The sequence below is a fragment of the Caretta caretta genome, chromosome 1 (assembly GCF_965140235.1).
Source record: "Caretta caretta isolate rCarCar2 chromosome 1, rCarCar1.hap1, whole genome shotgun sequence".
NCBI classification, from domain to species: domain Eukaryota; kingdom Metazoa; phylum Chordata; order Testudines; family Cheloniidae; genus Caretta; species Caretta caretta.
Window position 1 is genome coordinate 265,757,436 of NC_134206.1, and position 122,854 is coordinate 265,880,289.

At 44.0% G+C, this 122,854-nt stretch overlaps 17 protein-coding genes, 1 long non-coding RNA gene and 1 pseudogene across 22 annotated transcripts; 7 read left to right on the forward strand and 12 right to left on the reverse strand.

The window, feature by feature from the left end:
- Nucleotides 1-3,776: 3,776 nt before the first annotated feature.
- On the forward strand, nt 3,777-4,454 carry LOC125629982 (histone H1.11R-like). Its single transcript, XM_048835366.2, has one exon. It carries the CDS (start codon nt 3,810-3,812, stop codon nt 4,452-4,454), a length of 645 nt encoding a protein of 214 aa, XP_048691323.2. The 5' UTR covers nt 3,777-3,809.
- Nucleotides 4,455-5,986: 1,532 nt separating this feature from the next.
- On the reverse strand, nt 5,987-6,661 carry LOC142070546 (histone H2B 8). The gene has a single exon (XM_075124255.1). The coding sequence runs from the start codon at nt 6,659-6,661 to the stop codon at nt 6,281-6,283; it is 381 nt and encodes a 126-aa protein (XP_074980356.1). The 3' UTR covers nt 5,987-6,280.
- A 126-nt stretch (nt 6,662-6,787) lies between these two features.
- LOC125630003 (histone H2A.J) lies at nt 6,788-15,373 on the forward strand. 4 transcript variants are annotated; one of them, XR_012666399.1, is made up of 3 exons: nt 6,788-7,510; nt 12,906-13,002; nt 15,036-15,373. XR_012666399.1 is itself a non-coding variant. In XM_075124254.1 (1 exon), the coding sequence occupies exon 1, from the start codon at nt 7,009-7,011 to the stop codon at nt 7,396-7,398; it is 390 nt and encodes a 129-aa protein (XP_074980355.1). In that variant the 5' UTR covers nt 6,788-7,008; the 3' UTR covers nt 7,399-7,538. The 4 variants fall into 4 exon arrangements, 1 of the variants encoding a protein (XP_074980355.1); XR_012666401.1 differs by lacking the exon at nt 12,906-13,002; XR_012666400.1 differs by lacking the exons at nt 12,906-13,002; nt 15,036-15,373 and adding an exon at nt 7,931-8,122.
- A 7,126-nt stretch (nt 15,374-22,499) lies between these two features.
- LOC125630016 (histone H4) lies at nt 22,500-23,442 on the forward strand. The gene is made up of 2 exons (XM_048835403.2): nt 22,500-22,814; nt 23,016-23,442. The coding sequence occupies exon 2, from the start codon at nt 23,102-23,104 to the stop codon at nt 23,411-23,413; it is 312 nt and encodes a 103-aa protein (XP_048691360.1). The 5' UTR covers nt 22,500-22,814; nt 23,016-23,101; the 3' UTR covers nt 23,414-23,442.
- A 1,466-nt stretch (nt 23,443-24,908) lies between these two features.
- LOC125630015 (histone H4) lies at nt 24,909-25,220 on the reverse strand. Its single transcript, XM_075124256.1, has one exon. The coding sequence runs from the start codon at nt 25,218-25,220 to the stop codon at nt 24,909-24,911; it is 312 nt and encodes a 103-aa protein (XP_074980357.1).
- An 8,721-nt stretch (nt 25,221-33,941) lies between these two features.
- Nucleotides 33,942-40,283, reverse strand: LOC125630027 (uncharacterized). 2 transcript variants are annotated; one of them, XR_012666403.1, is made up of 3 exons: nt 39,841-40,283; nt 36,017-39,018; nt 33,942-35,864 (listed from the first exon to the last, which is right to left on the reverse strand). It is a non-coding gene; the product is annotated as an uncharacterized LOC125630027 (long non-coding RNA). The 2 variants fall into 2 exon arrangements; XR_007354534.2 differs by having other exon boundaries at nt 37,618-39,018; nt 39,841-40,281.
- Nucleotides 40,284-48,328: 8,045 nt separating this feature from the next.
- Nucleotides 48,329-49,159, reverse strand: LOC125629998 (histone H3). Its single transcript, XM_048835381.2, has one exon. It carries the CDS (start codon nt 49,132-49,134, stop codon nt 48,724-48,726), a length of 411 nt encoding a protein of 136 aa, XP_048691338.1. The 5' UTR covers nt 49,135-49,159; the 3' UTR covers nt 48,329-48,723.
- A 942-nt stretch (nt 49,160-50,101) lies between these two features.
- On the reverse strand, nt 50,102-50,605 carry LOC125630011 (histone H2B 8). Its single transcript, XM_048835398.2, has one exon. It carries the CDS (start codon nt 50,554-50,556, stop codon nt 50,176-50,178), a length of 381 nt encoding a protein of 126 aa, XP_048691355.1. The 5' UTR covers nt 50,557-50,605; the 3' UTR covers nt 50,102-50,175.
- A 259-nt stretch (nt 50,606-50,864) lies between these two features.
- LOC125630005 (histone H2A.J) lies at nt 50,865-51,459 on the forward strand. Its single transcript, XM_048835389.2, has one exon. The coding sequence runs from the start codon at nt 50,899-50,901 to the stop codon at nt 51,286-51,288; it is 390 nt and encodes a 129-aa protein (XP_048691346.1). The 5' UTR covers nt 50,865-50,898; the 3' UTR covers nt 51,289-51,459.
- A 752-nt stretch (nt 51,460-52,211) lies between these two features.
- Nucleotides 52,212-52,903, reverse strand: LOC125629986 (histone H1.11R-like). Its single transcript, XM_048835370.2, has one exon. It carries the CDS (start codon nt 52,901-52,903, stop codon nt 52,247-52,249), a length of 657 nt encoding a protein of 218 aa, XP_048691327.1. The 3' UTR covers nt 52,212-52,246.
- A 1,929-nt stretch (nt 52,904-54,832) lies between these two features.
- Nucleotides 54,833-55,107, reverse strand: LOC142070713 (histone H4-like; annotated as a pseudogene).
- Nucleotides 55,108-78,630: 23,523 nt separating this feature from the next.
- LOC125629995 (histone H4) lies at nt 78,631-79,197 on the forward strand. The gene has a single exon (XM_048835378.2). It carries the CDS (start codon nt 78,652-78,654, stop codon nt 78,961-78,963), a length of 312 nt encoding a protein of 103 aa, XP_048691335.2. The 5' UTR covers nt 78,631-78,651; the 3' UTR covers nt 78,964-79,197.
- A 496-nt stretch (nt 79,198-79,693) lies between these two features.
- Nucleotides 79,694-80,133, reverse strand: LOC125629996 (histone H3). Its single transcript, XM_048835379.2, has one exon. It carries the CDS (start codon nt 80,122-80,124, stop codon nt 79,714-79,716), a length of 411 nt encoding a protein of 136 aa, XP_048691336.1. The 5' UTR covers nt 80,125-80,133; the 3' UTR covers nt 79,694-79,713.
- Nucleotides 80,134-80,886: 753 nt separating this feature from the next.
- On the forward strand, nt 80,887-81,339 carry LOC125630000 (histone H3). The gene has a single exon (XM_048835383.2). The coding sequence runs from the start codon at nt 80,909-80,911 to the stop codon at nt 81,317-81,319; it is 411 nt and encodes a 136-aa protein (XP_048691340.1). The 5' UTR covers nt 80,887-80,908; the 3' UTR covers nt 81,320-81,339.
- A 496-nt stretch (nt 81,340-81,835) lies between these two features.
- On the reverse strand, nt 81,836-82,424 carry LOC125630022 (histone H4). Its single transcript, XM_048835411.2, has one exon. It carries the CDS (start codon nt 82,379-82,381, stop codon nt 82,070-82,072), a length of 312 nt encoding a protein of 103 aa, XP_048691368.1. The 5' UTR covers nt 82,382-82,424; the 3' UTR covers nt 81,836-82,069.
- Nucleotides 82,425-88,349: 5,925 nt separating this feature from the next.
- On the forward strand, nt 88,350-89,963 carry LOC125630012 (histone H2B 8). Its single transcript, XM_048835399.2, has one exon. The coding sequence runs from the start codon at nt 88,762-88,764 to the stop codon at nt 89,140-89,142; it is 381 nt and encodes a 126-aa protein (XP_048691356.1). The 5' UTR covers nt 88,350-88,761; the 3' UTR covers nt 89,143-89,963.
- Nucleotides 89,964-90,755: 792 nt separating this feature from the next.
- Nucleotides 90,756-91,581, reverse strand: LOC125629987 (histone H1.01). Its single transcript, XM_048835371.2, has one exon. The coding sequence runs from the start codon at nt 91,559-91,561 to the stop codon at nt 90,908-90,910; it is 654 nt and encodes a 217-aa protein (XP_048691328.2). The 5' UTR covers nt 91,562-91,581; the 3' UTR covers nt 90,756-90,907.
- A 1,976-nt stretch (nt 91,582-93,557) lies between these two features.
- On the reverse strand, nt 93,558-94,309 carry LOC125630004 (histone H2A.J). Its single transcript, XM_048835388.2, has one exon. It carries the CDS (start codon nt 94,142-94,144, stop codon nt 93,755-93,757), a length of 390 nt encoding a protein of 129 aa, XP_048691345.1. The 5' UTR covers nt 94,145-94,309; the 3' UTR covers nt 93,558-93,754.
- A 5,637-nt stretch (nt 94,310-99,946) lies between these two features.
- LOC125629977 (butyrophilin subfamily 1 member A1) lies at nt 99,947-110,417 on the reverse strand. Its single transcript, XM_048835360.2, has 8 exons — nt 110,287-110,417; nt 108,325-108,402; nt 105,919-106,266; nt 105,251-105,529; nt 104,737-104,856; nt 104,305-104,325; nt 102,532-102,558; nt 99,947-101,322 (listed from the first exon to the last, which is right to left on the reverse strand). The coding sequence occupies exons 2-8, from the start codon at nt 108,395-108,397 to the stop codon at nt 100,562-100,564; spliced, it is 1,629 nt and encodes a 542-aa protein (XP_048691317.2). The 5' UTR covers nt 108,398-108,402; nt 110,287-110,417; the 3' UTR covers nt 99,947-100,561.
- Between the last annotated feature and the right edge of the window lie 12,437 nt (nt 110,418-122,854).

Consider the following 122,854-nt stretch of genomic DNA (forward strand, 5'->3'; position numbering starts at 1 on the left):
ACTGACAACATGGCTTACAGGGAATTAAAATCAACAAAGGGGGTGGCTTTGCATCAAGGAGAAACAGAATGGCCCCCTCAAGGATAGAACTCAAAACCCTGGGTTTAGCAGGCCGTTGATTTCATGGAGGGAGGGAGGAGAAAATCAATACAAAACAAATCTGGTCTATTTCTTGTTTTGATCCACTTCATCTATCTTTATACATCTTGCTGGCAGCAGACGGTGCAGTACGACTGCTGGCCATCGTCATCTCCTGGGTGCTCGGCAGAAGACGGTCCAGTATCACTGCTGGCCATCATCGTCTCCTGGCTGCTCATTCGAAGACGGTGCAGTAGGACTGCTGGCAAGACTGAATCGCCTTGAGATGAAACTTAAAAGGGAAATGATCTGGCTGAGTCACTCCCATGTTTGCCTAGGCACCCCTGACCCACCTCACCGAGGTCATCTAAAAGAGCACCCTGGAGTATGGCAACGATGGCTACCAGTCATACTGCACTGTCTGCTGCCAAAAGGCAATGAGCTGCTGCTGTGTAGCAATGCAGTACCGCGTCTGCCAGCACCCAGGAGACATACGGTGACAGTGAGCTGAGCAGGCTCCATGCTTGCCCTGGTATGGTGTCTGCACGGGTAACCCAGGAAAAAAGGGGCGAAATGATTGTCTGCCATTGCTTTCACAGAGGGAGGGAGGGAAGAGGGTGCCTGACCATATGTACCCAGAACCACCCGCGACAATGTTTTAGCTCCATCAGGCATTGGGATTTCTACCCAGAATTCAAATGGGCGGCGGAGACTGCGGGAACTGTGGGATAGCTACCCACAGTGCAATGCTCCGGAAGTTGATGGTTGCCTCGGTACTGTGGACGCACTCTGCAGACTAACTGCCGACTAAATGCACTTAGAGCATTTGTGTGGGGACACACACAATCAACTGTATAAAAACGCTTTCTACAAAACCAACTTCTATAAATTTGACCTAATTTTGTAGTGTAGACGTAGCCTGACCCAGATAATTCCAGCTCACAGGGAAGAGGGGACTCATCCTGGCCTCCTGACTCCCTGATTAGCCTACCCGCCCTGTCAATCAGGCTGACCTGGAGCATTGGCCTCTCCCCATTGTTCCTGGGGACTGTCAGTCTCAGGGTCCTGATTTCCCATTGACCCTTCCCCTTTTGGTACTGTGAGCTAGCCAATCAAAACACCCCCACTGAATGTTAGTAAGGGGACAATAGTCCCCTTACACTTAAAAGAGCAACACTCAGATGCGGAAACTACAGAACCCGAACCACCAAAAAAAGTCAACCTTCTGCTGGTGGCATCTGACTGAGATGATGAAAATGAATATGCGTCATCTGTCCGTTCTGCTTTGGATCATTATCGAGCAGAACCCATCATCAGCATGGACGCATGTTCTCTGGAATAGTGGTTGAAGCATGAAGGGACATGTGAATCTTTAGCGCATCCAGGATGTAAATATCTTGTGATGCCGGCTACAATAGTGCCATGAGAACACCGGTTCTCACTTTCAGGTGACTTTGTAAACAAGAAGCTGGCAGCATTATCTCCTGCAAATGTAAACAAACTTGTTTGAGTGATTGGCTGAAGTAGGACTAGTGGACTTGTAGTCTGTACAGTTTTACATTGTTTTATTTTTGAGTGCAGTTTTCTTTTGTACATAATTCTACATTTGTAAGTTCAACTTTCATGATAAAGAGATTGCACTACAGTACTTGTATTAGGAGAATTGAAAAATACTATATTTTTTTTACAGTGCAAATATTTGTAATAAAAATAAATATAAAGTGAGCACTTAACACTTCGTATTCTGTGTTGTAAATGAAATCACTATATTTTAAAATGTAGAAAACATCCAAAAATATTTAAATAAACGGTATTCTATTATTGTTTAACAGCGTGATTAATCGCCATTAAATTTTTTAATTGCACGATTAATCTCCATTAATTTTTTTAATTGCTTGACAGCCCTAATTTTTTACATTCAAATAGAGCAGAATAAAATCAGGATTACATATGAAACAAAGAAGGTGAAGGTTTCACTATTTATCTTTACAGCTTCCATTTACTCTTTCTATCAATGTTCTCTTTATAGTAAAATGATTTTGTTGCTTATACATTTTTTTAAAAAATAACAAAGGTGTTGTTTTAGGAAGTGACTAAAACAGATAAATTACATTTCTCACTTTAAATTGGCATTTTTATTTCTAATTATTTTAGAATAGTTTTAGAGCCCTATCCATAGTATAATGTGAATGTGGTGAGGCGAACCTTACTTTTCTAAAACAATCAGTGGAGATTCTGCATAGTAGACATTTGCTTGTCACCAGTTACAATCTGGTCAAATATTATTCTGGATCTTTAAGTTTATCATATTACCACATTTTCAGATTTCTGCCCAGGAGCTGTTTGTGGCCCAGTTCTCACTGATTAAAATCAAGATAATCTAAAGCAACTTCTGGCTACTGTTACCAAACAGAAAGAGAAGTTGCAATTTCTCACATTTGGTTGTGCCTGTATCGTAGGATAGTGATAATTCAGCCATTGTTTTTTGAATTTTTAATTTACTCTATCAAGAGTCTTTGAATTAATTTAGAGGTTCTGTTACTTCTTGAGAAAAATGACTGACCAAACAAACACAAAACTAAATCACATTGAAATTACTGCCACAGAAAAGATTAAAGTTCTCTCAAGCATTTTTTTTTCTCTTGAAAAGGGTGGCATATATAACATGAAGACAAAATATAACACAGATACAATAGAGATAAAAGTAGATAACTTGAAAAATTAATTATTCAGTTTATAAGAGCTAGTTTTGCATAGTAGTAAATTTAAACAGAAAACTGGACTTTTGTTTCTTATTATTAATTATTATTATTGCTATAAAATTGTTTCTGGCTTGCTATAAATCTTAATGAACGCTGATATAAAAGCACAGATTTTTCTTTTATTTCAGACTAAAACAATGCATAAATTTCATTAGTTTTCAGTTTTGCTAATATATTTAATGAATAGAAGTTATTTATTTTAATTGTATTTTTTTAGGAACAATTAATTCAGAGAGCTCAAAATGAGGTTTCTGTTCTATTTGAACACCTAGACCCATACAGTGAGACAATTACTTCCATATACATGTCTGGAGAATAAACATCCTTCTACAAGTCTTTAAACAGATCCCTGTGGCATTGCATGGGGGACTATTTCAGCAGAATTTAGTATTTTTAGGAGATAAAGGATTTGGATAAGGGAGACAGTTCTTAATCCATACTCCCAGTTCAGGAATGAGATTGTGTTACTTCCTTTTTTTCAAAACCAATTTATATTGACAGCATACATTCAAATAACTGGCTTTATATCCTGAGTTGGAGAAAACCCTCTAAAGAACAACATTTCATTGTAGTTGTGGTTTTATTGCCAACGGTAAAGTTTTAATTTAAAGCGAAAAACAAAAGTTTCCCTCTTCAGAGGTCTCTCCAGCTCTAAGTATCAGGGTTTATTGGCTCTTCTTTACCTCATCTTTATTCTCTCCTACAAGAAACTCTACTGAATGAAAATACCCTCTTTCACCTTCACGCAGCTAAGAAATGAGGTAATTTAGTGATATATATTTTGCAAAAAATACACTTTTTTAACTCCGAAGAAACACAAACAGAGAGGAGAAAAGAGCCCTTTTGGGCTTGCAGCTGGGCGGGCTCTTTAACGTACCAATCACAGATCAGCTCTTCTCTATAAATTCAGGCATCTGACCAAGTCTCTCCAGCCCAATTACTTTTGATTTGCTGAAAACGGTTGTCAGCATGTCGGAAACGGCGCCTGTCGCAGCTCCTGCTGTCTCCGCTCCTGGGGCAAAAACCTCTGCTAAAAAACCGAAGAAGGCGGCAGGAGGCTCTAAAGCCCGCAAGCCTCCAGGTCCCAGCGTGACCGAGCTGATCACCAAGGCGGTGTCCGCTTCCAAGGAGCGCAAAGGGCTCTCCTTAGCTGCTCTTAAGAAGGTGCTGGCCGCCGGAGGGTACGATGTGGAGAAGAACAACAGCCGCATCAAGGTAGGATTAAAGAGCCTGGTGAGCAAAGGCGTTTTGGTGCAGACAAAAGGTACCGGTGCTTCTGGTTCTTTTAAACTCAACAAGAAGCCTGGTGAGATTAAGGAGAAGGCGCCGAAGAAAAAGCCAGCGGCAAAGCCTAAGAAGGCAGCTGCTAAGAAGCCCGCCAGCGCCGCCAAGAAACCCAAAAAGGCTGCAGTGGCGAAAAAGAGCCCGAAAAAAGTCAAGAAACCAGCGGGTTCTGCAGTGAAGAAAGCGGCCAAGAGTCCGAAAAAAGTGAAAGCCGCCAAGCCCAAGAAGACAACTAAAAGCCCGGCTAAGGCGGTGAAACCAAAAGCTGCCAAGCCCAAGCCAACAAAGGCCAAAACAGCGAAGGCGAAGAGGGCAGCACCCAAAAAGTAAAGTGTAAATTTGAAGAGAAAATTTCTGACCCAACGGCTCTTTTAAGAGCCACCCACAAGTTTCAGAAAAAGAGCAAAATTGCTATACTCGAGAACACTGGGTGATTTGAAGGTATCCGGAGTACTCGCTTTGTTATATAAGTCGGGTATAGTGAGTATGTACAAAGAGAGAGAATGCTCGTTCTTTCCGGTTTACTATTGGGATCACTTCCTGGGCAGTTTTAAATAAAAATATAGGGAGTGAAGAAGGTTGTAGCGCCGGGAAGCTATCGCTAAAACCTCCTTACCGTGACCCGCTTCTAGGTAGCTTAGGAGTCAGCTGGTTAGGGGCGGGGTGCTTAGCTCCCAGTAGATTCGAGACTATATTGCTTAGTTCTAGCCATTTAGACCGGTACTGACAAAATAAGAAACCGAGAACTACGCACTTTCTCCGTGCTGTTTGGCTATCTCCTCTCTGATTGGCTGATAGTGCAGATATGGATAAATCTTATTGGACATGTCCGAAGTTTTGAAAACCCCGCGCGCTCTGAGAAGAGCGCCCTTCCTTGTCTCTGATTTGATTGATCACAAAAACTGTCGTCACCAATGACCCGATCCTTGAAACGCTCGCTCCCTGAAGGATCCTGACTTTCCTATTTCCAGCCCCATTCCCCTAAAGCACTCGTCTTTCAAATACTTTCCCCCAACTATTAGAGAGACAAGGTGGATAAAATAATATCTTTAAGCTTATCTCTCCCACCAATGGAACTTGGTACAACATAAGATATTACCTCACCCACGTTTTCCTTACATCCTGGGACCGACAGGGCTACAAGAAGACTGAATTTCCCATCCCAATTGCATTGTTGTTGCCCAATTCCGACAGTTCCTGGAGCCCACTTCCTGAAAACTATTTTGTTTTCTCGTGTGTGTGTGTACTTGCCTCACTGTTTCTTTTTCAGACTGACCTATTTATGACCCCTGAACACTAGTCCCAGGGAACAAGCAGGGCGATAGACCAGGGTGGCTTTTTTTTGTTTTTTTTTTTATTTTTTTTTAATGTATTCATATTTCCAATCTTGTATTAATTCGAGATGATTTAAAGGTGAAGACGAGCTAAATTCCTTTCCCCTCAGATTGATTACGTATGCAATCCAGAACCCACCAATTCTTCTCTTTACGTTTAAAGTGTAGATAAAGGACAGATTGTTTCTCGTATTTTTCTTACTTCCCAACACAAAATGTACCCTAGAACCAAGACGCTTCTTAGGTTTACTATATTGGATTAAACAATTTCCCTGTTTGTTACTGCTGCAAACCATGCCAGCTATTTCAAGTGCAACGTAATAGTTCATCAAGAGTTTTGAGTTGACTTGAGAATGTGTGATTTAAATAAGAGTTATTACATCATTGACTATTTCATCTGCGGGAAGTCTTGTCAGGCAAACTGACAGTTAATTAACGCAAAACGGACAAAAGTAGCAAGGAGCATTTATATGGATACTGCATGCCCCCCTTCAACAGAAAAATAAGTAAAAGAAAGCAGTAACAAAGGATATTTATAACATTTACTTTCATCATTTGAGTATTGTATACAGTAAATGTTATTCTTATTTATTGTATTTACGTGGATTTTGGTTCCTCAATAGGGCAATACATTTTTAAACTAGAGTAATTGCAATTAATGTATTTCCAGCATCAATAACTAACACCGAAACTAAAAACGCAGAATAAAATACATGTGTTAAAACAACACAATGCATGGTTTAGTGCCAAAGCTCTTTTACAGAGTAAGTGGGCGGCTCTGAAAAGAGCCTTTGGGTTACAGATGTTCGCATTCATATATCTTTACTTAGAGCTTGTGTACTTGGTAACAGCCTTTGTACCCTCAGACACAGCGTGTTTGGCCAACTCCCCCGGCAACAGAAGGCGCACAGCGGTCTGGATCTCTCGGGATGTGATGGTCGAACGCTTGTTGTAATGCGCCAGGCGAGACGCTTCCCCAGCGATACGTTCGAAAATGTCGTTTACAAAGGAGTTCATAATGCCCATCGCCTTAGAGGAAATGCCGGTGTCCGGGTGAACTTGCTTCAACACTTTGTACACGTAAATTGAGTAACTTTCCTTCCTAGTTTTTCTACGTTTTTTATCTCCCTTCTTCTGGGTCTTGGTCACGGCCTTCTTAGACCCCTTCTTGGGAGCAGGAGCAGATTTCGCCGGCTCAGGCATTTTAACAGACAAGTGTACTCTCCAACTCGAAAACGACAACAACAAAATCAGAAAAAAAAAAGCCGTTCCTCCCTGTATTTATAGGTTTGCTATGCAAATGAGCAGCCTATGTTTTCTAGTTTTCTATTGGCAGTTGGATTCAACATATGGTTTCGCGTTTTATGCTGCAATTGGTCAGTGTGAGATCCTCGTCTTCATTGGTTGCTCAGAGAGTGACATTTTTCAACCAATCATGATTCACTAATCCGTCCGGGAGAGGGAATAAAAGAGCAAGAATCGTTGCGTCATTATACTTTTCTCATTTGTGTTTTTGTGAACGGTGGTTCTTGCGGTGAAGAAGAGTTACGATGTCGGGCCGAGGGAAACAAGGCGGAAAAGTGAGGGCTAAGGCAAAGTCTCGTTCATCTCGGGCCGGCTTGCAGTTTCCGGTTGGCCGTGTTCATCGGCTTCTCCGGAAGGGTAATTATGCTGAGCGAGTTGGAGCTGGAGCCCCGGTCTATATGGCGGCTGTCTTAGAATATCTGACCGCTGAGATTCTCGAGTTGGCTGGTAACGCTGCTCGGGATAACAAAAAGACTAGGATCATCCCCCGCCATCTGCAGCTCGCCATCCGTAACGACGAGGAGCTCAACAAGCTGCTGGGGAAAGTCACGATCGCTCAAGGGGGTGTCCTGCCCAACATCCAGGCTGTGCTACTGCCTAAGAAAACCGAAAGTCATAAAGCCAAGAGCAAGTAAAAGTGACTTAGAGAAAACGAGATAATTTTTAAAAATAACCCAAAGGCTCTTTTCAGAGCCACCCACAGGATCAGAAAAGAGCTAAATTATTTTGTCTTACGGATTTAATAAAGTGAGTACGCTTTGTATTTTTAACTTAATCATTTTGCTGCACTTTTTCCTCTTAGGGTTCCCCACGTTCTGCATGAAGGAATAAACCTTTCGAATTACCAGTAGCTGTATTGCAATGGATTTCTAGGTGTTATCGATATAATTTAGTATATCTATTCTTCGTTTTCGAAAAAAACAAATTTTTAATTTAAGATGGTGGTAGTTAAGTGGTATATGACAATTTTCAGAGTAGCAGCTGTGTTAATCTGTATCCGTAAAAAGAAAAAGAGTACTTGTGGCCCCTTAAAGACTAACAAATACATGGAAACTAAAAGTAAATCGTAAAACCTCACTTCTGCTATGCTCCGTTTTTAACCTGTCTTCCCAGTATTTTAATTGTGGTGTCGTTCTGCCTGTCTCTTACAAATGTATCACCTTCAAGGTCATTCCGAAAAAGGACCCTTAGAGACGTGAATGAATTTAGAGGATCAGCTGAAACACAAGCACAGTAAGAGGTAGATGTATACAATAAAAAGGACAAAAAGTATCAAAATCCATGTATTACTGCCATTAATAGATCTCTTTGTGGTGTTTGTGCTCTGATTTAAGGGAATAAAGCTTTCCTGCGATGTAATTTAGATTTATTTGGAAATGAACAAATGAAACCCAGAGGTGCGGTGTGTTAAACCAAACTAGCTCCTCAAATCACCTAGACTGGGCGATGAAGCGTTGAATGTAGAGGAAAAACCCCAAGAGAAAATGAGCTGCCACCGGCCGTGCTTATCAATTGCTGCACTGGGCGGGCTTTTCAAACCTGCCAGCCGTTTTCATTTCCTTGCCAGTCAGCTGCGTTTTGTATTTCTTCCTTCTCTCCCGTTCCTCCCAATCAACAGCGGCGCTTTCCTTTTTTCCTCATTCTCTCCTTTAACCTTCTGTACTGAAGAGATCAAGGCGCTCTAAAGAGTACGCCCTGCAGAACTGAGTTAAGAGGTTCTCAGAGATTTAGATTTCCCAGCTCACATGTCCAGAGCGCAGCTGTTTCGGTGCGGTAGAGTGCCGAGGTTGCCATGCGGTTCCCTGGTTATGTAGAGGGCGATGGGGGCGGGTCGGAGGGTTTCCTAGTTTTATGGGGAGCACAGAGTCCCATAATGAGCCAATACATCGGTGTTTTCTGCGTCGATTCCCCGCCTATACCACGGCTGTAGTCCCGAAGGATCAAAGTGCCTCCGTCAGCCCAAGCGAGCCACAGCACCAGCTACGGGGGAACCTCTCAAGTGCCTATAACTCCATCTCCAGCCCTATCCCTCACAATCCATTTTATAATTTATCTCCATAATGTGTAATGCACTTTACTGCATCGACTCCCTGCAGAGCAGGAATGAAGGATAACTAGAGTACCTATGCTCCAGGAAGGTAAGCAACTTTGATGGGAGAGAGCTTGGAACTCTGATGCTGTGCAGGTAGCTTGTAGCTGTGATACTGTGGGTGTGGGGTTCTGTTCTTACCTCCTCATTTCAAAGCCTCCCCCTTTATATGTCAAGCTCCAAATAAATGTGTTCTTCCTCCCAAAATGTAGCCCTGATGTGAAATACAAACTTCCTGCTGCCATGCAATAGCTGTCTCTCCAGGTTAGGTAAAGCATCTTGATTATGTAAAGAGTTGATTATGTAAAGAGTTGTCACTTTGGATGGGCTAGCACCAGCAGGAGAGTGAATTTGTGTGGGGGGTGGAGGGTGAGAAAACCTGGATTTGTGCTGGAAATGGCCCACCTGTTGATCACTTTAGATAAGCTATTACCAGCAGGACAGTGGGGTGGGAGGAGGTATTGTTTCATATTCTCTGTGTGTATATAAAGTCTGCTGCAGTTTCCACGGTAAACATCTGATGAAGTGAGCTGTAGCTCACGAAAGCTCATGCTCAAATAAATTGGTTAGTCTCTAAGGTGCCACAAGTACTCCTTTTCTTTTTGCGAATACAGACTAACACGGCTGTTCCTCTGAAACCTGTCATCTTTCCTTTGAGTCCCATTAACATTAGAATGCTCCTTATTCAGTGCTAGGCCATCAGTTTATTACACTCAGGTTTACCTACTGGACTTCTATGGTCACAAAGAGCCTTTTGGGATAGGTTGGGGAGGTGTGTTGTGCATTAGATAGGGTTTCTGTGATTTATTTAAATAACCTTTATTTCTCTTGTTTTGACACAACAATAACTTGTGTTTGGGGTTTGTTTCCAAGAACTTAGTTTTATATGTACACCACACTTTTGTAAGCAACCTATCTTCTTCTTTTGTGTGCTTTAAAAATATTTTAACTACATGTGTTAATTGTATATTTATAGTTTTGTTTTTGTTTTTTTTAAGGGAACAATTCTGGCTTTATTTTTGAAGGTTGACTATTTTAAGAGCAAACATCCCAAACACCGAGAAAAGAAGAACAGAATATAGGAAAAATGCATCTTTTCTCTCTGATGCTTCCAGTTTAGCTACAATGAAGTGTTGCAGAGCTACATTTTTTCTGGTCTGCTGAAATGTACTCTTATTGAGTGGTGAGGGAGACTAGAGGTAGATTTCACTGTAACTCTTAAACTGGTCCAATTACCCTGTTTGTTACAAGCTGACCCCTTATATAGGTTTCTAGTCATTGGCTCTTGTTATACCTTTGCCTGCTACATTTAAGAGCTCTCTACACTAAACTAAACTAAAACAAAACAAACAAAAACTCTCCAGGTCAGTGCTTGGAGATTGAGAACAAGACACCCTTGCTCATCTCTTGGATAAGATAAACAGAATGAGTTTCTTAAGTCTCTTTGTAAGGTAGATTTTCCAGGCCTCAGTTCATTCTTGGAGTTTCCTGAACCCTGTCCAAATTTTTCAACATCCTTTTTGGAGCGTGGACACTAGAACTAGACAAAGAATTACTATAATGGTATCACCAAAGCCACATAAAGAAGTAATACCATCGTAATTATACATCTAAGGTTTGTGTTAGAAGTCTTAGCAACAGCATTACACTCAGAGCTCCTGTTTAATTGGCTACCTACTTTTTTTCAGAGTCACTGTTTTCCACTGTACGTGCATATTTATTGTCATCAAAGGAACATTTTGGTTTGTTATGCTAACAATTCTCTTATCTCAACAGAAATCTTAACATGAGCAACTTGGGAGACTTCTGAGTGGTGTGTTTTTGGGAGGCGCCTTCATTGTTTAGATGGAAGGAAGCTTTTAGCGGCCTTATGTGTATTATCCTCTTATTTTTCTATTTCAGTAACCTTTCCTTAGTTCCTCCTGAGCCACTGACACATCAGGCAGTCCAGTTCTTCCACTGATTATGGACATTCATTAATTGTGATACTTCTTCCCAGATGATTCCAGCATATTGAATACCCTTTGTCACTGTCTTCTGCCAGTGTTTCCTTGGCCATCCTCACTTTCTTTTTCCTCCCTTGGGTACTCCGTTCCATACTTGCTTACCATGTCTCCCATCTTCCATACAGTGTACATCTCCCAACTGCCTGAGCCTTCTTTCTTTGTGTATATTATCTAACACATCCTGCTCTGTCAGCGCCCTTACTCTCTCATTTGTTATTTTGTTTTTCCATTAAATGTGTAGTGTTTTTCAACCAGCTGTAACTGGCAGCTTCTAATCTCTTTTTATTAGTCACTGTCATCTTCCAAATCTCTGCTTCTTACAATACTGCAGTATAGTCTGATCTTTAGTTTGATATGGAGACCTCTGTTTGACTAAATGTTGTTCATCCTTCCAAAGTGGTGTTTGATTTTCCTAATCTTGTATGAATATCTGGATGGCAGCCACTTTCAAATATCACATCCCCAGGTAGCAAAACTCTTCTACCTGATCGATTTCTTTTCCATTCATGTACACCTTTGCATCTGTTAGGATCATGAAGGTAGGAAACCATACAACTGTGCAAAGATGTATATGGATGGATTACAGTAACATTAATACAAAAAAGATCTCAGAGTACACAAAGGGACAGGTGTTCAAGGGTGTAAGTGGTAGAATATTTGGTCAATCAGATTGCATGGGAAAGCAAAACCAAAGATCCATTTTTGGACTCAAAGGAAGATAGGAAGAGTGAGGGATTACACTCAGAAGTTTAGATTTAAGGAGGGGGGGAAAGTCAAAAGTATTTCTGAATACATTGGCTTAGACATCTGTCCATGCTTCCATTTCACAGTATAAAATCATGATACTAGACAACTGCAGATAATTAACTGATCCCTACTTCCTAGATCTTTTACACGTATCATACTCTTGCGTGGAATCAGGACAAATTAAACTGAAATACACAAGGTGCGTATTTCAAGTTCCTTAAGTAGTGAATCCCTATATTCCCTCAAATTTACATTTTAGAGTTGGCCTGCGTGTTTGTGTGTCCAATCACATTTATTTTAGCAAATTATCGCTGTGGTGAATTGTTTAACTAGCATACTGTACTTCAGCATTTTTGGGCCTGATCCTCAGGTCTGGCCAAGCTATACCTAAGGAAGGAGCGAAAGGAGAAGGAACAATGATGGCTTTATGCCAGGGATCAGTGGAACCCCTGGCATGGATTAGAGTAGCCGCAGAGCTTTGTACATTTGAGTTTAGCTAGTAGTGGCCCCAGTGCTGTTCCAGCCACTGGAAACCATCATCCTGCAGGTGTGCTTCCATCATGTTGGAATTTGTAAGAGAAGATGACATAAACTGTATCAATTACACTGGAGGAATCCTCAGTTGTCCAAGTATGATGGTTTTAAAGCCAGTTTGTGCTGCTGGAGTAAGGGGAAAGATGTAAGGTTTAAAAAATCCACAGATTACTCCTACATAAATATCCTTGCCTTTGCTCTTACAAATAACAGAGATAATGGTAAATAAGTAAAGCCTCCAAAGATAAAGTAAATGATGCTATTTAATGGAAATAATTTACATTTAATGTGGCTTTACCACCTCCCTGAATTCACTCCTCAGTATGTTCCTAAATCTTAACATATACAATTTGTAAACAACAAATTAAAAGTACCTCAAACCTACTAAATAAAGATAAAGCCCACCACCACCAGAGGAAGCAATGATTTCTAATAGCAGCAATTACTGTATTTATTTCTCCCAGTTGTAACAGCTAACTGCATCATTTTTTTTCCAGTTCCCCACCTGCACTTTGAAATAATGTGTATAAAGTATTTCTAAATTGATCAGCATGCACACTGCAGGCTACATGAATATATCACATCCTTAGACCCAACAGTTTGTCTGGCTGTACATATTTTTCATCCAGTCCAGCTTCCTCTTCATTCTAATATGTTGAAGATCTCGTCTTGCCTTCATAGCTATTACACACAATGGAATTACATTGTAATTAGTATGTCATTGATACTGTTTCATGTAAAAAAGAATTTTCTATCTTGTTTACAGAATCCCAAGAAACATTCCACTCCCTGACGAGGAGATTGTAGTTGAAGCAGTGTCTAAGTCTGTGAAACTGGGTTATAGTTTCATGGTCCTTGGCAAAGTTAAGTATGTTACGTCACCCAGAATCACTGTTGGTATAGACAAAAAGCAAACTTAAGCTCAAATAAATTTGTTAGTCTCTGAGGTGCCACAAGTACTCCTGTTCTTTTTGTGGATACAGACTAACATGACTGCTACTCTGAAACCTGTTGGTATAGAGAAAAGGAGGACTTGTGGCACCTTAGAGACTAACCAATTTACTTGAGCATAAGCTTTCGTGAGCTACAGCTCACAGATGCATCCGATGAAGTGAGCTGTAGCTCACAAAAGCTTATGCTCAAATAAATTGGTTAGTCTCTAAGGTGCCACAAGTCCTCCTTTTCTTTTTGCGGATACAGACTAACACGGAAGCTACTCTGAAACCTGTTGGTATAGAGACAGCCTTAATGGTAAGGTAGTAGGGTGAGAACAGTGTCCTTCACTGTCTGCTCTGTGTGTCTGTGTCTGTGTCTGTGTAGGGGGAAAGGGGGCATTTTTTTCTATTTTTAAATAGAAATAAAGTTTGTCATCATTAATTGTGTGAAGCCACCCTCTGTATGTTTTAAGAAATGGTAGTGACCCACTAAGACTTGCATTACCTTGGAGGGGTAGCCTTTTCAGTTATGGTGTAGTTGTACCACGGTTAAGGTTGCATTACAAAGTTCAGTTTAATAAGAGCTTTAAACAGTATCTTTGTAAAAATTGCATTGAAAAGGCAAAAATAAAAACATAGACTATAAACACTGAGGATATTTGATTTTTTTATGGTAATTTGATAAATAACACAGGATGCCAATGAGTTGCCACTATGATGTGGCCGTGAACAAGGCTAATGCAATCCTAGGATGAATCAGACAAGGTTTAACTTTGTTCAAACTCTGTCTGTCTGTCCATCTGGCCTCCTTCATCAGACTCCCAGCTGTGTGTCCTGACTGCTTCCTGCAGCCCACACTTAACCCATCTCGCATCTCTCCTGTCCTTAGATATCAAGCTGGGAGTGGATTGTTGTTCAGCTTCCTTAAGGAGAGGTGAAGAAGTCATTGATTTCTAGGTGTCAATGTCCTGGCAACTGTATTTGCCATTGTCTTCTCAGACACTCCACTGATGTGGGGATTGAAGCCCACTTGACTCAGACAGCTAGGTGCTATTCACAACTGTGTCTTAGTCTGCCCCAAGAGCAAACAGACCTTTTCCACCCACTAGGTAACAATGCAGCATATAGGGTAAACTGAGGCACATATACACTTCATATAAATATTACAGAAAATTCCCACTTTGTCACAAAAATATTAACAGTGACATCAGCGGTGTTGAGGCAGAATAACTTCCAAAATGCTTTCACTGTGTGGCAATCAGATGTGTTAATATAATTGATACAATAGCATATTAGGTCACTGTCAAAGTTTTGCATTACAGTGAAAGTTGGATGAGTGAACAGTGCCCTCATCAATATAAGCTGTAAAATATGAGGGTAACTCAGCACAGAGATATAAAAATGTTTAATGTGTCATTCTGACTTTATTCATTCACAGCTACTCATCCCCGGTTTTGAGAAAAACTCAGTGGCACCAGCCTAGAGCAGTGTTCAGAACACAAGACAGGTGTCCCATCTAGAGAACATACTGGTCAAGTACTGCCCAGAGCCAGTTGCTCCAGAAGTAGGCGTAAGGAGTTTGCAACAATAAATCAGTGAACTGCTAGTCTCAATCTCTAACTCATCACAAGTATCACTGGAATACCCTCCCTGAGGTCTGAAGATGCCTCACTATTGCTTTACAGGTTTCAGAGTAGCAGCCGTGTTAGTCTGTATTCGCAAAAAGAAAAGGAGTACTTGTGGCACCTTAGAGACTAACCAATTTATTTGAGCATAAGCTTTTGTGAGCTACAGCTCACTTCATCAGATGCATCCTGTAGCTCACGAAAGCTTATGCTCAAATAAATTGGTTAGTCTCTAAGGTGCCACTAGTACTCCTTTTCTTATTGCTTTACAAAATCTGCAGCAGAAATTTTGCTCACGAGAAAACTGCACAAATATTCACCCTGTCTTATCTTTAGGGAAAGTGATCTGGAAATAGCATTGGTTCCCAAGGACTTCAGGCATGTGACGTTATCTCCTCCAGGGAGGCCTCGGATTCCCAGAAGGCCTTTTGAAATCTCCTACAACCAACTTCTTTGGTAAACTATTCCAGGAACTGTGGGACAGAGAGGAACCAAGAGTACAGGGCAGCTATTACATTATAGTAGTAGCATTAAAGGTGGCAAACTGCTCCCAAAAGAGCATGTCTATTGTGGACAAACTGCACTATTGGTACTTAAACTAATGTAGTCCAAGTTATCCAATTACCAACAGTTCAATTCTCTAATGAAGACACAGAGCATTTTGCAATGTCCAAGATTTATGCATTTGTAAATTGTCAGTGGCAATTACTTTTTGCTTCATTTTAATGTATTTGAATAACAATCTAGATTTAGAAAGAAAAAAGGGTGTAGACAGAACTATGAACCAGATGCAAAACACAGCACAAATTTAATTTATTTATTTGGGAAATCTGATGTATACAATATATTAATACAGGTATAAATACATTTTTCCTCAGATTTTATACATATAGAATATTAGTTGTGACAAGAAGTACTTTATTATTTTGCCAAAGCTACTTTGTAAATTAAGAACTGGTATTAAATATACATAGATACCAATATATAGAATCACAGAAACATAAGGCCGGAAGGGACTTTGAGAGGTCATCAAGTCCATCCCCCTTCCTTGAGGCAGGACCAGATAAACCTAAACTATCCCTGACAGGTTTTTGTCCAACCTGTTCTTTAAAAGTTCCAGTGACGGGGTTTCCTCAACATCCCTTGGAAGCCTGTTCCAGAGCTTAACTATCATTACAGTTAGAAATGTTTTTCTTAATATCTGACCTAAATCACCCTTGCTGCAGATTAAGCCCATTGCTTCCTGTCCACCTTCAGTGAACATGGAGAACAATTGATCACCATCCTCTTTCTAACAGCCTGTAACATGTTCGAACAGTCATCAGCTCCCCTCTCAGTCGTCTTTTCTCAAGGAAAAAAAAAAACATTCCCTGGGTTTTTTTAACCTTTAGTCATACATCAAGTTTTCGAAACTTTTACCTGTTTGTTACTCTCTTCTGGACTCTCTCGAATTTGTTCGCATATTTCCTAAGTGTGGTGCTCAGAACTGGAAACGGTACTTGAGCTGAGTCTTTATCAGTGCTAAGAGGAACAGGACATTTAGCTCCCAGGTCTTACATAAAACACTCCTCTTAAAGCAACCCACAAGGATATTAACCTTTGTACAAACTACATAACATTGTTGACTCATATTCAATTTGTGATCCACGATAACTCCCAAATTCTTTTCAGAAGTACTGCCACATAGTCAATTATTCCCTAATTTATCTTTGTGTGTTTGATTTTTCATTCCTGAATATAGTATTTGCAATTGTCTTTACTAAATTTCATGTTGTTGACTTCAGACCAATTCTCCAATTTGTCAATGTCATGTTGAATTCTTTCTAATCCCGTCCTCCAAAGTGCTTGCAACCCTTTCAAGCTTAGTGTCATCTGCAAATTGTATAAACATATTCTCCACTCTATTATCCATGTCATTCATGAAAATACTGAAAAGTACCAGACCCAGTATTAACCCATGTGGGACCCCACTAGATACACCCTCACAGTTTAAAAGTGAAACTTTGATAACTACTCCTTGCGTATGTTCTTTCAACAAGTTGTATACTCATCTGATAGTAAATTCATCCAGCCTGCATTTCCCTAATTTACTTATGAGAATGTCATGTGGAACTGTGTCAAAAGCCTTATTAACATCAAGATAGATCACATCTACCACTTGCCCTCTATCCATTAGGCCATCATTCCTGTCAAACAAGGAAATTGAGTTGGTTTGGCATGATTTGTTAGAACATAAGAAGGGCCATACTGGGTCAGACCAAAGGTCCATCTAGCCCAGCATCCTGTGTTTTGACAGTGGCCAATGCGAGGTGCCCCAGAGAGAATGAACAGAAAACATAATCATCAAATGATGTATGTCCTGTCACCCATTCCCACATTCTGGCAAACAGAGGGTAGGGATGCCACCCCTGCCCGTGCTGGCAAACAGCAATTGATGGACCTATCCTCCATGAATTTATCTAGTTCTTTTTTGAACACTGTTGTAGTTAAATGTATTCTTAACAAATACATGCTGACTATTCCTTCTAAGATTATTCTCCTCCAGGTGCTTATAAATTGATTGTTTAATAATTTGTTCCACTATCTTTCCAGGTATCAAAGGTAGGCTGACTCGTCTATAATTGCCTGGGTACTCTGTTCCCCTTTTTAAAGACAGGTTTCAGAGTAATAGCCGTGTTAGTCTGTATTTGCAAAAAGAAAAGGAGTACTTGTGGCACCTTAGAGACTAACCAATTTATTTGAGCATAAGCTTTCGTGAGCTACAGATCACTTCATCGGCTGCATACTGTGGAAAGTGTAGAAGATCTTTTTATACAGAGTGGGTTTGTGGGGGGGGGGGTGAGAAAACCTGGATTTGTGCTGTAAATGGCCCACCTTGATTATCATACACATTGTAAGGAGAAAGAAAAGGAATACTTGTGGCACCTTAGAGACTAACCCATTTATTTGAGCATAAGCTTTCGTGAGCTACAGCTCACTTCATCGGATGCAGTGAGCTGTAGCTCACGAAAGCTTATGCTCAAATAAATGGGTTAGTCTCTAAGGTGCCACAAGTACTCCTTTTCTTTTTGCAAATACAGACTAACACGGCTGATATTGTAAGGAGAGTGATCACTTTAGATAAGCTATTACCAGAAGGAGAGTGGGGTGGGAGGAGGTATTTTTTCATGCTTTATGTGTATAAAAAGATCTTCTACACTTTCCATAGTATGCATCCGATGAAGTGAGCTGTAGCTCACGAAAGCTTATGCTCTAATAAATTGGTTAATCTCTAAGGTGCCACAAGTACTCCTTTTCTTTTTTTAAAGACAGGTACTACGTTTGTCCTTCTATGGTTTTCTGAAACCTCACCTATCCTTCATGAACTTTTGATTACTAATGGTTCTGAGATTGCTTCCGCTAGTTGGTGAAGTACTCTAGAATGAATTTCATCAGGCTCTGATGACTTGAATACGTCTGATTTATCTAAATATTCTTTAATCTGTTCTTTCCCTATTTTGGCTTACATTACTCCCCCCTTGTTGTTAATATTAATTGTGTTGAATATCTGGTCAGCATTAATTTTTTCAGTGAAGACTGAAGGAAAATGGACATTAAACATCTCAGCTTTCTTGGTGTAACCACTTATTAGCTTTCCTGTCCTGCTGAGTAAAGGACTACACTGCCCTACATCTTTCTCTTGCTGATGAATTTAAAGAACCTCTTCTTGTTGCCTTTTATGTCCCTGACTAGGTCTAATTCAATTTGAGCCTTATCTATTGTGATTTTTTTCCCTACTTGTGTGTGTTATTCTTTGTATTCCTCCTGAGTAATTTGTCCATGTGTCCACTTTTGCTAGGATTCCTTTTTGATCTTCCAGGTTATTAAAGAGCTCCTGATGGAGCCATATTGGCTCCTTATTATTTGTCTATCTTTACTTCACATTGAAATAGTTTACAGTTGTACCTTTTTTTATATTATCTCCTTGAGAAACTGCCAGCTCTCCTGAACTCCCTTTTCCCCTAGGATTTGGTTCCCATGGTAGCTTGCCTACCAGTTCTCTGTTTGTTCAAGTCTACTTTTTTTTAATGTCATTGGCCTTATTCTGCTGCTCTCACTCCTTCCTTTCCTTTCCTTAGAATCCTTAAATCTACCAAACTGCCTTCCACCTTCAGATTTGCTACCAATTCCGTCCTGTTTGTCAGACTCAGGTCTAAAATGGCAGTCCCCCTCGTTACTTCCTCCATTTTCTGAAAGAAAAGGTTGACCCCAATGCTTCCAAGAACTTGTTGGACATTTTTCTATTTTGTCATATTACTTTCCCAACAAATGTCTGGGTAATTAAATTTCCCAGGTCTTGTGTTTTGGATATTTCTATTATTTGTTCTAGAAATGCCTCATTCACCTCCTGTTCCTGATTTGGTGGTCTATAGTAGATCCCTACTGTGATGTCACTCCTTTTTTACCCCTTTTATCTTTACCCAGAGACTTTCAGCTGGTCTGCCTCCCACTTCCTTCTGTGCCTCAGAACAGGTGTATATATTCTTGATGTATAATGCAACATCTCCTCCCTTTTACCCTACCTGTCCTTCTTGAACAAACTACAGCCTTCTATATCAATATCAAATCTTGACTTATCCCACCAAGTCTCTGTGATGCCAATAATGTCGTAATTTACTTCATATACTAACAATTCCAGTTCTTCCTGTTTATCCCCCATGGTCCTTGCATTTGTGTATAGACATGTAAGATGTTGACCAGATTCCCCCACTGATTTCCCTCTTGTTGCTTTTATGACCCGATTGTAATTTTCCATATTCCCACCAACATCTAACCCTCTTCTAATATTAACTTTTCTTTCTGCCTACCTGTGGGCTTTTGTCACCTACATTCTTTGAACTTAGTTTTCACCTCTCCTTACTAAATTGGTAAATCAGTGTGTGAAGATGCTGTTCTCCTTCTTGGCCAGATGGACCCCATCTCTTCCAGCAAACCTTCTGCTTTGAACCACGTCACATGGTTGAGGAAGCTAAAACCCTCCTGTTGACCCCATCTGTGCAGCCATGTATTTGTGTCCAGATTGCATGTGTTCTTGCTTAGAGCCTTATTCACAACTGAGAGGATGAACGAGAACACCATCTATACCCCTGACTCCTTCACCTTAGCTTCCAGAGCCCTGTAGCCTGCAGTTAGCTGCAGTCAGCTAGCATCCTCCATCCCAGGTGTCTCCATGTGCATCCTAACAATGAAGTCCTCATGCTCCTGGATGACATGTAAATGAGCCATCTCCTCCCGCAGATCTCTTTCCTTATTCCTGAGGGACTCCACCAACAGACACCTCTTACATTTGGTGGTTCCCTCTGGCTTTCATTGCCATGGCAACGCTGGAGGCATTCCCAGTAAGTACACACCAGGGCCTGGGTGGAAGCCTTGAAGATCAAGATACCTGTCTGGCAGAGTTCCCCACAAGTGGAGGCAGGGGAAGAGCTAGAAGTGCTGTTGGTGACACATAGTTTTCCTCCCATGGAGGGTTCTAAAATCAAAACAAAACAAAAAACACACAGCCCTACCTCCCTCTGCAGGCAAATTCAACTTAATCTCGCAGCTGCCTTCATCTCACCAGCCACAATTGACTTACATTCTATTTGTGATCCACTATAACACTCAGATCATTTTTAGCAGTCACTCTCCTTACAGTGTGTATGATAACACCCATTTTTTCATGTTCTGTGTGTATATAAATCTCATCACTGTATTTTCCACTGAATGCATCCGATGAAGTGAGCTGTAGCTCATGAAAGCTTATGCTCAAATAAATTGGTTAGTCTCTAAGGTGCCACAAGTACTCCTTTTCTTTTTGTGAATACAGACTAACACGGCTGCTACTTTGACACCTAGCCAGGTATTCCCCAATTTGTAGCTGTGAATTAGATTTTCTCTTCGAAAGTGAAGTACTTTGCACTTCTTCTTATTGGATTTCATCTCAGACCAATTATTTTTGTCAAGATCATTTTGAAGTTTAATACTGTCCTCTAAAGTGTTTGCAACCCCTCTCAGCTTGGTGTCATCTGCAAATTTTATTAGCACACCCTCCACTCCATTATTCAAGTAATTAATGAAAATATTGAATAGTAACAGATGCAGGACTGACCCATGTGGGAACTCTCTAGTGCATCCTCCCAAACTGATGGAGAACTATTGGTAACTACTCTTTGAATATGGTCTTTCATCCAGTTGTGTACCCACCTTACACTGAAAGCTGTTATGCTTTTCCTTATTTTGGTATATCAGAGATGAATACATTTCCTAAATGAAAATTTACATAATAGAACAAGTTAAGAAAGGGGAACAATATTCAGAGACACCAATTCTTCTTCCATTTAAGTAAATGGAAGGCATACCATTTATTTAAAATTAAGCAATATAAGGCCTTGCATTAACATTTAAGTATAAGTGGTAAATCCTTTCATTGGAAATTTGTATGCAAATCACACTGGAGGGAGAGAATGTTTTTTGAGAGATTTACCAGAAAAAGGAATATCAAAAATAGTGACAGGTTTCAGAGTAACAGCCGTGTTAGTCTGTATTCGCAAAAAGAAAAGGAGTACTTGTGGCACCTTAGAGACTAACCAATTTATTTGAGCATGAGCTTTCGTGAGCTACAGCTCACTTCATTGCAGCAGACAGTTTCCACGGTATGCATCCGATGAAGTAAGCTGTAGCTCACGAAAGCTCATGCTCAAATAAATTGGTTAGTCTCTAAGGTGCCACAAGTACTCCTTTTCTTTTTATCAAAAATAGTGCAATTAAATGAGAGAGAAAAAATGTGGATGTAAACTTAAGAGCTGAGCATTTTTGATGGGTGCATTTCAAGTACATAACATGCTAATACTGTGAAATTTCATTTCATGTGCCACATCTATCATTTTTTATTTGAGAAATTAAGAGAAACTAGCAGTTGCAATCTTCCCCCACCACCGTCCACACAGATTTTATTTCTTTAACAAATAAGGTCTAGCACGAAATATATTGACACTGTTTTGGTGCAGTAAATTGGTGAGTATGTTGAACACACATCAAAATGTATACATATTTCAAACAAGGGAATCACATCTATAGCCATATTTTTATATTTCATATATTTTAAACAAATCATACCCTGAGTTTCTATGTCCTTCTTTTCCCTTTCTCTTGATGGGAAAAACATTCCAGTATTCAACACATAGGTAAATCCTACTATTGACAACGATAAAATATTAGAAGTGAAAACAGAAAGACGCCTTATTAGAAATCTCCACGATTTAAACTAATTAATTGGAACAGCCAGTAGATGGCAGCAGAGGCCAAATTGGAAATGGCTGATATATTCCTTAGCTCTTTATTTCACTATTTCATTATTTTCACCCAAGTTTCTCAATGGTCTAAAGGTTCGTAAATAATTGTTATACTGTTACCATGAAGAGGACTTCATACATAATTTTAATATCATGTCAGAACCTGGAGGGATTGCCCCTTCCAACCAGGGGGGTAGGAAATTGTTTCCACTTTCAATTTACAGCTTTGATTTCTCAGAGTCGCTGGAAAGCAAACGGACTTTAGTTTTCCAAATAATTTCATTTCCCAGTGATTATTCACAGCAACGCTCATCATCTCATAATTATGCAAAAATATGTTTTTATTTACAAAAACAACCAAAGCAGAAACGTCAATCACAGTGAAACGAAGGAAAGAAGAGCGGGCCCCGCGCCCCGCTCCCGCCCGGGCCCCGCGCCCCGCTCCCGCCCGGGCCCCGCACCCCGCTCCCGCCCGGGCCCGCTTTGCCGCATTGTCTGGCTCGCAGAGCAGCGCCCCCGCCCAGTCCCCCACCCCGACTCAAGCTGTAGAAAATGGCGGCGAACGGTAGAGACGGGCCAAGGAGAGAAGGCGTGTGTCAGGAAACCTGATTGGTCAGATTTTGCCGCAGCCCACAAATCCTCGAAACCCAGAGAGGAGCGTTTTCAACCCCAAACAGCCGCCGACGCGCGACCCTCGCCCGGCAGACGCACCAGAAGGGCACCGAGACGAGCGGCAACGGAGTTTGAAAGCGGCCGTTGTTTTACGCCAGGGGCGCGGAGGACTCCACTCTAATTCCTGGAGGTAGGGCTTGATAAGGGGTTTCCGCATCCTACCTGGGGCTGAGGCAGGGTTCTAGGAAGCCGTTGGGGGCAGGGCCCGTATTTATTTTACGAGAAAGCCTCGGGGGGTGTAACTCTCGCAGGGAACAGACCCCTGCGGGTGCGGGTGCGGGTGGGGGCGGGGGAGAGAGGCGAGCGAAGAGCCCACCCTTTTTCTTTTCAGTTCTCAATCAGGTCGTCCCGCAGACACTATACCGAGACTTCGTACCGCGTCCAGGGAGTCGGTGGGCTTGTGCCTGTGATTTTACCATGTCCGGTCGCGGTAAGGGGGGTAAAGGCTTGGGGAAGGGAGGTGCCAAGCGCCATCGTAAAGTGCTTCGGGATAACATCCAAGGTATTACTAAGCCAGCTATTCGTCGCTTGGCTCGTCGCGGGGGGGTGAAGCGTATTTCGGGGTTGATTTACGAAGAGACCCGGGGAGTGCTGAAGGTGTTCTTGGAGAACGTGATCCGCGATGCTGTCACTTACACTGAACATGCCAAGCGAAAGACCGTAACGGCCATGGATGTGGTTTATGCTCTGAAGCGCCAGGGTCGTACTCTCTATGGTTTTGGCGGCTAAACGGGTCCCTAAAGTCAACAGGGCAACACAAAGGCTCTTTTAAGAGCCACCCACTTTTTCACAATTAGAGTTAAATCATTTTCTTAATATAGGAGACGGCTCTTAAAATTAACTCGAGTAACTCAGTTTTTCTAAGTCTTAAGACTTGTTTTAAATGCGAAGATCTTTACAGTATAAATAATAAAGTAACTAGGAATTTAAAGTATCCAGTGTAAAAATGCTTGTACATTCAAAGATTTTTTTTAAAAAAACATCTTACAACTTGGTGGTCAATACGTTTAACAGAGGGCAAGGACAATATTAGCGAAATTTGGGGTTTTAAGCCCAATAACCTGCTACATTTTGTTACCTCTTTTTGCAACTTTTTTTTTTAAATCAATTGAAAAGAATACATATAAAACTCTTATAAAAAGCAAAGTAGGTCTGAAAAGAGCTTTTGGTTGTCGATACAAATATTTTTTCAGGTAAATTTAATTAGTACTTCTAGTAGCTGGTGATAGATTTAGTGCACTAAATTTAAAACGGGGCGGGGGGTCTTTAATGGCGTTTTTCCTTTATAGTACAATAAAAATACTAATAATGCATTGTTGGGGTTTTTTTCCATAACGTCCTACTAGAGAACAGCAGCTATTATCCTCACTTTCGATCATAAAAGTCTTAAGAGATACCAGAACTGTCAAAATCTGCTCCTACTCCCAAGAAATGGTCTAAGAAAGCTGTGACCAAGACCCAGAAGAAAGGCGACCAAAAAAAAAAAAGTAGAAAGACCAGGAAGGAAAGCTTCTCCAACTATGATTACGAAGTGCTGAAGCAAGTTCACCCTGAGACTGGTATCTTCTCCAAGGCCATGTGAATCATGAACTCTTTTTTTTAAATGACATTTTTGAGCGCATTGCCAGAGACACAACACAGCATGTTTGTCACTCTCCCCTGGCATCTACAAAAACAACGAGGAGTCCTTGTGGCACCTTAGAGACTAACAAATCTATTTGTGCATAAGCTTATTATGCCTAATAAATGTCTTAGTTTCTATGGTGCCACAAGGACTTCTCGTTGTCTTTGCTGATACAGGCTAACAACAGCTACCGCTCTGATGCTGTATCTGAAAGTACAAAAGCTGTCACCAAGTATACTAGCTCCAAGTAAATGCTCTTAATGCAGAAATTAATACCTAGAACCCAAAGGCAGCCACTCGTTTCCAGTAAGAGTTTATCATTTCTTACTTTTCCTCTAACAAATACTATCATTCAAGGAAGCCACCACTAATTTTACTGCTGAAAAACACATACGCTATACTTTAACCAAAGCACTAATTGTCGTTTACATACAAACATATTTAGCGTAAATACTCACGTATTTCATGTAAATTGAATAGTTTTTCATGTTAAGTTTTCACATCACAGCATAAGAACACAAGAATCATAGCTCTTATTGTGAAAAAGTGGGTGGCTCTTAAAAGAGCCTTTGTGTTGCCCTGTTGACTTTAGGGACCCGTTTAGCCGCCAAAACCATAGAGAGTACGACCCTGGCGCTTCAGAGCATAAACCACATCCATGGCCGTTACGGTCTTTCGCTTGGCATGTTCAGTGTAAGTGACAGCATCGCGGATCACGTTCTCCAAGAACACCTTCAGCACTCCCCGGGTCTCTTCGTAAATCAACCCCGAAATACGCTTCACCCCCCCGCGACGAGCCAAGCGACGAATAGCTGGCTTAGTAATACCTTGGATGTTATCCCGAAGCACTTTACGATGGCGCTTGGCACCTCCCTTCCCCAAGCCTTTACCCCCCTTACCGCGACCGGACATGGTAAAATCACAGGCACAAGCCCACCGACTCCCTGGACGCGGTACGAAGTCTCGGTATAGTGTCTGCGGGACGACCTGATTGAGAACTGAAAAGAAAAAGGGTGGGCTCTTCGCTCGCCTCTCTCCCCCGCCCCCACCCGCACCCGCACCCGCAGGGGTCTGTTCCCTGCGAGAGTTACACCCCCCGAGGCTTTCTCGTAAAATAAATACGGGCCCTGCCCCCAACGGCTTCCTAGAACCCTGCCTCAGCCCCAGGTAGGATGCGGAAACCCCTTATCAAGCCCTACCTCCAGGAATTAGAGTGGAGTCCTCCGCGCCCCTGGCGTAAAACAACGGCCGCTTTCAAACTCCGTTGCCGCTCGTCTCGGTGCCCTTCTGGTGCGTCTGCCGGGCGAGGGTCGCGCGTCGGCGGCTGTTTGGGGTTGAAAACGCTCCTCTCTGGGTTTCGAGGATTTGTGGGCTGCGGCAAAATCTGACCAATCAGGTTTCCTGACACACGCCTTCTCTCCTTGGCCCGTCTCTACCGTTCGCCGCCATTTTCTACAGCTTGAGTCGGGGTGGGGGACTGGGCGGGGGCGCTGCTCTGCGAGCCAGACAATGCGGCAAAGCGGGCCCGGGCGGGAGCGGGGTGCGGGGCCCGCTCTTCTTTCCTTCGTTTCACTGTGATTGACGTTTCTGCTTTGGTTGTTTATTTGTGCAGTGTATGACATTGTGAGCATGGCTGTGAATCGCTGCAAACGCGATCGCTCGGGAAACCACAGATTTGTTTCTGAGCCCTGAACATCCCTCACCATTACCGCAGGAGACGCAAGAGAGAGTTAGTTAGTTGGTACCCATTACTTAGGGCATCGGGAAGCTCCTCCACTCCTGTCTGTTTCTGGCAAGATTTTCAATGGTTCCTAGCTGTTTCAGGGTTTTTTTTAATTGATAATCTTTACTACCCTAACATATTTGTTTCAGTTTAAGTGTCTATCATACTTATTGACAAGAATACAGAACACCATTATTTCTACCATTATTCAGAATGTTACCATTTTCTATCACGGACAAACAAGTTTTTGATTTCACAGGAGCCAGACTCAGAGAACATGCTAGATGCATGGAAGAAATGGCGAGTGTTAGTGCTGGGGGGAGATGAGAGGAGTGAAGAAGGAAGTCTCTGCATTCTGGCTCAAGACTCAAGTTACTAGGATTAATAATAATAATAATTAATTAATAATCAAAAGGATAGTTCCAAAGTTAGCTCTTGACTGAACACTTACCAAGTGAAACAGGAGTGTGTATTTTGTAATCCCTGGGTATTTGCAACAATGAAATTTAGACCATTATCCACAATTCCTTCCCTGGCTCAACACAGAAACTTTCAATCTAAACATCTGTACAGACGGCTGCTGGACAGAGATAATATTTCACTGTTAGGTAAATATCAGGTGGGTCACTTTAGATTCATATAATGCCCAGAAGTATGATCGTGCATAACCATATTAACAACATTTCACACATATACAGTACTTTTTAGATGGTTGCAAACTTTTACTACTTTATTTTGGCAAAATGGCGGTGAGATCAGTAGACAAACAGGACCCTCCCATTTAATAGAGGGGAAACTGAAATAAGAGAAGGGAGGTTTTTAGTCAAGGCCAAAGGAGAAGAAATCACTTACAGATCAGAAGTAGAACTAGTGAGACTGTTTTTTTCTGTCTCTTCCAAAAGAGAATTTAATTTGGTGCCATAAGAATCTTCATTTTTCATACTTTGTGCAATTTTATCAGGACATTTGGTCAACATATTGTTTAGTAAAAAAAAATGGCATCTTTCCCATAGAACATCTTCCCTCATGTTCACTAACTAATCTTTTAACAACTAAAAAGTTTATTCTTTTTCTTATGATTAATACATGATCATAGTTGCATACTACTAGGCAGTACAAGGCTATTTAAAATATTAAGGCCATAGACAATAAAATTAATGATGAAAATATGTTCTTAAATATTTTATAAAATTTTATGGATTAATATTCTCAACTTTAACTTAATCTCAACATAAATGAATATCAGGAAAAAATAAAGTGTTGCACAAAATAATTACATGGTCAAAGATGTAAATGTGTTAATTTAATTGAACAGATTCCAGAAACCACAAAGTCTCCCAGGTTCATTTAAATTATCTCATTATGCATATAAATGAAAATATTTTCTTTAAATTTCTGATCACAGAAGAGCAATACAAAGTGTGACTGATTCATAGGTCAATATAGGAGCAAACTAGCTTTGACTTGTAAAACATATACGTATTTTCTTTATGTATACAATCTAATTGGGGCAACAATAGAGAATGAACTTAAGAATTTATTTGTTTTATTGTACTGTATAATGTCATAGAATCAGAATTATGTCTCTTCACTTATTATTATGTGATAATACTGTAACATAAATGAGTTCCCAATTAGAACAAAATGGGCACAGTATATATCACTCAGCAAATTCCACAGAAACAACAGGGGTTCCTTAGGGGCTCATTGAAAGAGGCCTCTTTACACTGATTGAAAGAAAAAAATCCAAAAAGATTTGGATGAAAAAAAAATTAATTTGGCTTAGTTGTGTGAAGTCTTTAAGTCTGTTAGTCTTTAAGGTGCCACCGGACTCCTCGTTGTTTTTGTGAAAACATCCTGACACTGTAAATAGTTAATAGTACATAATTAATATAATTTGTTGAACTATTTCATTTTTTCCTGGTTAGGATTTGTTGTTGTGTCCTCATTTTCAGCCTCTTTGGGAGGATGGACAAAGCTTAGGAGGGATGAGTTTTTGTACGTTTTGTTTAACCTTGTTATGGATGTGAGTTACCACAAGATAGTGGTGAGAGATAGTTAAGCAGCTCACCACCATCACCCAGTCCACCCAGGATTGTTAATCATGATGGCAGAGGGCTTTATCTGAGCATTGTTTGGGTAACTGTGTATGTGTGTTTGGGGAAAGAGGGGGGATGAGATGCATTCAGGACACAGAGTCAGAAAGGCAGTTAGTGTTGCTGTTAGACAGAAATGTTGGTAATGTGGCCCTGAGACAAAGCTAAGACAGAAAGCTGTATAAGCAGAGTGCTGGCTGAAAAGTCAGGTTTGGAAAAGTCAGCACACTCTCTCTTGCTTTTTGATTGCTCCTGTGATTGAGGAAACAGGACTGTATGTATAATTTTGTAAATAAAGAAGATTGCATCAAAGAAAATGGCTATATTATCAATTTCTCCTCACAGCTGAAACATCCCACCATACCCCAATTTTGGCTATCTACTTAGTTCAAAAGTGGTAACAATACAATAAAAGCCTATTGAAATATATGCACACTAGGATCAGAACAAAATCTATTTCAGGAATTCTAAACTGAGAAAAAAATTGATATATATACACACACACATGGTTTGGGGCATAAATGAGGTATTAAATTACTTTTTAGAATACAATGTACAGGTTTTTTACAAAGGAGGAAATTAAGGGAGATAATGATTTATTTGTGATTTTTAGATTACATTTCCAGATCAAACATTGTACTATGGATCTACAGCTTCAATGTTCAGTTTGTCTCTTTGATCATGCTATTCATAACAGTGTTGCTGTAATATATTTAGACTTCTGTACCACATGATATCTTAATTTATAAACTAGAACAGTATAAAATCAAGATGGTGTACATTCACTCAATTAAAAAATTGTTAATAGATAGGCCTGAAAATATAATTATAAATGGAGAATCGTTGTTGCGTGGCTGTGGTTCCATTGGAGTCTTGCAGGGATTCGTTCTTGGCCATACACTATTTAACATTTTTATCAGTAACCTGGAATAAAAACATTAATGATGAAGGTTGCAGATGACACAAAGATTGGGGGAATGGAAATAATTAAAAGGACAGGACACTCATACAGGACAAACTTGATCTCTTGGTATGTTCACCACAGGCAAACAATATGTATTTCAATATGTTCAAATATAAAGTCATACATCTACAAACATACATCTATTCTGGGAATCAATGACTGTGAAAAAGACTTGGGGGTCATGGTGGATAGTCAGCTGAACATGAGCTCCTAGCAGGGCTTAAATTTAGCTGGAGCTACCTTGAGTGGAGCACCAGTAAATATTTCAAATCTGCATGGCAGATGCCCCGACAGGTGCCTCCCACAGGGCTGAAGCCCCGAGCCCTGGCGTGCCCCCGTGGGGCTAAAGCCCTGAGACACACCCTCCCCACCCCCACCCCACTCTGCAGGGGCTAAAACCTGGAGCTCCAAATGGGGCATCGGGGAGGGGAGCGCTTCAAAAAATATTGTAAGGGAATTTAAGCTCTTACTACTAGTGAGATGCCATGGCCAAAGGGGATAATACAATCCTTGGATATATAAACAGGGGAATGTCAAGTAGGAGCTGAGGTTATATTACCTCTGTATTTGGCACTGGTGTGACCACTATTGGAATACTGTGTTCAGTTAGTTGTGAAGCTACAATGGTGCAAGTCATCCAGTAGCACCAAGGCCTACAAGGTTTTTGGAGCTCAACCAGCTGAAGCCATCCTCCCTAAGGCACTATGATAGTTACCCCACAGTCAACCTATAGGCAGACAAGGAAAACTGCACAACACTTTCAAAAGATGAGCCTGGGAGCTTAAATTCATAATTCTGCTAGACACTAAAAATCTCAAGGACTGAACAGAGACACTGAATTTATGGCTTATTACAACAATCTGTAACCCACTACCCCCCTATTTTTGTCCTATGACTGTAGAGGTGTTTAATGGGCCATTCTACCTTGAATGGTCTCTTCAAAATGGATGTTGATAAATTGGAGAGGGTTCAGAGAAGAACCACAAGAATGATTAAAGGATTGGAAAACATGTCTTATAGTTGAAAGACTCTTTAGCCTGTCAAAGACAAGGTTAAGAGGTGACTTGATAACTGTCTATTAATACCTAAATGGGGATCAGAAATGTGATAATAGAGAGTGCTTCAATCAGGAAGTTGATGAAACTAGACTAATTCAAACTAGAAATAAGGTGCACATCTGTAACAGTAAAGGCAATTAGTCATTGGAACAACTTGACCAGGGTTTCAGTGGCTTCTCCATCACTGGAAAATTTTAAATCAAGATTGACTGATTGATATATTTTCCTAAACTGTATTCTGTAGTTCAAGCATAGCCAGGGCCGGCCCACAACATTTTGGCACCTGAAGCGGGGAGCCCTTTTCCCCTCGCTTGGGCCAAAACTTTGAAACTCTGGGTCCTAGTGGCGCCCCTCCACAATCTGGCACCTGAGGCAGCCGCCTCAGTTCGCCTCATGGTAAGGCCAGCCCTGACTATTGAAACATAAATTATTACAGGGGAGTCATGTGGCATATAACATACAGGAGGTCAGACTAGACAGTCACAATGGTCACTTTTGGCTTTAAAGTCGATGAATCTGTGAGACACTTGACAATGGTTTCTATTACAATTACCAGCATTGCAAAACCTAACTTTTAGGTATCCTGATGCCTAATGAGATTCACAGAAGCCAGCTGCTGAGTTGGGAACTGCCTAAACTAGCCAGTAGGAAATACATAGGAGAAGGGTATGTCCTAAACCCTGCTTCTTTCAGAGAGTTAGTCTACAACTCCAGTCTGTAGGGAGGTTCCTCTCCACTTGAAATTCACAGACATGAACCCTTTCCTGGAGTTAGGCACCTAAACCACACCAGCCTTTTCTTATGAAAAATTGAGGTGGAGATGATGGTACTCTTCACCACCAGCAGGCCACTGGTTGGAGCATTCACTTGGGATGTGGGAAATGCAGACTGGAATTCCCACTCTGCCAGATTTGGATCAGGAATTAGAACCTCAGTCTCCCATATCCCAGGTGAATGTTATAACCACTTGCGTATCAGTGGAGAGCAGCATCACATCCTAGCTGTCCTTTGTGCAGATTGGTTCAATTCAGAGCATGTCTACTGGATTGGGCCACACAAGCAAAACAGGTGGCAGAATGCCTAATCTGTGAATCCTGCTGGGACTTAGGTATGAGCAGTTCAGTGACATCAGGATTTAGGTGGCTTTGCGCATGCCCACTGAGAAAAAAATTAATCAGCATGGAGACTTTACCAGTAGAAATTTTGGCACCTCCTGGGTTAGACAGCTGCTGAAGAGGAATCTTGAAGAACTCAGTGGGACCTAAATATTGGATTTGGGAGTCTAAAGTTCCAGTCAGACATCAGAGTCCCTTTCTGGATCAAGCCCAAAATGAATTGCCCAGGCTCACCCAGAAAGCCACCAGTCGAGCCAGAAATAAAACTCAGTTGTCCTGAGGCCTGGTCCAGTACACCACCACAGTGGTTAAGGATAAGAAAGCCCATTTCAGTCCTCATTGGCCTAATGAATCATAAGAATATTCAGCCTAAAAATAATCTTATCTATTGTTTACAGTCTTTTGCCCATAATGGATTGATTTAAATCAAGGTGATTTAAATCATCGAAGGCAAAGCTTTGATTTAAGTAATCAATTTTAATCAACTTTTCCATTTATACTTCAGTTATTATTGGCTGATATAACCATTACAACATGCTGATTGACAACTAAATAGAGCCCGTACACTAGACTTGGTACATCTTTTTGCTACATAGGAGGGTACACTATATGCATTTATTTAAGCAATTATACAGCTTAATATTTTCAGATTCTTATTAATTGTGCACTTTTAGTGTGCTAGAAAACTGTGAATGATATATTGCTTATTTACTAGATAATTACTTTTCTGCTCATGTTTTGTGTTAAGCTGCAATAAGATGGTAACTGGAATTGAATTAAACACCCAAAACAGCAGATAAGATTTATTTTTATTAAATAAAATAACTTAAAATGTTTTGGATACATAAATATTTCTTAACAAAACATGTTTCACATTTACAACTAAATGATTTATTACAAGGAGGATTAACTGCAGTCAGTGAATGTAGCTGATTATCTCAGATCAGCCTGGAAAAATGTCAGGAGCTTAAATTCTTACTTGCCTAAGTCTCTTGAAAATGAGACCAGGGGTGACAGAATGTGGGGGGCGCGGGGAGGGGAAGAGGAGCAGAGGGAAGGGACAGTGCCCTCCAACTTTTTATCAGCTGTAGGGGTGAGTGATGGGGAGAAGGTCCAGAGAGGAGCAAGCAGGGGCGGGATCTTGGGGGGAAGGGGTGGTGCCGGAGCTGGGTCTCAGGGAGAGGGGTGGTGTGAGGGTGGGGCCTTGGAGTGGAAGGGGCAATGCAAGGGCAGAGGCTCAGAGAGAAGGGGTGTTGCGGGGGCAGGACCTGGGGGGAGCTACAGCAAGGGAAGGGGCAGGGCCATGATTCAGGTATCTGTGGCCTCCCCCACTTTCAGGGTGCTTCCACTGCTCCTGAATGAGATAGTCTCCTAAGTTACTTAGGCTGCCTTTCAAACTTATTGATGTCATTCCCTTCCTCCTTGTATTTACTCATTTTAATCAGGTTTACTTTTAAAAACAAACAAACAAACAAAAAACCTTATTATAATTTAAATAGCAAAATAAAAAAATCTGATTTAAATTAAAACAAATATTGTATTTTTAAAAAATCATCAATTTTTATCCACCCTGCTTTTGCCCAATACAGCTATTGTAATATCCTTAATTTAGACCACAAAACTTTGTTAGCATGGTTAAAATTGCCCAGCATTTCCTGGTGCCCTTACAGACTTTAAGTGAATGTACATACTTACGCTCTGAAAACCAGGAACTAAAGACCTAAAGTAACGTATTAAACTGTGACACTCTATGGATGGTTTCACAGTGTATTGTAGGAGACCCTATCTGTCACATCTGGGGATCTTGGGCAGAAATACTATGAAACCAGCAACTCATGAAGGTAAACCAGTTCCAGCTGCACATGTTCCAGATATCTGTCCGAGGCCTTCATTGCAACATGTGTCAAGACATGGATTCAACTCAAAGCAATGCCCTGTATTGAATGTTTACATTAATGCAACTATCACCTGGCAAGAGAATGAAAAGCCAGGGCCTGAGACATATGTGTTGGCAGGGACTTGGCATCACTAGAAAGATTTCTTAAGGAGATCACACAAGCTGCTTGCATGAATTGGAGGAGTGAAGACAGCAAATGTGGTATCTAATAGTGGATGAATCCCCCAATGCCAAGTGGTGGTTTGAGAGTAAGCCCACAGTCACAGAATGGTGGTACTATATTGTCATGCAGACCTGGAATAATCAGCACTGAGCCCAGAACTTTCATGTGAGTAGGTCGTGTTCCTGGAGCTGTGTGAGAAGCTAACTCCAGTCCCTGGACTTGAGGATGAGAAAGCCAATAGTGGTCCAGAAGCAATTTGCTATTTCCCTTTAGAACCTGGTTACCCTGACTGGTGACAGATCTGTGGGCAATTAGTGTGATGTTGGCAAGTCAACTGTCAGTTCTGTAATGGTGGATGTTTACTAGGCGATTATTGCTGTGCTGTGAAGGTGGGCAATGTCCCTGAAATAATGTCAGACTTTCAGTAAATTATTATTTTTTTATTCATTTATTTCATATTAATTAACAGGGGGTGGTAGAACGGGGAATCATAATTACTGTATTGAGCTGGTCCTATGCCATTTGTATTCATTTTAAATCTAAGACTTCAGTTAAAAATGTGCATTTAGATGTGAATGTTTTCAGTGTTATTCTTTGGAGCATACAAAGCAAAAGACTGTTGTCCAAACTTGTTTATTGAAAGTTTTTAACACAGATGGTCCATCTGCCAAAAACTAAAGTGCAAATGCAAGAAAGCAGAACAAGTTGAGGAACTAGCCAGAGATCCTCCCCCTTCCTGTCTCTCCCCTCCCAGCCCATGCATTTCTACTACTCTGCACAAACCTAATTGCCTGGGGAGAAGTCCCACTCAAATACACAGAATTAACTCTGCGGCAGGGAGGAATTGAGACAATAAGTGATGGGGTAAGGAGAGTGGGAAGGGGCGGGACAGGGCATGGCCAGGAAAATTGAAAAAGGAGACAATTTAGCAGGGCAGGAGGCTGGAGCCCTAAACTAGGGCAAAGCAAGAGCTGCTTGGAGGCGAGCCAGCTGCTGACAAAAGGGGACTCATGATAAACCCACAGCTGGAGTTGACAGGAGCTAAGACCACGTAACAGATCCTGAACTCATACCACACACCATTACCAGTCAAAAGCACACAGACAGCTTGGACTGACCCAAAGAGGGAAGGGGATTGCACTAGTTTGGCACAGAGCGTGTATGTGTGTCTAGCCAGGCATGGGGGGGCGGGGACTGTTTTGCTGTATGCTGTGCCGGAGCAAGGGAGAGTGTATAAGCACTCCTAGGTATCCTGATCTGCGTCTTATCCTGGCTTTCCTTGGGTTAGGTAAAAGTGGGGTGCTTGTTAACTCTGACCCACTTAGGAGGAAGGGTTGGTATTTCTGCACAGGAGTATGGCTGGGGCCCCTTTCCCCAACCCTGGGAACCCTCCACCTGACAGGTGCAATTCCAAAACTATGCTAACCCTAAACAAAACAACCAACACTCAACAAACCTCAGAAACACAAATGGAAACAAAGTGCAAAAACCAGAAAATTAAAGTGTAATGTCAAACTTCATGGAATTACATGTTGTCACATGCCTGTTCTCTTTCCCCTGTGAAGGTACGGCACAACTGACCACGTGCACCTCCATTATACATGAAGTGGTTCAACCCCCTCCACCCGCCCCATGTTCTCAACAAGTTGCAGTACATGGCAGTGACTTGCTGTGACTGGCCCTGGGTTCAGAGGAATCCAGGATTGGAGACAAGCGTACCAAAGAGTCTCCCAGACATGCACTTCTGACTCTTTCTTTCATTTCCCAGTCTTTTCACCTCATCTCCCAATAATGTTGTAGAGAATCTGCCACCATTTTTTTCTTTCCACTCCAGCATCTTCCCTTTTGCATCCTGTTTTTTCAGGTCCAGTTCAAAAAGCTTGTTCAACCCAGTGCTCAAGTTGTGCTGGAATGCTCTGGAATGCTGTTCTGGCACTTTTTTGCAGACTCAGAGTATTCCAGTATTTCTGGTCCTGGGCCACGTATGTCCTTTCTGTCCCTGTCTGCAGAGCAGCCTCTGAGCCAGCAGTTTCTAATGCCAGGCCCAGGCAGGGAGCCCTCGGTAGCAGGAGAGCACAAAGGGAGCCAGGGATACTGCCACTAGGACTGGGCAGAGGAGCATGGGGACTGGAGTCACCAGGAACATAGGACAGAGCTGGAGCTGGATCTTGGTGATGTCAGGAACCAGATAGTGTAGACACCCAAACAACGGATCCCTTCATGGGAGCAGGAACCAGGAACAGGTAGTGGGAGGTGAGGATGGGAGGGACTCTCCAGGGAATCAATGCCTGCTCTCTTTTGCTCCCTCCCAGGGCTTCCCACTGCCCTGCTTTCCAGCACTTCTTTTTCAGGGCTGCCCACTGCCTCATGTTCTGGAACTTAGGACTTGGACACTGCTTTAACCAGCTGATAAATTCCTTTTGCGCATCCTGCAGCAGGTCATTCTGGATCTTTTTCTGCTGTTGCAAAGATTCAGCAGACTTTGTCTCACCATGAGGGGCCTCCTCAGAGAAAGTCTGTCCTTCCCTGGTTTGACAGACCTGGAAAGAAAGACAATGATACATTATTTTAATTTTATTTATTTAATTCATGGTTTTTGTTCCAAGAAACAAGTGTCTACCCCTTCACTCTAAGTTACAGTGAAGCAGAAACTGGAACTACTATCTGCCCTTCCATTCCATTTCATCCTTACTCTTTTCTGTTTGCTGGCTGCTGTGTGCCAGGTTTCCTGTTTCTGAGCAAGGCAATGGCAAGTGACTCCTGTACGTTATATAGCACAATTAATCTGGCAAGGGCTTTTGGGGAGTGGGGGTGCTCTGCAGGGAAAGATAGCAAAACAAACCACTGGTAGAAATGTGTTTTACATTATTTCAGGTTGTGGTGTGACGATGCTCCCCACAGGTACCCAGAGTTGTGAAGCATCTCACTACCCCCTGCCCTTCACATGAGAAAGCCTTATCTGTGCCTGCCATAGATCATCTCCCGAACTCCACCAGCAACGGGTAACACAAGCACTCCCCCCTAGGTCTATGCAGGCCCTGCTTTCTCACTACAGGGTGGCAATAGTCACTCTCCAACCCGCAAGCCCTCTGAGTACCTTCCTGGAGTGTCTAGTCCTTGTTCCACTGGACACTCACAGTAGTCATAGATTTGCTGCTTCCAAAGAGACCGTAAATCCCAGCTTGCCCAGTTCCCTTCAGATCACTGCACTTAGATATGCTTATAGTAAAAACAACTAAAAGTTTATTTAACAATGTACAGAGATTCAAGTGGAAACAAATGGTTACATATAAAGTAAAATAATAAGACACATTCTAGAACCAAGATTTACTTAACTTGATGTTTTCATGTCTTATAGACTAAGTCCTTCTAGCATTTTACAGCCAGGCTTGGCTGTGACCGTCTTTTCATAAGAAAGACACAGTTAGTTTTCATCCTGGGGGAAGGATCGAAGGTGTACCTCTACACGCCTACATATACCCTAACAATCCATTGTCTTTACTCATAAACAGGATCCCCTTCTGTTGTTTATTTCTTTCTGTAAATGTCTTCTCTTAAAGATTTTGCAATCTCTTGATTAGCATGTGTCTCAGTATGCAAACCAGCATCCATTGTGAGACATGTAATGCCAATACAGACATGACCAGACATAGATAAAAGCATCTAAGAGACTAACAAATTTAGATTTCCACTCTACATGGCTAAATTCAGTGCCTTGCATGACAGGTTTCAGAGTAGCAGCCATGTTAGTCTGTATTCACAAAAAGAAAAGGAGGACTTGTGGAGTAATTGGTTAGTCTCTAAGGTGCCATTAGCACTCCTTTTCTTTTTGCGAATACAGAATAACACGGCTGCTGCTCTGAAACCTGTCATAAAAGTATCTGTTACCTCCTGCTTGAAAGGAACTTGTTTAAGACATGTCACATATTGGTTACCTGCCTTAAGAACATAATTTTCAGCACAGAAACATAACTCTTTAAGTAGTATGCATACATACATTTTGCAAAAAGAAAAGTGATTATGATGACTAGCAGGCTACTGGCTCTAGAGAACTCACATCTCATCCTTCAGTGAATTACTAGGCATATATCTGACTTAGGGGATCCCTGTAAAACCCTTTTCATGGTTTTACTTGTATGAGAAGACACAGAGGTACAACAAACAGAGGTAGTGTTGTTATCTGCTTTTCATTCCCCTGTAGGGTTAGGTTGGGAGCGGGGGCATGCATGGCAGTTTATGTACTTATCCCTTGTATCCTCCTGCAAGACCTCAATGGAACTTCCATGGACGTACTTTGCAATCCTCTTCTGAAGCTTTTCTAGAGATGGCTGCCTTATTTCGTCCTCCATGATCAGGCACTTTCCCACACCACTCTGCAATAACTTGGCAGGCACCATTGAAGTAAACTGGCTTGTGGCATAGAGGCCTGGGCTGTTCAGAACTTGAGCAGCAGCTGTGGTCTCTGTGCCTTTGTTACCCTCAGGAGTAAGATATCAGCTAAATCATCACCAACTGTGGAAAACAGGTTTCAGAGTAGCAGCCGTGTTAGTCTGTATCCGCAAAAAGAAAAGGAGGACTTGTGGCACCTTAGAGACTAACCAATTTATTTGAGCATAAGCTTTCGTGAGCTACAGCTCACTTCATCGGATGCAATAGTGCCCATACGTGGTGCCATTGCCCTGTACTCATACCTGTTGAAGGAGCAGCAGTGATCTGGATGTTCTGTATGACTCTGCTCTGTATAACCTGTATGCTCAAAAGGTCTGTTACACTCCCTGCCCCTCCCCCACCTTTTGTCTCCTCTCCCTCTCTGAATACCTGTGAAGTGGCTTTCCCCCTCCCCCTCCCTCCTGGAATGCTTGTGGGATGAATGGGCTGGTTGAACAGCTGGAAGATCAGAAGAGCTCCCAGGTAGACAAGGCGTCTGGGACTCTAATTAGGCAGCACTCACACCCCCAGTGCATGGACACTGCATGGACACTGCCTGAGGTGGAGTGTGACCAATCGGACGTGGCCAAGTCATCTCTAGTCGCAGGCCATGAGGAGCAGGTCCTTAAAAGGGGAAGGGGCCACATGCTCAGGAGTGCACTCACAAGCTTGTACCTCCCATGAAGGCCCTTTGCCCGGACCGCCTGGCCAGTGGTTTGCTGCGTTGCATTCCGTTGTGCCTCGGGAAGACTTACCTTCATACACTTACCCTGAAGAATCCTGACATCTCCAGTGCTGTGCCTGTCCTGGGAGCATTAGTATTCGGGTCTGACTGTGACACCCCCGACACACACTTCTTTTGAACTTAGTTATCAGTATAATAAACGTGATGCTTTCTGCCAAACTCTCGTGGGTCATTAGTTCTCCCTAAGCTTACTAGCTGGCCCAATTTCAGGTAACAATACCCATGGAAATATGGGTTGATATTTTATTGTTTCATGCAACAGAAAAATTCTGTCCTCATCTTTTTCCCCTTTGCTCCCTCTCCCTAATGGGCTATTCTGACGATGGCTGGGGCTGGAGAAGGATAGTGTGCAGAGGCACACCAAAGTTGAAGTGTCAATAAGCATGCCTTATTTAAAACTTTTATGGGAATAAGTCTGAAACTTAACTTTCTGTTTTTATTATGACGATACGTGTCTGTTTTATCTGTTGCTGCTGCCTTTGTGTCCTTGATGGGCACCCCCTCCTGTGGAATGCCTGACCCTGATGAGAAGGAGAAAGAAGTGCCTCAGAGGGTGAATATGGCAGACAGAATGCAGAAGGAAAGAGTGGACAGGAGAAAGGCCCACGTGTCCCAGCAGGAAGAGGAGAGGGAGATGCACCAGGACATAATGGAACTTCTCAGACAGTGAACACAAATGCTGCAGATTCTTGTTAACCTAGAGGTCCACCAACCACAGCCTCACCACCCTCTGCAGTCACTGGAGTACACCAGTTTAGCAGGTCCCGATACCCCTCAACATTCCACTTCGCATCATAGGCTGCATCCCTACCCCTACCGCCCTATGCTAAGGGACAGACCAGAACCACAGCTTCATATACGCTGACTTGGGAGACCCACAGCTGATATATGTGTAGCCAAAATGGACTGAAATAGACAGGAATGTTTCCACCTTTCTAATTTTAAAGTTCTATTCCATTAATTTATTGTAGAAGTTGGTATTGTACTGCTTTATTTTTAATTGCACTTTTTCTTTGCATTGTTTTTGGTATGCAATACATTTCTATTTTTTTTTTTTTACATAAATTCAACTTCATTACGTCACAACATATGCTGCAGAATGCTTAGCACTACTCCATGCTCCCATTACTTGTAATCTTACAGGACCACAGAACTCCTAGGTTCACTGCAACATGCAGTATAATAATTATAAATGTACAGCAAACATCATATAATCTATAGGTTCATTAAAAGACTGTGTAATATTCATAAATGTACACGCAGCACTACACAATTCCTAACAGTCCCCAAAACCTCAGGGCCAGCTTAAGCACACTCTGCCATAGCACATTAATGTGGCTCACCATTAAAGTGCTCTTTCAAGGTCTCCCTCAGCCTCATAGCTCCGTGTTGAGCTCTTGTAATGGCCCTTGTGTCTGGCTGTTCCAAGTCAGCAGACAGCCGCTCCACCTCCGCCCTGGAGGCAACCCTTCCCCCTCTGCCTCATAGATATCATGAAGGACACAACAGGCAGTTATAAGCACTGTGATATTTTTCTCACTGCATTCCAATCTTCTGTGTAAACACTGCCAGAGTCTTTCAGATTTGCAAAAGCACGTTCGCCCGTCATTCTGCATCTACTAAGCTAGTAGTTGAATCTTTCCTTGGTGCTGGTGAGATGGCTGGTTTATGGCTTCATGAGGCAGGGGAGCAAGGGGTATGCTGAGGCCTTCAGGATCACTATGGGCAGGGCAATGTTACCAGTGATAAGCTGCCTGTCAGGAAAGAATGTTTCAGCTTTTAGCTTTCTGAACTGTCCTGCTTTCCTGAAGATGTGAGCATCATACACCTTCACTGATCAACCCACACTGATGTCAATGAAATGTCCCCAGTGATCCACCAACATTTGCATAACCATAAAAAGTAGCCCTTTCTATTGATGTACTCTCTGGTGAGATGGGCTGCTGCCAGAATAGGGATGTATGCGCCGTACATCACCCCACCACAAAACCGAACACCCTCGCCCGCCCCTACCCTACCCCTTTATGAGCCCTGCCCACTGCCTTGCCCTTTCTCCAAGGCTCCGCCTCCACTCACTCCATCCCCCCCTCTGTCACTTGCTCTCCCCCACCCTCAGTCACTCGCTTATTTTCACCAGGCTGGAGCAGGGGGTTGGGGTGTGGGAGGGGGTGAGGACATTGGCTGGGGGGTGCTCTGGGTTGGGGCCAGGGATGAGGGGTTTGGGGTGCAAGAGGGGGCTCCAGGCTGGGGGGGTGGGGCAGAGGTGTTCGGAGTATGGGAGGGGGGCTCTGGGATGAGGCAGGGGGTTGGGGTGTGGGACGGAGTACGGCCTCTGGCCTGGGTGGGGTGAGGGATCTGGGGTGGTGCCAGAAATGAGGGGTTCTGCATGTGGGAGGGGGATCTGGGCTGGGGCAAGGGGTTGGGGCACAGGAGGGGGTTTGGGGTGCAGGCTTTTGGAGGGAGTTTGGGTGCAGAAGGGGGCTCAGGGATGGGGCAGCGGCCACAGGTGGGGGTTCAGGGTGCTGACCTGGGGCAGAGCGGGGAGGGGCCTGGGGTGGAGTGGGGGTAGCGTGCGGTCAGGGCTGTGGGCAGAAAAGGTGGGAGAGGGAGCTAGCCTCCCCCAGGGAAGCTTCATCCTCCATCCATGACCATTCACATCTCCACTGAAAGTGCAGCTCTCGTTCTGGTTTCCCTGCACTGGAGGGCTGTGATGAGCTCGGCAAACGGATCCAGGAATATGGCCTTTCACATCTGCAAGTCCCACAGCCACTGCTTGGCGTGCTAAACCTGCATTATGACATGATCTTCGCCATCAGTGCTAATTTCTCAGGCCCAGAAGCAGTATTCAGCAATCCACAGCTGCTATATGAATGCCACCAACAACCTTGAAATGGTTTTCATTATGTCTCATAGCAATCTGTCCTCAAATAAATCATCATGTCCCCCGTTATTGCAGTTCTTGCTCTAGCCCTGCAAATACCAAAGGATTGTGCTTCCTGTATTTGCAATGTTCAGGACAATAGTGCAGCACTCTTCAGGCTCCATAGGTGCCAACTCCATGGGTGCTCCAGGGCTGGAGTACCCACAGAAAAAAAAATAGTGGGTGCTCAGCACCCACCAGCCAACTATTGATCAGCTGTTCGGTGGACCCCATCGATCAGCTCCTCCCACCCACCAGCGCCTCCGCCCAGTGGCGCTGAAACAAGAGGGGCCAGGGGGCCAAGGCCTTCTCACTTTTTGAAAATGGACAGACCTGGCCCATCCACCTTTTGCCAGGGTCGCCCTGCCCCCTTCCCCTCCTCTTCCCCCTGAGGTCCCACCCCTGGCCAGGTCAGCGGCTAGTGGAGCCCAGAAGGGGAGCCTGGGCAGTTGTGGGAGCCACATGCAACACAACCCCCCTCCCACCTGGGGTGGGGAGGGGTGGCCAAAAGCAGCCCCCTGCCCATGTCCCCGCCCCCTGGGCCCTCCGCCCGGCCCAAGGCAGGTGAAGATGTGGGTCCATAACTCCGCGCCGGCTCCCCACAGCTGCCTGCGTGGTGGCTCTTACCCCAACCCAGCTCCAGCCAAGGGGCAGGGCCTTGGAGCCACAGCCCAGCCATGATAAGAAGCGCATGGGCAGCTGTGGAGAGCCACAGTGGACCCTCCAATTGCCCTGGGTGAGGGGCCTGAGAGTAGCCCCCGGCCAGTATCCCCGCCCTCCGGGTCCTCCGCCTAGGCCAAGTGGAGGGTCCACGCTGTGGCTCCCCACATCTGCCTACATGGCTCTTATCATGGCCGGGCTGTGGTCAGGGTAAGAGTTTCTGACCAGCCACTCCACTCATATATGTGCAGTTCACTCACCACAAGCCTGAGTACTACAGTGGCGTACATAGCTGGCTTCCCACCTGCAGCTTCGAATAAAACCTCTTTTTGCTCCTTGGGAACCTCAAGAAATGTTATGTCCTCCAAAATGTGGCATGCTGGAATTGATAGAGGAGGCTTAGGCAAACTTGACAACCACCCTCCAACAAAGCCCAAACTGGCTTGCAATTTTTAGGAGAAAGTGGCTTTGATTTTTGACTTCTGTCTGCCTCTTTCACTGCAATTAACCTGGCTTTGTCCAGGGAGATTCTGTGTTCTGAAGTGTTCCTCTAACAATATAATGAAGTTTCACAAAGTAGCATTTTTTTATGCCTTGAAATACCAAAAGGAATTGTTCTGTGCTGAGGCACTGAGACACTTGAGGTATTAACCTTCAGTGTCTTGTCCACTTCCAGTTCCACTGACCTCAAAAGACTGGACATCTTGACCACATTCCAGTAGAAGCATCGGTCATCACAACACCGTCATGGTGCCTTCCAAAGGGAAGTGTTTTTGAGATGAACTTATGGTTGATATTCTGGACAGAGCCAACAAGCAGGTTCAATATCAAGGAGAGAGGGACTTATAGCAAGTGGAAAGGCAAGATGAGAAGCAAGCAGAAAGGCTCAGGCTAGACGCAAAGCTAGAGGACAGAATTTCAGTGTGGGAGCAGACACTTGCTTTGCAGTTCCTGGAAGAAGAACAGCAATTAAGGGAGGAAGATAGATCACAGCAGAAAGAACTGTTTGAGGAGCTGCTTTCACTAACGGCTGCAAGACTGCAGTCTCTAGGCTCCTGCAATGCTGGCCCCACAGCCTGAGTCCCCTCCGTGGTACAATGTGCAACAGACAAGGACCAGTTTGGACAATTCCATGGCTTGGTGGACCAGGCAATTGAGCCCTATCAGGGGGTGGACAGGCCAAATGTATCTCCTGCAGACCACCATGCTGAACCCTTTCTCCCCACACCCTGTGATGCCTCTATCCCCCACACCCAGTGACCATCGCACAGCAAATATGTAACAAACGGAAAGAAGAACCGGAGGAAGGACAGGGGGATACACCACAATAGAGGGTTTTCTTCTTGGAAATTTTCTCACTGCTTGCACTTGTTCACACTTTGTTCACGGTTTTGTTTGTTAAGGAAAAGTTAGCACATGTGACTCCATTTTGGTTTGGGGCCCACCATTGTTTAAATGCCAGCACATCATACACCAGGAGGAGTAATCCTTAGATATTGAATCTATATTGAGATTAAAGAGAGCAAACTATTGGCACACAATTCCCATAAGTGGCCTCAGCGTAGTCTGGAAACCCCATATTCTCAAAACCAGCAGCTACTTCAAGAATATCTTTTATGTCCACCACTTGGTGGTAAACCACCCACCTGATTACCTCAGAAACCTCCAGCACCACTTTACCTGTAGGTAACTTTCCAACACCAAGCTGGTTGGCAACAGACCTGTAGCAGTTTGGGTAGCCAGCTTCCAGATGGTTATAGTAACGTGCTTCTGGGCCAGCATGGCCACCCTCAGGCATGTCCCTTAACGCTGGAGGGTCGGGACAAGATGCTCGCAAAGCTCCAGAGAAGTTGCTCTCTTCATACAAAGTTCTGGACCTGCCGTAGGTCCCATCCGTCCGTGCTTGTGCCCCTGCTCCAGAAGTACTGATCTACATAGGGGCATCAGTAGCTTTACTGAATGTCATGAGCAGCGTCACCCAGTGAGAGTCTGCCATATCTGTGTCCGCCTCCTCCTCCATCATTAGCCTTGTCTGGTGTCTTTTGGTGGGTCAGAAAATGCTGCTGGAATGTCCACCAACTTTGCCTATGATGTAGGCATGCCCAGACATGACCAGGCAGGCATATTACACCTATGTCTGACCTGCTTCTTCTTATTTCATCATGGGAGGAGGGGGGTGGGGGAAAGTGTGTGATCTCTGCCAAAAGCTAAGAACTAGCTGATTGGCAGAGTTACTGTGAGACATTTGTACGGAAACTATGTTAAGAGATATGTAAAATGTGGGATACTCTGTTCCTAAGCTGCTGCAGGTGAAGCATGTCACCTGAGGCAGGTGGGGCGCAAATACCTCAGCCAAGAGTGAGAACAATCAACATCATTCCAGCCCTGTGTTTACTGCACCAGGCGCAGGCCTGATCATTTATAAAGAAAGACTCAGAATAGGGCACCACCAGGGCTGATCTGAAATGAAGTTAATGGACTACCCTGATTATGAAAAGAAACAAAATTTCTGGGACTATATAAGAAAAGGAGTTCTTGTGGCACCTTAGAGACTAACCAATTTATTTGAGCATGAGCTTTCGTGAGCTACAGCTCACTTCATCGGATGCATACCGTGGAAACTGCAGCAGACTTTATATACACACAGAGAATATGAAACAATACCTCCTCCCACCCCACTGTCCTGCTGGTAATAGCCTATCTAAAGTGATCAACAGGTGGGCCATTTCCAGCACAAATCCAGGTTTTCTCACCCTCCACCCCCCCACACAAATTCACTCTCCTGCTGGTAATAGCTCATCTAAACTGACCACTCTCCAAGTTTAAATCCAAGTTAAACCAGAACATCTGGGAGTGGCTAAGTCATTATGCAAGGTAGCCTGTTTCCTCCTGTTTTTTCCTACCCCCCCCCCCCGCCCAGATGTTCTGGTTTAACTTGGATTTAAACTTGGAGAGTGGTCAGTTTAGATGAGCTATTACCAGCAGGAGAGTGAGTTTGTGTGTGTATGGGGGTGGGAGGGATGTGAGAAAACCTGGATCTATGCAGGAAATAGCCCGACTTGATTATGTAAAGAGTTGTCACTTTGGATGGGCTAGCACCAGCAGGAGAGTGAATTTGTGTGGGGGGGTGGAGGGTGAGAAAACCTGGATTTGTGCTGGAAATGGCCCACCTGTTGATCACTTTAGATAAGCTATTACCAGCAGGACAGTGGGGTGGGAGGAGGTATTGTTTCATATTCTCTGTGTGTATATAAAGTCTGCTGCAGTTTCCACGGTATACATCTGATGAAGTGAGCTGTAGCTCACGAAAGCTCATGCTCAAATAAATTGGTTAGTCTCTAAGGTGCCACAAGTACTCCTTTTCTTTTTGCGAATACAGACTAACACGGCTGTTCCTCTGAAACCTGGGACTATATAGGAGAAGAAGAAAAGGTGCAAGATGTTATCCATTATGCATGTGGCACTCTGCCATCAGGAGTGTCTACTGAAAAGTGAAAAGAACAGAAGTACTTGGATCCCAGCTATCGTGACTGGAGGAGCACTGAAAGGGTTAGCAATTACCTGAGAAATGCCTTCTTACACTGGAAATGAACTTAATAAGCATAGGTTCTAGATTGTATTTTATTTTTTTCTTTTCTCTGTAGCCTGGTGTTTCCAATCCTTTTACTTACGTCTATTTTGGATCTTTTTCTTAAACTGAGTTAAATAAACATATATTTAGATTTACTATATACAGGTCCAAGTGCCTTGCACGAAAGAGAGTGTTGAACTGAAGGGAGAGTGGTGAGCTGGGGTACACAGAGACAGCAGACCCCTGTACATTGAGGGTGTCCAGAAGAAAAGGGATTGGGCACTGGAGTGTAACAAGGTGGAATGTGCTAATTGCTAGCCTGCTGCAGAGTGAAGAGGAAAAGAGCCGGGTTCACACACAGAGCCCAGGGAGCGGAGTGCTTATGCTCCCATAGGCTCATTCGGCCAGCCGAGATGGAAGGATTTTTCCCTTGAGCTCAGGCAAGGCTCTCTCTCACTGTAACTAGTAGTGATTCATCCTGTACATTTCGGTTAACCCCTGAAGTGTCACAGTGCCCAAAAGTCCGCTAATGTTTTTATAGATATATTTTCGCACTGTGAATGTGTCATTTACAAGAATCTCTCTCTCTGTCGAAAACAATCAAATCTCCTAAAACCAGCAGATACTCGAGAGCGGGGATGAGGGGGCAGGGGGAGAGCAAGGGGGGACACGTTATTCATATATTCAGAAGTGACAGAAAAAACTGTCAAGACAATGGAACACCGGACAAGGACTGGACTTTGGATTTGGATTTTTTGTATTTTTCAGAATAGCCCGCTCCGATTAAACTTTAGAAATGGCGGGCGGCGGTAACACACAGACTGCAGTGAAAGGAAGATGGTGTGTCAGGAAATCTGATTGGTCCGATTTTGCTGCAGAGTGCTCACTCCTGAAACAGCGGAGCATTAAACCACCTCCCCCACCCCACCCCCGCTCAAAAAACAACAACAACAACAACAAAAAAAACAAGTAGCAACAGCCAATGTGAAGGTCAACAAAGATTGTTACGCTGGTAGAAATTGATCTTCCTTTTGTGCGTGTATATATATGTTTACTCCTAGAAATCTCCCACGGCACTTTATCAATCGATTTGAGCATAGTGTATATGCAGTTAAGACAAGTCTGTTGCTAAAGCTAGGGCGGGTCATAGTCTCAAATAGCAACACGAATAAGACAGACATCACTTTTTAAAAGTGTATTTTACAGACTATAGCTAATTGTTCTACTAGAGGAAGCACGAAAATATGCTGGGAATTTCAAGTGACCACCCTGTAGAATTGTGTTCTTAGAAGATCAACCGGAAATGGGGAAGGGTATAGGGGGTGTAACAGAAAATGTGTCTTGAAAGCCGTTCTTGTTATAGTAATATATTTAACGCAACCCCCAAGGCTAAGGGGATATGTGAGTTTCCATTGAAATTATAACTGTAGACTTGATATTGATTTTCGAACTACTAAATGGGGCATTGTTTTCTCTGAAATCTATTTTTGGGTTTATTGCATGCCTTGGGAAATCTCAGCCCAGCTGCATACAGAATGGAGGCGAGGGAGGGAATTGTGCCAAAAATGACCATCTTTCCCCCAGGTCAGACTTGGGGGGATACGGGTAGCTTCATGGAGCGCGACCGTGATTATTTTGTATTTTCACATCTGGTGGTCGTAGGTAAAGAGTTTGGGGAAAGACCCGGCAAAGTACCACAGCAGGGTGCAGACTGAGGGATAACATCCTGGCTCACCGTAGGGGCATGAAGCGTATCTCGTGACAGATCTAGCGAGAGATCAGCGATGGTTTTCTCGGACCTATGCTGAAGCTGAACTCGCCAAGCAAAAGACTGATGGACATGGATTTGGGCTGTGCTCTGAAAGGGCAGGAGGATATTTCATATGGATTTGATGGTCAAATCCACATTATGAATAACATATTTGCAACACAAATGCTCTTTCCGGAATCACTCAAACATCCACCAGAAGAGCTGACTCTCTATTTTTAACCTATCAACTATTTTGTAAAAGCCACAGAATATACTGAAATTTAGAGGGAACCACCTAATATGAAAAAGCTGCCAATAACTACAATATTAGGCAAAACATTTAGATTTTACTTTTGGCTCATTCACACAGTGTGGCTTCAGATAAAAAATAAGCCCTGTTTTTGTTTGGTTTTAAAAGAATATGAAATACCCGTTATATTTTACAATTCATACACTTTTCATGAGGACAGGGCCAGGGATGTATTTCTTATAAAATATACACATATTGTCTTACAAAAAGTTGCTACCCTTTATTTCTAAGTGCTAAATTCGAAAGAAATTAAAAGCTGAAGAAGACTGTCATCTAACATCGTTAATTATATTCTGTAGATATAGAACTGGTCAGGTAGAAAACCAGTAACCCAAAGGTATTTTTAAGGTGGGTTCTAAGACATACCCGTCATTTTTGCTCTGAAAGATAATATTTTATTCATTGCGGCTCAGCGTGTGTATGGGAATCGGGGAAAGTGAAAAATTCAGGCTTTGAAAAGTAATCATGATTTCAAGCGGGGGTCTGAAGAGGGATAGATACTGCAAGCAGCGAGTCATTAGTACAGTCATTTTGTGCTTCTAACTCTTGGCTTTGTGGGGCTGAGTTAGCTAACTGAAATGTGGAAAGTTAAAAAAAAAAAAAAAAAAACCCGGTGGGTGTTAGATTTTTATTTATGATTATTTTACTTACCAACAGAGTTCTTCCCCTGAAAATGTGAGCGGCCATCAAAGTAACCCGCAAGTTTTAACTGATTCTTCCTTCCATCCTGTCAAAAAAATGTTAACCGTCTTTCTAGCGCAACTTAAACCAAATTAAACATTTATTAATTAATTTAAAAGGTCTGTTAGTACTAGACATTTCTTTCTGTAAACGAAACATGCAACTAAATTGTCTACTCCTTACTAGACCGCAATCTTTTTGGTACTCTTACTGTTCGTACAATCCATTGAAATATTAAAGCAGAAATACAGCTCCTTTCAGTGTAAATGTGGTGGCTCTTAAAAGAGCCTTTTGGGGTTTTTTTTAGTTGGTTGCATGAACTCCTATTAGAAATTTAAGCTCTCTCCCCGCGGATACGGCGGGCCAACTGGATGTCCTTGGGCATAATGGTGACTCTCTTGGCATGAATAGCACACAGGTTGGTATCCTCGAAGAGACCAACTAGATATGCCTCACTAGCCTCCTGCAGGGCCATAACAGCCGAACTCTGGAAGCGCAAGTCGGTCTTGAAGTCCTGGGCGATTTCACGCACCAGGCGCTGGAAGGGCAGTTTGCGGATGAGCAGCTCAGTGGATTTCTGGTAACGGCGAATCTCCCGCAAAGCCACGGTGCCAGGCCGGTAGCGATGAGGTTTTTTCACTCCTCCAGTCGCAGGAGCACTTTTACGGGCAGCTTTAGTAGCCAACTGTTTACGGGGAGCTTTACCCCCAGTAGATTTGCGAGCTGTTTGCTTTGTCCTAGCCATTCTCACTAACTACGAAAACCTGCCTTCAGACAAAGGAAAACAACACCCGCTGGAGCAAAACCCTGAATATATAACCAAAGTTTTCCTCCTGATTGGCTAGCGAAAAAGACAAACTCCATTGGACAATTTTAAATATTTGAAAAGCCCGCGCTCTGCTGGGAGGGAAATAATTGACCCTTCCCGCCTTTTCTGCCCTCCGGTAGTGCCTATACCGCCTCTGCCTCCCGCACCCTCCATGATCTGATTTCACAGAACACTCGCTCCCTCTGGCCCACATAGCCTCGATTACGCTCTCCTAGTAATTTAATAAAGCCCTATTTTAATACCTGCTGGTTTTTCTCTTTAAATCCTTCGCTCACCGCTTGAAAGCGACAGATTTGTGATATAGGATTCTGAATACCTCCCTCCTCCTTACAACACCCCCCCACCCCAAACTGCGACAGATAAGAAGGAAATTCATACCACATATGCCTAAAGTTTGGTAGGGAATTCTATTTTATATTGCACTTTGGGGTTATCTAGAGGGTGACAAATAACCTACAACCCTTCTCCTCCCATCACCCACAAAATAAGCAACATGATTTTTTATTAACGATTAAGAGCAAATAGAAATAGCTTTAATATAGTATAGTTATTGTCCTGTGAAGTGTTTTACTTTCCTGAAAACCAAGATGTATATGAGAGATTGGCTAAGTAAAAATTCAACTACGTGCATAGATTACTAAACATACAAGCTACCACGTTCATGTTTTATTAGAATGCCGCCAAGCATATAAGTAAGAGTTGAAGGAGAACCTTTGATCGAAATAAAGATTTGAGACGTCGCAAGTAAGAATAGAAATTTAAATGTTTAGTATACATTTCCTAGCAAATCAGGATATAATCTAGATTTTTTAAAAAATGTATTTCCTGTAAGGTAACATTTTTAGAACAATCACTTACCCTAGTCAGGGAAAACAGAAAAAAGTGTTGAGAGCTCTTTTATTGAAAATGTGGGTGGCTCTTAAAAGAGCCTTTGGGTTTTATGTTCTTTGATACAATCTACTTAGAGCTAGTGTACTTGGTAACAGCCTTAGTACCCTCAGACACCGCGTGTTTGGCTAACTCGCCCGGCAGCAGCAGTCTTACAGCGGTCTGAATCTCCCGGGAAGTGATGGTCGAGCGCTTGTTGTAATGCGCCAGACGAGATGCCTCCCCTGCGATACGCTCGAAAATATCATTCACAAAGGAGTTCATGATCCCCATAGCCTTTGAAGAAATACCAGTGTCTGGGTGAACTTGTTTCAGCACTTTGTACACGTAGATTGAGTAGCTTTCCTTCCTAGTCTTTCTACGCTTCTTATCTCCTTTCTTCTGGGTCTTAGTGACAGCCTTCTTAGACCCCTTCTTAGGAGCTGGAGCAGATTTCGCTGGCTCGGGCATATTGAGATTTGTTGCTTTCTCTAAATGACAAAAACAACGTACATATAATGGCGGCCACCCCCCTTATTTATAGGGGCCTTATGCAAATAAGGCGCTTGTAATCTTTCATTTTTTATTGGGCCTTAGCTAAAGGAGACGTCACACAAGATAAATCCTACACCCAATTGGTCAAAATAAAATCCTCATCACCATTGGTTGGAAATACAATGCAAATTTTCAGCCAATCGTGAATCAGTTTCTGTGCCACAAGGAAGGGATAAAAAGGCAGGATTAGGGCGGGGCGCTCCTAATTTCAGATTTTGTTTTTTAAAAAGTGCTTTAGTTTTATCAACTAGAGAATCAATGTCCGGTCGAGGAAAGCAAGGAGGTAAAGTAAGGGCGAAGGCCAAATCTCGTTCTTCACGAGCCGGCCTACAATTCCCAGTAGGTCGTGTGCACCGTCTTCTCCGCAAAGGCAATTATGCTGAGCGGGTGGGGGCTGGCGCCCCGGTCTATATGGCTGCGGTGCTGGAGTATCTGACTGCTGAAATACTGGAGTTGGCTGGCAACGCTGCTCGGGACAACAAGAAAACCAGGATCATTCCCCGTCACCTGCAGCTCGCCATCCGAAACGACGAGGAGCTCAACAAGCTGTTGGGGAAAGTCACGATCGCTCAAGGGGGTGTCTTGCCCAATATTCAGGCCGTGCTGCTGCCCAAGAAGACTGAGAGCCATAAGGCGAAGAGCAAGTAAAAGTGACCATATACTAAATCAACCCAAAGGCTCTTTTCAGAGCCACCCACAGTAGCAGAAAAAGAGTTGAGTTCCTAATACACTAATCCATTATATACACTTCAAAAACCAGAAGTTCTGAGTAGTTTAAAATGAAGAAAATATGGAATAATAAAGAAATATGTGCCTTGATTCCTTCTCATTAAGTGAAATTTTGTCTTTATAGACTGATCAGGGTGAAAGCTTAAATCACGTTCGTTCCACCGTCTTCCTTATTCTGAGTTAACCAGGGCCAAGGTTACTCAGACATATTTTTCGTGAGTACTAGGTTATAGACGGAAATCAGTTAAAAATCGAGAATTAAATTTAGAAAAACTGGTGTAATTTTGAAACAGTTACCCGTACAAATTAAATATTCTGGTGTAAATAGAGTAGATTCACTTAATTCAAACTGAAAAAGGGGAGGAAGGGAAAGGGTGTCATTGACCAATCCTTGTAAAACGCGGATTTTTCAAATTATCCAATTGCTAAAAAGCGCGGACTTTTTCAAATATTCCCCCAATACCCGCAAAAAGACTTTTCCAACAGCTAAGCAAAATAGACAGAGAAGGGCGTTCTAAATGACAAGCAGACTTTCATTCTTAGCTGGCGGGACGAGCTTTAACAGCAGAAAGTCTAAATAAATAATGGCTAGAATCCCTGCTAGCATAGATTTAAAAAAACTTAACACAACCAATTTTACAGATTTTTCTAAATTGTTTCTGGTTCAGAGATTAATTTAAAGTGGTTTCTTAAACTGTATAGAAAAAGGAGTATGAGTTTTTGGAAGGTTAACTGCTAAAGCGGGTTCTCCACCAAAGCAACCTTTGATACACAGAACACTAGGTGTTTCAGCACCTTTGGGGAAGAGGGTGGGTGGCTCTTAAAAGAGCCGTTGGGTTTGTTTGCACGAGACTCTTAATTTTCTCTTCAAACAGTTTCACTTCTTCTTAGGCGCTGCCTTCTTAGCCTTTGCTGCTTTAGGTTTGGTTGGCTTGGGCTTGGCAGCCTTAGGCTTCACCGCCTTGGCCTTAGCCGGGCTCTTAGCTGCCTTTTTGGGCTTGGCAGGTTTGGCCTTTTTCGGGCTCTTGGCTGCTTTTTTGGCTGCGGCAGCCGCTGGTTTCTTGGCTTTTTTCGGGCTCTTTTTTACGGCCGCAGCTTTCTTAGGCTTCTTAGCGGCGCTGGCAGGTTTCTTGGCAGCTTGTTTCTTAGGTTTTGCCGCTGGCTTTTTCTTAGGTGCCTTCTCCTTTGTCTCACCCGACTTCTTGCTGAGTTTGAAGGAACCCGAGGCACCGGTACCTTTGGTCTGTACCAAAACGCTTTTGCTCACCAGACTCTTTAGCCCCAACTTAATACGACTATTGTTTTTTTCTACATCGTAGCCTCCAGCTGCCAGAACTTTCTTAAGAGCAGCCAAAGAGAGCCCTTTGCGTTCCTTAGAGGCTGACACTGCCTTAGTGATCAGCTCGGTCACGCTGGGGCCCGAGGGCTTCCGGAGTTTCGAACCCGCTGCCGCCTTCTTTCCTTTTTTAGTTGGAGCCTTGGAAGCTGGAGCAGGGGCAGCTGCTGCTGCAACTACAGGCGCAGTTTCAGACATGGTCACAGACACGTTACAAAATCGGAAAGAACATGAACTGAAGTGAACTAGCCTGATGCCTGTTATTTATAGGGAGGGGTCACTGTCTGATTGGTGCGTTAAAGACCCGCCCCGCTGCAAACCAGAAAGGGCTCTTCTCTCCTCTCTTATTTTGTGTTTCTTCGGAGTCAATAAAGTGTATTTTTTGCACGATATTTGCCACCAAATTGTCCCCTTTCTCACCCAAATTAAGTTGAAACAGGATATTTTCATTCATTAGTGTTTCCTTCAGTAAATAATAAAATTGCATTAAAAAAAAAGATTATAAACCCTGAGTACTGAAGCTGGATGGACAGCGGGAGACAGAACATTTTCATTTTCTTTGTAAATTAAAAATGTCCCTTTGTTAAAAAGATCAGAGAAATAATGTAATGCTATTCTTTTGATGGTCTTCTTCTAATTAGGAAAGAAAGCCAGTGATTTGTATCAATGAATTCATTATAAATGTATTTCAAACAGAAAGAGGTAGCACACCCTCCCACAGAATAAACTGGAGGTCGGTTGGCCAAGGAATATACTTCGAAACTTAATGAAGTATTATTATTGTCATTGTTATCATTTAAATTATGATTTCGAGACGACACCGGAGCTGTATTTTTAAATAATAAAAGGTAACAGTAACCTGATTAGCACTAGCCCAGCTGACATGAAATGCCAGGGTTGAAACGAAATTACAACCTAATTAGTCTCCGTGGCTTAATTCGGAATTCATGAGAAACAACACATATGGATTCTATTTAAAGCGTTGATTGGAAATTTAATTTGTGTGTGTGTGCATATAATTTAAGGAGCACTCTAGTTGTTTGGTTTGATTGGGAGGTGGTTGGTTGTTTTTGTGTTTTATTTGTTTTTCCTCCACCTTGTTAATAGTGTATGGTTCTTAAGATTTCTTGGTGGTTTCAAAGCTATTGGGCTGATCTGAGACAGCGCTAAATTTGAATTCTTAATTCTGATTGGACAGTTTGAAAAGCCCGCGCTTTCAAATGGGGGGGTCTAGAATTCTGGATTTGACTCGCGTGGAGAGACTGTTTCTCCCACCGATAAAAGCAGTGCAGTATCCCTTTTGGAATTCGTAAATCTACATACATCTCTGATTTTCATTCTCAGTCTTCACTAAATTCACCACCCCCTAATAAATCTTCTCTTACTAAGGGGTTAAATGTACTTAACATATTTTTAGAGCCACTCATCTGTTTTTAATGAAATTTATTCAGCTTTATATTATATTTTATTTTATTTTCCAAATAATAAGGTTCTAAGACCAGCAGGTAACATTGTGGTCATCTAGTTTCTCTTCCTGTATTACACATGCCATTGAACTTCCCCCAAAATAATCCCTAGATCACATCTTTTAGGAAAAAAATACAATCTTGATTTAAAATTTGTTACTGATGGAGAATCCACCATTACTCTTGCTAAATTGTTCTAAGGGTTAATTACTCTCATAGTTTAAAATGTAACCCTTATTTCCAGACTGAATTTATCTAGCTTCAACTTCCAGCCATTGGATTGTGTTATACCTTCCTCTGATAGACTGAAGAGCCCATTATTAAATATTTGTTCCCATGTAGGTACAGATTGTAATCAAGCCATGCCTTAACTTCCTCTTTGTTAAACTAAATAGATTTAAGAAGCTCAATCACTCACTCACTCCGTGGCATATTTTCTAAACTTTAAATGTTAAAACATGCCTAAGTTAACTATAATGCAAAATAAAAATGTAACTACAGACTGTTTAAATTTGTGGTATTGGTAAGATTAGATTTTTTACCCATTTTCTTTAAAACACTTTGACTCCTTTTAAGTTTATATATATATATATATATATATATATATGAAGGCACTACAGCACAAAAGAGCCTTTGTGTTGTAGATGTTACCAAAATGATTTTAACCTTCAAATCTATACAGTGTGTATCCCTGGCACTTTAAGGCAGTCATTAACCAAGTCCATGGCCGTCACCGTTTTTCGCTTGGCACTTGAATGTAGGTGACTGACTGCATCCTGAATGAAAACGTTGAGCTCCCCAGGGGTCTCTTCATAGATCATTCGGGTAGCTAGCCGACGAATAGGCTTTAGTAATACCCTGAATGCTCGCTCTCAGCACGTTTCTAGGGCATTTAGAAGCTCCTTTCCCTACTCCCTTTCTACTTTTACCACGAGCACACAGTGTGAATCAGAATACAAAGTCAGTTATAATTTGTTTGTACAAAACTATCAAAATACACAGAAAAACTCTTAATGCGTATAGGCCTGCGCTGCCTCTTCTTATATTCCTTGAGTTCAGACCCGATTAAAAACTAAAGGAAAGAGGCAGGTTATGGGCACGGTTCTCTGTCCTTCTCCCACACCCTCCAACATCCCGTTGCCTCTGGGTCAGTTTAGACTCCGCCAAACGTGCAATAAACTCAAAGTTCGCATTTCTAGAATAGTTTCAGAGAAAATAATGTCCAATTTAGAATATCGAAACCTATGATTATTATAATTATAACTGCAATGGAAACCCATTGCCGACAATATTGGATGTCTCTGTAACTACATTACTTAACACAAGAACCGATTTCAAACAGCTTGTATTATTAGTAATTTGTTGTTGTTCCTCCCTCTTCTCTCGTTCTCTGGTGGTCTGATGAAGCTATTTTACAAGCCGACCAATTGATAGTGTACACTTTCTAGCCCCTTCTCTCTAAAACATTTTGTTGGCGGTGCTGATGTTTCCACATCGTTTAAATGGACCAACACGATACAACAACAAGATACAACACGAAGGGAGCATTTCTCCTGAAGCGAATATTCCTGGTGAGATGAGTAGATCTGATTTACATAATTGAAGCAGCCTTATTCAGCTCTTTGGAGTCTGCAGCAAATTCTGACCAACCAGCTTCTGACACATAATACTCTACCCCTTTGTTTTCTCGCTAGCGTTCCCCGCCATTTTCCAAAGTTGCAACATGGAGAATGACAGGTTACAGAGTAGCAGCGTGTTAGTCTGTATTCGCAAAAAGAAAAGGAGTACTTGTGGCACCTTAGAGACTAACCAATTTATTTGAGCATAAGTTGTCGTGAGCTACAGCTCAAAGCTCACGAAAGCTTATGCTCAAATAAATTGGTTAGTCTCTAAGGTGCCACAAGTACTCCTTTTCTTTTAACACGGAGAATTTAATACACATGTATTCAAAAGACTAGGAACACTCACATGTTCCAGGAGGCTATGTTGTTTTCATCCGCTTAAAAATACTCAGATTCTAAATGCTTGGTACTTTTCCTGTATTAACAATATATTTATCAGTACTGATTTTAAGCGATTGCAGAATGACTGCCTGCTCAAAACACTAGGGCTTTGTTTCTCCTCTCCTTTCCTCCTGCCCCGCCTCCATACGCAAGCGAGACAACTATCTCTGCTGCAGCTGATGTGGGAAAGGGTGAGATGAACCGTTGATTACATTAAAATCCGGAAAAATCCAGCATGAAACTATCGTTCAGAATGCTGACTGTGACTTTGAAGACCAACATGTATGTCCTATCATATCAAAAGCAGATGTTTCTACGTTTATTTTTTGTTTTTGTCTCAATTCTGTTTCAATTCCACCCTGTCAGTGACCGGTACAAAAAGAATGGAAAGCCACAGGACATGCTTTTCCAGTTAATGGTCCCTAAATAATGTTTTATATATGGGTTTTTGTTGGCTACTTATTGCAGCTGATCAGTTGTTTTGAGTCAAATAAAGGTGTTTGTTTGCAGTATTGTATTTCTTTCTTTGCATTATCATTGTTCCGTAATCTCCCTCACCCCAAAGCATATCAATTCATAATATTACATTAAAGATTATTTAAAAAATCATTGCATAAATCAAACCAACACCAGAAACACCTATTTCAGGGCTCAACTTCATCTCTTATACCACTGGACCTAGCATGATTGGTGTACAAATCATCTCTGATTACGTTTGCTTGCCTGGTGCTGACAGACTTCACAATATCCAGAGACATTTCTTGTCTATCCAGCTGTATAAACGTTGCAATAAGAGTTCAATCACCACATCAATCCATTGTCTGTTAAACACCTCACCCTTGCTTTCACAAATGGTGAGTAGAATATTAAAGGAAAACCTCTCAAATTCCCTAATTTCTGAATTTCCATCATTGTAGTGTTAGCAGAAACCCTGATTTACTTTAAACTCCCAATGCATGCTCTGCCGTCCTGCACCTTCTGAGTGTATAATTGAACTGCTGCTAGTCAGGGTCTGTGCAGTTAAGATATGGTTTCATGCCTTAGGGAAACAAGGGGTATGCAGTGTCTCAAATAATCATGATTATGGGTACCTATTAATTATTCTGTGGCTTTGAAAATTCCCCTCTGCCTACTCCTGGAAAGTCCTAAAGTTTATATGCACTTTGCATGCCCCCAATACCCAGGAAACAGTCAATATGATCCACTAACGCTTGGTTCATTACTGAGTGGTAATATTTTCTATTAATGAATTCAGCAGTTGGGAGGGTACAGAATGGACATATCTGTTCAATATATAGCTCCTATACAGTTCAAGAAGCCCAACAATTCAGATCACTCACATGATCTTGAGCACATTTCACACCTTGATCATGAGACCCTGCAACCACTGACATATTGCAATACAAGAACATGCGTCCTGGACTAACTGACCTCAAATTGCTCCACCCTCCTCGCTCCCCAAACTAACTGGTAACTATTCAGGGTATGCAGCTTCCACAGGATAATCAGCAATGTCTTTTCCATGATAAGCAGAATTGTCATTTTGGTGGTCTGAGGCTCTAGCGAAAAGGCCACCTCTGCAGAAAGGTAGAGAAAGGTTGTCTTCCCCATTCATCAGTTCTGCAAACTTTTTATTTATTGTATTTTATTTTATTTTATTTTATTTAAGAACCAAAATTTGAAGTGTTCTAAATTCCATTTGCATGCTTACGTTGTTCTGAAAATCACTGTCTCATGATGACCAGGGATAGAGATAATGGGGTAAATTAGGGGTTACTTGGTCGAGGGGTGCTCATCCTCATTTAAAAAAAAAAAAAAAAAGCTACCAATATTTTCTCCTGGTTTTAACTTCCAGTGTAGACTAAGGGGGAGAAATAGGGTTTCAACCCTTAATAATATATATATAATTGGACTCTGCTATATTTATTTATATAAATAATTTTTATAACTGAGTTCAGCTATTAACTGATACCAAGGACAAGTTTAGAAATATTTCAAAAAGTATTTCACTATACATTTGTCACGGAGTGTGGGGGAGTCCAGGCCCTGCACCCCTCTTCCTGGGATTCACTGAGACTCTCAGCCAGCCAGTAAAATGGAAAGTTTATTGGACCATAGGAACACAGTCTCAAACACAGCTTGTGGGTACAACCAGGACCCCTCAGTCAAGTCCTTCTGGGGGGCAGGGAGCTTAGACCCCAGCCCTGGGGTTCCCTGAGTTCCACCACCCAGCTCCAAACTGAAACCAACCCACCCCCCCAGCCATCTCTCTCCTGCAGCCTCGGTTCACATTCCCGGACAGAGGTGTTACCTCCGCCTTCCCCTCCTGGCTCAGGTTACAGGCCCTCAGGTATCCCATCCCCAGGGTACATTCCCAGGTCAACACTCCCCCCTCCCTGCTGCGTCACATCTCTCCCCCCTTCGAGACTAAACTGAGTGGGGTCACTGTGACCAGTGACCTGGGGAAGTTCAGGGCCCCCTCTCCGGGACAGCGCATCTGCTATCAGGTTGGCACTTCCCTTCACGTGGACCACGTCCATGTCATAATCCTGCAGGAGCAGGCTCCATCTCAGGAGCTTGGCGTTGGCTCCTTTCATCTGGTGCAGCCAGGTCAGGGGAGAGTGGTCGGTGTACACGATGAAGTGTCGCCCAAAGAGATATGGCTCTAGTTTCTTGAGGACCCACACCATGGCCAGGAACTCCTTCTCGATGGCCGCATAGTGTTGCTGCCGGGGTAGCAACTTCTTGCTCAGGTACACGATGGGTGTCTCTCCCCCTTTTCATCCTCCTGCATTAACTCCGCCCCCAGTCCCATGTCTGAGGCATCAGTGAACACCACAAAGGGCTTGTCAAAGTCTGGGTTTGCCAGAACTGGGCCACTGACCAGAGCCTCCTTCAGCGCCCAGAAAGCCTCCTGGCACTGCTCAGTCCAGACCACCTTGTCTGGCTTCCCCTTCTTGCATAGCTCAGTGATGGGGGTGGCGATGGCGCTAAAGTGGGGCACAACTCTCCGGTAGTATCCTGCCATCGCAATAAAGGCTTGGACCTGTTTTCTGGTGTGGGGAGCGAGCCAGTCTCTGATCACCTCTACCTTGGCTGGTTCCAGCTTTAGGCGGCCGCTCCCCACCCGATGGCCAAGGTAAGATACTTCAGCCATCCCCACCGTGCACTTCTCCGCTTTTACAGTCAGCCCAGCCCCTTGGAGTCGGTCCAGCACTTGTCTAACCTGGGACACGTGGTCCTCCCAGGTCTGGCTAAAGACACAGATGTCATCAATATACGCCACAGCAAAACTCTCCATCCCCCTCAGTAGCTGGTCCACTAGGCGCTGGAAGGTGGCCAACGCTCCCTTGAGGCCAAAAGGCAGGGTCAGGAACTCATAGAGCCCCAGAGGGTGATAAAGGCCGATTTCAGCTGGGCATCTGCATCCAGCGGCACTTGCCAGTAGCCCTTTGTAAGGTCCATGGTGGTAAGGTACCGAGCTCCTCCCAGCTTGTCTAGGAGCTCGTCAGGCCTGGGCATGGGGTAGGCATCAGATACAGTGATGGCATTGAGCTTCCGATAGTCCACACAGAACCAGACCCGACCCGTCCTTTTTGGGGACCAGCACAACCGGCGAGGCCCAAGGGCTGGCAGATGGCTGGATCACCCCCAAAGCCAGCATGTCCCGGACCTCTCTTTCCAGGTCCTGATCAGTTTTCCCTGTGACTCGGAAGGGGGAGCATCTTAGCGGCGGGTGCGACCCTGTCTGCACCCGGTGGACAGTCAGATTAGTGCGTCCAGGCTGGTTGGAAAACAGCTGTCAGTACAGATGCAGCACCCCCCTGACCTCAGCTTGCTGGGCAGTGGTTAGCTGATCCGAGAGGGAAATTGTTTCCAGGGGGGAACCAGCTCTGGTCCCAGGGAATAGATCTACTAAAGGATCATCTCCCTGCTCCTCCCACTGTCCACACACGGCCAACAACACATTCCCTCTGGCATAATATGGCTTCATCATGTTCACATGGTACACCCAGTGGTGGTGCGCCCGGTTAGACAGCTCCACCACATAGTATACCTCTTTGAGCTGCTTGACAACCTTGAAAGGGCCCTCCCAGGCGGCCTGTAGTTTGTTCTTTCTCAAGGGGATGAGAACCATCATCTGATCCCCGGTGGCGTAGGCACAGGCCCGCGCCATGCAGTCATACCAGACCTTCTGCTTCTTCTGGGCTCTGGCCAGATTCTCCCTGGCCAGGCCCATGAGTTCAGCCAGTCTCTCTCGGAAGATCAGGACATACTCCACCACTGACTCTCCATCGGGAGTGGCCTTCCCCTCCCACTCGTCTCTCATCAGGTCCAGGGGGCCCCTTACCCTCCTTCCATATAACAGTTTGAAAGGTGAAAATCCAGTAGACTCCTGGGGCACCCCCCTGTACACGAACAGCAGGTGAGGTAAGTACTTGTCCCAATCCTGCGGGTGCTGGTTTATAAAGGTTTTCAGCATCATCTTTAGCGTCCCATTGAACCTCTCCACCAGCCCATTGGACTGGGGGTGATAAGCTGAGGCGCAGTTGTGCCGGACCCCACATTTCTCCCACAAGCACCAGAGCAGGGCCGACATGAAGTTGGACCCTTGGTCTGTTAAGACTTCCTTGGGGAACCCCACTCAGCTGAAAATGGTCAGGAGTGCATCTGCCACGGTGTCTGCTTCAATGGAAGCTAAGGGCACTACCTCGGGGTAGCGGGTGGCAAAATCTACCACCACCAGAATGTATTTCTTCCCCAACCGGGTCGTCTTGCTGAGAGGCCCCACGATGTCCATGGCCACCTTCTGGCAAGGCTTCTCTATGATGGACAAAGGTCTCAAAGCCACTTTCCCCTTGTCCCGGGCCTTCCCCACCCTCTGACAGGGGTCACAGGATCGGCAATACTGCCGGACCGTGGTAAAGACCCTGGGCCAGTAAAAGTTCCGTAGCAACCTCTGCCGGGTGCGCCGGATTCCCTGGTGCCCTGAGAGGGGGATGTCATGGGTTAGGTACAGTAGCTTGCGGCGATACTTCTGGGGGACCACCAGCTGCCTCCTGATCCCACAGGACTCTACTTCCCTTGTGGGAGGGAGCCCATTCTCGGTACAGGAACCCCTTCTCCCGCAGGAACCTCTCCTGGCAGCCTCTCCTCATGGTCCGTCCCACACTGAGGTCAGCCAGATCCCTGAGCTTCCGCAAGGAGGGATCTTTCCTCAACTCGGCCTGGAACTCAGCGGCTGGGGAAGGGATGGGGACCGGTTCCCTCTCACTGGCCGGGTCTGAGGCCACAGCCTCTCTGAGCCGTGCCCCTCAGTGCTCCCTCCCCACCAGGGTAGGGTCCTGCGCCTCTGGTGTGGTACCCTCCCCAAGGTCGGGGTGCAGTGCCCCTTGCCGGCTCTGGCTACGGGTCACAACCAGGGAGGTCTGGGGCTTGCTTGGCCAGTCCTCTAGGTCTCCCCCCATCAACACCTCAGTGGTCAAATGGTGGTGTACCCCCACATCCTTGGGGACCTCCTTGGCCCCCCATTTCAGGTGTACCCTTACCACGGGCACCTTAAATGGGGTCCCGACCACCCCCGTCAGGGTCAGGTAGGTGTTGGGCACCACCCGATCTGGGGCCACCACCTCAGGCCGGGCCAGCGTCACCTCCGCGCCCGTATCCCAGTATCCATTGACCTTCCTCCCATCCACCTCCAGGGGAACAAGGCACTCTCTCCGGAGGGACAGCCCTGCGCCCACCCTGTAAACCGAGCACCCTGAGTCCCGAGCATCCAGCCCTCTGGCGGAGCTGGCCTGGGGTACTCTTCCCTCCTGAGCAGGTGGTAAACTGGCAGCCCCCCTTGCCTGGGTCGTCTGCCCCTCATCCAGCTGGGTCCCTGGGTGGGTTGGGTCTGCTCAGTCTGTCCCTGAGCCTGGGGCACTGGGTCCATATGTAGCCTCTCTGGCCACAGTGATAGCAGCTCAGCCACTTTGGTCCCCTCGAGCGGGTCGGAGGGACCCGACGCCAGGCGTTCCCCTTTGGAGGGGGTTCTCCATATTACCACGCTGGGAGGTCCCATGGTGACTCTCTCTCCGCATCGGGGGGGGCCTGTTCTTTTGGGACTCCTCCCTGCTACCCCCTGACCGACTGTTCACAAACTCGTCGGCCAGCTGCCCTGCATGCTGGGAGTTCTCTAGGTTTTTGTCCACCAACCACAGCCTCAGGTGGGAAGGGCACTGTTCATACAATTGCTCCAATATGATTAGGTCAAGCAGGTCCTCTTTAGCTTGGGCCCCAGCTGTCCACTTGCGGGCATATCCCTGCATTCGGTTGACCAGTTGTAGGTATGTGACCTCAGGCGTTTTACGCTGACTCCGGAACCTTCTCCGGTACATCTCGGGGGTCAGCCGAAACTCATGGAGCAGGGCCTGTTTGAACAGTTCATAGTCCCCTGCCTCCACCTCTGTCATTCAGCTGTACACCTCCACAGCTTTGGGGTCCAGTAAAGGGGTGAGAAACTGGAGCCTGTCTGCAGAGTCAACCGTGTGCATCTCGCAGGCATTCTCAAAGCGCGTCAGGAAGCTATCTATGTCCTCTCCCTCCTTACACTGGGCCAGGAAGCACTTATCCAAGCTCTTTGCAGTCTTGGGTCCCCCCTCACTCACCGCAGCCAGGGCCCCACTGCTCCTCAGCCTGGCCAGCTCCAGTTCATGGTGTCTTTGTTTCTCCTTCTCCTGACGTTCCCTCTCCTTCTCCTCCTGCTCATATTGACGTTGTTTCTCCTCATGTTGACGTTGTTAATCATGATCCTCCAGCTCCCTCATTTTCATCTCCCTCTCCCATTCCAGCCGCATCCGGTCCAGGGATGGGGAGCTCTGCCGGGGATTAGTTCAGCATGTTACTACAGCTGCCACTGAGCTACAAAAAGAGGTGGATGTTTGTCTTTTGGGGATCCTTCTTCTTTGGACCGAGGCCATTGCGGATGATACTAAACTGGGAGGAGTGGTAGATACGCTGGAGGGCAGGGATAGGATACAGAAGGACCTAGACAAATTGGAGGATTGGCCCAAAAGAAATCTGATGAGGTTCAATAAGGATAAGTGCAGGGTCCTGCACTTAGGACGGAAGAACCCAATGCACAGCTACAGACTAGGGACCGAATGGCTAGGCAGCAGTTCTGCGGAAAAGGACCTAGGGGTGACAGTGGACGAGAAGCTGGATATGAGTCAGCAGTGTGCCCTTGTTGCCAAGAAGGCCAATGGCATTTTGGGATGTATAAGTAGGGGCATAGCGAGCAGATCGAGGGACGTGATCGTTCCCCTCTATTCGACATTGGTGAGGCCTCATCTGGAGTACTGTGTCCAGTTTTGGGCCCCACACTACAAGAAGGATGTGGATAAATTGGAGAGAGTCCAGCGAAGGGCAACAAAAATGATTAGGGGTCTAGAACACATGACTTATGAGGAGAGGCTGAGGGAGCTGGGATTGTTTAGCCTGCAGAAGAGAAGAATGAGGGGGGATTTGATAGCTGCTTTCAACTACCTGAAAGGGGGTCCAAAGAGGATGGCTCTAGACTGTTCTCAATGGTAGCAGATGACAGAACGAGGAGTAATGGTCTCAAGTTGCAGTGGGGGAGGTTTAGATTGGATATTAGGAAAAACTTTTTCACTAAGAGGGTGGTGAAACACTGGAATGCGTTACCTAGGGAGGTGGTAGAATCTCCTTCCTTAGAGGTTTTTAAGGTCAGGCTTGACAAAGCCCTGGCTGGGATGATTTAACTGGGAATTGGTCCTGCTTCGAGCAGGGGGTTGGACTAGATGACCTTCAGGGGTCCCTTCCAACCCTGATATTCTATGATTCATTCTGTAGAGGAATCTAATGGTGTATTTTTGCTGTGGGGATGTTTGGCAGTCTGGTAGTATTCATGACAGTCTGATACTTGGCTCAATCAGGTGTATCTGGCTACTCTGGTTATGCAGAGAAGCTAAAGTGGTCATATTAGACCTTATCCTCAATGGTATTTAGGCTCAGGCACTTCATACTGAGACCAGGGTGGGGCACTGGGGCTTGATCCATGGCACAGGCACACAGAGTTGGACAAGGTGGAGAGCTGAAAAATGTTCAGGCTCGGTGCATGGAGCAGGCACAAAATGTTTAGTCTGGAATCAGGAGCTGGGACTAGGCTTGTTGGATGAGTGGAACAGAACAGTCACACAGCGCTGGACAGGTTGGGGAGTTGAGAACAGTCATGCTCATTACATGGCAGTAGCTGCAAGCACTGACACTGGGGTAAGGAGAATGAGAACATCCATTGAGATGAATGGAGCAGTTCACACCTCTCAAAGAGCCATTGTTTCCGGCTCTGTTTCAGGCTCTGTTCAGTCTCTGTTCTTCTCCAAGAGGAGTTTGTATTAATCTAAGAACATCTCCTTAAGACGAATGGGCCACTTCACATGTCTGCCAGCCTCCTATGCTGCAGGTGGATGTGTAAAGCCCTTCCCCAGGCACTTAGTCCACATGTAGGGTCTCTGGAGCAATGTCTACACTATGAGAACTATGTGGCACAGCTAAGAGCATGGCTACACTTGCAGATGTAGAGTGCTGTGAGTTAAACCACCCCTCGGAGAGCGCAGTAGGGAAAGTTCTGCAGTGTGTTCACACTGTCAGCTGCAAGCGCACTAGCGGGGCCACATTTGCTGCACTTGCAGCGGCATTGGGAGTGGTGCATTATGGACAGCTATCCCACAGAGCCCCTCTTCCCATTCTGGCACTGTGGTTTGTGGGAAGGGGATGAGGGGGTGCAGGGCATTCTGGGTCCTCTCCCAACACTCCGTGATGCATCGTTTCGCATCCCAGCAATCCCTGTTCTTCCATCCACATTTGGCTCCATCTTTCAACGTTTTTTGTACTGCGTGCTCTGTCTTCCCTTTCAGTCTGCGGGAATGGAGCCCAAAGTGCTGAGGAATATGCTGATGAGTCTCGCCAGCATGTCACGTTTGGCAGTTGAGTTACTTCTTATGGTACAAACTGACAGTGAGGAGTCCGATGATGATGTCAATTCATGTAAAGCATATGACATGAGATTGCTTGTGGCATTCACAGGCATGCTCACCTCTGTTGAACACCACTTTTTGGCTTGGGAAACAAGGACTGAGTGGTGGGATCACATGGTCATGCAAGTCGGGGATGACAAGTAGTGGCTGCAGAACTTTTGGATGAGAAAAGCCACTTTCATAGGACTATGTGCTGAGTTTGCCCCCACCCTGCCGTGCAAGAACACGAGACTGAGAGCTGCCCTGCCAGTGGAGAAGCAGGTGGCTATTGTATTCTGGAAGCTGGCAACTCCAGACAGCTACCAATCGGTCGCGAACCAGTTTGGAGTAGGAAAGTCAACTGTTGGAATCGTGTTCATGCAAGTTTGCAGGGCCATTATTTGCATCCTGCTCAGAAGAACCCTGACTCTAGGTAACGTGCATGACGTTGTGGCTGGCTTTCCACAAATGGGTTTCCCTAACTGTGGAGGGGCGATAGATGGGACACATATTCCGATTCTGGCACCAGCCCACCTAGCCTCTGAGTACATTAATCGGAAGGGGGATTTCTCTATGGTTCTCCAGGCGCTTGTGGATCACCGCGGGTGGTTCATTGACATTAACACAGGCTGGCCCGGAAAGGTGCATGATGCATGCATCTTTCGGAATACTGGCCTGTTCAGGAAGCTGCAAGCCAGGACTTTCTTCCCAGACCAGAAGATCACTGTAGGGGAAGTTGAAATGCCCATTGTGATCCTTGGAGACCCTGCTTACCCTTTAATGCCCTGGCTCATGAAACCCTACACAGGGAGCCTTGACAGCAGCAAGGAGTGGCTCGACAACAGGCTCAGAAGGTGCAGAATGACTGTGGAGTGTGCTTTTGGCCGTTTAAAGAGTCGTTGGCGCTCTCTGTATGGGAAGCTGGACCTGCCCGATGACAACATCCCCGCAGCAATATCCGCGTGTTGTACCCTCCATAACATAACATTGTGAAGGGAAGGTGAAAGATTCACTCAGGCATGGAACTCGGAGGTTCAACACCTGGAGGCTGAATTTGAACAGCCAGAGAGCAGAGCTATTAGAGGGGCCCAGTGTGGGATTGCAAGGATTAGGGATGACTTGAGGGAGCAATTTGATGCTGAAAGCCACCAGCAATGTTTGGTGCCCTGCATGGGAGTGAAGAGCAGTGGTTCCAATGTTGGTAGGAATAGTGTTTGCTACACTGACTTGCAGTGCCTGTTGCTTTCCTGGGCTAAGGTGTCTTTTACTTAATGCAATAATAAAGAATGTTTTCAAAGCCAAAAAATCCATTTATTGAAAAGAAAATTAATTTATTGAAAAGAAACACAACTGCTTGGGAAACAGAAAGGGCAAGGGGGTAGGGTGGGGAATGGTTCAATCACAGATTTCTGTATGTCCTGTTCTCATACTCTTCTTTCCTGTCTGGCATGCTGTGCAGTGAGTGCTGTACTTCAGGCTGGCTAAAATGCATAGTGATGTGGGTTGAGTGCAGTGGGTAAAGGTCGTAATTTGCCAGGCTGGGTGGTGAAACTACAGGTTTTTGAGGCAGCTGGTGGCAATAAGAACCCGGATGTGGGAGAAAGTGGGTTGAAGGTCACATGGGAGCACAAGAGAAAGAGTTTTGGGATAAGGGCTTCGGAGGGGCGGGGCGCGGTAGTGCTCCGCCTGCATGGCTACAAGCACCTGTATCGAGTCCACTTGGTGCTCCATAATACTTAGAAGCTGCTCCGTACTTTGGTGCCCACATTTTGCGTTCTCCTGGTGGACCCTCCTTTCACTCTCCCGTCACTCCTGCGCTTTTTGATTTTCATTAAGGGGCTGCTGCATTACTTTATGCAGCATGTCCTCTTTGCTTCTACGTGGCCTCTTCCTAATTCTGTGGAGTCTTTTGGCCGGTGATAACACAGACGGCTGAGATCTCAAGGTCGCATCTGTAAAGGCAAAATGCAACACTTACCAGGGGCAGCATTGTTCACACCAGACAGAGCAATGATTCGCCTATACTTAAAGACAAGCACAGTTTACACAATAGCAGAATTTGCCCATCCCAAAGCGAGCGCACATAACCCACAGGAGCTCCAAAATGGTGAGTAAGCACAAGGGCAAGGGGGACTGATTGTTTCATGGACGTACTGTCCTCTGGGTTTCTGTGCCTTGGGGAGAGCTAACAGCTGCAGGAGGCCCGTATACTGAACACTGTCCCCACATTTTCCACAGGAGTTCGTCCTGGAAGATATCTCACTGCTGAGGGTGACCTGGGAAGCAAGGGAGGGTCTTCTACTACAATGTGACTTCCACCCTGGCCCATATACAGCTTGCCTGTGTGCCGCAATGATTTCCCCGCCCTTCACAGCACAGAGACGTGGACATGTTAGCCTGACTGTGACAAGGAGCACAGTAGCTCTCCCAAGGAACATGCACAAGCTCATTGCACAGCTTCTGTATGAGACCTTTGAAGAGATCACTGAGGCCAATTACCGTGATGTGAGAGAGCACATCAACACCCTATTCTGCATCTAGGCATGCAAGTAGCCCTAACCCTCCTTGCCCCAAGAGCCCGCATCAAATAACTTCCTTCCCAAAATAAAAGCTACTTACCGGGCACCTCCTCTGGTGCTTGTCCTTCCCCAAGCACTGGCCGCTGCGACTGGCTACCTTCCTCCTGGCTTAAGAACAGCTCCTGGCTCCATGCATCTAGGGATGCCAGGCTGTCTCTCTCCTTCTCAGCACCCTCGCTCCTGCTTTCCCCCTCCTGCCTTGTTGAACTGGGCTCTGAAGTGTCCATGGTGGTCCTTGGAGTGGAGGTAGGGTTGCCTCCAAGTATTGTGTCAAGCTCTTTGTAGAAATTGCAGGTTGCGGGGGCAGCACCGGAGCGGCGGTTTGCCTCAAGGCCTTTGTGGTAGGCATTCCGCAGCTCCTTCACTTTAATCCTGCACTGTAGTAAGTCCCGCTCATGGCCCCTTTCCATCATGTCCCTTCATATCTGCCCAAAGGTATCGTAATTCCTATGGCTGGAGCACAGCTGGGACTGGACAGCTTCCTCCCCCCAAACACTGATGAGGTCCAGCACCTCGCCATTGCTCCATACTGGGGATCGTCTGGCTTGTGGAGGCATGGTCACCTGGAAAGATTTGCTGAGAGCACTCCATGCCTTGCTGAGCAAACAGGAAAGGGTTTTTTAAGTTCCCAGAGAATTTAAAGGGTGGATTTGATGGTTGGTCACCTGAGGACATGGCAGTAGAGTTCAAAGTGATGACCAGAGTGGTTAGAACAGGCATTCTGGGACACTTCTGGAGGCCGATCGGAGCGCATTAACAGACCAGGGCATCCACACTGGTGCCGTGGCGCTCCAGCTGTGATGCTGAAAGCGTTATGCCTCTCGTTGAGGTGTATTACCAAGAGCACTCCAGCTGCGGAGTCTGGGCACTCACGTGTCTTGCCAGTGTGGACACGTCGTGAGTTAGGGCACCCGGGGCTGCTTTAATGTGCCCTAACTCACAAGTGTAGCCATGCCCTAAAGTGCCATAGCTATGCTGACATAACCCCATTGTGTAGACACAGACTACAGTTATGGACGAGGTTTTTCCATCAGTTTAGGAACTCTCCCAGGGGCAAGCCCTCCCCTCCCCCCAAAAGTAATGATAGGTATAGTTGATGGTAGCATTCTTCTACAAACCTAGCTGCATTTACACCAGGGGTTAAGTCAATATAGCTAGAGCACTGAACAGTTTGGATTTTTCACAGCCCTTGGAGCTGTACCTACATTGACCTATATTTTAAGTGTAGACCAGGCCTGAGTCTACACTCTCCTGACTTCAGCTGTTACATGCACTTCTCACAGGCCCATTACCTTCCTTCTTCCCATAGCCCCTCCAGGTTTAACCAGGGGCATGGAATGTCAAAGAGGGTGGAATTGGTGGTTGAATTTGTGAGTGGGGGTATAGGGGCTCAGAGCAACAGGCATGTGGAGGAGGTCAGAGAAATGTGGAACAAAGGGAATAAAAGAGGAAATACATTGGAGCAGTGGTGGGGAAGTACATGAATTGGAGACTGAAGTAGATAAAAGTGGGAGAGGAGCTTTGGAGTGTTGCAAAAGGTGAGGGGGCTGCAAGAGTTCAGGGTAGGAACACTGTCCCTTTCCCAATCTTTGCCCTTTAGGTCTGTGATCTGGCACAGCTTCTGAGCTCTGAGGGGCCAGCACGGCCCTACATGACAACCCTTATTAATAATATATTTTATTGGATCAACTACTTTTGGTGAGAGAGATAAGCTTTCAAGCCACATTGATCTTCTTCAGGTCTGGGAAATGTCACAGCTAAATACAAGATGGAACAGATTGTTTAGCATAAGCAGTTAATAGATATTTCAAGGGACCATTCAAGGTGAAGTGGCCAGTTAACGCCTCTCCAGTCATAAGGGGGAAGTGAGGGGGGAGGGGGCAAAAGCTGGGCAAAGGTATAGATTATTGTAATAAGCCATAAATCCAGTGTCTTTATTCAGTCCATGATTGAAAAATTGAAAAGTGTCTAGAAAAATTATGAATGTAAGCTCCCAGGCTCATCTTTTGAAAGTGTTGTGCAAATTTCCTTTGAGGATGGGTACTGAGAGGTCAGATATAGAGTGATCTCTTTGTGAAAAGTGTTCACCCACAGGTAATATGATGTTTTTGTCTTTTGCCATTTTTCTGTGTGAGCTCATTCGAGAGCATAGTGATTGTCTGATTTCACCCACACAGTTCTTATTGGGGCATTTAGTGCATAGGATGATGTACACCACATGTTGTGATAGGCATGCATAGGACCCAAGGATCTGGAATGGGGGGAGTGGATTGATCATTATAGCAGTGGAGATATGTCTGCAGGTTTTGCATCTGTTGTTGTGGCAGAATCTGGTGCTACTTTGAGATGGTATGTCCTGGTGGGAGAGCTTGTTTCTGATGATGAGCTTGGAGAGGTTAGGGGTTGTTTGAAGGCTGGAAGAGGGGGTTCAGGAAAAATTTCTTTCAGGATGTGGTCCCCGTTGAGTATGGTTTGTAACTGTTTAATGATGCCCCATATGGGTTCCAGTGTGGGGTGGTAAATGACAACCAGGGGTGTGCAGTCAAAGAGGATTTTATTTCCATATTGAAGAAGTTTCTCTTGGAGTATTTGGATGGCCCGTTCCATGATGCAATCTACTTCTCTGGTGGAGGGCCTTTGTTTGGTGAAGGCAGTTTTATGGGTATTAAGATATATATCCTGGACTTTCTCCTCAGAGCATATTCTGTGGTATCTGAGTGGCTGTAGATAATATATGTCTTGGTGTGTTGGGGTGGTTAGTCAATCTGTGACGGTAAGTGTGGTGATCCATGAGTTTCTTGTATATAGATGTTTGTAGGATTCCATTGTTGAAGCTGATTGTGGTGTCCATGAAGTTAGTGTGTGTTCTACAGAGAGTTAAAATGGAGAGGTAGCAGTTGTTGAAGTTGTGGTGGAAATTTATGAAGAAGTTTAGGCATCTGTCTGGAGGATGAAAATAACATTGATATATCTCAAATATATCATTGGTTTTGTGGTGCATTTGAGAAAGTTTGCATATTGGGGAACCATCCTAATACCCTTGGTTGTTCCCATGGTTTGGACAAAGTGTTGTTGAATGTAAAACTGTTGTGGGTGAGGATGAAATGGATGAGTTTGAAGATGTTTTTGGGGTGGATACCTGAATGTTATCCATTATCTTGTAGATATTTGTGGCAGTCAATCATGGGGTCCTTGTGAGGGATGTTGTTGTAAAGAGAAGTGACATCCATGGTGGCAAGAATAGTGTTCTGAGGTAGGTTGTTAATGTTGCAGAGTTTCTGGAAGAAGTTGGTTGTGTCCTGGAAGAAGGTAGCCTTTTGTGGAGTGAGTGTTTTGAGGATAGTTTCGATGAGTCCCAATATTCCTTAGTATGAGTGCGTTGGCCAGATATGATGGGTCTGTCTGGGTTCCTTTGTTTGTATGTCTTGGGAAACATCTAGAAGAGTGGTTCTCAACCAGGGGTATATATACCCCTCAGGGTACGCAGAGGTCTTCCAGGGGGTACCTCAACTCATCTAGATATTTGTCTAGTTTTACAACAGGCTACATAAAAAACACTAGTGAAATCAGTACAAACTAAAATTTCATACAGACAATGATTTGTTTACACCACTCTATATACTATACACTGAAATTTAAGTACAGTATTTATATTCCAATTGATTTATTTTATAATTATATGGTAAAAATGAGAAAGTCAGAAATTTTTCAGCAATAGTGTGCTGTGACACTTTTATATTTTTATGTCTGATTTTAGAATCATAGGACTGGAAGGGACCTCGAGAGGTCATCTGGTTCAGTCCCATGCACTCATGGCAGGACGAAGTATTATCTAGACCATTCTTGACAGGTGTTTGTCTAACCTGTTCTTAAAAATCTCCACTGATGGAGATTCCATAACCTCCCTAGGCAATTTATACCAGTACTTAACCACCCTGACAGAAAGTTTTTCCTAATGTCCACCCTAACTCTCTCTTGCTGCAATTTAAGCCCATTGCTTTTTGTTCTATCCTCAGAGGTTAAGAAGAACAATTCTTCTCCCTCCTCCTTCTAACAACCTTTTATGTACTTGAAAACTGTTATCATGTCCCCTCTCAGTCTTCTTTTTTCTAGATTAAACAAACTCAGTTTTTTCAGTCTTCCCTCATAGGTCATGTTTTCTAGACCTTTAATCGTTTTTGTTGCTCTTCTCTGGACTTTCTCCAATTTGTACACATCTTTCCTGAAATGTGGCACCCAGAACTGGACACAATACTCCAGTTGAGGCCTAATCAGCACGAAGTAGAGCGGAAGAATTATTTCTCATGTTGTGCTTACAACGCTCCTGCTAATACATCCCAGAACGATGTTTGCTTTTTTTGCAACAGTGCTACACCATTGACTCATATTTAGCTTATGCTCCACTATGACCCCCAAATCCCTTTCCACAGTACTCCTTCCTAGGGTGTCATTTCCCATTTTGCATGTGTGCAACTGATTGTATTTTGTAAGCAAGTAGTTTTTAAGTGAAGTGAAACTTGGGGTTACACAAGTTAAGTCAGACTCCTGAAAGGGGTACAGTAGTCTGGAAAGGTTGAGAGCCACTGATGTAGAAGATTGCTGAGTTGGGTTTGTGGGGGATTAGATTACAGGTGAAGTTGGCAGACGAATTCTTTTAGTGCTCCACATGTTAGTATGGTAACAGTTTCTGTTGTGGGGCAGAAGCCCCGTCCCTTGGAGAGTACAGTTAATTCAGCTCCAGTTAGGGATAGTCGTGATAAATTGATGATGTTGGAGTGTCACATAGTGTTCATGTGGTGGGTCCTGGTGCCATGGTTTCTCCTGGAGGTGGTGTTCTGTGGGTTGTGGAGTTGTTGTTGTTGGTTCCACTTTTCATTTTGGTGTTGGTTTTAATTTTTTTATAGTTGCTTTGGGATTTTTGCACGATCTCCTTGTTGGTTCCCGGATTATTTTTGTTTTCCAGTGTGTGGGAGCCTGTGATGATTTCTTGTTTGATTATGTGGGGTGCAATAAGTGGTTCCTCAGAGTATGTCTTCATTAGCAACGTTAAAGCGCTGCCATGGCAGCGCTTTAACATGGCTGTGTAGTCGTGGTACCAGCACTAGGAAAGAGCTCTCCCAGTGCTGTAAAAAAACCACCCCCACAAAGGGAGTAGCTCCCAGCGCCAGGGCACTGTCTACACCGGTGCTGTACAGCGCTGGAACTTGCAGCGCTCAGGGGGGTGTTTTTTCACACCCCTGAGCGAGAAAGTTGTGGCGGTGTAAAGTGGCAGTGTAGACAAGGCCTCCGTTTTTCTGAAGTCCTTCTGCAGAGCTGTTCAGCATATTTGTAGTTTTTATTTAGTGGTCAGAGGGTTACAGGTGATGAAACCTCTGGGGATGATGTTTTATTTTTTGAATTTGCTCAGGAAATAGATGTTGCTGTTAAGTTTTTCTTCGTTTGCTTCACGTTGTGACTTTTCCATTTCAAATGGCAAAAATCAATATCTCCCATTGTTGCATGCAATGTTATTGTAACCATGTTAGTCCTAGGGTATTAGAGAGACAAGAGAGAGACCCAGCGAGAGGGGAGGGTCCCAGAGCCCTGGTTCCAGCCAGAGCCAAATGTCTACACTGCAATTACACAGCCCCATATAGACCGACCCCCACGAGCCTGAGTAAGCTGACATGGGCCAGCTGTGGGTGTTTAATTTCTATGTAGACATACCCTCTGTGCTCCTTTTACACCTTTGTCATCTAGTGGCCCCAGTGCCTGTTTGAAAGGCTTCCTACTTCTGATGTCCTTTAAAAAGTTCTCTCTGTTAATTTTTTGCATCTTTAGCAAGTTGCTTCTCAAATTCTTTCCCAGCCTCTCTTATTATACTTTCACACTTAACCTACCAGAGTTTGTGCACCTTTGTTTCTATTATCCACACTAGGATTTGACTTCCAAATTTTAAAGGATGCCTTTTTGCCTCTAATGGCCTCCATTGCTCTGTTGTTTAGCCACCGTGGCATTCTTTTGATCCTCTTGTTGTCTTTTCTGACTTGGGGTACATATTTAGTCTGAGCCTCTGTTGTGGTATATTTAAATAGTCCCCATGCTGATTTCAGGCATTTAACACTTGTGATTGGTCCTTTTAATGTATGTCTAACAAGTGTCCTCATTTTTGTGTAGTTTCCTTTTTTAAAGTTAAATGTTTCTGTGGCTGGTTTTTTTCTTTTTCTCTTTTTTTTTTTTTTTTTGGTATTATCCATGCTACAAGGATGTTAAATTTAATTACATTATGGTCACTATTACTGAGCAGTTCAGCTATAGTTACCTCTTGAACCACATCCTCTGCTCTTCTTAGGACTGCATCAAAAATTGCCTTTCCCCAAGTGGGTTCCAGAACTAGCTGCTCCAAGATGCAGTCATTTATAGTGTATAGAAATTTTATCTCTGCATCATGGTCTGAGGTTACATTCATCCTGTCAATATGGGTATAGTTGCAATCACTCATTATGCATCCGATGAAGTGAGCTGTAGCTCACAAAAACTTATGCTCAAATAAATTGGTTAGTCTCTAAGGTGCCACAAGTCCTCCTTTTCTTTTTGTGAATACAGACTAACACGGCTGTTACTCTGAAACTCATTATTATTGTGTTTTCTGCTTTTGTAACCTCTCTCTAACTTCCCTTGCATTTTACAATCTCTGTGACCATCCAGGTCACTTGGCCAGTGCTATATTCCCACTGCTATACTCTTTTTATTCAAGCATGGAATTTTTATCCATAGAGATACTATGGTACAGTTTGTATCACTTAAGATTTTATCTTATTTGACTCTTCTCTTTCTTTAACATATAATTCCGCTCCCACACCAGCGCAACCTACTCTGTTGTCATTCCTATCTATTTTTATCCTGGTATTGCCATGTCCCATTGATTATCCTTTATCCACTAAATTTCAGTTATGCCTATGATATCAATATTCTCATTTAATGCCAGGCACTCTAATTCACCCATCATATTAAGACTTCCACATTTATATATTAGCATTTATACATTTTGTCAGTATTCAGTTGCTTGCCTTCAGGTGTTATATTTAAATGGAACTCTGTTACATTTGACTGTTCCTCATTGCCTCCTACCTGTACGTTGCCAACTTCTTTTCTGTCCTCTTTACTAGGATACAGTGTTCCCCCTTTAATAAATTCATCCCTAAGGGACATCTCCACTCAAACTGTGTGCTCCTTTGCACCTGTCGGCATTCCCCCAGCACTTTTTTTTTAACTGTATGTGCCAGCTGTCTGGTTGCCTTTTGGTTAAGGAGGAGCCCATTCCTCCTGTATAGGCAACTCCTTTCCCATAAGGTTCCCCAGTTTCTAATCAGCCTACGTCCCTCATCTCTATGCCATTGCCTCATCCACACACTGAGACCCTGCAGTTCTGCCTTTCTTACTGGCCCTGCATGTGGAACTGGAAGCATTTAAGAGAATGCTACCATGTACATCCTGGACTTTAATCTCTTAACTAGCAGCCAAAATTCCGGGACCTTTCTCCTACATTTCCTTATATCACTGGTACCCACATGTACCACGATCATCAGCTCATCCCCAGCACTAGCTATGAGGCTATTTAGATAGCCCATGGCTACTTCACCAAGCTGAAGGAGGGGTGTCTGGCTCCCCTTCCCTCTACTGGTCTCTGAACACAGGAATAACACAGAACTCCCCTCATGCTCCATGCTGTCTCCAGCAGTAGGAGGCTCTAGGTTAATCCTACAGGCCCCCATACTGCTGCTCTTAGAGGGAAGGGGAAGTCAGAGCAGTGCAGTCAATTGTGTGCACAAAGCGAGTCTAGAGAGTCGGAGGTGTGAATTGGGTGACACAGGGAAGTTCAGCTCTGCCCTTTCCAAAATAATACAGCTATGCCCTCGCCCCTATTTCTGTCCCCCTTCAAAAACTGCTGCTACTGACTGTATGTCAGCCCCTTCATTGTTCCTCTGTCTGCTTCTGAACTCCTCAGCCTGCTCCTATGTAGGGAGGCATGCTGGGGAGGAAGGGTTAAGCTGTGTTGGACATGTGAAAAGTCCTTGAGATGATGCGTTGACAATGAAGAGATTAATGTGCAGCCAGTGCCGTCTCTGGCTGGGGTAACTATTGCCAAGGAACCAGAAGAAGTGGAGGGAGAGTCTGTAAAATATGAGGATGCTGAGAAATTACGTTTTAATAAAACAAGGAAATTTACTATCCAAAAACTTTGTTAATACAGGTTGCCCAGCACTGCCTAGTGCCCCTCCACATTGTGGAAGGTTGGTAAACTTAAACCTCTGATAGCTGAAGTTAAAAATTCAAGGTACACAACACAATCTTTATTGTGCCCTCTTTGATTGATGTCCCAAAATGTTAATAACAAACATACTAGCACTCTACACTCATAGATACTTCAGAATACGGTGGGAACAGAGCACAATGAGCACTATATGACAAAGTCTAACAACTTCTGTTCACTAAGGCAAAACTTTGATTTAGTTCAGGCATAGCCAACAGGAGTTACCTACATATGGCTGACACTGAAAGCCTACTCCAAACAGGCCATCCCAAACCTGCAAAATGTTACCACCCTTTCTTTCTTGTCCTAACAATTCCTATGACCATTATCTTCACCTATCCCCCACTAAGTCCTGGAGACCACTGTTATGTATGCCACCAGATTGCTAACAATCCCCAGGATAAGACCAAACATAAACATGAGCATATTCTCTTATTCATTTCTCGTGTTTACTTTTTAAGGCATTATCATTAATGAACCATTTCCAGTGGTTAATTCAAGCATTAGGGGTGCATTGGGGGAGCAATATAAACTTTAATTTACCATTTTCTGGTTTTCAGAGGTTTCAGGTTGTCCACTCTCCAAATTCCGGAAAAGGAGAAGGTAATGCTTGGCTACCTTAACTCTACATTACCTAAGTTTTTGGGCATTAAATTAAATTGATTAATTATTATTAATTATTAATGTACAGTTTTGAGAGAAAAAATATATGTATACATTCAATTTGCCTGGGCAAGGGAATGACTTGAGAAACTGGAAGGGAAAGGGATTTATAGTCAGTCATTTAAATTTTTATTTTATTTTCATTTTATGGCTAGTTTAATTGTATTTGTTTATTTTAGCTCCTGACAGTTGTGAGAAAAGACCTTGTTCTTAAAAATCATTATTCTGTTATCAGAATCAGATTGTAATATTAATAATAATATTTATATTTTATAAATAAGTAATTTAATAACTAAATAAAATAAAAGTTATTCTACTATATATTTAATATATTCAAAAGGGCAAACAGGAAACAATACACAAACAAAACAACCATGAGGTCTAGCTACATGCGTCTCAGTTTCTCCTGTGCAGTTTAATTTCATACTGTAATCTCTGCAACCCCGAAAGAACAAATTGAAACATCCATGAAAATAGAAACAAAATATAAGGATGGAAAAACTGCTGCTGTATTTCACGTATAATTACAAGACCAAATGATCAGTAAGCAGTGTCACAGCTTGTTGTGTTTTTCACAGCACCAAAAAACCCCAACAAAACACCTCCCAAATATGAACCAACCAACCAGAAACAAAACTTACTCCAAGCAGGTCAATAAGGGAGAAAAGCCAGAGGCCTTCAAGTTCATTTCTATAGTTATTGATTTTACCCAGAAGCTGGAAGTGCTGGATAGCATATAAAAAAGACTAGAGAGAGAGGGACTAACACAGCAGTGTGTGTGTAACTGGGAGGAAAAGGTGCTAATATTATATGACTGATAAAACATTTAATCATTACCACCTATGATTTGCAGAGATCAACAAAGCTAAGGTAACCCATTATTGTGTAGAAAGTTCACTGTTTTGTCTTGGGGCCTGGGCAATATATATATGGGCTAGCTTTCCAATTAGTTGGACAAATATATATATATATACACACAGTATATGTGTGGTTCCCTTCCCATCCCCCCCCCCCCGACATTCTACTGAGTAATTCAAAAACTAGCCCTTTTACAATAATAAACATGAAACCTTTGTTTCGACTTTATAAATTAAAGCAAGGATAAGGGTCTCTTCCAGCCACCCCACTCCCAACTTTCCCTTTGTGAAATAGGAGAGGAGCCTGCTTTTCTGAGTGCCGGTTCTGTAACCATTCAAATCAGTAGTCACACCCTGGCAGCGACATCATTCACATTATGTGAGGAGACAGAAAACAGAACCAACGTAGGTACCCAGCCTCGTCCCTTATGATTAGATCTGAATGTAGCAGATTTGAAACCCTCCTTTGTTCAAATTTTGGAAAATGGCGACGAATGTCGGAGAGGCTTAGAGAGAGGGGGAGAAAGAAATCTGTCAGTGAACCCGATTGGTCATATTTTGCCGCAGATTCCTACTTGAAACCGGGAAGGAGGGGAAGCTTTACAAAGCCACACAATAGCAGCCACCCCCACCCCACGGGAAGCCGCGTTATCGAAAGGGAAAATATTCAAAAGACAAGCAGAAAAGACATTGTAAAGAGATTCCTAATTTGACCAGCAGCACGCTGAGAGAGACCCAGCCGTGTCAGGAAACGTGGGCTTCCAGGGCAGTTATAATGATTAGCGCTAGCCTGAGTCTCCTAATCCTAAAGCTGTCAATTTTTTTTAGCCTGCTTGCTAAAGGAAACCAGTGGGGGGGGGGGGGGGGGAAAAGCTGGAATGTTTTGCCTGCCTAGGACCGTCCCGTCCCAACCGCCGCATGCATGGACAGCGAAGAGCGAGGGGGGAGGAAAGGTGCAAATGGCCCGCCCTTTTTCCTCTGCAGTTCTCAATCAGGTCGTACTTCAGGCAATATACAGAGACGGCCACCCATTCTCGCTCCACAGCTTTGTCTGTAGTGCTAGCGAACATGTCTGGTCGTGGGAAGGGAGGCAAGGGTCTCGGAAAAGGAGGCGCTAAGCGTCATAGAAAGGTGCTGAGGGACAATATCCAGGGCATAACCAAGCCAGCAATTCGGCGTTTGGCTCGTCGTGGGGGTGTAAAGCGCATTTCGGGCCTCATTTATGAAGAGACTCGGGGAGTGCTGAAAGTATTTTTGGAGAACGTGATCCGAGATGCTGTTACTTACACTGAGCATGCGAAGCGGAAGACTGTGACTGCTATGGACGTTGTTTATGCACTGAAGCGTCAAGGTCGTACTCTGTACGGATTTGGAGGCTAAACCCGTGCCTGTAAAATGGTCTGTTAGAAAACATTTGTAACCCAAAGGCTCTTTTCAGAGCCACCCACACTTTCATGAAAAGAGCTGCTGTTCTTGGAGAACTCTGGGACAAGGAGTATTCATGCCCTTGTTTATGTATTCCTTAATCAAACTAATAATTATTTAAGGTGAAGCGAAATTTATAGAATGATTGTACTGTTTGCGCTATAAATAAAGGGTAAGGTAGTCCTTTAGTTTTCAACTGGGGGAAGTACTTGCAACACACACACCCCACGCCATCGTGAGGACTCCGTGAAAGCCGCACACACGGCTCAAAATGTATGCGAGCGTACCTACATGCAAAAGAGGAACCATGGAAGGACGATGTTGTATGTTAGCCTGCGGGAGTTATAATAGAGGGGGGGAAAAAAAGCTCATGCTCAAATAAATTGGTTAGTCTCTAAGGTGCCACAAGTACTCCTTTTCTTTTTGCATAATAGAGGAACTACCCCGACCCACGAACTACAGGGAAAAAGGAGGGGTTTCCGATGATAAAGCAGAGTATAACACCTTAAGTGTTCGTGCATTAAGCTTAAAAAAAAAATCCTAGGCCAACAGCGAGCTGTTTTACCTTCCGCAAGGATAACATACGATGTATGTACCTTTCCAAGCCACTTAAAATATTAAAGCAGAGATACAGCTCTTTTCCGTGTAAACGTGGTGGCTCTTAAAAGAGCCTTTGGGTTTTTAAGTGGTTGCAAAAGAGGGGCTTTACGCTCTTTCCCCACGGATGCGCCGGGCCAACTGGATGTCCTTAGGCATAATCGTGACTCTCTTAGCATGAATAGCACATAGGTTGGTATCCTCGAAGAGACCAACTAGATATGCCTCACTAGCCTCCTGCAGGGCCATAACAGCCGAACTCTGGAAGCGCAAGTCAGTCTTGAAATCCTGGGCGATTTCACGCACCAGGCGCTGGAAGGGCAACTTGCGGATGAGCAGCTCAGTAGATTTCTGATAACGGCGAATCTCTCGTAGGGCCACAGTACCGGGGCGATAACGATGGGGCTTTTTCACTCCCCCAGTGGCAGGCGCGCTCTTCCGAGCAGCCTTAGTAGCCAACTGTTTACGAGGGGCTTTGCCACCGGTAGATTTACGGGCAGTCTGCTTGGTCCTGGCCATTCTGCACAATCACTTCTCTTAACTCTGAAAACAAGAAGTAGAATGAATCGAGCCGAGCGCGCAGACCGCTCTTTATAGACAAACTCTGTCTCTTGATTGGATGAGAAAGAGACGACAACTCTCATTGGACTATTCAAAATAAATTTGAAAAGCCCGCGTTATTCACAGAAAGCTCCGATTAAGGCACGTCAGTAATACCCCCGGAAGTGTGGATGGGGTAGCATGGCCACTTTTTTTCTGACCGTCTCCTCACTGAACATTTGGAAGGAGAGAGGACTAAAATTATTTCAAATGTTAAAGACTGATTTCAAGGGTGATGATTTCGTTATTTTGCAAATGGAAAGAAACCGCATGAACCAGTGTTGGAAAACAGAGCGGACTGGCGAGAAGATTCTGTGAGCCAGAAAGTAGGGCAGCAAGGAGGCAATTCCGTGACGTGTCCCCGTCACAGCACTCCCAGGAGTGCTGGAATCGGAGCTTTCTGTGATGGCCATGCGTTTATGAGATCCATGAATTAAAATATAATTCAATCGATCGGTCCCTTAAGAAATACCTCGGTACAGCTACCCCATCCACACTTCCGGGGGTATTACTGACGTGCCTTAATCGGAGCTTTCTGTGAATAACGCGGGCTTTTCAAATTTATTTTGAATAGTCCAATGAGAGTTGTCGTCTCTTTCTCATCCAATCAAGAGACAGAGTTTGTCTATAAAGAGCGGTCTGCGCGCTCGGCTCGATTCATTCTGCTTCTTGTTTTCAGAGTTAAGAGAAGTGATTGTGCAGAATGGCCAGGACCAAGCAGACTGCCCGTAAATCTACCGGTGGCAAAGCCCCTCGTAAACAGTTGGCTACTAAGGCTGCTCGGAAGAGCGCGCCTGCCACTGGGGGAGTGAAAAAGCCCCATCGTTATCGCCCCGGTACTGTGGCCCTACGAGAGATTCGCCGTTATCAGAAATCTACTGAGCTGCTCATCCGCAAGTTGCCCTTCCAGCGCCTGGTGCGTGAAATCGCCCAGGATTTCAAGACTGACTTGCGCTTCCAGAGTTCGGCTGTTATGGCCCTGCAGGAGGCTAGTGAGGCATATCTAGTTGGTCTCTTCGAGGATACCAACCTATGTGCTATTCATGCTAAGAGAGTCACGATTATGCCTAAGGACATCCAGTTGGCCCGGCGCATCCGTGGGGAAAGAGCGTAAAGCCCCTCTTTTGCAACCACTTAAAAACCCAAAGGCTCTTTTAAGAGCCACCACGTTTACACGGAAAAGAGCTGTATCTCTGCTTTAATATTTTAAGTGGCTTGGAAAGGTACATACATCGTATGTTATCCTTGCGGAAGGTAAAACAGCTCGCTGTTGGCCTAGGATTTTTTTTTTAAGCTTAATGCACGAACACTTAAGGTGTTATACTCTGCTTTATCATCGGAAACCCCTCCTTTTTCCCTGTAGTTCGTGGGTCGGGGTAGTTCCTCTATTATGCAAAAAGAAAAGGAGTACTTGTGGCACCTTAGAGACTAACCAATTTATTTGAGCATGAGCTTTTTTTCCCCCCCTCTATTATAACTCCCGCAGGCTAACATACAACATCGTCCTTCCATGGTTCCTCTTTTGCATGTAGGTACGCTCGCATACATTTTGAGCCGTGTGTGCGGCTTTCACGGAGTCCTCACGATGGCGTGGGGTGTGTGTGTTGCAAGTACTTCCCCCAGTTGAAAACTAAAGGACTACCTTACCCTTTATTTATAGCGCAAACAGTACAATCATTCTATAAATTTCGCTTCACCTTAAATAATTATTAGTTTGATTAAGGAATACATAAACAAGGGCATGAATACTCCTTGTCCCAGAGTTCTCCAAGAACAGCAGCTCTTTTCATGAAAGTGTGGGTGGCTCTGAAAAGAGCCTTTGGGTTACAAATGTTTTCTAACAGACCATTTTACAGGCACGGGTTTAGCCTCCAAATCCGTACAGAGTACGACCTTGACGCTTCAGTGCATAAACAACGTCCATAGCAGTCACAGTCTTCCGCTTCGCATGCTCAGTGTAAGTAACAGCATCTCGGATCACGTTCTCCAAAAATACTTTCAGCACTCCCCGAGTCTCTTCATAAATGAGGCCCGAAATGCGCTTTACACCCCCACGACGAGCCAAACGCCGAATTGCTGGCTTGGTTATGCCCTGGATATTGTCCCTCAGCACCTTTCTATGACGCTTAGCGCCTCCTTTTCCGAGACCCTTGCCTCCCTTCCCACGACCAGACATGTTCGCTAGCACTACAGACAAAGCTGTGGAGCGAGAATGGGTGGCCGTCTCTGTATATTGCCTGAAGTACGACCTGATTGAGAACTGCAGAGGAAAAAGGGCGGGCCATTTGCACCTTTCCTCCCCCCTCGCTCTTCGCTGTCCATGCATGCGGCGGTTGGGACGGGACGGTCCTAGGCAGGCAAAACATTCCAGCTTTTCCCCCCCCCCCCCCCCACTGGTTTCCTTTAGCAAGCAGGCTAAAAAAAATTGACAGCTTTAGGATTAGGAGACTCAGGCTAGCGCTAATCATTATAACTGCCCTGGAAGCCCACGTTTCCTGACACGGCTGGGTCTCTCTCAGCGTGCTGCTGGTCAAATTAGGAATCTCTTTACAATGTCTTTTCTGCTTGTCTTTTGAATATTTTCCCTTTCGATAACGCGGCTTCCCGTGGGGTGGGGGTGGCTGCTATTGTGTGGCTTTGTAAAGCTTCCCCTCCTTCCCGGTTTCAAGTAGGAATCTGCGGCAAAATATGACCAATCGGGTTCACTGACAGATTTCTTTCTCCCCCTCTCTCTAAGCCTCTCCGACATTCGTCGCCATTTTCCAAAATTTGAACAAAGGAGGGTTTCAAGTCTGCTACATTCAGATCTAATCATAAGGGACGAGGCTGGGTACCTACGTTGGTTCTGTTTTCTGTCTCCTCACATAATGTGAATGATGTCGTTGCCAGGGTGTGACTACTGATTTGAATGGTTACAGAACCGGCACTCAGAAAAGCAGGCTCCTCTCCTGAGTTCAGGGGACTGGACTGGATGACCTCTTGAGGTCCTTTCCACTCCTATGATTCTATGAAATCTAATTAATCTGTTTCACAAAGGGAGTTGTGGGAGTGTGGCGGAAATATAGGTAGCCTTTCTTTTATAAAGTGGGTACAAAGGGGGCGGGGGTTGTGTGTGATTTTGTAAGGGCTAGGTTTTTACTTACTTGGACCAAAGTACTGGGAAAAATACCCACATCTACCCAAAATTATGCAATCTATGTATATTTGCCCAGGTACACATACACGGTAATTAGTGAATTACATAGTAACAGGTTGTCTTTGGTTTGCTGATCTCTGCAAATCACGAGTGATAAAGGTTTTCTTAAAGTCAGTCATGAAATACAGCACTGTTTTATTTTTATTTTTCCTTTGTTTCCATCTTGGGAGGTGGTGGTTTTGTTGATTGGTTGGTTTTGGTTCCCCTCTCCCCAATTCATTCATTTGGTGTGCTCCCCACATGGAAGAAAACAAGGAAGTGTATGAGTTTTAACCAGGCAGCAATTTTATTATTCAAATTACATCCAAGGTCCCCACGGGGAAACAGATCACCACAGTCACTCCCACTCCACTGATCCTTTGCCAATTCTTGGACCCTCCACTGCTCAGGAAGCCAATCACACTAGAAAGGTCTCTGGGCACTTCCACTCACCCACTAGCATCCCTCTCTCTTTCAGTCGTTGAGATGAGAAGGGACCTCAAACTCCAGCTAGCACCACATCAAGTGTATTGGCATCGTGGTTCCTATAGGATAATGCCTGACTCCTTCCCCTCCCTGTGAAGGTTGCTGTGCCCCATGCTAGGAAGAGGAATCTCTCACTTCCACAGGGTAAGACATGAGATAGACTAAGCCCTGGTGTCCTGCTCTTAAATCTTTCCACCAAGAGGAGTTAAGTATATTCCAGTTCCTGTTAGGGAGGTCAAACAAGCCTCTGTTCATATTACAGTGTGCACGTCACAAGTATGGACCATTTAGGGCAAGTAGGATTCCATCCCAAAGGTAGTTCTGCTCAGCTCAGCATGAGGTCTGCACTCCCGATGCCCACTTGAGGGCACACAAGGAGTGATACGGAAGAAATTCCAAACTTGAGCCATTTTCCCCATTCAGGAATCTTGTAAAGAGTGTTCAATTCATGCAGTAAGTGACTGGTGCTCTCACACTGGAACCAGGCTGTGGGTACATGAAACACCCGTCTCCTTGGAAGAATTGTGCACTGGCCCTGACCAATGTGCTTGAACAGGACTGGTATGCAAGGACAGAGACGGACCCATTTAATACCTTCTAAGGCATAATCTACTAATCCAGACATTGGCAGGGAAGGGGGGAGGAGGGGTTAAACTACCACCTTCACTAATGCCTTGCCATGAGCACTCAAGTAGGCCATCAGGCTCAGAGGATTCTACTTTAGATTCTCCCATTTAACAGATAAGACTAAAAGCCTGCAAAGCTGAAGGCTGCGCTTTATCATGCTTTGGAGACATGGCTTACTGTCTCATGACCATGGAGGGACAGAGGACATCAGGGGCTACCACGTTATCCGTATTTCCAGCATGACAGAAATATTAACATAGAGGTGGCTCCTTACTGAAAAGCAAAGTTGCTTTAGTTCTGTAAGCAAAGAGAAGTCTCTCCTGAGACATTACATCAGACAACGTAAACTAAAAACCAGAGTTCTGCACAGCTTACATACAAGCCCCTTCCCACATCTCATACCAGTGTCTGCTTAGTGTACTGTTCTCACAGGGTTTTTCAAGCACCTTTCACTAGATGATCTATTCATACCTTCATTGTCTTGGTTTCCCTTGGGAAGCGTGGGATTCAGCCAGGTGTGGTAATAGTAACTGTTTATTGTGGTCCCCTAGCTTGTATTGTACATTAGAATGTAAAAGGCTGCACTCTCATGGATAAAGACTCCTGCCCCTTTGCTCCAGTTAGGGGTTTGCCCTAATATAGCTATAAGTCTGCAAACCTCAAATTAAAGTTTATAAGGCTGAAGCAGGGCTTCAATCCATTAAACTGCTGTAGGAAAGGACCCTGGTTGAATATTATATGTGGAGGGGGATGGGCCGCTCCTCAATAGATTTCTCATTACATCAGACCACATGTCAGAGGGATAAAGTTGCCAACAGCATCAACACCGGGCATACCACCTATTGCCAGTGGTTGAAGGTTTCCATTTTCACGTCCACAAATACCAGTTGCTATGTTGTGCATATGTTCAGGCTGCAAGAATGGCTAGTGTCCCAGAGAAGATGAGGGCGAGATCGCAACCATAGGGGAATGCTCAAATAGAAAGGGTCTCCAACTGTATCAGAAGCAAGAACCAAGCCAAGGGGTGTCAGCCCTAGCTCCAGATCAGGGTGATCAGTCCAGCCACCACATTGCCCTACCGGAATAGTGATGGGCCCAGGGCACAAACCAACTAGATTGGCACATCAAGGCAGAGTCACAAGGTAAAACCCACCCTACAGGTGGGGGGGGGGGCAGCAAACTGGGCCCACTCCCAGGCTAGCATTTGGCTGCTGATCACCACAAATCACAAGTGATATTGATTTTCTTGAAATCAGTCATGAAATATATAGCACTTTTACTTTTCCTTATCTCTGCATTTTGTTTTGTTTTTTCTTGTTGTTGATTGTTTTTTTCTCCCCAATTTGATGCAACAATGTAACCTAGAAGAGTAATTTAAAAAAAAAGTGGAGTAGAAAGAGTTGGGGAGGGGATTTATTGGCTTATTATGATATCGTATTTGTTATATAAAGAGAGCCCAGGGAAGCTTGTTTGTTTGCTTGCTTGGTTGGTTTTGTTATTGATTGTTGGTTTTGTTTGTTAAATCCCACTTTCACCTTTGAAAACAGTGATTTTATTTAAAAAATATTTAATATTTACAGATGATCAAAATAGTGATGGATTATTTATATAATTCCTGAGAGTTTACAGTATAAAGATAGAAGTAAATATAACCAGAGGTGGATAAAGGTGTCACAGATTTTTTTTCAATTAAAAGATATTTGTCATATAATTTGTTAGTATCACATTTTCTTTGTGCATTTTCTAATTTTTAATCTTTTTGTCCCTGTTTTCCTTGCATCAGCAGAAAACTTTCACAGAAGCTTTCTCAGCCGCCCTTAATTAAGGGGCAGAAGTTATGTTTCTCAACATTTCTTACAATTTTGCGTGTTATCACCAAATAATGCCTTCCTCAGACACATTTATTATATATTTTTAAATTCTCTTTCAAAACAAGGCACTAAACAAAAAGCTTTATGAAGTAAATGGTATTATTTATATGAAAATTAAACACATGTTTTCAGGATGAAGTTATAGAAAATCCTAATAGATGTTGTAAACTATATAAATTAAAAAAAGAAAGGTGATAGAAACAGTAACCTCAGTTTGTAAATAGATTTTTCACACCATATTAGTTTGATAACATCACTTAAGGATTTTAGGGTGGGATTTTCCTCAAAAGCACTGAGATGTGGCCTAACTGCTTCAACTGCAGTAACTGGTAAAAAAAAAAAATCCCATTCTATTGAGTTCAGTTGGAACTGAGTTAGTCTATAGGTGAGTGATTTTGACAAACCCTGCATCATGAACATGAATTACTAATGATCTAGGCAATGAGCATTTACTGTGGTTAAGGAAAAAGTCAGTTTTCTGGAAAACTAGGGTGGAAGAAAGGAAAATGTGCATAGTCCAATAATAATGTTAGATCACTTCAGTTTCTGTTTGATAAATGTAAACAACTGAACCAAACAGCAGTGGCTTTTATTAAACAATTTAAACATAATTTACAATGTAGAGAAAGTAGATAAAATAGACTAACCTATTGCTACAGTGCTTGACTGAAAATTGGAATGGCTCTAACCTTTGGATTTGAAAGTGTAGGATAACAACACCTAACTATGGTTTAGAATGACTCATTAAAGAATATATATTTGTATAAAATCAACTCCCCACAATTCCATAATAAAAATATAGATGTCCTCTTTGAAGATACTTTGATTGTATTAAATCATTACATTTTCTTATTCATAATAATACTATTATTCAATGTTGAATTTACACATTATTTTTATTATCACAGCTACCCAGGTTAGATTTCAATAAACAAATTTACATTTTGATTATTAATATATAGAGGTCTTGAATCTAACTTTGTTTTACATGACGCACACAGTCCACGTAAAACAAAAGAAAATACCAAGTGTGTGCTAACTAAGCTGGTATCCTGAAAGCACATGCAATGTATTTAATTTTAATCACAAGAAGTCAATAGGAAAGTACAGCATTAAGCATTTTGTCTTTGCAGGATGACAGGTGAAATTCTGGCCTCACTGAAGTCAAGGCCAAAAACTCATTGACTTCAATAAAGCTAGATATTCCCTGGCTCATTGGTCCTGCAATGAGTTACACACAGGCAGACCTCTGTGGTCCTAATTATAGTATCATTTTGTCATTTTAACCTTCACCTATTGTTCTTATAAAGGATTTCCATTTTATTGCATCTCAAATATTTCCACATCAAATTTGTTGTTTACAATTTTTTTCACCCAACTGCCACCACTTTAAATTCATCGTTTATTCTGAAAAACTGTTTTTTATAGTTTTGTTTTTTATTCTCAATGATCATCAACAATAATGAATACTCCACAGTCCAAATTATTTCTTTAATTGCTCTTGTGTTACCTCATCTCCAAATTCTGATCACAGTTATAATTGTGTGATTTCATTAGCCTACAACCTCTTCATGTGCAGCTACAACTGAAGCCACAGATTTGGCCTGTAAACACATATAATTACCAGTGACAACAAGGAAAGAATCAAGGTAAATTTTAGATCCCACTGGCAAGTATTAAGGAAACACAATTTTAAAAAAAGAAAAGGAGTACTTGTGGCACCTTAGTCTCTAAGGTGCCACAAGTACTCCTTTTCTTTTTGCAAATACAGACTAACACGGCTGCTACTCTGAAACCTAATTTTAAAAAGTAACCTGTAGACTGGATTAATTTAACCTCAGGATTATTGATAAACAAATATGGAACTTTATAATGACTTTTCACAAATGCATTATTTAGAGTACATTTGTATAATTTGTACCTTTAATAGAGAAAGATCATAATTTTTTTTTTTTTTAGTTTCATTACTAATTTAGGAGTAGAACCCAATGATCCTTAGGGATTGAGAGTAGCGTCTACAGGGATTTGTGTTCCCCTATAATATAAACAGCTATAAGCCATTCCTGAATTCGACTTCGGCTCTAGCTTTACAGTTTTAAAAGCTTTAGTAGGGCTGCACCTAAAGCGAAACATTTGCAAATACTGCTTCCAACTATTGGTTGATAAATTGCTTTTTGATTGGTTGAAAAAAATAACAACCAATGGTGACATGGTATCTGAAGATGACCAATTATGAAGTCGTATGTGCCGGTGCTGAGACCATTTGTTTCTTGTATCAAATAGGAAGTCAGACTGCAAAAGCTACTCGTTTGCATACGCTCCCTATATATACAAGGGTAGCTGTGCCATCCGCATGCTATTGTTCTTGAGCTATTCAGCAAACGATAAACTGCTACTATGCCAGAGCCGGCAAAATCTGCTCCTGCCCCCAAAAAGGGCTCGAAGAAAGCTGTGACCAAGACTCAGAAGAAAGGAGATAAGAAAAGGAGAAAGACCAGGAAGGAGAGTTACTCTATCTACGTGTATAAGGTATTGAAGCAAGTTCATCCTGACACCGGTATCTCCTCTAAGGCGATGGGGATCATGAACTCCTTTGTAAATGACATATTTGAACGTATTGCTGGGGAAGCGTCTCGCCTGGCGCATTACAACAAGCGCTCGACCATCACTTCCCGGGAGATCCAGACCGCTGTGCGCCTGCTTCTGCCGGGGGAGCTGGCCAAACACGCCGTGTCTGAGGGCACTAAGGCCGTCACAAAGTACACTAGTTCTAAGTAAACTTTCAAATCTTTTTTTTCGGCTATAACCCAAAGGCTCTTTTAAGAGCCACCCACTCTCTCCACGGAGGAGCTGTATTACTATTTTATTTACTCCTATGCAGAACAACTAGTGTATAGAAAAAGTAGGTTTTCATTTTCAGACAAACACTAACTAGACCTTTTACTACAATCTAAAGCTTTATTTGCTCTATTTCAGTTACTAGTTTTCTTGGTGGTTAAATAGGATGGTTAAATGTGTACTGCTTTAAAGTCAAGGCCTACAACTTCCCTTCCAAAAGCTACCCCACCCCTCACCAAGGAGCATGAAGGCAACCTTCTAGCACTACAGGTTTATGTTTGATCTTAATCTCCAGGGTATATCGTAGTGAAAATACTGTAGAGCAGGCAAGTGTGGATAAGAATAAGGTCTTTGAAGTCTAAATTAACTTAATTTATTCCTTCATTTTCCTCCAGTTCCTGATTTGAGGAATTCTCCAAAGCCTTTTACTGAATATTTAGAGTGGGAAATGAGCAGGTTTTTAAAAACAGTTCAGGAGAGTTTAATCCCTATAACTGCTTAGAACTCCTAGTATAGACTTACTGTGTATACCTAACAAAAGATTCTCTTTCTATTGTTCTCAACTTCATAACTTTCTGAAAGTTATAGCTAATACAGACTGTTTTCGGCATCTTTGAGCATTAGGAAAATGGGGGGGGGGAGAGAAGAGACTGTTCTCACGACTACTGAAAAGCATATCCTTGCAAGGTACGCTGAACAGTTGTAAAACCCGACTGAGGAGACGTGTCTAGAGTATCACAGTGAAAACTGGTTGGTGAAGAGCACAGCTGTGCAGTAAATGTGTAGCGTTCCTGAAACGACGCCTGCATTGCACATATGAATATAGGGATTTCATCGCTTGTGTGGTGGATGTGACCTCCAAATGAGTCAGTTGTGCAGTGATTCCTAATTTGTGGGTTTTTAAAACCTTGGCACTCTAAGGTTCTTCGCCCTACATGTCCTCTTTATAAATGCTTTAAATTAGTAAATGGCAGCATGGTTCACTAGGTCACTATCGGTTAGCGAACCGAAAAAAGGTTTTGATCTTCTAATATTAACTAGGCAGCCATAGGCATATCTAACACGGGGGAGGAGGAAGATTAGTAGCGAGAGGGAATAAAACATAAAATAATAGCTAAACGCGCTGTGTATTAAACAGTGAAAACAAAACTACGAAAGACTCACATACACCCTCCCCATCAAGATATCCGTGTTCAGATTTTAAACGTGTATGTCAGCGCTAGGTGCCCTGCTTTAAACCCAGGGCGGGAGACGGACCAATCATTGCAGAGCGCGGGCTTTTCAAACTCTCCACCAATTTAGTCCTGCTTCCCGCAGCCAGTCAGGTGATTGTTTCTAAGTCAAACATTTACCCTTTGTCCCCTCACTGGATCCCCTACCCTCCCCCTCTGTAGGCAGAACAAATGACCTGAGCACCACTTAAAAATGTACGGGGGAGTATTCCGAACAGGAGTAAGCGCCTAGAAACAGTATCCATAAATATTTCCTCTTAGCTTCCCTCAGAACGACAAAAGTAACTTTTTAAGTTACTTTGTATTATTTCCAGTATTTTCTATTATTTAGTCACAAAAGGGGGGAAATTTGTTACTGCTGTGACGGTGAATGCACGAATGTTTCAGCTCCTTTTAGAAAAGGTGGGTGGCTCTTAAAAGAGCCGTTGGGTTTGTTTGCACGAGTTAGACTCTATTTTCTTTTTCAAATCCCTTTACTTCTTCTTGGGCGCTGCCTTCTTACCCTTTCCTGCTTTAGTTTTGGTTGGCTTCGGCTTGGCAGCCTTAGGCTTCACCGCCTTGGCCTTAGCCGGGCTCTTAGCTGCCTTTTTGGGCTTGGCAGGTTTGGCCTTTTTGGGGCTCTTGGCCGCTTTCTTGGCTGCGGAAGCCGCTGGTTTTTTGGCTTTTTTCGGGCTCTTTTTCACGGCCACAGCCTTTTTGGGTTTCTTGGCAGCGCTGGCGGGTTTCTTGGCAACTGGTTTCTTAGGCTTTGCCGCTGGCTTCTTCTTCGGTGCCTTCTCCTTAGTCTCACCCGGCTTCCTGTTAAGTTTGAAAGAACCAGAGGCACCGGTACCTTTTGTCTGCACCAAAATCGTTTTGCTCACCAGACTCTTAAGTCCTAACTTGATGCGGCTGTTGTTCTTCTCCACATCGTACCCTCCGGCAGCCAAAACCTTCTTAAGAGCGGCCAAGGAGAGCCCTTTGCGCTCCTTGGATGCGGACACCGCCTTGGTGATCAGCTCGGTCACGCTCGGACCCGAAGGCTTGCGCGCTTTTGAACCTCCTGCCGCCTTTTTCGGCTTTTTAGCAGAGGTTTTTGCCCCAGGAGCGGACACAGCAGGAGTGGCAACAGGCGCAGTTTCCGACATTCTAGCAGACGTTTTCTACGAATCAGAAGAAAACAATTGGGCTAGAGTAAGTCAGATGCCTGGTATTTATAGAGAAGAGCTACTCTGTGATTGGTGCGTTAAAGAGCCCGCCCAGCTGCAAGCCAGAAAGTACTCTTCTTCCCGTTCAGTTTGTGTTTCTTGGAAGTCAAAAAAGTGTGTTTTTTGCGGTATATCCGCCACCGAATCACCCCCACTTTATAGCGTGCTGAAGGGGAAAGAGGGTATTTTCATTCAGTAGAGTTTCCCGTCGGAGAAACAAAAGATGAGTTTTAAAAGAGTCAATAAACCGTGAGTCCTGGACCTGGAGAGACCTCGGGAGACAGAAACTTTTGTTTTTCCTTCTAAATAAAAACTGCACCGTGCTCAATGAAATTTCCAAAGTAATGAAACGTTATTCTTTAAAGGGTCTTCTCCCACTCAAGGCTCAAAGCCAGACATTTGAATCAATGTTTTCATAGTAAATTGATTTCAAAGAGAAGGAAGTAACACAAACTCGTCCATGAGCGTTGAATATGGATTAGAAATTAGCTTCTTTGACCAAAATCTTTTACCCTCCTTAAAACATGAAATGTTAAATTAGCACACCATGGAACAATGCGAGAAGCAGATTGAAGTCCCGTGAGGGACTGTTTGTGCCCCAAAAGTGGATGACTTGTTAAAGCAGAGTGGTTCGTAGGGTGCTGCTCTGTGTACAATACAGAGCTGCTAGCTATATCTTAGTCCTGTGTTACAGGAACCTTTATTATCCTAATAGACAAGGTCATAGTAACTTCAGGTGGAAGAATTATTGGCGAGGTTTTCTTAGACTATGAAGAAAATATTAACATTCATTAAGGCAACACTGCATTCTGAATTGATCCAGTAATCAACTTTTGAAATCCTGATCCATTGTCTAAAGGGCATAGCTATTGCTAAGGTCTTTTCATTCTTGTGCATTACAAACTTCAACAAATTGCCACTGACATGTATCTTTGCTTTAGGACTAGAACATTGCATATTACACATTATTGTTCAATTAGTGATGGATTTATGTTAATAAGGAACAATTTAAAATAGAAATAACAATCACATCTCTCTTACAAGATAGAAAGGTATGATGCAAACTTTCACAACAAAATTATACAATAAGGTTAACACACACAGTGAAGAAATAGAAGAAAACATTCCCTTATATTATTAAATCAAATGCAGAGCTCTCCCATAATAGGTAAGGACACATCCCTTTAATAAATCACACGGTTCTGCCTTGTGTTGTTTCAAGTGATTCCTAATGGTACTATATGAGATTAGATTTTAAATCAAGGGTAGCCATTTAAAAAGATGTTTTTCCTGTTACTACTTTTTCCTTCCATTTGTGACATTTTTGAACCCACAGACCAGTTTCATATGCAATATCTAATCATAAATGGGGACCAAATCTCTTTTGCTATATCAAATTAACCAATCTCCCACAAACCCCTAATTTATCCAAACTACAGAGGGAATGGGTTAGACAGTATGATGTGCTATATGTATTCGAAATTAAACGTGTTAAAAACTGTTCTGTGTACTTGAAGAATTTGAAACCCCCTTTTAAAGGAATTAGGGTTTCACTATTATTTTGGATTCAAAGGGACCAATCAATATTTCGGGGACAGTTCTTTAAATATGAGTATAAAGAACCCCAGGGCAGGTGAAAGATAACTTGGATAAAATTGTGTATATTTGTTTGATCTGTCGCAGCAACATTAAAACAAGGCTTTCGTCTCTAAGAGAACAGCATGGATTCAACATAGAATGCACCATAATCACTTGGTGCTATTGAATATTTATTTTTCTCAGTGGTTTCCTATGATTATATATACACACACAGTTTACAATCTGTTTTTACCCCTATCGATATTTATGGAACCTGGAAGAACAAAGGCCTGGTGCCTAGTTTTCCCTCCCCAAAAGGGGCTTCCGTTACTCATGAAAAGTAATGGGGGTGGGCGAAGGGGAGGAGAATCACTAATAAGTGCTTAAATTTTTGGCGATCCCTACTAAAGGGGTGGGCGGTTTCTACTTAACAAACAAGGCTGCTCTTTCTGTTTTAATGAGATGTAACTCTTTTTTTGAGACAGTAGGTGGCTCTAAAAAGAGCCTTTGGGTTAGCTGTGAAGTTGAAGGATTCACCTTTCTTCTTGGTCAGTTTCATTTGCTCTTGGCCTTATGACTTTCGGTTTTTTTGGGCAACAGCACAGCCTGGATATTGGGCAGGACACCCCCTTGAGCGATCGTGACTTTCCCCAGCAGCTTGTTGAGCTCCTCGTCGTTTCGGATGGCGAGCTGCAGGTGACGGGGGATGATCCTGGTTTTCTTGTTGTCCCGAGCAGCGTTGCCAGCCAGCTCCAGAATCTCAGCGGTCAGATACTCCAGCACCGCAGCCATATAGACCGGGGCGCCAGCGCCCACCCGCTCCGCATAATTGCCTTTGCGAAGCAAGCGGTGCACACGGCCCACCGGGAACTGCAGCCCAGCCCGCGAGGAGCGAGACTTCGCCTTAGCCCGCACCTTACCTCCCTGCTTTCCTCTGCCCGACATTGTAATTCGCTCTCTAGCAACAACTACCCCGCCCACAATCTGCTAAACCTGCCCTGAGCGCGTAGCAGCGCCCCAATGTCTGTCCTTTTATCCTGTCCGTGTGACTCGTAATGTAATTTGTGATTGGCTAAAAAATGAATATGGTCTGTTCCACCAATGGTGATGCGGATCTGAATCTGACCAATGGCTAGGCAGTAGTTACTGTAATTTTACCCTTCCTCCCTCTGCGCCCCCTCCCTGTCCCGCACTTCTCAGAGGCTGTCTTGCTCCATCTAAACGGCCCTCAGTAGTGACAATAAATGTGTTAGTCTCTAAGGTGCCACAAGTACTCCTTTTCTTCTTAATTGACTAACCTGTCTTTGTAAACCTGAGGCTTTTCTTTTACAGTATGTACTTTGAGTATGTGTCTCCTAGACTATTTTAGTGCTTTTCTGTCTGCAGAAGTAATAACTGGTCCTTCCACATTGGTGTGGTGTGGGATATCTAGTTAATTATAAAATAATTGATTCAAGGATGATTAAAAGGAGAACAGAGTAGAATGTTTTTTTTTTCCCCTGCATGAATCTTGCCATAAATGAGATACTTGTATTTAGTTTGCTGCTTGCTCCCAAGTGAATAAAAAGGGGGTAATTAATGTCTTTTTAACATCTTACCAGAAGATCCAAGTATATATCTTAGATATTTTCAGCCAAAAAAAAAAATAGGATACATGCTATCTAAAATGTATACAGTCAAAATACCATTGCTGTGAGGAAAGCTCAGCAGCCATTCTTTGGTAGCAAAAATGTACAGCTATTTAGAAGTGGAAACAGTTTGTCTTCAATGGCAATAATGTATATCTTTTTAGGAATGGGAATAATTCTGAGTAAACTGTGTTTAGCTTGACATATTTAGTTAGAATATCACAAAAAGTGATTAGTTTGTCAAGAAAAGCTAAACAAGAAATTGAGATACTTTTCTTTGAGGAAGGAAGGGAGTTAAATCAACAATATTTGAGACCATCACAGTGACAAATGTGGTGGGATTGGAAAATGTTTTTTTTTACAAAAATAAGTAACCAAATAAGAGTATGTTACTCTGGAAACAAATCATCCAGGTTAAGTTTTACACTGGTCAAGGCTAGACAACATTATCTCTTTGAATGTTTTGGAACCCTAATATGGTCTATCAGTCTCTGAGGAACAGTTTGTGATACCATTAGACAAAATGAAAAATATCTAATTACATAAGTAGTCCAATTGACTTCAGTAGGATTTCTCCAGGTATAAGGCTATCACCATCTGGCCCTAAAAGAGAACCATTAAATAGGTTCAGCACCTCAAGTTGGAGCAAACAGAGAACCTAACCTCCACCCAGTTGTAATGATCTGCCCATGTTAGAAGTGTCATCCCTGTGCCTCCTGTATTCAGTATTTCCAGTCCCACCATGAATATTATCTATCAACCAAATCTGAGTCAGAAACCACCTGGGAGAGGACCTTCATTGTTATGGGAGCAACTATATGTGGTTTAAGAGCAACATATAAGAGTCATCATCAGCACAGATAGTGAAATTACTGAGAACAGTAATGGTCTTTGAGAAAGAGACTGTCATTTCTGATATGTTTACCACAATGGGGACATGGCCTGACTGAGGTCTTTAGATGCTACCACAAAATGCATTTAAAATCCTCAGTAATGCATTCCTTCCCTGCTTGGATAGCTGCACAACGTTGACTATTTAGGACAGAGGTGGGCAAACTACAGCCCGCGGGCCACATCTGGCCCGTGGGACCCTCCTGCTCAGCCCCTGAGCTCCTGGCCCAGGAGGCTAGCCCCCGTCCCCTCCGCTGCTGTTCCCCCTCCGCCTCAGCCTCAACTCACTGTGCCACCAGCACAATACTCTGGGCCGTGGGGCAGCGAGCTCCTGGGGCAGCGCAGCTGCAGAGCCCGGCCTGACTCGGTGCTCTGTGCTGCGCGGGGCGTGGCTGGCTACAGCTGGGCAGCACGGCTGTAGTGCCGCCAGTCACCGGTGCTCCAGGCAGCGTGGTAAGGGGGCAAGGAGTGGGGGGGCGGGGTTTGGATAGAGGGCAGGGGAGTTTGGGGTGGTAGTCAGGGGGCGAGGGTGTGGATAGGGGTTGGGGCGGTCAGAGGGTGGGAAACAGGGGCGTTGAATGGGGGCAGGAGTCCCCTGGAGGGCAGTCAGGAAGGGGGGGGTTGGATGGGGTGGTGGGGAGCAGTGAGGGGCAGGGGTTCCGGGGATGGTCAGGGAGCAGCAGGGGTGCATGGGGCAGGAGTCCAGGGGAGGGGGGGGCATCAGGGCCAGAAGCGGGGGTGGGGGGTGGGTAGAGGGTGGGGGCCGGGCAACACCCCCCTCCCCTAACCAGCCCTTCATACAATTTCCAAAACCTGATGCAGCCCTCAGGCCAAAAAGTTTGCTCGCCCTGATTTAGGAAAACAGCAAATACTTTTTTTGAACAGGGACTTGGGGCGCACTAAAGGAGATATGGGGGAGGAGGAAATGTGATGAGTGGGAGATTTTGACTTGTAATATCTTAAATAACTGGTAAATAGCATAGCTGGTAGAGAGGGGAGACATGCTACTGAGGAACCTCCTCCACCACTCCCATGGCATGGAGCTCCTGCACCTCCTGAGTAAGGAGTTGCTCGTGAGAGGGATCCCTGAAGAGGGAAGGGAAAAGGGGGTGGGACGGATGGCAACAGCAGAACTGAAAAGAATATTCCACTTCCACCATATGGAGGATCCGACAGTCCGAAGTTATTTGGGACCAAGCATGGTAGAAGTGGGATAAACGATTAAAAAAGGATGGGGAAGGATATGGTGTACCATCCTCAGGCGCCCCTTCAAAAGGCCTGCTTGGAACCCAGCGATGGGTTAGTTGGGCCCTGGCTCTCTCTAGCCAGGGGGTTGGAAAGCTTTCTTCTGCCATTCCTGCCCCTTCTCCTATAAAAATCCTGCCTCAGCCGAGGAGGAGGATAGGATTGCTGCTGTTGTTGCTGAGGCTTGAAATGTTTGTGTTGGATTGCCAGGGTGGGCATATCCAAGGATTTAATGGTAGCCCTTGAGTCCTTTAGGCTATGGAGCCTAGAGTTAGCCTGCTTCACGAACAGACCTGACCCATCAAAAAGCAAGTCCTGCATCATCTGTTGAACCTCAGGCGAGAGTCCCGAGGCTGCAGCCATAAGCTATGCCTCATGGCGATACCAGAGGACAAGGTATGCACCACTGAGTCTGCAGCATCCAGTGAGGCCTGTAAAGAGGTCTGTGCCACCACCTTGCCCTCCTTCACTATAGCTCCAAACTCCTCCCTGGACTCAGTTGGCATCAGCTCCTTAAATATGAGCATCGATTTCCAGGAGTTGAAGCTGTATCTACTCAGAATTGCCTTCTGGTTGGCAATCCTGAGTTGCAACCCCACCATACAGTACATGCATCTGACGAAGTGGGTATTCACCCACGAAAGCTTATGCTCCAATACGTCTGTTAGTCTATATACGGTGCCACAGGACTCTTTGCTGCTTTTACAGATCCAGACTAACACGGCTACCCCCCTGATATTTAACCCCCCTGTAGAGTACACTTTGTGCTCAAATAAATCCAGGCGCTTGGCGTCCTTGGACTTAGGTGCTGGGGCTCATTGCCCCTGCCTTTCCTTCTCATTCACCGCAGCCACCACCCCCGAGTAAGGCTGCGGGCATGTGAAAAGGTATTCATACCCCTTAGATAGGACAAAATACTTCCTCTCCATGCCCTTCACGGTGGGAGGGATGGAGGCCAGGGTCTGCCAAATGGTCTTAGCATTAGCTTGTATGGTCTTGATGAGGGGTAGAGCCACCCTCAATGGGCCTTCCAGGGCCAGGATTTTGACCATCAGGACCTCCGACTCCACCACCTCCTTGGCCTGCAGGCCCATGTTTCACGGCTCCCTGGGAAGGAGGTCCTGGTGGGTGCATCTGTCTACGGGGGGTGGTCCTGAGACAGAGGTGCCTGCAACTACCTTGTCTGGGAAGGAAGACGAGGAGGCTTATGGGGGAACAAGGTTCTTCTGACCCTCTTGCTCTCCAGTGACCTCCTGTCCTGTCTCACTGACTGGGCCAGGCAAACCTGGATCAGGCTCAGGAACTGGGGTTGGCTCCAAGGTGTGTGTGAGGAAATGGTACCTCCTCCCCACCCCTAGGGGTGGGGCGACTGGCTGAAGCCTCCTGCACCCTCAGTTCAGAGGTCACCAACCAGGAACCTTTAGATTGGGTGCCCTGTGCCTGGTGGTATGCCCATGGGATCCAAAATGGCCACTGCGTTGGTCCCTGCCACTATGCAGGCTATGGCCCAGCTCTCACCTCAGGCCCTCCACGGACTGACCAGTGCCGGACCTGTTCTGAGTATCTAGACTCTGTCTCTGAGTCCAAAGACATGGACCGGGACCAGGATGGCCAGGGTGGTACTGAGCAGAGCTGGCCCAGGGAGTGGTGCCACAATTCATAGGCGCCGACTTCCCCTCTTTCCCATACCAGCTCTGCCCCCCAGCCCCAGCCCCACCCCCACTCCACCCCTTCCATGAGGCCCCATCCCAGTCCCGCCTCTTCTCACCCACATTCCAACTCCTTCCCCAAATCCCCACCCCAACCCTGCCTCTTCCCCTGCATGCGCCATGTTCCGCCTCCTCCCCCTCCTTTCCGGAGTGTGTTAGCGCTGCCAAACAGCTGTTTGGTGGCAGCTGGGCAGGAAGCACTGGAAGGTAGGTGGAGGAGAGGGGACATGGCGTACTGAGGGGAGGAGGAAGTGGGGCAGGGGGGTGAGGGGACCTTGGCTGCTGCTAGGTGCAGAATACCCACTAATTTTTCCCTGTGGGTGCTCCAGTCCGCAAGGCAGATGTGAAGACCTGGCAATTAACTATAGATTACCATCAGATGAAGGCTTGCACCCCCCAGTGGGCTCCAGTGGTGGCAGACATGACGGCATTTGTGGAAAGTATTCTGCCTGAGGCACAGTGGTTTTCAGTGACTGATTTAGCAAATGGCTTCTTCCCCCTGCCCCTGGTTCCAGAGAGCCAAGACCAATTTGCCTTTACCTTTTGCAATACCCAGTATATGTTCACCTGGGTTCCCCCATGCTAGCCCACCAAGCCATGACTAGCACCCTGGATACCCTGACTGGCCATGGGACCCTGGAGTGAAAATGGGTACACCGCGGACAACTTAAACGAGCAGGGTCTGCCGCGGTGGGAGCATGGTGCTAATTTGTTTCTAAGCTTCTATCTTTCAGCCTCTGAACCAGAACATCAGGAGAGCGGGTATCCGCTGAAGAGTTACAGAAATACCATGGTTATAGTGTCATGACAAAGTCTGTGTTCAGTGTTGTATGTTCCATGTTGCATTCCAGCGTGCCTCGGGAAGACTTACCTTCATCGCACCATCCATCGCTGCGCTGTGGGACACTTACCTTGAAGGATCCTGAAATCTCCAGTGCTGTGCCTGTCCTTGTCGCGTGAGCATGTGAGTGTGACCCCCACCTCTCTTCTTTTGAGCTTAGCTATCAGTATAATAAACGTGCTGCTTTCTCCCAAACTCTGGTGGGTCATTAGTCCTCCCTCAGCTTACCAGCTGGCCCAGTTTCGGGTAACAGGCTGACATGTACCCAGGAAGGCTTGCAGGTAAACAAACCCTTTCACAGGTCATTGATTCTGAAGCACCCTTAATGGCTTCCATTTAACATGTTTACATCAGTAACAGACGTTCATATCTTATTATCCTAACTCCAGAGATAGAACTAATACATGCAAACAAATAGGATGAACACATGCAGTAGATCATAAGCTTTGTAATGATACCTTACAAGAGACCTTCTGCATAAAGCATAGTCCAGTTACATGATTTACACTCATAATCGTATTTCCTTAAAACATATAGAACGCATCATCACAGGTGGGTCTCTGGGATGGAGATCCACTCCTCCCTTGCTTCCTGTGCTGCTTCTGCGCCTGGGAATGGGAGCATTGTCGGGTGAATCCTGCCGGCTTTGGCGCCAGGGCATGGCAGTGCCATGGATCTCTGCCAGATTCCTTCCACAGTGCTGCTTCCACCACTGCCACCAGGGCACTGCGCATCCATGAGCTCAGTGCCGGGTCTTGCCATGCCACTGGAGGTTGTGGTCTGAGTGCCGCCATCATAAGGAGCTGCTTGAGGTGAAAGTCTTGCTCCTTTTTTGTTCCGGGGTGAAACCCTTTACAAATCCTGCACTTGTCTGCTCGATGAGCCTCCCCCAGACACTTTAAACAAGCGTCATGGGCGTCGCCCATTGGCATGGGTTGACTGCAGGACTTGCAGGCCTTAAACCCCTGGGACTTGGGAATTTAAGCCCCCACAAAGAAACACGTTGGGGTGGACGATAAACCCCACAGTCCAACAGCTAACTAAAGAACTAAGAACCTATACACAGTTTGTGCATATTGACAGATTGAGGGGATGGCTCCTGCTTCTGTATGAAAGGAGCCTGGTGTAGAAATGGAAGGGTGGCATCGTCACTATTTTTGAGGTTGGAGTGTTCTACAGCCACATCCTTTCTATTAGTGCCTTCCAAGAGCTCTGAAGTGGAGATGTGAGGTGAAGGAATGGAAGTTGAAGACATCAGGTCAGAGTAGTCAGGCGAGAGAAAACAAAGGTTGAGAGGGTCTTTGTTTTTCCCATTTTTGTTCAGACCAGGACAGAAATAGGGGTATACATCCAGAGGGAATTTCAGGCTAAAAGTGTAGATGTGAGACATGTCTGAAACATCATAGAAATCTAACCTCTGAGCCTTACCATCTAAGTGAATCCCAACTACTTTAGGCTGTTTGCCAAGTTTTAGTTTAACTTCAGGATCCTCAAAGGCTATATAATCAGTACTGTTAAAAAACCGTATCCCCCAGTACCCATTCTCTGGCTTCAAATCCTGCCAGCCTTTCCTATTAGCCTTCCCATCTGTAACCCCAAGATCCCAGTCTGTCTTATTTCCCACATACACTTCCCAGTAATATTCCTTCCCAGCTCTGAGGGTCTCAGATCCCAGCACGCAGGCCCATCCATCAAATCTCTCCAGAGTATCAGTCACCTCTTGCTTCTGGTCACTGTGGCTTACATGTAGGCAATCCGATGAAATATGAAGGTTGGGATGGGCTGTGTTAGGATCCACTCTAATTTGCACTGTACAGTTAAATGGAGACACATGGGGGGGGGGGACAAAAAACAAAAAAAACAAGGATGGGTGAACTTTCACTTTCTGCATCACTCAATTCACAGAAGCATCCCCTACATTCACTACCTGTCTTCCTGATTCCCTGAGGTCCCTCTACAGCCTTAAATCATTTTCAGATTAGAAACACATTTTAAGTAAGCATTGTTTCTTCTTGCTCATCAGAACTGTGCCCTGAGTGTATCCAAATTTATATCTGCTTACTTTACTGACTAAGACTGCTTCTTGCTCCTGTGGGTAGAGCACTGCGCAGATCAAAATTTATATCTGCATCCAATCCATGATCCGCAAACATGATTGGCAGATATAAAGCGGATACCTGCAGATTTGCAGGGTTTTGCCTGTGAGTGCCACACAGATAAGAAAGTTAGCTGGATCCCATTCCTTCTTGTAGTTTAACAACAGAAGTCTTCATTAAATCTCAGTTACACCTGGCCAAATCCATTGAATGGGGTTTGCACAGGTATCAGTGATGGCTTAAATTTGGAGACACTCAGGTTGCAGGAAAGACCCTAGCTGGACTTTCAGAGCCCAGATTGTATTTTATAATTGGTGGCTAGAAAAGGTATCTTTTTATTTGTAAAATAAGTAAATTTCCTCTGGAAATCATTGACAGACAGTAACTATGGAATCCCACAGGACTATTTTTTAAAGACAATGGGGGGTGGGGGGGGAATCACACTTTGATTGGCAGAGACTCCCTTTCGGTCACTCTGGGAGGTAGTGTGCACTTTCACACACATTTAGAAACAAACTCTGCTCTCAGTGACACCAATGTAAATTAGAGTAACTACTAAATTTCATGTGGATTTATCCCTCTGCAATGAGGTCTACTCAGGACCCCAATAACTCCAATAATAAGAAAAAGGAAATTGACACGGTGGTGACAGAGACTGGGACTGTGAGCCACAACTTTCAGGAAGGCTCACAAGTTCCTCTCCTTTTTATAGTTCCCTCCCACCCATTCTTTGAATGATCATTCCTCTCCAACAAGAAGGCAAAACATTGGATTTAGCTTGTCCACCTCCATTACTGAGGTAAGTTCTTCATGTACACTGAGCAGAAGACAGACCTTCAGAACGTGGTGCTGGACTAAAAAGGAGGTAATTTCACTGAGATACCGAAGAATAAATAAAGTAACTGTTTTTTTGGTTACTCACCAGCTGAGTTTCGGGCCTTCAATAGCTCTGAAATGTGAAACAAGAGAAGTTAGGAAAGAATACCAAAGTTAATGGAGTTTGCACTCTAAACCCAATTGTGACCCTTCTCTTACAATCCACAGAAAAAGAACTATTAGTCTCAAAACTGGTAAGTTAGGTATGTCATTGAGATAGAATTCTTCTCCCAGATTTGAAATGAACCGGACAAGGAGTTCATTGGTTGTGACACCTTAAAAAAAATATATATATATATATATATTTTTAAAGGCCAACTCCAAAAGTTCATATTTACACTTAGACTCCACCTATACACACACACACTGAAATACCTAAATAAACGACCTGACTTTCTAAAGTGCTGTATACCCAGCAGATTCACTGAAGTCAATGGAAGCTGCTGGATGGTCAGTACTTTTGAAAAGTTGGGCCTCTTATTTTGGTATTTAAATATGGGCTTAGAAACTTAATTTTACATACCCACTTAAAAATATGGTCCTTAGGTGTTGAGTTAAATAAAGATATAGAAATATCTGTGTATTATCTAGCAAGAAAACAGAACAAGGCAGGGAGATAAAACATAATTTACTGAATTCAGTTAGTTGAGATCTAGTGCACAGGACCAAAGATTACTTTAATTTGATATTTTAAATAAGTTCTCCACAATGGAACGTTCACATCTGTTCAGCTGATAGGAAGTTCTGGAGACCAAACCAGGGAGCAGCAGGAACCAGCCAGAGAAGGAGTTCTTCACTCCCCATGTCTCCTGCATGGAACTTAGGGAGCAGGTTGGAAGAAATGCCATTTTCAGCATGCTGCCATTCCCCCTGCCCTCAGAGTCCCTCCCTGCCCCCAACTTTATCCAGCGTGCACTTTGCCCACTATTACTGATCACTTTGACATATGCCAGAAGAAGGCCCCCCCCATTTTTGAGCAACTCTTATGGAGGAGTATGTGGGAGCAAGAAGAACAGAGAAGTCAAGACAGCATGGGGAGAAGTACATATCCTCCCCTTGCGCGCGTGCACACACGCACATGCACACACCTCTGAGTGGACTTTCTAAGGTCTGATAGAGTTCACTAAAAACTAGCGTATAAAAGAAATGTGCAGTTTGTAGATCACAGTGAGATACAAAATGTTAGATTTTTCAAAAAGTAGAACAGCTGTCATCACTCAAATCAAAGTCTCAGATTCCCCAAACTGCCTTATCAGATTAACCTCAAACTTTCAAAAATATACATAAAAACACACCTTCATGCTACGAGATCAAATATGACAAATTTCAGGAAGAAAGTAAATTTGAGTTTTGTTTGTTTTAAGGAAGTTATAGACGTAATGACAACTGTCTTAGAACCTTAACTATGGAGTCACTAAAGCAGCTCCAAAACAACACATCAGAAAGACAGGATCATAGAAATCCAGTCACAGGCAGCAATACCAAGACACCCGTGTGCTCCAAGTGTGGTTGGGGTGCGTGCCAGCAGGGCATGTGTAAAACATTAGTGAACTTGAACATGTTACAAGTTATAACTGTTATCCCACACTGAAAAGGAGAACCACCAACTGTCTCACTCAACAACCCAAAAGGGGGGTGATGCACCCATCAGTGAAGAGACAGACAATTATCCTTCTGAATGAATCCTCAGGCTCCTGAGAGAGAAACACAGACAAACACAATAGAAGAGCAGGGACTGGGAGAGACAGACAGTAATGAAAAGAGAGGAAGATACAGAGAGAGACCAAAGAAGTCCATTCTAGAAAAACAAATTTCATACCTTTTGCAATTTGAAGCTTTCCTGAGGGAAGAAAAGAGAAGAGATGAATGTGCAAAGAGATCATCAACTGGTATTATACCTACATCAATGTGTCCATCCTCAGCCAACCTATGCAATACCCTCATCCTGTGTTGATGCTACATTCCCATGACCAAAGGGTCTCCTTCCCACAGAGATCTATTTCAGCGAAATTGGACAAATGTTGGAAAAAATAAGCATTTTTTGGTGAGTCTGGGAAATCTAAATGTAACAGAGAAAATTCTCAGGGCCAAGGGGCAGAACCAATCATTCACAGGAGCAGAAAATAGTAACATCTTATTGATGTTTTTGTCCCATCACACATTCCATACCTAATTCTTGCTTTTAATCTCTAACTCAGGATGCATTTGTCTATGGAGAATATTCTACACTGGGAAAGGACCAGGAACATACCTTTGGATTCTCTCTCTGTTTTGAATATGAAGCCTGTAACCACACCAAATATAACGAGCAATAGACATAATATTACTGTGGTGACTACATATGGGTGTTTATCATATGGGAATAAATCACCTGAAATGAAAGAGAATGGGGTTGTTAGTTCAGGAAGAAAATAACTTTAGAACTGGACGGAGTCTCAGGGTGTCTCACTGACATCCTTCATGCCAGGTGTCCACATCTAGGACGCTCCATAAGCAGCGCTAAAGTTCCCCCATCCTCCCCCAAACTACAAGCATCTCATCTAGATTCCCTCATCCACCATAAGCCCTAGCTACAACATATGATACTATGTATTTTTAAATACCATACACAAAATAAAGAGACAGAGAAATTAGAAATTCCAAGAAGGCAAACTGTAAAGTTCCTGCTTCCTGTGGCTCTGTCCTGCCCTAACCAGTTATGTTCAGCAAACCATTACCCTGTCTTTTACTACCCAGACAAACTCTTTGAAATAGGAAAGCCTTACTGGAAAGTTGCAGCTCCGACTGTCTTGTCTGGTCCCAGAAGTTGCTTTGGAGCCGACACACCAAGACCTGGCTTTTGTTATCTTTCACATCCACGTGACTCTGAATATTGTGTAGACCTTGAACATCTTTTACAGATAACATAGTTGAGTTCTGTCTTTGACCATGCCTGTCAGCCCACATTATTGCTGGTTCTGGATACCACCCTTCTGAACTGCAAGTGAGTGTCACTCCCTGGTCCTGGGAACGGTGCACAGAGATTGTCGGGCCTGTGCCAACAGCTGTGTCAAAGCAAACCAAGTAATATTAGCTTACTCAACATGGAAACACCACTACTTTGTTCCCATTGGGAGGGAAAGGATTCACCATGTTGGTATCACTAGCACGTGCATTGATGCTCTATGATAATGTGTAGCCAACAGAGGAACATCATGGCCCTCTATAGCCACAGTCAGTCACCAAGGCCCCTCAGTAACTGCTGCCAGCTGCCATTGCATCTTGGTGATTAGAGGTGGATAATAACTGCTTAGATACCTGGCAGAGATTTGAAATGAAACAAAAAAATGCCAGAGGAAAATGTGTGCATTTGCGGGGGATACACATCAGTGAAGGGATACATGTCACCTGCTAAAACAGAGAGCAATTCACTGACAAGAAGAGCCTACTTTACCTCCAACCTTTAACTCCACAAGGCTTTCCAAATAATTTGATTTGTTGCCAATGAAGCAGACATAGCTGCCTCCATCTGCCACCTGAACCTTCTTCAAAAGTAGAGAGACATTGCCATTGGGAAGCTCCTCCTTGAACAGCTCTGTCCTTCCCTGGTAGTGTGGGTTCTGCTTCTGCAGGGCATCATGCCCATTCTCATAATGATGGGTCAGGCCAGCAATCTCACTGCTATGCCATCTCACTTCCATCTGTTTGGCACTGGTCCTAGGTGAAAGCTGGCATGGAAGGATGACATCTGTGCCAACTGTGGCAATCACTGGAGAATCTGATCCTTTCAGGGTAAAGCTTTCTGAAAGGGATATCATGAAAGGTATTAACACCAGCACCTTATTCCCTATTCAGTTCCAACATTGCCAAACCCCACCTCCACCACATTCTGGATTATAACCATCTGCATTCTCAACACTGTAGTTCTCCTCGCTATTACTACCAACCATCTTCATCACCAAAAAACAAAACTCCAACAGAGTGACAAAGGAGACTATGACCACCATTACACAGGGGCAAATCATGTGGAGGAGCATCCTAGACAAACCGAGCATCGAACAGGTGGAGTGGGAGCTACTCCTTTTAAATCTGATAGCACTGGGAAGGAGCATAACCTGAAAATACAAGAATTGCTTACCGCCACCCCTACCCACCATCACTCAGCAGCAGTCTCGACAGCCCATACATCACCACTCACAACTCTCACATTTTTTGTTACCACTACCATGGTCCAGGCAGATTTCCTGCTCACTAATGTGTCTCTCCCACCCAGCCACACTAACCAGTATGCCCTATTCCTAAAATGGAGAGCCAAGAGCACTGGACAATCTCCCCAGCAAGTGCACATAGCACTTTTCAGGATTGAACCCTATATTTGCAAACTTTTTCTAGAGACTCCATTCTCCAGCACCTGTCTTGATTTAGGAGACTCACAATGACAGGTGAACAGGAAAATGTCCTCTGTCCCATTTAGGAGATACATGGAGTAAAATTATTGGGTGATCCTCTCTGTCAAATTCACTCCCACCTCCTCACCCCAATTTGGAACTAATGTCCTAGGAGTAAAAAGCTCCATAGCCCAATTCCAACAATACTATAAGCCATGTGATTCCTGAGCCAGGTGTGTTTATGATCTATGTCCAGGTGTGAGGTGAATGGGTGACTGGTAAAGAATTAAGGTTCTTGATAAAGATGGACAAATATTGAGAAAACTCATTCACTACTGATTTTCAGGAATAAAAGCACAGAGTTTGGGCCATTCGTATTCATGGGGTAAAATTCAGTCAATCATGAGTATTCAAACAAGTACCAGACATTTGCGAAAATGTTTGTTTAGCCTGAAAGTGTCATGAATTTTAACATAAGTGAGCATTCATCGGAAAATTCACAGTAGAGGTGTGTTACTGGTTATTTACCAGTCATTTATTATTCTCCCACATAAAGAGTTCATTCGCAACATCAGTAGGCAGTAACAATAGGCTGTGAGTTAAGTGAGCAATCACACGACAAACTGTCAAAAGTTTGTTTGCATGTGCGTTATTTGCTTCAACCTTACTACAGAACAGGATTGATACATGGATCTGATCAGAAAGGGGCCTACATTAGGGACAAACAGTTTGATCAGCTTTAGTTCTTGATATCGTACACCACCACTTGGACCTAACATTGTATGTTGTTTTATGTTTTTGTGGGTTTTGTTTGCTTGTTTGTTTCACCTAACTAAATACATACAAGGAAAATTACCCCTTTCACTCCCATTCTGGTAAAAATACATTTAAAAAAAAAAAAACCTCCCACCCCCGGGATCTCTTGTTTACATCCTCTCTTTCTCCTACAGCTCCTTTCTTCTTTGCTCTCAATAGCCTTAAGAAACCCTCCCTCTACTTCACCAACTACTTCATCTCCTTTTTCCCCTTTGTCTCTAAATTCCCTGAACAAGTGGTCTTGATTGCCTATCCTCCAGCTCTCTTTAATCACGTCAATCCCACCCCAACAAATCTCATTATCAGCCTCCTCCTTAAACCAAAGGGCTTGTGCTCTACAATTATTCATTTCCATTCTTCAGCTGCCCTTCATAACATGGATTAAATTATTTTCCTCTCTTCCTTTCTTCCCTGGACTTCTGTTCTTATGCAGTGCTGCCATTCAAACTGTACAGCAGTGCAAGAGCTGTCTCGTGAACAACCCCTATTTCTATGTGAATTCACTCATCTTGTTCCCTCCCACATGCCTTGGTGGTGCTGTTGTGATTCTGTCCACATGGTTCTTGGATAGAAGTGGCCCCTTCTCCCACCATGTGGCTAAGGTAAAGAGCAGAGAGAAGGGTTTGACTTGGGAGCCAGGTCCAGAACCTGCTTACCTGAGGAGACCAGGATTCCTATATGGCAGAAGAAGACAAAGGCCCAGAGCCCACTGCTGGCAGACAGTTCCATAACCCCTACAACACAAAATAGAAGAGTTCACATCAATGTCCAGAAAATTCTGGGGGAAGGGTCTGGAGAGCCTTCACAAATCAAATCACACTTTCTTTCAGGTGAAAATAATATGAGGTTCAAACTAAATTTTTCAGACTATAATGGGAGAATTAGGAGTTTATAGTCTAGTCATATTTTACATTTAAATAGCACCTTTCATCTGCAGTGTGGTCCAGTGGATGGAGCACTGGACAGGACCTTAGGAGTCTTATGTTCTATTCCTCTTCCCCCTCATCTACTGTATAACCTTGGGTAGGTCACATCACTTCATGCCTCAGTTTCCTCATGTGTGAAATAAGGACAATGATAGTTCTCTCCTTTGTAATGTGTTTTGAGATCTACAGATGAAAAGCACTATACAAGAGCTAGGTAGAAGTAATTTGGTCTAAAGAATCCCAAATGACTTCTCCTACACAACACAAAAACAATGAAATGCAGCCTATGAAGTGGAAGTGTTATGATGAAAGGGCATATACGTCAGCCATATAAATAGGCTTCGAAGGATTAGATTTTTGATGGTAAATGTTGATTTCACCACACACACAAACCCATGAAAATATATTTCCATTGATAATAACTGAAATTTATTGAGACGCAAAGTAAAAAAAAAAAAAAGTTGCCGGAGAACTTCTTAGAGTTTGATTTAAGATATTTACTTTGTATATTTTGACATTTGATGTTGACAGTTTGTGTTTTCACAGTTATAAAGTTTTAACTTTCTGAATCTCAGCGTCTATTGTCATTGTCTGATTTCCCCCGTCACATAAACTTCCTGCAACTGTGAAATGTTTAAACCAATATAAAAAATGCTTAAAAATAATTGATTTTTGTCAATTATAACAATAAAAATTGAATTCTACTTACATATGAAGCATTCAGAAGAAAAGAATTAACACCTCAGAAAGGTGAATTTTCCTTATTCCAAAATGAATTATGCTGATTTTACATTGCCAACTGTTTGGGGCAGGGACCATCTTTTTATTCTGTGTATAGCACCTAGCATAAGGGCTCCTGGCATTGGTGCTGGAACTATGGGTGCCGAGGGTGCTGCTGCACCCCCTGGCTTGAAGTGGTTTCCAACATGTACAGGGTTCACGGTTTGATTCAGGTTTCAGAGTAACAGCCGTGTTAGTCTGTATTCGCAAAAAGAAAAGGAGTACTTGTGGCACCTTAGAGACTAACCAATTTATTTGAGCATGAGCTTTCGTGAGCTACAGCTCACTTCATCGGATGCATCAATGACTCTCAGTGTAACCCACACCCCTCCTGGCTGTGCTGTTCTGTCCCATCCAGTAGCACCGAGACCACTTAGAAAGAGAGATTAATGAGTCTGCTCTACAGCCTGTTGGCTCTTAGCTAAGCCTGTAGAGCAGACTCATTACTCTCTCTTTCTAAGTGGTCTGGCACCACTGGATGGGACTGAACACCACACCCAGGAGGCGTGTGGGTTACAGCAGCACCCCCACTATACAGGTTGTCCCGGCCCCCCTGGCTCCTGGCCCACGATGGGACTGTAACAAGTAACAGTCACCTACGAAGGCCAGGTGCTGCAGCCTAGACCGCTGCTGCCTGCCGCGCCCCGCCACAGGCGCAGAGCAGAAGCCCAGCAGGCGGCGAAGGAGCAGGGTACGCCCAGCCCAGCGCTCACCGTCCTGAGCCCACCGTTGCCACGGCCAGGGAGGAGCCGCCCGCCCGCTGACCCCCAGCCTTCGGCTCCCTCCCTTCCCCCCCACCGGCCCCGCGGCTGCAACCCCTCGTGCCCCGCCCTTCTCCGAGCAGGCCCCAGCCCCCCTCCTTGCTGGGCTGGTGGCCGCTGCAGGGAGCCGCCCCGCGAAGCCCCCTCGCACCTGCAGGTCCCCTTCCAAGCCGGGTCCGCCTGGGCCGGGGCGCCGCGGCCGGAGGCCTCGAACAGCGCCGGGGGTGCGCTGAGCCTGCGCAGTGACCTTCGCTGTTGCCTCTGCCCTCGCGTCGCCTGCCGACTTGCTGCCTCCTCTCCGGGGGGAAGCTGCAGCGCGGGGTGTCAGGGTCTGAGCAGGGGGCAGACACTGACTGGCCGAGGCGGGGGGGAATCAAGCTACTGTAGGTAGCGGCAGAAGAGGGGCTGAAGGGGGGGAACCGGGGGTGGTCGCCGGGGTTCAGTCCGGCGCGGGGGGGGGGGCGGGAGACGCTGCCGGAGCCTGTGCGGGGACAAAGCCCCCGTTTAGGGAGGGGGAGAAGGGGGAACAGTGACCCCGTGGGATGAGCCACCTGCTGTGCTTGTAAATAGCGGGGGGCGAGGGGGGCGGAGGCTTTTTTCGTTCCCCTCCCAGGAGGCTGCCAGCCAGCCCCGGGGCAGCGGGCGGGTTCCTGGGGCCGGGTTCCTAAAGGCCCAGGCCTCCCAATTCCCAGACTGTCCAAGCCAGGGGCGACCAGATGAAACGGACAAAATATCGGGACACATGGGGGAAGCGGGGGAAAGGAAAAAAGAAAAGAAAAAAGGCAGCGGCCGGACGTCTGGTCACCCTAGTCAATGCTTAGGCACCGCAGCGCCTCTCTATCGTCTACAAGTGCTGCTGGGCTACAGCCGGGAGACTGAATGCTGTGAAATGTTGTCCAGGCACTGCGGCCCTCCAACTCTGCCCCACGCCTTTGGAGTATTTAAGAGTCTTTTGTCAGTTTCTATATCTTTATGGAGTCACTGCGGCCCCTTTCTCTTATATAATGTGCTGAGGTGCTAAACTTCCTCCCAGAGTCCACATGTCTACACCCCCTCCTGCTGCACCCCAATCCCCTGCCCAGGTCAGAGCCTGCACCCCTCACCCGAACTCCCCATAGCCTGCACCCCTCCTGCACCCAAACTCCGTCCCAGAGACCTGCGCCCCAAACAGGGCCAGGTTAACCTTTTGTGGGCCCGGTGCTAAATATATTTCTGGGCCCCCATGGGGGCAATGGGGACATGGAGCAGAGTCCTCAGAATGAGGGGCTGGCCAGGGGCAATGGGAGATGGATCATGGCACTGCAGGGACAGTCCTGCTCCACCCAGCCCAGTACAAGGGCACTGTTTACAAAGTGGCAGCTGCCAGATGCACACTGGCCCGCCTGGCCCTGCGCTGCTGCCATCCTGCTTCTTCCCCTTGGGGGCGGGCCCATGCCACACCATGCTACCTCCCCCCTCTCCCCGCACATCCCTCTGACCCCCTACACGGAGTGCCATGCCACCCAGAGACCCCCCACAAATCCCTATGCCTAGTGCCATCCCACAGACCACTATGCCCAGCACCTCTCCCACCCACCCAGAGGCCCCCCCACAGATCTCTTCACTGCCCAGTGCCCCCCACAGCCCCACCGCCACAACTGCAGTGCCCCACACAGACCCCCCCCCCCATGCTTCCCAGTGCCCCGGCACACATAGATCTCCCCCACTTCACAGCCCCCAACACACACAGATCTCCCGACCCCCCACTGTCCAGTGCCGCCAAAAAAAACCCCTCCCCAGCACCCCAAAACACACAAACCTTCCCCACTGCTGAGCACCTCCCACCCCCTCACTGTCCAGCACCCCGTCCCCAGGCCCTCTAGAGACCTACTCTCCCACACCCGGATCCCCCCGTCCACAGTAGCCAGTCCTGATAGGAGGCGAGGGGTCAGACCCTGCTGTGTGGATGGATTAAGGGTCCATAATGGGCCCCTTCCGAGTGTGGGCCTGGTGCCACAGTGCCATTGGCACCATTGTAAACCTGGTACTGATGCCAAACCCCCTCCCTGCTGTCCCTGGTGCTACTTTACTGCTACAGGAGACTTGGTGCAGTGAAATAATTTACCTACATTCCCGCAAACTCTGTGTCACACATTTTGAGTATTTAAAAGAGTCTCTTATCACTATATGTGAAGTCTCATAACTGTTCACAAATTTGTTTTATCAGCCGACGTGATTCCCTAAATTGCACTCGCTTCTTGTAATCCATTTTAATTATAGTTTTGCTCCTTTAAACATGTTATTTCTATTACTCTGAACACTTTGTCATTTATCTGTATTATCACTGTGCAATGCATGTCATTGTGCTGTTTATTTTTTATTTTAATAGCTAATGCTCATCAAAAAATGTTAAGTAAGTAGTTGTTATTGGTTTTAGGAATTCCATCTGTGTTTCTATTATAGCACTTGCTATGGTTTTTGTACTTAGATTTGTAATTAGGAGTTTTTAATTCTACCTTTTTTTCTTTTTCTTTTAATAGCTCAAGTTTATTTTGTTGGGTCATGTGACTTCCAGTATTACTGATTTCCTGTCCTGTTTTCAACAATTCCTTTGCTTTTGATCCAGCAGTGAGGATTGCCTTTTGCTGCATTTATCTTGGCTGTGAATCCAGCCCTTAGAGTCCCATGTTCACAGTCATTGCTTGTGTGTAGAAGTTGACTCACAGATATTCACTATGCGTATTATATTGTGTCATCTTACATCCTTCCCAAGGGCAAAAATCTTTTGCAATAATGGAGGTTTGGGCTTATGAACAGTGGCTGAAGAACTTTTGGATGCTCAAGTCCACATTCCTGCATCTGTGTGCAAAACTCACCAAAATAAAAGCTACACTGACAATGGAGAAGCAAATATAGATTGCACTATGGGGACCTGTAACACCAGATTCTTATTGGTCAATATCATAAATATAAAGGGAAGGCTAACCACCTTTAAATCCCTCTTGGCCAGAGGAAAAAACCCTTTCACCTGTAAAGGGTTAAGAAGCTAAAGATAACTTCGCTGGTACCTGATCAAAATGACCAATGAGAGACAAGATACTTTCAAAGCTGGAGGGGGTGGGGGAAAAACAAAGGTTTTCTCTGTGTGTTGCTTTTGCTGGGACCAGAGCAGGAATGCAGGTCAGAACTCCTGTAAAGGGCTAATAAGCAATCTAGATAGATATGTGTTAGATTCTGTTTTGTTTAAATGGCTGATAAAATAAGTTGTGCTGAATGGAATGTATATTCCTGTTTTTGTGTCTTTTTGTAACTTAAGGTTTTGCCTAGAGGGATTCGCTATGTTTTGAATCTGATTACCATCCTGATTTTACAGAGGTGATTCTTTTACTTTTTCTTCAATTAAAATTCTTCTTTTAAGAACCTGATTGCTTTTTCATTGTTCTTAAGATCCAAGGGTTTGGGTCTGTGTTCACCTATGCAAATTGGTGAGGATTTTTATCAAGCCTTCCCCAGGAAAGGGGGTGTAGGGCTTGGGGGGATTTTGCGGGGAAAGACGTTTCCAAGCAGGCTCTTTCCCTGTTATATATTTGTTAGATGCTTGGTGGTGGCAGCAATAAAGTCCAGTGACAAAAGATAAAATAGTTTGTACCTTGTGGAAGTTTTAACCTAAGCTGGTAAAAATAAGCTTAGGGGGGGTTTCATGCAGGTCCCCACATCTGTACCCTAGAGTTCAAAGTGGGGAAGGAAACTTGACAATCAGAGGTCTCTCTACTAAACCAAGGTGGAATGAATTTCTTTAATGTAAGTAGCAAGAACATATTGTTAAAGATCATTTCATGTTCAATGCTCTGTTAATACCTCTGCAGTCACAGAACAAAGTACTGTAGTATTACTGGTTTCAGAGTAGCAGCCATGTTAGTCTGTATTTGCAAAAAGAAAAGGAGGACTTGTGGCACCTTCGAGACTAACAAATTTATTTGAGCATAAGCTTTCGTGAGCTACAGCTCACTTCATCAGATGCATTCAGTGGAAAATACAGTGGGGAGATTTATATACACAGAGAACATGAAACAATGGGTGTTACCATACACACTGTAACAAGAGAGTGATTATTTAAGGTGAGCTATTACCAGCAGGAGAGTGGGGGGGTGGGGGGGAACCTTTTGTAGTGATAATCAAGGTAGGCCATTTCCAGCAGTTGACAAGAACATCTGAGGAACAGTGGGGGGGGGGAATAAAAATGGGGAAATAGTTTTACTTTGTGCAATGACCCATCCAGTCCCAGTCTTTATTCAAGCCTAAGTTAATTGTATCCAGTTTGCAAATTAATTCCAATTCAGCAGTCTCTCGTTGGAGTCTGTTTTTGAAGTTTTTTTGTTGAAGAATTGCAACTTTTAGGTCTAATCGAGTGACCAAAGAGATTGAAGTGTTCTCTGACAGGTTTTTGAATGTTATAATTCTTGACGTCTGATTTGTGTCCATTTATTCTTTTACGTAGAGACTGTCCAGTTTGACCAATGTACATGGCAGAGGGGCATTGCTGGCACATGATGGCATATATCACATTGGTAGATGTGCAGGTGAATGAGCCTCTGATAGTGTGGCTGATGTGATTAGGCCCTGTGATGGTGTCCCCTGAATAGATATGTGGACACAGTTAGCAACGGGCTTTGTTGCAAGGATAGGTTCCTGGGTTAGTGGTTCTGTTTTGTGGTGTGTGGTTGCTGGTGAGTATTTGCTTCAGGTTGGGGGGCTGTCTGTAAGCAAGGACTGGTCTGTCTCCCAAGATCTGTGAGTGTGATGGGTCATCCTTCAGGATAGGTTGTAGATCCTTGATGATGCGTTGGAGAGGTTTTAGTTGGGGGCTGAAGGTGATGGCTAGTGGTGTTTTGTTATTTTCTTTGTTGGGCCTGTCCTGTAGTAGGTGACTTCTGGGTACTCTTCTGGCTCTGTCAATCTCTTTCTTCACTTCAGCAGGTGGGTATTGTAGTTGTAAGAATACTTGATAGAGAGCCTGTAGGTGTTTGTCTCTGTCTGAAGGGTTGGAGAAAATGTGGTTGTATCGTAGAGCTTGGCTGTAGACAATGGATCGTGTGGTGTGGTCTGGATGAAAGCTGGAGACATGTAGGTAGAAATAGCGGTCAGTAGGTTTCCAGTATAGGGTGGTGTTTATGTGACCATCGCTTATTAGTGTCCAGGAAGTGTGTCCAGGATGTGGATCTCTTGCGTGGACTGGTCCAGGCTGAGGTTGTTTCTGGTTCAGTGTTACCAACTGCAATTTCAGTTCCGATGTTTTCCTCTGATGTGCTTTCAGCAGCTAATGTTGATGGCTCTTTAAATGGTTTTAAATGCATGATACTGTACATGGTTCTTACATGGTTTGTAATTTCACTCTCTTACCCTCAACAGTCATAATTGTGTATGGTCCCCGATAGGTAGGTTCCACTGGTCCTCCTTTTCTTGTTCTCTTTCTAGCATTCAGTAACAGATCACAGTCCCCAACATCAAATCTTATTTCCCCATACAGCATGGATTTCTTCAGTGTGATATATTATTGCTTCCTTACCACACACCAAGTCATTGGGTTCTTGCGGTAAGATGTTTTCTATTGTACTTCTGGATTATGATCACTAAATGTGGTATTATATAAGAGATTTGTAACACACCTGGGTAGCAGTGGTATAATTTCCTGTGTTGTGGGTTTTCAGTGAGTTCAGTGCATGCAAAGGAAAGTGGAATGTGAATGTAACTCTTGACATTCCAAGAACTGAGTATTTAAAAATAAAATGCTACTGTGAAATTCTGTTGTTAATGTTACTTGAAAGAATGTAGTTTGTAATGATTTGATCAATGAATTCACAATATGCTTTTCTCCTGTATGTTACACATTACACATGAGAATATGTTAATGGATTGTTTTTTAAGAAGTCATTATAAAATAGTTGAAATTATCACATTACCAATACAACTTGTACATATATTTAAACTCACAGATAGCACTGATGCAAACAAAAGAATTGTTAATAATTGACCCCTGGTGTGATGAGATGAGATATGAAAGAACATGTCTGAGGAACTGGAGGTGATTTTTAAGATACTTACTTTTAGTGTACATGAACTGTTAATGTGAAAATATTTTCAAGGAATGTAACAATAGTGAGACTAATATCTTCCTGTTAGCCTCAAAGAAAAATTGAAACAGCATGTACTTGTACTGAATGTGCTTACTAATGGACTTTGAGTGGACTTTGTGTGATTTGAGTCTGGCTAAACTACTTCATAGAATGTGGACATGAAACAGTAGCATGTTACATGAGTGCGAAGGTGTTAACAACATGGGGCACAGCAAAGCAGGTGATACATTGTGTAAGCGTGCGACAGTAATATGAAAGCGTGTGTGTGTGTGTGTATATATATATAAATATATATATATAAAATGAGCAATAAGTCATGGCAATCATTAAGTAAATAGAGATAGAAAGGATGTGTATCTCCATACAGAAACTGTAGAAAGAAGAAAAAAATAGGGGCTGGGGGAAGAAAAGCTCATTTACACAGTCCACTAATGTACTCTCTAAAAATTTCAGAAACTTCATCAAACGATTAACGAGCAACTCCCCATCTGATTGGAAGAGTAAAATTGTTCAGCATAATAGACAAAGTGATGGCCACAACTGTGGACCACTCATCTTAAAGGTTTTGAATACCAGATTGCCATTATCATCTGTTATTTATGCGTAACTATCAGGAGTGGAAGTAAATGCTGCCGATTACTGGTGCGCACTGTGCCAGCATCCTTGCCAAGGTGTGTAGGGTGGGGTCTTGGGCCGAAGGTGCCAGGCTGAGGGGCCAGATTCCCCCAGCCAGCCCTTCCTGACAGCTGCTGCTGCAGTGGCAAGGAACCCCAGGCCCTTTTAAATCGTCGGCCCCCAGGGCAACTGCCCCTTTTGCTCCCCCACTGTTGGTGGCTCTGGTATCATCCAGCAGCGCTGCCGGACCCTATGGCAGGGCTGCAGATGCGGGGAGAGATAAAGGGGGCAGCGACCTGAAAGCATAAAGCACTGCCACAGCAGCATTGTATGGTCAGCCAGGTTCAAGCTGGAACCGGTGGCCGGTTCTTACCCGCATGCTGGCCCGGCCCACTTTCACCTCTGCTAATTATGATCTTTTTTTCTAAATAGAAGTGTTGTTAGTTTGCAGAAACGTATTTGCAGCAGAAAGAAAAGGAGTACTTGTGGCACCTTAGAGACTAACCAATTTATTTGAGCATGAGCTCACGAAAGCTCATGCTCAAATAAATTGGTTAGTCTCTAAGGTGCCACAAGTACTCCTTTTCTTTTTGCGAATACAGACTAACACGGCTGTTCCTCTGAAACTTGCAGCAGAAAGACATCCGTTCAGTAGAAACATCACAAGAAGCTAATACTGCATTTAGAAGACAAATAGCAATTGTTCTAATGAAGGAGTCAGGTAATAACGTTCTCCCAGGTACTATAGACTTGTTAGGCACGAGTGAAGATAACCGGAAAAGCGGAATTATGTTACATAACAGACCGTTATCTTAATACCCCTAAAGTGGGGTATCTCACGGGTTTGGTTCTGTAATAGTGACTATTCATCATTAATATCTTTAAGTACCAAAAAATTAGAATGGGGTGAATGGTTGCTATTGCTAGACCAGTTAAATAAAATTGGATACTTTTATATCCAGATGCAGTAAAGTAAAACTTTGAGAAAATACGACTCACGAAAAAGAAAAAAATATGTTCAAACCAGTGACTGGATTTAAATATTGAGAGTAATTAATAACTCAGGATCTGCATTTAGAGTGTTCGTCATAACATAATCAGCATTTCATTGCACTATATTGATTTTTCAGAAAGCGTGGAGGACTACTGCATATACTGCAACCTTGTCAGTTGTGAAAAGAAAAGTGGAGGATTGCACAATGGTAAGAAACATAGAATTGTATCAGAAACACATGCCATAACCTGCTTCGGAATCAGGATTCTTGTGAAAATTCCACAACAGGAAACATTTCCATCATGGTGATAGGCCAGTGGTGAGCAAACTGCGGTCCGTGGGCCACATCTGGCTGGCAGGACCGTCCTGCACGGCCCTTGAGCTCCCAGCCGTGGAGACCCCTCCTTTTCTGTCGTCCTCCGCCCCCCCTCTCCCCCCGCAGCCTCAGCTCGCCATGCCACCAGTGCTCTAGACAGCGGGACTGTGCGGTGGCATGGCTGGCTCCAGCCATGAAACGTTGCTGCCAGTCCTGGTGCTCTGAGTGGCATGGAAAGGGGGCGGGGAGCAGGGGTGGTTGAATAAGGGGTAGGGGGTCCTGGTGGGCAGACAGGGAGCAGCAGGGAGCGGTTGGATAGGCGTGGGAGTCCCGGGGGGCGTCAGGGGGCGGGGTGTGGATAGGGGTCAGAGCAGTCAGGGGACAGGGAGCAGGGGGGGTTGGATGAGAGGTCGGGTTCCCAGGGGGCGGTTAGGGGACAAGAAGCAGGGGAGGTTGGATGGGTCGGAGTTCTGAGGGGGGCAGTCAGGGCGTGGGAAGTGGGAGGGGTCGGATAGGGGGCAGGGCCCAGGCTGTTTGCGGAGGCACAGCCTTCCCTACCCATCCCTCCATACGGTTTCAGAACCCCGATGTGGCCCTCATGCCAAAAAGTTTGCCCACCCCTGTGATAGGCATATCTTAGGTAATGCTTACATGTAGAAGGAATAGCATGAGTGAATGGAAAGTATGTGTAACATTATAACTTCTGTGATTTCATTTTCTCAGTTGTTACTTATCAAACATCCAGTGTGATTCTTGCAAGAGGTGGGCACCTATGCCCTGCATTCCAGAAGGAACCAATCACGAAATCCTCACTGATGAGAAGAAAGAATACAAGTGCAAAAAAAGTGCATAGTTCAATTCTTTATCAGAAAAATGACATGATGTGTAAATAGTTGTTGTTAAAAACATCTTTGAACAAAAAGCTATTTATTTATATACCAGGTTATAATAAAGTTTTTAAAATTTGAAAAATACTTCCCTGTATTTGTGTCCATGTGTATACAGATGCAAATTATACAGGCAGCAAGAAGGGAGGGAATTGTGAGTGTTTTCGACCACAAAACCCCATCCCTCCAAATTTACCACCTCTGGACCAATGACCGGTGGCTCCCAGCACCTTCCGCCCACCGATCAGCGCCTCCCCCTCCTTCCCAGCACCTCCTGATCAGCTGTTTTGTGGCATGCAGGAGGCTCTCAGAGGGAGGGGGAGGAACAAGGGCATGGCAGGCTCAGGGGAGCACTCCTGAGCAGTGAGCACACCCTGGCCCACTGGAAAGTTGGCACCTGCAGCTCCAGCCCTGGAGTCGGTGCGTATACAAGGAGCCGCATATTAACTTCTGAAGAGCCGCATGTGGCTCAGGAGCCACAGGTTAGCCATCCCTGGTCTGTAACCTGAGAAAGGATCCCAGACTTGTAGGCGGGAGGGGGGCTTGGATGACTTACACCAGGAAGCAGCATAGATGTTGATTAGTACACTTCAGGTGTGAGTTTTCTTTACCGGTCATAAAAAGTAGGGTAGAAAAAGACAATACATTGTCACTGAGGCTTTAACCAAGTACAGAGCAGCGGAGCAAACTTGCCTGTTTGTAGACTCTATAGTTAGAGTAGAAGAATGAGAACAGGATTTTCAAGAGTGACTAGTACTTTTGGGTGTCCAACTCAAGTCACCCTAATGGGGGGGGGGGGGGATTTTAAGGAAATGTATTTGAGTATCAGCCTTCCAAAAAGCCCAGTTAAACCATCTCAAGATGGGTACCCATTAATTTGGGAATCGGTATTTATTCCCTAAAATCTTGGTCTGGGTGTGTTAGTCTACAAATTTAAAGCATGCTTAGTGAGATCTGTTCCTTTTGAGTGATTGTGCAGAAGCAGCTGTTGGAGAAGAGGAGCTTATCAAATTGAAATTTTATACTAAATTATAAATATTCAGTGTTTGGCATGTTAATGTTCACCTTCTGAAGTTTTTTGTGTTTTTTAAATAGTTTTAATAAACCTTTATAATGATATAGGAATAACCACCTTGCAAATGACCATGTGAATTGAAACACTGAGTCTTAATTCAGTGTCCCAGACAAAAACTAAGATGTAGTTAAGTTTGAAAATGTTGTCTATTAAAAACATTATATACACACATATATATATATACACACACCAGCTGGAAAGCTCAAGGGGATAAGTAGTAGCCCTTTGAACCTGACCCCCTCTCCCCCCACCAGTGTCAGTTTATGGCCTACCTGGAAAAAAATTGGGAGGAATATTTAAAAGAATAGAAAACTTGCCTTATAGTGATATTTAGTTAACGAAGAGAAGCTTAAAGGATGACTTGAACTCCTCCATAGCCCTTCCCAAGCCTGTTGGAAAAAGAAGGAAGGTTGGTGTCAGGGTAGCAGTTGACCCTAAAACTTTGCCAAAGTCATCCATAAAATGAGTCCTGTGAGCCAACTCCATATAGATGGGACGAAGGCGAGGAGAAGGAGAAAGGATGATTTGATTACAATCTATAGGTACCTACATGGTGAACAAATACTCAGTAATGGACTCTTCAGCCTAGCAGAGAAAGGTATAACAATCCAATGGCTAGAAGTTGAAATTAGACAAATTCAAACTGGAATGACAAAATTTTAACAGTGAAAGTAATTGACCCTTGGAACAATTTACCAAGGGTCATGGTGTATTCACCATCACTGAATTTTTAAATCCAGATTAGATTTTTTTCTAGAGGATCTGCTTTGGGAATTAGGAGGTCAGACTAGATGATCATAACGGTCTCTTCTGGCCTATCAACTATGTCATAGTTAACACCTCATACTAGAAAGTCACGGAAGTCAGAATTAAATCCCAATCTCAATTCTGCCCAGATCTCTACTCAATCTCCCACTACTGACTTAAAAAACATAGAGCTGTCAGATGAAATTTAATTTTCTCCAACTAAGGAATAGATTATAAGACTAAGTACAGATTTTAGTTTTATGATTAGCTCATAACCTTTCTACCTATACCAGAGAGAGGGAGTCTGTCTACAGATGAGGAAAATGTAAGCACAAGTTAAAGGCAAATTCTCATAACCTTAGGATCAGAGCTCAAAAAGCCTCAGTGGAGGACACATGACAGTTGTGTGCTAGTGTCTTATAGCTTGTGCAGCATAGAACATAGAGAATGGACAAACAGGAATTTTTCCACATCTTCTCTTCGTATTACTTGAGTATTGCCCTGAGGAAAGAGGAACAGGCAGTAAGCAGCAAAAGGCACAAGTAGGTAGCCCTCCTAAGCATATACACTAGCTCCCCTTTCCCTCAGTGGGTATATGAGATATACTGGTATCTCTAGCAGATACTTAGAAGAAGGAATCTCCAACCTATTGCTAAAGTGCAGCTGTCTGAATAATATCAGGAAGATGAGTGGGTTTAGGACAGTGCAATGTCCAACCCACATTAAAAGGATGGATAAGGTGAACTGGATCACAATGGAACGGTATACTGTCTTTGGACCAAAGGTTGTGGTTGATTCTCTATCACTGGAAATTTTTAAATCAAGATTGGACTTTTAGGGGAAAAAAAACCTATAAAATACGCACACTGCAGTTCAACCACAGGTACTGGATTTGAAATAGGATTTAATTCAGGGAAGTCTAATGGTCTGTGTTATGCAGGTCACCTTAAATCACTGATACTCAAACCTGTGTTTCAAGAGCCAAATTAATGATCCATCATTACCCAAAAGAGTCACAGTAGTGTGAATTCATTGTTTCATTCACTATTTTTTATATATATTATTCTCACAGTGAAATGACTGACCAAGTATTATTTTATCAACTACAATTAATAACATAGTAAGAACATCCTGATTAATAATTACATCACACTGTGTTTTAATATCATGTGCTGCAAAGAGCAACAGGAGACACATTAAAGAGCCACTTGCAGCTCATGAGCCTCAGTCTGAGGATCACTGCCCTAGACTATCACAGCTGGTCTTCTGGCCTTAAAATCAATGAGATGCTGTGGAGTTTAGACCCCATTTGGTACAGGAAGAAAAGGAGTACTTGTGGCACCGTAGAGACTAACAAATGTATTTGAGTATAAGCTTTCGTGAGCTACAGCTCACTTCATCCGATGAAGTGAGCTGTAGCTCACAAAAGCTTATGTTCAAATAAATTTGTTAGTCTCTAAGGTGCCACAAGTCCTTTTCTTTTTGCGAATACAGACTAACACGGCTATTCTGAAACCTGTCATTTGGTACAGAGACGTTAAGGTACTGGTATCTCTTGAACACAAGCAAGTGGACTAGAGGAGCAGGAGGCTTGTGTCCATACGGTGGGAATGTAATGATACATCTGGTTAGTATGTAGATGTATGCTGGTGGTAGTCTGTAGTTCATAATGGAAAAGGAGATGGAGGACTATGGTGAATGGAACTAACAGGGTTTTATAGCCTATAGGTGGAAGGAGAGTTGGCTTATGAAGAAAGGTTAAATTTAGAATCTCAATTTGTTAAAAAGTGAGGAAACCCTAATGTTTAACATTTTTAGTGCAATATTCTCAATTTTTACATAATTTAACAGAATTTTTGCCTAGAAGTTTCCTTGTCAGTGAAAGTATTATTCATACTCTTAAATTTGTAAGTTGTTTCTACTTCTAACTTGATATGCTTTCTCATGAGTCTAAGGGACATCCAATGTAATC

Coding starts and splice junctions, on each gene's coding strand:
- LOC125629982 (XM_048835366.2), top strand. CDS start 3,810: ATGTCGGAAACGGCGCCTGTCGCAGCTCCTGCTGTCTCCGCTCCTGGG.
- LOC142070546 (XM_075124255.1), bottom strand. CDS start 6,661: ATGCCTGAGCCGGCGAAATCTGCTCCTGCTCCCAAGAAGGGGTCTAAG.
- LOC125630003 (XM_075124254.1), top strand. CDS start 7,009: ATGTCGGGCCGAGGGAAACAAGGCGGAAAAGTGAGGGCTAAGGCAAAG.
- LOC125630016 (XM_048835403.2), top strand. CDS start 23,102: ATGTCCGGTCGCGGTAAGGGGGGTAAAGGCTTGGGGAAGGGAGGTGCC.
- LOC125630015 (XM_075124256.1), bottom strand. CDS start 25,220: ATGTCCGGTCGCGGTAAGGGGGGTAAAGGCTTGGGGAAGGGAGGTGCC.
- LOC125629998 (XM_048835381.2), bottom strand. CDS start 49,134: ATGGCTAGGACAAAGCAAACAGCTCGCAAATCTACTGGGGGTAAAGCT.
- LOC125630011 (XM_048835398.2), bottom strand. CDS start 50,556: ATGCCCGAGCCAGCGAAATCTGCTCCAGCTCCTAAGAAGGGGTCTAAG.
- LOC125630005 (XM_048835389.2), top strand. CDS start 50,899: ATGTCCGGTCGAGGAAAGCAAGGAGGTAAAGTAAGGGCGAAGGCCAAA.
- LOC125629986 (XM_048835370.2), bottom strand. CDS start 52,903: ATGTCTGAAACTGCGCCTGTAGTTGCAGCAGCAGCTGCCCCTGCTCCA.
- LOC125629995 (XM_048835378.2), top strand. CDS start 78,652: ATGTCTGGTCGTGGGAAGGGAGGCAAGGGTCTCGGAAAAGGAGGCGCT.
- LOC125629996 (XM_048835379.2), bottom strand. CDS start 80,124: ATGGCCAGGACCAAGCAGACTGCCCGTAAATCTACCGGTGGCAAAGCC.
- LOC125630000 (XM_048835383.2), top strand. CDS start 80,909: ATGGCCAGGACCAAGCAGACTGCCCGTAAATCTACCGGTGGCAAAGCC.
- LOC125630022 (XM_048835411.2), bottom strand. CDS start 82,381: ATGTCTGGTCGTGGGAAGGGAGGCAAGGGTCTCGGAAAAGGAGGCGCT.
- LOC125630012 (XM_048835399.2), top strand. CDS start 88,762: ATGCCAGAGCCGGCAAAATCTGCTCCTGCCCCCAAAAAGGGCTCGAAG.
- LOC125629987 (XM_048835371.2), bottom strand. CDS start 91,561: ATGTCGGAAACTGCGCCTGTTGCCACTCCTGCTGTGTCCGCTCCTGGG.
- LOC125630004 (XM_048835388.2), bottom strand. CDS start 94,144: ATGTCGGGCAGAGGAAAGCAGGGAGGTAAGGTGCGGGCTAAGGCGAAG.
- LOC125629977 (XM_048835360.2), bottom strand. CDS start 108,397: ATGGAACTGTCTGCCAGCAGTGGGCTCTGGGCCTTTGTCTTCTTCTGC. Junction 104,857..105,250: donor GTCGGAGCTGCAACTTTCCA/GTAAGGCTTTCC, acceptor CTTTCATTTCAG/GTGATTTATTCCCATATGAT. Junction 101,323..102,531: donor GAAGGCCCGAAACTCAGCTG/GTGAGTAACCAA, acceptor TTAACTGTACAG/TGCAAATTAGAGTGGATCCT.